At 38.0% G+C, this 144,179-nt stretch overlaps 1 protein-coding gene across 1 annotated transcript; it reads left to right on the forward strand.

Annotated features, from left to right (window-relative positions):
• The first annotated feature begins 4,209 nt into the window (after positions 1-4,209).
• Positions 4,210-60,208, forward strand: TMC1 (transmembrane channel like 1). Its single transcript, XM_053932108.1, has 20 exons — positions 4,210-4,243; positions 12,447-12,509; positions 12,644-13,013; positions 18,619-18,759; positions 31,460-31,550; positions 32,529-32,610; positions 35,655-35,761; positions 37,617-37,715; positions 41,356-41,498; positions 43,966-44,110; positions 46,113-46,307; positions 48,908-49,087; positions 49,306-49,458; positions 50,646-50,774; positions 53,663-53,730; positions 55,266-55,505; positions 57,898-58,023; positions 58,760-58,838; positions 58,936-59,071; positions 59,940-60,208. The coding sequence occupies exons 1-20, from the start codon at positions 4,210-4,212 to the stop codon at positions 60,206-60,208; spliced, it is 2,850 nt and encodes a 949-aa protein (XP_053788083.1).
• The last annotated feature ends 83,971 nt before the right edge of the window (positions 60,209-144,179 follow it).

Raw genomic sequence — 144,179 nt, forward strand, 5'->3', positions numbered from 1 at the left:
AGTGAATATTTAGGATTTTAAAGGATTTTAGAGTGGGTTTTGAGGCTATAATAAGACATTCCAATTGCTAATAGGGGATAGATTAATTGACCAGGACAGATTCACTGACCAAGACCTCTAAATCATAACAATCATTCACATCAATTGATTAGAATTTTTTAATGGCTTCTTTGTGCGGCTTTTGATGTTTTTTCTTTCAACCCAATTCTTTTGTCTACCATGAGAATCTAATGAAGATTACATCCTGCTGTACTTTTGGTTTAAATTCCAGTTTTTTAGAAAAACTTGAAATACAGTATTTCAGAAATGTTAGAGAAATTACAAGTGGCTTTAGAAACAGTAATTCTAAGTGTGTTGGCATTCCCTGTAGTTTTTCTGACTTAGTTGTTAGATTTCCTTTCCACAAGGGGTGCAGAGATCTCTACACAAATAAAGCTCTTTCTACCAGTACATTTAAGCTGTAACTCTTTCCTCAGTCAATACCAGAGAGGCATCAGAGCAATGTTACTTGTCTTTCTGTTTATGGCATTCAGCAGCTGAACTCCTTGACTTGGGAATTAAAATTTGAAAAGAATGCAAGTCAGATTTTGGAAGTTTCTGGCATGAAATGAATCAATCTGATTTGTCATCTGACGGTGCCTTTCACCCTTACCAGGGTCGCCCCAGTGCCAGTGTCACCTCCCTGCTCTGCTAGCACTGCTGCAGGCTGGTGCCCCTAGGGGAAGTTTTGACCCCCATCCCACCTCAGCCGCTTCCTGTTGCAGTCTCCTGCTGCTCCCAGACTGATTGGCAAAATCATCCACTCAGCTGTGAAAAGATGTGGGATAATGAGGGTAGTAAGAACACACCAGTTAATGCTGTTCATACTCATCTGAGTCATTTGAATGCAGACTTAGGGAAAGATTAAGTAGTACATTAGGATGAAAAACTCGTTTCTGCCAGCATGGCGACAGTACCATGCCTTTAGATTGTTTTTGAATCTACTTCCAGAACTCCCTGATTTTATGATGTCCTTAGACAGGCAGAATATACACTTTGCATGCCTCTAAACAAAATGGCATTTTAAAATCCCATCCTGAAAAGAGTAACCTTCAGCAAAGTCTGTAAAAAAGTAATTTATTGCCCTACGTTTTGCATTAAGTTTAGAAACAGAGAAAATATTCACCTTGAATCAAGTAAAAATCAACATTGAATGCATTTCATGGCTATAGAAAGTGTTTTCAGCAGCTATGTAGAAGTGTGAAGAAGGAAATTACAGTGGTTCTTTGGCATAGGTTGTGGCACTGTAACTTAAAAGCTGTTTACAAGCAAAACTGATGCTTGCATATTTACTGAGGCATTAGTGTTTATACAAAACATGGTTAAGTCAGCATTCTTTGGTGTCATTTCTCTTTTCCCTGGCTGGATTTATCTGTTTGATAGATGGTTATCACTTCAGCAGCATGCAGAAGGGTATGCAGACCAATACTTTCCAGTTCTTCTTCATTATGGGTTTTCAGCTGAAGTAGAGATCATTGTGTATTGTCATCCTCAGCTTTTGCCTACTATGCATGCTTCAGCTCTTGGAATATATAGTAAATGTTTCTGATAAAGAGATGGAGATTTGAACAAAGGGAATAAAATGTGACATTTGCCAACAATGGAAACTTTCACAGTGTTCAACAAACTCCATCAGGACTAAGGCCAGTTCTCTAAACCTGTCTGCACTGGGACTATTTTAATATATTTTTATATATTAATAGCATTCTGTATTGTTCTGATTTCATTGCTATTGTATAGAGCTAAAATAAAATGGTTTGGGGTTTTTGTTTGCTTGTTTGTTTGGATTTTAGTTTGTTTATTTGGTTTGGTTTGGTTTGGTTTGGTTTGGTTTGGTTTGGTTTGGTTTTTTTTCAGGGGTTTTTGGTTTTTTGTGTTTCAAGCCTTGTGTGCTGTAAAGAGAACCTAGTGTAAATGAAAACTGTTTATTTTCAATCTCTGATTATATTATCAATCTCTGTATTTGAACTCCCAGGGTAAAAGGAAATCTAGCACGTATCTCCTTGCTATGTTAGCTCCAGTGACAAGTCTCTCCAAAGGTTTGCAGCCTCTTCCTGTCTCCTGTCTCCTGACCCTGGCTGCCTTTTCCCACATCATGTCAAAATTTGACTACTTCTTCTTGTGCTAATACAATTGTTTGTGGACTGTGCTGTGGATGGGATCACTGCACTAAGCTGATTTAAGAAACTGATTATTTGCTTTGATTGCCAGTCTGCATCACAGCCCCACAGTGACATACTGATGAGAGCAGCAAGTAGAGGAACTTAAAGAAACATTTAACTCTACAGCCACAAATATAAGCTACAAATTAGACTGGAAATGCTAACAAGCTGTACTGTGATAAAAGTATTTAATGAAATCTGGTTGCTGACTGAGTCAGGAGACCTTAAGAAACAAGCAAAATGTTCAAAATTCACGTACATCATAGCATATATTCACCCTCAGACAACATCAGACTGCATGTTTAACTCATTTATTTATGTATATTTTTAAATACTGCTTTTGCATCTCTGATTTTTCTGTTTTGTGGTTTTTTAGGGTAAGATTAATAAGTCAGCATTCAATTTTTTCCCTTTTCATGTATCCAGTAAACTATTTTCCAATGTGACTAATAGATGTAAGTGAGGTATTATTAACTTTAAATTCTGAAGAAGGCTTATAGGACCAGTACTCTGGTCCCATTTTGACTGCAGCTACAAAACACCTTGTTAGAATTTTTTGACTGCTTCTTTTTGCAAGTACTTGCAAATCCATGCTCATCATTCTTTCCGAGATATTCTTCTTTCTATTATTAAAGAAGTACATAAGTCTACCAACTGAATTTTTAGAACATGATTATTACTTTCTGAATACTTGAAACATAGTCTAACTAGCGATATTCAGAGATTATTTGAATTCTTGTTTTGTTTTAGAAGTCTTTCGCAAGTATATAAAAACACAGGATCTAGGATATTATGAAATGACTAATATAAGAATGCGGCAAAAGGGAAAAATACTAGCTCAGAAAAAAGTTTTATAGCACAGGGACTCTTACAATTGAAAAGGCAGGCTTAATCTCTTGGAGAATATTTCAAACATACAATGTTAAAACTCTAAGAGAAATAGCCATATGTTTAAAAACAAAACAAAAAACCCATGCAGCTCCATGCTAAAGGAAAATGAAAAGGTAAGGTAGTCAGCCTCACTAGATTAATTTCCAGATAAACTTCCTTCAGGCACCTGAATGACAGATCCAAAGAAAAAAAAATGGCTTTCACAGTCCTGTGTGTAAGAGGATCCAGACACCACTCAGGAGCATCTGAGAAGGAAGGCTGTTCTGCAGATGGCTACACTCTTTTTCAGCTGGGTCACACTGAAAGAATTTCAGATAAAGAGTTATGATGGAATTATCTAGTTAAATACAAATACTTAATGCAAGAATTGTATTTTGCATTGTTTTATTTGCAACATACCCTTTCAGATTTTTACTTCCAAACCTGGCTTGTCTTGTAAACTATATTTTGGCTTTCTTTCACTGTTAATTTAGATCAAAGGCCAATCTGCATAAAACTGGTAAACTCAGGATGTATTATCTGGATAAAAAGGCAGAAGCAAGAGTCCTAACAGAACTGCAAGGAGTGCAAATACAAACCAGCAGATAAGTCAGAATCTATCTGATTTTGCTAAGATTTTTTAAATCAGTGTCAGGTTGTTCTATTAAAGCTACGCAATTTAAGCATGTCTTTGGTAAAATCTGACTTTTGTGGTAGAAGAATGATCCATGTAATTTTCTCCATGTGCAGAACTGTAGATCTGAATACACCATGAAAGCATACTCATGTGGATACCGTGCAACCTCCTTCCTCAGTAAGGCACTTAAACAATTAGTGTTTGTCATAGGTAAGTACATTGCAGAAGAGTTTTTTCAGCAATAAGAATAAAGAAGGTAAATAACTTATTTGATTCCTTTAATCCTAGCATGCCAAACCTAAATAGTAAACTAAACATTCATGAAAGATTTATCACTTACGAAATTAGTATCTTCTTATATTTCAGTGACTGAAACTTCACCAGCGCCACCCGTTCAATGACAAGCAGGATGATATTGTGGTATGCTTAATCTTGAACCACTCAGCCTTCAGACACTCTCCTGTATATCCAGTACCTGCAGCAGCCCTGTGAAATACCATAATGATTAAACAGGATAAGTCAACAGAAGGAAATGGTAATTACAAATATAATTATGTAACTTAGGCACATATTCATTTTTTGCATGTAGCTCAACTGTGTGAAAATTCTGTTTTCTTCTACTTCTTTTTAATGTAAAACCTTGGTAGTCACAATTCATTATATTTTGTTCATAAATGTGTTTTGTTTGGAAGATGACTAGTTGTAGCATGGTAGTGTGGCTTTCCACTGGTTAGTAAATCAAAAGATTGTGACTACAGTCCTGTTACTTGTCTTACACTTACATGTCATTTGCATGAAAGACTAAGAAAACAGTGTTATTTTGTGGCTTCTGTAAGGTGCACAAAAAATTACCTCTTTTTCTTACTGTTTTCAATATTTATTATGAAATGTCAAACATTCTTCATAGTAAGATTAACAGTATTTCTCTACTAATACTATACCTTTCTGGATCTAAGAAATGTTTTTTTGTAGGATAATAATGCCTAATGGCTTATTCTGGCAATGTGCAAGGCAAGTCTAATACGGGAAGTGCTCTCAGTTCTCATGAGCAGTGCTACTCTTTCTAAAGCAAAGATCTCTATTGTATGCAACAAGTATGATGTTTCTTGTCTTCAGCATGGGAGGAAATTGACAGGGACCTTAATTTTTAGGTCTTGCTAAGTACCAGGGCTGACATTAATAACAGGGCTTCCTAGATATTAATAAAATATGTTCTATTTCATTAGAAAACATCAGAAGGGACTGCTGAACATTTTGACAGAATATAACATCCAGTTCATTTTAAAAGTCCATCTTATTTGCTTATTTGCTTATTTGCTTATTTGCTTTTGTTGTCTGAGCTCCTCTTATTTTTCTCCACCTCAATTTTTTTCTATGACACGCTTTACTGACCAATTTAATTTTCAAGTGGTATATGCTAATGGAACTAATTTTAACACAAGAGAATCACAGAAATTAATGCAGCATAGGCAAAATACTTAATGACTAGAAATGAATTTTTATCTCCATAAGAAACCTTATAAGCATCACCATAGAACATACACATTTTTATAAACATTTATAATGAACAAGTTCTATTACTAAAAAGGTTCTAAGTTTGCCATAAATATCTGCCTTTTACTTGAAAATACCTGACTGAATTAACTTGTGATTCAGTGACTTTATTATTAATTTGAATTATAGAGGATATCATTCCCATGGCAAGCCAATACTGCACACTTTTTACCTGGAGAAGAAAAAGATTTTTTTTTGCTGAATCATGATCTCTCTTTGACTCCTCTTTTTTTTTCCAATGAAAATTGATCTTGTACATATATAATTTACAGTAAAACCTAACAATCTTAATGACAGTTATGTGTGTATTTGGTGATGAGATCATGTGAGTAAGCTTAGGACTACATTATGATTTCAGAACTTATGAAAAGCTGAACCTCCATTACAAGTATCTATGAGACATTTCCAGAATATAGTTCTCAATCCGCTTTTAACTTAAAAAGTCCAGGGCTGGAGTTATATAGCACAGAGTTCAGGAATATTGAACTAATCTAGTTCCAGTTTCTGTACAGGAGGGTTTATATCATCACTGCTGACAGTCCAGAGGACTATTCTTGTAACAGTTTCAAATATTGCATTTTTGCTTTTTGATATTTTTGTCTCTAGTGAAACCATTCTTGGTTTGGTGGTTCTTATTTCACAGCATGTCTGCTGCCAAGTCTAAGATAGTAGGAGAGGTATGGTCCATTATGATGAGTTCATGAACGTGAATTCATTGTTCCTGGCATCTCATACAGGAAAAGACAACCTAGGTCAAAAATCTTCAGATTGGATTTTTAAAAGGAAGCAGTTGGAAAGTGCCTATTACCCTCTAAACATAGTAAAAAGAATATGTGGTGAACTGGTCAGCTATAGTTATCAACCTTAAAAGACCTTTTTTCTCATGATATAATGGAAAAAAATACAATTGAGTTCATATCCACTAAGAACCCTTCATTTTTAACTTGAATATAAACTCTTTTCTCCATATTATCACATCTTCTTCCCATTTTAACAGCATTATTAGTGAATGACAATCAGCTAAATAAATCCCATTTCAGAACTGGAAAAGGCCAGATTGGTATAGTTTAGTGCAGTCTCAGACTTCTCAAGGGGCACTGAACACTTACTATTACTAATTCTTGCAGTAAAGCCTGCAACGAAAATGGAAAATTGCTCATCACTGCCCCATTGTGTGATGAAGACCAAGTGCAAGTGTTATGTCTTGTTGTTTTATTACAGTAACCAATGTGCCCTGCAAGGTGGTCAGCTCTCTAGCCTTGGATAAGGCAAAGCACCCCAAGATTAGACCTTTCTAGGGAACAGGTAGGAGAACACAGCTGTATCCACAGGGATGGAGTAAGGTACAGAGGCCTGGAAACTTTTACACATTTCCCTGAAGGGGGGTAAAATACTGAGGAGCTTCTCATTGAACTGTCTTCCCCCTCTAACTTTTGTAAGTTTTGTAACAGTAATATCATATTTTAGAATCCTTGCACTGAAATCATGCAAGGAGCAACTTATTTATCCCCGAAGGGAGGATTAACTTAGAAATCCTGGCCCTCAAACTAAGAGATAGCTATCAAACCTTGCCATGTATAAGAATAGCCCAGAAGGAAACTGGAAAGAAAGAGGAGAGTGCAATCAGATGATGTATCCCATGCTAGCTACAGTATCAACATGACCTATGTGAGCTCAGTCTCTGACCTTTCAGAGAAAGGTAGAAAAAAGGTAGAGAAAATAGAAAACCAGTAATTTTTTCTTACCAATGGAGAAGAAATGAGCTAATTATGGATGTGAATTGAATGGATTTAATTTGCTCCCTGTGGTCTCCAGCTGTATTTTTCAAATATTGATTTCAAACACTTCAAATATTAAATGGGCAGATTTTCTTTACTGCAGAGAGGGAAAACCCATTGCCCCAGAGACAATTTCTGGAAACGATTCATGCATATAGGCCTGCAGGGCACAGCACTGTACACTAAGACCAGTAAGTCTTCCAAGACCCTGGTGTCCTTATGACTCTGAAGCATAAATATTCTACCCACTTTGGTATTTATGATATTGCAAATTCAGATTTAAAAAAAGTGCAATATATAAGCTTATTTTTCAGGTTGTGTGTAACTGAATAATAATTATTATTTTACTTTATAATTTCCTAGCTATTGCTGGTCAGGATACATTTTTCCAGTTGTGTGATTTTTATGTTCATTGGAAGTAAAATTTGTGATGCTTACTGGGAAAAACAGAAGAAAAATAAAGCATGGTCTGAAATACTGAGTGTTATGGTTGCTCTATAAATGTAATTTTTATTTGAGGTTTCTGTGTTTCAAGCTCTCTTCTTTTGTGTCCAAGGTGAGCCAAGGTGTTCTTCCCAAAGTCTGGAAAGAGACTAAGAGCATGGGGTCTCTAGTGTTAAGGTCACAAATCTTGCATGTTGAAGCCTTCACTAATTCACTTTTCCAATAGACTTTCTGTGATATCTTGATATATTATTTCTGGTGTATTTCACAGGTGTTACTTCCAGTGATATTTATTGTTACAGGAGTGTTGTGAGATACTCTCATATATCCATGATTAGAAAGAAAAATATGGAAAAGTATGTAAAATATATAGAGCTAAGTATTATATAACACTACCCTTTTTTGACTAGTACTTGCCAGGTATTTATTGTCTAATACAATCTTGCATTTCTGACATTTTCTCTTGTTGAACACTTAGTTTATTATTTACCTAGGCTGATGTCTTTCCAGCACTTAAAGAGCATGGTCTAGTTCAGAGGAAAACACAGTAGTTGCTTACAAGGCTCTGTTGGCAGATGATCCATTTCATTGGCTTGGCAATTAATTAACTAGAAATTTATTTTTATAACGTATACAAAAAGTCAGACATAATTTTTTATATACAGGTTACTTTGCATTCCACTGAATTTTTTGTAATACCAAAATGCTGAATTGCTTAGCAGCAGTCAGCTTTACACAGTAGTAGTAGGAGCACAGATATTACAGGAGTGGGTCATGTTCTATGAGTTAGTTTCAAGCATTATTATCCCTCTCACAGTGAAAGGTCCATAAAACTATGTTAGTGTAGAATAAGCTTAAAAAAATCCAAAGCATGAAATCTGGGTAATAGCTTCTGATAGAAGGGGTAAAAACAACTTGGGAAATCGAGTTAAGGGTAAAATTATTCTTATGATCTGCTAAACAGATACCTGATAGAACAAAGACTATGGTTTTGTGCATTTTTTTCCTGCCCTTAGTTTCCTCAGAAGCGAACATGTCAGCGTTTGGAGCCCTCTCCCTGAGCTGTCTGATATTCTGCTTTGTGTCTGTGACTTGCAGGTTGGTCTGAGCCCATTCAGGACACCTTCTTTAAGTCTTGTAGTCTTATTTATGGCTATAGTCTAAATAAGACTTTGGGTAAAATGATAGCTTACTTAGATTACACTATCACTGCCCTTAATCTAGAAAGATGAGAAACTTTCCCTTAAACTACTTGGAAAAAAAAATAAGAACGTGATTGGATTTCCTAGACTAAAAGGAGTTATGGAATATATCTTCGAATATACTTAATGATATATATGCAAATATACTATCATTAGGACAAGATGATGTATTCTGGAAGGTGTAGCAGTTGAGCTTTTGCTCTGGGTCAGACTAACTCAAGTTAGCTGAGTCAAAGGCTGCTATTAGCCCTATGAATATTAACACTGTGAAGATAAGGGGTTCTATCAACCCTTTTCTGGAAAAATTGGTAATTCTAGCCAGTGCTTTTGTGATACTTAGTTGTTTTTACAGGAGGATTCACTGAACATTTGATAAGTGGGATCATATGATCTTTTTAAAAATTCCCAAGACTAGTATATGAATTTCTCATATAGTGAGGATTTTTTTCCTGCAATGAATACTACAATTTAACAAACCAAAGCATAAAAAATATGTTTTGGCTCTCTGTAGGATGCAAATACAGTACCTGAGGAATGAGCTCTACCATTTGTCTATGTTGTGGTTTACAGCAGAACATTTAAATTAAGTGCTAAACTGCATTTAGATATAGTGTCATCAGAAAGCGTTATTTGTGTTTGAACATTGTTGAAATGCTTCTCCAGTAATTCATTGAGACAAGCTTTTGCACAAACACCTGAATTGCTGCATTATGAGCTGCCTAGCCTGTCCCTTTCCTCACTGAAAAGTATAATGGAGTTTATGACCAGAAATAGTTTAATAATAATAATAATAATAATAATAATAATAATAATAATAATAATAATAATAATACTTTTCTCTTATTACTCAAATACCCAGCCAACTATAACCACCGGTCTTTCAATACTAAATGAAAAACAATCAGACACAAAAGTTATTAATACAGCTTGTCTGAAGTACAAGTTGCCAGGGGTAGCTGCAATGTGGGTGCAATGTGGAGTGGCTGTGTAGCTTACATGAACCCATGTATATATGTGGTTTATGTTCTCAGAGGTGACAAAGCTCTTCCATTCCCTCTCCTCAGAGATTTTTTTCTTTTCCAAACAGCACCAACTATCACCACTGTCACAATCAATAACTTTTAGTTCTACCTTGAACTTCAGCAAAATGCTCTCTGCATGCACCTATGACCTGGGAGAGGTCTCTTATTTTGTAGATATACCAGAATGAGAAGGGCACACCTCTAACAGTCTTCATATTAACACACTTTATCTCCCTATGAAGTTCAGTTTGTAGATACATTTTTAAATCTTTGCAGACATAAATTTTGAAGGTGGACTAGTGCTTGCTGGACATGTCTATAATACCCATTTCTAGCTGATAGCCCTGTGTAATCACTGGTCATGCTTTCTAGGTTTGTTTCTATGGCAATATCTATTTCTGTTTGATTTTAGGCTTTTTCCTTACTTTTTAAAAAATTGTTCTTTATCACTCGTGTTCCTGATAATGCAGATGAAAAACTCCATTAACATAACTTAATATTCAGATACACTCACGCATAGCAGTGTTTTTAATGCTTTTATCAAGCAGTCTGAAATCTGTAAATTACCTTAGAATTTTATCTCAAATTTTCAGTGTAGTGACTTTGCTATTCTTATGCTACAAGAATGAAACTGATTCCAGCAGCTATCTTCTACCTTCATTAAGTCTCTGTGTCTCACAATCCCTTGTCACTGTCATTGTTATGTCAATATGTTGTTAACTCAAGCTTGGTAGACTTCACTGCTGATGCATGTTTCAGTATATATGATAAACTTCCATTTGTTTGCTTGTTGTATGGGCTCATCAGGCTGCACTCTAACCAATAAAGTGCTTTTCTGGGAATTTTTGTTTAGCCATAGGAGATCAGCCACAACATTTGTTTTGATAAGAGGCAGTGCCCTACTGTTGCATGTGAAGTATCTCTTTAGAGGTGTTTGTCTTCATCTTTGCAAGCTTTCAATAGCAGCACAATGGTCTTTATCAAAGGAGATCCTGTTACTGTCAGCAGCAGAAGGCATGTGTCCAGGCAGAACAAAGGAGCACTTATTGTCACATTCCAATGATGATATCAAATGACAATATTTTTGCATAACCTTAAAAATTATGGTGCAGACGCTGTAGAAGTGGTAGAAAGTGTTAATTACAATTAGATGTTTTGTGCAGGGAAGTTAGACTCAGTTTTAATATGCCAGTTCAATTCTGGTTAATAACACTTTGACTGTTACTGCACATAGTGAAAGAAGACCCTGATTCCTTTTTGTTTGCAGCCTGACATGCTCTTCATTTTACTCCTTTTCTTTGATACTAGGCAAAGTCAAGAAGTTAGCCACAGCAGTTCCTAAATAAATCAATTTGTGTATAAATTTTCAATGAATTTGTAGTGGCTTAGTAAAATTTATAAAAGAAACTGGGCAACCAGGGAATGTGTGAAAAAATAATATAAAGAAAAATTCAGAAATGCTACAGATGATAGAAAAAGGAAGATACCTGCAGTTTCTTACCTGAAAAATACAACTATAAGGGTCAGCACCTATCACCTATCCAGAGAGGAAACTGGACAATATATACATGGAACATACAGGTTATATAGGAGTGGAACAACTACTAGCTCTTTCTTTTATTTCATGGTAATCTCTGTTAGTCTTCTCATTAATTTCCTATTATCATCTATTTCCACAAATACCACCAAAGCATCTAAAGTGTTTAGCCACACATACAAGCTCAAAAATACCTCAAAAGGGCCCATTAGAACTTGGCTTCTCAGGTATTGCTTCTGAAGAAACTTTCCTAGGGAATATCAGTAGCAGTTTCAGAAGCAGTTTCAGATTACTTACAAGTTAAGTGATATGTTCATACCAATGTATTCAAAGAACATATTAATTAGATATTAATTAGATATTATAATGGATATAATACATATGAGAGCGTTTTTATTATTTAGTTTATTCTCTATAAATCCATGATCACAGTTTCAAAGTGTACCAGGAAAATGAAGGGGATAATTTTCTACTTATTAATAGGTAGCACAGACATTGTCTCTCATTGAGCTTATTGAGAATGATTGAGAATGAAAATTAAGCAAGAGGTTTCTAAGGAGAAACACTACAATCTTCTAAACATAGACTATCCCTCTAAAGCCTTCAATGTTAGAAACATCCCATGTAGTAGAGTGATAGACTAGAACTTGTGGTAGAGCATAGAAGTGAGCTGGATCAAGGTTTGTCCCTCTGCTTAGAGATTTGGTTGTTGGAACTGAGAGTAGGTCTGCTCTTTCTTCTGGAACTGCACTCTTCAGCTATGCTGCAGGTCTAGAGCTTCATGCCCTCCAGTCAAATCAGAAAATGATTATTTTAGTATTTTTTTAATCTAGCAAGTTATTTATGTCTCATGATTAAGAAAATCTCAAAGAATTGCCTGAGAAGCATTTTCATCCTTGTTCTCCAAATTTTACGGTTTTTTTAGCATACTCCTTTCCTATATATTACTTCCATAAGAAAGAGTTCTTCCCAGTGTCCCTTTGAGGTATATTTATTTGAGTGCGGAAGGAAAGTGTAACTGGTTTTTCTGCCTTCATCTTACCTCTTGAAAACTGTTGGCCATGTTCCAAAAGGCTGGATTCATAAAATGTTGTAAAGAGGTACAAAGCAGTAACTGCCAGGAATTTCTTGAAATCTCTGAATTTGTAATGATTGATCTACCCTTCACATCCACTGGCCTTTTTTTTTTTTCACTTGACAGATGGCAGTGATGACAATGAAGAAGGCAGTGCAGTTGAGAATGAAGAAACTGCCAAAGGCACAGGTCAGTAATGTGGATTACTTTGAGGCCAGACACAGATGCTTTCTGATTATTAGTAAGAATGAAGGAGGAGGAAAGGCCTCCTTCTAACATATATCCTCGTCTCATGTGTTTTTATGTTTTTTAATCAATCACAGATAAAGGGAGGAAGAGAGCAACACCAAGAACCAGAAGAGCACATGCCAGAGGGAGAGACAAGCATGGTGATGAGGAGGATGAGGATGATGAAGATGGGACAAGGAGAGCTGGGCATCGAAGGCACATAAACCGTAGAAGAGGACGAGCAGCTGGAAATGAGGCCAGTGATTCTGATATGGAGCCTGCAAAAGCCAGGAAGAATCAAGCAGATCAAAAATCCAAGGAAGATGATGAAGAAGATGAAGATGAGAAAGGGGGTAAAAGTGGGAAAGGTAAAAATGAGAAGAAAGGGGACAAAAAGTCTGACAAAAAAGGGAAAAAAGAGAAGGCCAACAAGAAGAAAAAAGACAAAAAGAAATCAGGATCAGGGTAATTTTTTTTTCTTATATTAAAACCATAGTTATCTTACATAAAACCTCTTTTCACTTATAGCTGTGAAATACCAAGCGTCAGTATGACCCCCTTACTTGTGACAGTCAAATTAGAGCTGGACAGACATTCTTTGTCCTGCAATTAAGAAATGACAGCTGAGTGAAATGAAAACTTTCCAGAAAATCATATCTAGTTATATTACAAGTTTATGAGAAAGGGAATGAAAATGACAGAGGAGAAGAGAAAGTGGTAGAGGGAGGTGATAACATGAGATATGCCCTGCTTTTTTCTTTCTACAAAACAAAAATTCCCCAAAGTCCAAGCTGATAACCTTCCAAGAAAGTCAAGTTTTATTTCCAGTATAGAACTCAAATCTTGGTGCTTCTCGGAAGATAACATTCTTGTTTCCCAGTCAGTTTTGAGTCAGCTTTTTAGGACTTAGGATCACCAAAATTTCAAGAACCCAGATCCAAAATCTGAAATGGACTTTTCCAGTCTGTCTCCCACTCACTTCCTCTGAAATGTCACTTTTCCACTTTCCAAAGTATGTAATGCAGCCTGGGGTCTTTATAAGACTCCAGTGACAGGGAGCCCTTCAGAAAAACATTTCTATTTCTCTGCCATTTTAGCATTCCCTTGCTCCTTGTCCCTTCTTGTGCTTTTGAAAGGAAGCAACACCTGGGAGATATGTATAAAGGAGCAAACGGAGCTATCTCAATGGACAGGGAGAGAAACTCCCATTCCTCATTCAGCAGTTGTTACAGCTGTTTTTGTTCCCAGGGCCATCACTAGAGAGCACAGCAACAAAAAAAAGGAAAGGAAAAATATACAGTAAGATATGCTGTTGTATTAATTTGTCTGTGATCCCATTTTTATACCTTTCTACTTCATTTCCCTTCCCAATGAGAATGAGAAGGCCTAAAATCTTTCTTTCTGCTGGCTCTTCACTGTGGTGGCAATTATACTCCTGTGCGCAGTTTCTTGTACTCACAGAGCAACAGCCCTCATTATGTAAAACTATGTTCCTTAGTTATTTTTATCTTCATGGTAAACATTTACTCAGTATTAATTTAAAAAGGCCACTAAAAATAGAAAATTGGAAAAGGGCACAATGTTTTTTATTGTCTTTCAAAGTCCTTAATATTAAAATACATAATTTTGGGCTAAATAACTTGAAATTGCTGCCTGAACAAGATATTGATCTTAAAGTAGTAAGCTTAACAACATTTGAGGACACTCTCAAAGTTAACTCAAGAGTATTATATTTTTAGACTTATAGGAGCTACTGAAAAGATTGCATAATAATAAGAATATTTTAAAATATTTTCAAAAGAAAAAAAAATAATGTAAGAATGAAGGATAGCAGGCTGGTGATCAGTTTGGCTGTGATTGAGATATCTTTTCAAATCTTTTGAGATCTTTTCAGAATGAAAAATAGGGTTTTCATATATTTCTATATGAAAAATATAGAAATACAGCTGCTCTAGCAAGTCCAGGAGGACCTATCACAACAAATTCTCTCCACTGTTTAAACATAGACCTTGCTGATGCAGTTTTTTAATTGCTGGGGTGTTTCAGCATGAAATAGCAGGAAAAGAGTGAAATCAGAAGTTGAGAAAGAAAACACAAGAAAAATTTCCCTAAATGAAACATGGAACTATTTGACAGAGGGATAATATTGTGTTTACTGCTGTCATGGTGACTTTTGCTAAACTCTAGCAACATGGCCCATTTTGGTGAGATCACAGTACAAGTCAGTAGAATCTGCTGCAGTTGCCTTCTTCCCCCTCTGTACTTTTCATTTAAATCAGGAAAACCTCTTCATGCACTACTTATTCTACATAAAGGACATAAGGGAATCCTAGAAGAACTCTGCATTGATTTTCTGGTTTAGTTGTTTTGGTTTTTTGAAACTTAAATATTCTGCTCTTGGTTAATTTGTAGTAGTGAGTTTCCCAGGGTAATGCCATGGTGAAAGGAGTTCTTTCTTGGTGAGTTTTAAATCTTCTGTTCTTAGATATAAATGGTTGTTGATGAGGCTGATTGTTTCCTGTTTTTGAGGGTGTGAGGAGGGCCTGCTCTACACTGTTCATAATCATCAATCCCAAAATATCAATGATGATTTGCTCCTTTAATCTCACTGTGGTGGTTGGAAATGTTCATGGGTTAAAAACTGGTTTAGTTCTTTACTGCCTTGTTTCATTTTTTCTGATTGATTTTAGAAACTCTTTGCAGTCACATGAGGAAAAAAATAGGAATGGGATCATATTCTTCCTATTGCATAGCTCTATCTGTGAGTAAATAAACTGACTTTTATTAAGTCAGTTTATACTTACACTCTAGAGTATAAAGCTTCTGTGAAAGCCTAGAGGTACATGGAAGATAAAGACACTACTTCTTTTCTCTAACTGAATAGTATTAACTGACAGACAATGCTATGGGGAAAATCTGTATAAATAGAATTTACACAAAAAAACTAGAAAGAAAAATTTCAAATTTTGTCTAATTTATAAATTGTCATACTATACTCTCAAAGTCATACCAGTCTTATCCTGTAATATCCTAACTCAAAGAAAACATTTTCATCCTAATTTTTAATGCTATTGACAAAAATCATGAGAAAAGTAGATTATTTCTCCATAAAGAGGAGATGAAACTAAAACCAAAATAGAGATGTATAATAATATGGTTGTGAAACCAAACTACAGATGAATAGAATGAAGAAGTTCATTGTGTGTGTAACTTGAAGAAGCACTTGTTTTCAAGAGCTCTACTGATTTAGATGTGTGTTGAATTGGAGCCAAAGAGGATGGGGTTTTTATGTCAAGATATTTATTGACACTTAATGCTTTATGTTGGCCTGCAGGTCACAATGAACCCTTCTGGCCTTCAAATGTGTGAATGAAAACCTTTTATGAAAGGCTAAGACTTCTGGTTGCAGAAGACATAATTTTGATTTCCTGACTTAAATAACATGGTGTTCCACCAATTCAACTGAATGAAAAGTCTGCTGTTAGTCCACCAAGTTTGTCTGCATAATGCAAACACTCTAGAAAAGACTGATTTCTTAAAGAAACTCTGAAATTCAGATTTTTTATTATTTTTCTGGTTCCAAAGGAAAATGAAGAATGGAAGATGAGACATGATTGTAAAGACAAACAAACCAATAGCTGGCAAAGGGCACAAAGCCCATATTATCCTGACTTGACCTCTTGTGTTCTGCTAAGCTTCCTTTTCTCAGTAAGCTCACTGCATTAGCATAAAGCCCTCATGTTTCCCACCCTCTCACTGCAGCATTGTAAACCAGCAAATTCCAGCTTTGCATAACCCAGCAATCTTCTGTCAAAGGAAATGTTTAATATCAGGCACATCACTCCACTTTGTAAAATGCAAAACAGCTGATTGCAATGGATTCTGACCTCTCTCAAATCTGACTTTTAATTCTTCTGTTCTTCATGAAGATATGACACTCTTTGCATTCTCCCTCAAAATTTTATACACAAATCACTTCATTACCCTTTATCCATTTCATACCATCCTCAACTTGCTCTTCACAATACTGGTATGACAACAAATAGATGTGGTTCTCAGTAGTAGTTTTTCTTTATTTAGCTTCACGTTTTCTGTGATACTATTATTTGTTGTGTGAAGCCCAACATAGTAAGACTGATGGGTACAATTTTCTAATGTGGCAGTCTATTCAGTATGGGCCACAATGATGCTCAGAGGGTTGGAGCACCTCTCCTACAGGACAGGCTGAAAGAATTGGAATTGTTTAGCCCAGAGAAGAGAAGGTTCTGGGGACCTCTCTCTGTGGCCTTCCAGTGCCTTAAGGCAGCTCATGAGAAGGAGCGAGAAAGACTTTTAATATGGCCAAACAGTGACAGAACAATGGGCAAAGGTTTTAAACTGAAAGACAACAAATTTATATTAGATGTTAGGAAGAAATTCTTTACTCAGAGTGTTGTGTAGAACTGGATCAAGTTGCTCAGAGAAGCTGTGGGTGCCCCACAACCGGGGAGGGTTCAAGGCCAGGCTGGATGGGGTCCTGAGCAACCTGATCTAGTGAATGGCATACTTGCATATGGCAGAGAGGGTTGGAGAGAGATGATTTTCGAGGTGTCTTCCAACCCAAACCATTCTGAGATTCTATGGCTCTATGACAATAAATAGCATTTTAAACTTTAATAGTAGGGTGACCCACAACTGTCGAAGCCTCTTCCTTTACTTTGCTAACTTCTGTGTCTGAAAGTTTTTAGCTCATCCCCTAATCTTTTACTATAATTAAGAAAAAATTATGAAGATTATAGGCAGATGACCAATAAGAAATTTGTATTTTTTCTGCGTTTCAAAAAGTATTTTGCTTTTATTTTATTTCTTTTGAGTCCTAAAAATATTCTTGCTGGTAAACTCTTGCATCATTTATACCATTTAGATCTCTAAAAAGACCTTTGTTATCTTATCTATCTGTGTTTTGGTACAAGAAAAGTTTTATAATTTTTAAATTATTCAGGAGATAGAGTCTATGCATTAGGTAATGAATAATTCAGCTCTCACATCAGATCTTGGATATCAAACTCTCAGAAAGGTGAAGTATGAGCAAAAGAGTCTGAAAACTGCTTGCTTGATAAAGTCAGAATAAATTTTTCTCAAATCAAGCCATCAAGAAAACCATTAAAACACCCCAAACAAATCTGTAGTACATTTTTAAACATTCATAAGACAAACAAACAAGCAAGCAAATCAACAAAAGAAAAGAAAGAAAGCACAACGAGAACAGATAGAAATACATCAAACTGCTATCACCAGGAGGTGATATGCATATTTTCATTTTTATCATCTTCCTGGCATAAAAAGAGGAAACACCTGTTGCTAATGAATTGCTACATGCCATTATATGAGATGCAAGATTACTCACAGAAAAGGTTATCTATGCAGAGTTTAGGAAAGTGAATACTGTTTACATCAGCAATTCTTTGCAAAGCTATTGTAAATTGATGTATGGATAATAAATTCAGATCACAGATATAACATACCTGGAGATGCCATTACAATTGCACCTCCTTTCCTTGAATGCTTGCTGCAATTGTGGCTTTGAATTTTTTCCCATCTATGAAATGTTATTTCCTTGGTAAGTGCATGGGCTATCATTTGGTGTTTAAATTTGTCTTAGCTGAGGCTGTGGTGTCTCTTCTCTCTACTGTGACACACTAAGGTGAAGGAGTTTGCTTTTATGGTTGCAGTTATAGCATCCTCACTTGACCATAGTGAGTTTGTGTAGGAGGCTGATTACAGCTGAAGAAACAATAAGTGATTGTCAGATTTTACCCCAAGAATGCTGCTCACTCTTGTGAGCAACCCTGTGATGTTGAAAATGTAGTGCTGGTTCACCTGCAGCTCTGCCCTTTGTTTGCAGGCTTTGCCTTTCATACTAAAATTAATAACAAGTCTAATGAAGTGTGTCTTCCCTTCTGTGCAAGTGTGAAGGCATTAATCTAGTCTCAAATTTAACAGAAATTAACACAAAGTACATTTTTTTCTGTGAAAACTTCTGTCCTATCTGAGTTTTGGTGATGATTTTTGTTCCTGCATTTGTTTGAAGCTCTGATTCTGAATCTGAGGAGGAGCCAATTACAGAGGAGGAGTTGGCCAAGCTGAAAGAAGAGGTAGAAGAAAAAAAGAAACTGATTGCCACGCTACGAAACAAGCCATGGAAGATGAAAAAGAAATTGTCTGTCCTGAAGTATGGTTTGATTTCCATAATGAATATCTGCTGTTCTTATTTGCACTGTTTTTCTGAATTTTTACTTTAGTTCTGCACATATTCACAAAATTAACTTCAGACCACCTCTAATCTCTCTTCCCTAGGAGGTATGCTCACAATAAGTGCGGGTTAATGGTGCTGCAGATCACTGCTTTCTTGTCCCAGTAGAGCTGAAATCAAATATGGAAAGCTAATATCTTCTTGTTTTCAGAATTTCCATTACAACTCAATGCAAAATCTTTTCTTCAGTTAGGTTGAGGTTCATGAATTCTTCCATTTGTGAGATTAATATCTCATTAATGTCTCTCAGAAAAATGATGAAATTGCAGGATTACCTCAAGATTGCTGGAGAGAAAGGAGAGGATTTTTCTCCCTAGTCTGACTTTTAGGAAAGAAAAAAAAAATTAACTTATGAAAAACCAAACTCTTTGGAAGCAGAGCTTGTACTTTTATGCATTTTTATTTATGCCACCTAGAAAACTGTATTTTGCCCTAGCACACCTATATTTACTTGGAAGCCAAAAATTATTTATTTACATTTAAATTTCCACCAAGCACAGGAACTGAACAACTTTATTCTTTTGACAAAATTTCTATGCTCCCCTGTTTTAGAGAGCTAATTTGCTGCAGCAATACCAGGACACCAATAAAACATATCTAGCAGAGAAAGGATGGTCCTGCAGAGAGTTGTTAATATGAACAGAAAACACAGACATGAAATATGGTGTGGAAAGTCTATAGATTTGTCCTTTTAGAAGGTAAAGTAATTTTGGAAAGAGGTAGTGAAAAGACTCAAAATAGGTAAAAGGGAGCAGTATCTAGGAGATGTAGAGTAGAAGAATTGTGAAGGTAAGAGAACTTTTGTCAAGTATAAATGAGCAGATTAGGTTTTGGATAGTCTACAGCTGAAGGATCCCCATGATCATAAACTTAACATTTGTTTGTAGTCTTCCTAAGGAGAAAGCTTATATTTTTACAGCCATTCTTCTATGCCATAATTCCTAGCAATTCCAAGGAGACTTCATGACTTGTTATGTACCTTAGACTATTTTCTACTATTGCGTTTCCATGTGGGCAATGATGTTGCTGCAACACATAGCTCAAGGATGAGCTCAAGAGACACTTCTAGGCCTTGGGATATCTGGTAAGGAAAGTTGGCACCGAAGTTATTTTTTCTGCTATACTTCCAGTTATGGGCACTGATAGTGGAGGAAACAGATGCACCCAGTCTATTAATACAATAATTCACAGAAAAAATCCTCCTAGAAACTCTACTATGGCTCTTGGAAGATGGGGAGGTGATTTGAGACAATAAGCACCTCTTCACCAGGGAAAGAACTGCCTGAACAAACCTCCTGTGATGAAGTTACTACATTAGTGGACAAAGGAAGGACCTTTAGCTGGACTTCTGTAAGGTCTTTGACATGGTACCCCACAAAATCCTCTCCCCAAATTGTAAAGATATGGATTAAATGGGTGGACTGTAAGGTTGCTAAGAAATTTTCTGAATGATCACACCTAGGGAGCTGGTGGTCAATATCTGCTTGGACAGCCCTTTGGAGGACTTGGAGGTGCTGGTGGATGGAAAGTCAAAGGAAAGCCTACAATGTGGGTTTGCAGCCCAGCAAACCAAATCCAAAGCAGTGTGGCCAGTAGGGTGAGGGAAGGAATTCTGCTCCTCTAAACCACTCTAGAACCCCACCTGAAATGTCCAGATCTGGGGTCCTCAATGCAGGAAAGGCATGAACCTGCTTGGGCAGGTCCACAGGAGGGCCACAGAATGGTCATAGCTTTCCTATGGACACAGGCCATGAGAATTGGGCTGCTCAGCCTGGAGAAGAGAAGGCCCTGGAGACACCCTACAGCAGCCTTTCCATACTTAAAAGGTGCTTTAAAGGAAGATGAAAACAGAGTTTTACAAGAAGATGTGAAAATTAGACAAGTGTAACAAAACCTTAAAGAAAAATGGTAAGGAAAACTTAAAGAATTTAGATTCAGACTATATACAGGGAAGATATTCTCTATAGCGAAGGTAGAGAGACAGTGGATGAAACTATCCAGAGAAGTAGTGGATGCTATATTCGGGAAATGTCCGAGGACAAGCTGGATGGAGCTCTGCTCAACCTGGCCTAGTATGAGGTGTCCCTGCTCATTGCAGAGGGTCTGGAAATAAGTAATTGTAAGATTCTTTACAGCCTAAGCCATTAAATGCTTTTCTGATCCCAGGACATACAGTTATAGAGTGCATTTTATAGAGCTCTGCTTTTGTAATTGTTTCTTTGGCCTAAGTTCCACTAAGTTGCAAGACAAGACCAGGAGTTTTTATGCTACTTGAAGTAAAAATTTTATCTTATGAATGGGCACTCTATTATGATTACAGTTACAAAAGTATCAGCATATTTTAAGGTATCTATGTTCTGTATTTTAGCAAGTTATTTAATATTTTAAGCAGAATCATTAGTCCAATAGATTGGCATTATTGGTATTGTTCTTGAACATATGAAAAATGGACACATGCTGTCTGTAAGTGCCTTAAACTTTTAAATCAATAATGTGACTTTTGAATAACGTTGTGTTAGTATTTCTGCCTCTTGAAACTCTTGGTGAACTATTGTTTATAGCAAGTATTTCCTCCTATCATCTTCTTCTTTCCCTGTGAAGGATTTAGAATATTGTGGGATGTGTGGGGAAAAAAACAAACTATCTTACAGGTGGAAGAGCAAATTGCCCTATTCTTTGTCTCCCAGCTTTCTCAATTGAGAGATCCTTCATTGGAGGTTTCTTCTCAACATTATGATAAATGTTACATAATTATATAAGCCAGCTCTCACTTCCATGTTTGTTCTGTATTAGCATCTTTATTTCCAAGAACGGAAAAAAAATGCTATCCAGTAATGATCCTATACATGACAAAACAAGACCAAAAATCTTGTACAATATTATTTTGAATGGTTAGTATTAACATCAATTAGTACTTTTCATTTTAAATGTTGTTTTTTTAAAAAAAGTGTTGTCAAAAGAAACAATTTTGAGGGAAAGATTTAATTTCCAATGAAATTTGTGGTTTTAAGAAAACAAGGTATTTTTAATAATTTTAAAATGTTGTTTAACCATTTTCAAAGGAAAAAAATTTCATTGCTTAAACTGTATAGGGTAGGAATACAGTTGATTATTTATACTTAACTCTAGTGATTACTTTGTAAAATAATAAATATTTTCCTTCATTCTTTGGAAAATGCACGAATGAACAATAATTTTAGAACACAGATGTAGAACTAGTTACTCTGCAGAAGATGCCTTCTGTCAAAACATGTCTGAGAGCTCATTGCAGAAATGGCATTCTTAATAGAACTACACTGGTAATTTAGATCAAGTCTAACTTCTAATTTACATCCCCGTGTCTAAAAAGATGCATTTCAAGCAACCCATGCTTATTCTCTGAAGAATTGTGACTTGATGAGGATACTGCTCTGATACAGTGTCCCTCTGCAGTTTGAAGTTGAACTGTATTGATACTGTCAGACTCTAAGCTCACCTTGAAACATCATGGTCAGATCTTCTCAGGTCTGGAGATGTGAAAAAAGAGAGGAAGGAGACATGGAGAGGGGTGAAAAGATGTTACAGCAGCATCCCTACTCTCCTAGGCCCTAAGAAATAGTCTTGTTAGACTTTGGGCTGGGGACACACTGGTCTGTGCTGCTGAGTATATGAGTGTGCCTTAGAGTCCAGACTCTTCGTGATTTCGAAGACAAATATTCTTCTTCAGAACAGTTTTCTTGTTCTAGTAATTTTCCTTCTACTGGTTTACATGGTTCATGAATACCTTTTACATTTTTTGTGAATACCTGTTGCTCTATCTTTTCTATGGGAGTTGAGAACTTGTGACATTTCTTCTTGACACTGCCTACTCAGGTGAGCACAAAGTTACTTGAAGAACCATCAGGTGAAAATGATAATTAATTATTACTTGCAAGACTGAAATTTAGAGAGAGAAGTAAATTGATTGATTGACTGATTGACAAAGACCTTTGGGAATCAGTCCTGAAGGCCAAAGGAGTCCAGGAAGGATGGATATGCTTTAAAGAAGAAATTGTTAAATATTCAGGAACAGGCTGCCCCATATGCAGGAAGACAAGTCATTAGGGAAAAAGGCCAGCCTGGTTAATATTAGGCTTGATCTCAGGAAAAAAAGGGAATCTATTTTTTCTGGAAGGAGGGACGGGTAACTTGGGAGGTCTACCAGGATGTCGCAAGTTCATGTAGGGAGAAGATTAGAATGGCCAAAGCCCTACTAGAACCCAACTGGCCTCTACTTTAAAAGACAATAAAAAATTTCTATAAATACATTTTCAGTAAATGGAAGGTCAAAGAGTGTCTCTATCGCTTGTTGAATGTGAAGGGTAGTATAGTGACAGGCAGTGAGAGAAAGGCAGAGGTACTTAATGCCTTCTTTCTCTCAAATCATCAATATCAGGCCAGTTTTCCTTACGATAGCCATCTCCTTGATCAGAAAGTTGTTGATCGGGAAATGAGTGAAGCCCCCACAATCCAAGAGGAGATGGTTAGTGTCCCGCTATGCCAATTAGACATGCATAAATCTATGTGTCCTGGTGGGATCCACTCCACAGGAGTAAGCAAACTGGTGAAAGAACCAAAACACATTCAATCACCTACCTGCAGTCCTGATTAACTGGAGAAGTTCCAGCTGGCTAGAAATTAGCACATGTAACACTCATCTACAAGAAGGATGAGAAGGATGATCTGGGGAACTACAGGCCTGTCAGCCTAACCTCAGTTCCGGATTATGGAAAATATTATCCTGAGTGCCGTTATGCAGGACAATCAGAAGATCAAGCCCAGACAACATGGTTTGATGAAAGGCAGGTTGTGGTTGGCCAAGTTGATTACCTTCTATGACAAAGTGACCCACTTAGTATATGAAGGGAAGCCTGTGGATGCCATCTGTCTAGACTTCAGTAAAGCATTTGATACAGTCTCCCAAAGCATCCTTCCAGAAATATTGGCTCGGATGGGTAAAAACTAGCTGTTTGTCTGGGCCCCGAGAGTGGTAGTGAATGGACCTAAATCTTGCTGATGGCTAGTCACTAGTGGTGCTCCCCACAGCTCTGTTTTGGGGTCAGTATTCTCTAACATTTTTATTGATGATTTGGGCATGGGAATTGACTGCACCCTCATTAAATTTGCAGATGACACTGAGTTGGGTGGGAGTGTTGGGTGGGTCTGCTTGAAGGCAGGAAGGCTCTGCAGAGGGACAGGCTCAATCAATGGGCTGAGGACAACTGCAGGAGGTTTGACAAGGCCAAGTGCTGTGTCTTGCACTGGGGTTGCAGCAGCCTCTGTGCAGTGCTACAGTCTTGGGGTTAGGTGGCTCAAGAGCTGTTCTTCAGAAAGGAACTTGGGCGTTGCTGTTTGAACATGAGCCAGCAGTGTGCCCAGGTGGCCAAAAAGACCAGTGGCGTCCTGGCCTGTCTAGAACAGCGTGGCCAGCAGGACAAGGGCAGTGATCGTGCCCCTGTACCAGGCACTGGGGAGGCCTCACCTCAAGTCTGTGCTTGGTTCTGGGCCCCTCACTTTAAAAGGGACACTGAGGGGCTGGAGCCTGTCCACTGAAGGGCAACGAGGCTCCTGAAAGAACTGAAGAACATCTCTCATGAGGCACAGCTGAGGGAGCTGGGGCTGTTTAGCCTCAAGAAGAGGAGGCTCAGGGGGGACCTCATTGCTTTTTGCAGCTCCCTGTAAAGAGGTTGTGGTGAGCCAGGGCCCGTATCCACTACAGTGCCTGCAGTGAGAGGACAAGAGGAAATGGCCTTAGGCTGAGACAAGGGAGAGTCAGATAAGATAGTATAAAAGAATTATCACTGTTAGGGTGAATTGGAATTGGTTGCCCAGGGAGGTGGTGGAGTCACCATCCCTGGAGGTGCTTAAGAGGCATCTGGAACTGCTGTTTGGTGATGTGGTTTAGTGTTTTTGGAGTTACAGTGGTAGTGCTGGGTTGATGGTTGCACATAAGGTCTGTTAAAGGTCTCTCCCAACCTTGACCATTCTATGATTCTGTGATTTTTGGATTAGAAGGTACAAAAAAAACCCCATAAAACTAATGGGCCAGAGCTTCAGCTGTTGCAAACTGGAAAACCTTCCGGGAAAGCTATCACAGTTTAAATCTGAGGACTGGATTTTAGATTTTGGGAACTGCATTCTTGTTTATGCATTTTTCTGCCTGAGTTTTGCACCAATATGAAGAAAAGGGAAGGGTTTAAATGCTGTGCTACTGTGTTTGCCTCTGGTATAGTCATCTCACTTCTCTTATTAGTGCTCATAGCACTTTAGATGGACAAAATTCTGTGCTATAAACGCACAAATTCCATTAGTAACTGAGCAGTTTGTATCCAACAGCAATGCTTATTATAGTAACATGTAATTAGAGAACTGAGCGCAAGAATCCAGAGATTCTTGCTGTGTTCTCTAAAGTTACACCACAAGACAGTTAATACACTATCAAAACAAGTGAAATAACAAGTTATATGAAAAAAGATAGTAAAACATCAAGTTTAGGCTTTTTGAAGGACTTCCAATTAAACACACACCATAAAGAAAGATGTGAGAACTATTTTTTTTCCCTAGAAAAATCAGAGCAGTGCAGAAACTGTTCTTCACTTAGAATCATAGAACAGTTTGGGTTGGAAGGGCCCTTAAAATTAAATTTATTCCAACCCACCTGCCATTGGAAGGGACACCTTTCCCTAGACCAGGTTGCTCACAGCCCCATCCAGCCTGGCCTCAAACACTTCCAGAAATAGGGCATCCTCAACTTCTCTAGACAACCTATGACAGCACTTCATCACCTTCACAGTAAAGAATTTCTTCCTAATATCTAATACAAACACATTCTATCTCAGTTGGAAGACTTTCTCCCATGACCTGTCACTACATCCTCTCATAAGAAGTCCCCCCCTCTCTTGCAGGTCCCTTTCAGGTACTGGAAGGCTGTAAATAAGTCACCTTGAAACATTTTCTTTTCCAGGCTGAGCAAACCCAGTTCTTCCAGGCTTTCCTCTTAGGAGGCTGGCTCCATCCTTCTAACCAAGTTACTCTAAGAGCAACTTGGTCTCCTTTGGACTAGCTCCAACAGGTTGATGTGCTTCTCTTTTCCACTGATGTGGTCACTTCATCACAGCAGATCACATTCTAGGGACAGAATACATTATGGTGATTTTTCAGTATTTTTCTAGCATAATTAATTTTATTACAGGACTTAGACTGTCCATCAAGATGAATTGGAAATAAGAAATTTTATAAGCATACAAATCCAAAGATTTATAAGGCACATGTGTGAGATGGTGGAAATTTCTCATCTGTTTTTGCACTCTTTGTACTCCCATCAATCAGTATTTCATCTCTCTTACTATGGATATACTGACAGTCCTGGATGCCAGACTGGATGTCTTAGAGGCCAGCTAGGTATTAAATAACAATATAATTTGCCCACTATTGTAGCTGAACTGCTTTTTAAGTGAGCTGTGCCTGGCAATATTTGTTTTGAAGTCTGTTTTCAGCCAATCTTCTAAGACTTACAAAAGTCCTAGATGGTCAACATTTCTTTTTATTGAGCTTTTAGTTCTTAGAGTCTGAAAGTTTCCTGAACTGTTACTGAAAAATGTGATCAATCCACTCAAATCCTATTCATTAGCAACAAGCTCTAAGAGCTGTAACACATCCCCTGTGCAGCACAGAAGTGCCTGAGGTACCATACACCTATCACTTTGGAAGCTGTAACTCCACACCTTGTATTAATAATTAACTCAGGCTTCTCTGGGACAATAATGCCTGGCCCTCTGAAACATTTATTAGTGCTTGCATCTGTAAGTCAATTAATAAGCTTTCTCTAAAGTTTCTTTAAATTCACAGTTAGCTAGTGAGGGACACTTTGGCCTATCTTGTGATACAGATAATTTACCTCTAACACATGATACCAGTGATTACAAAGCTTGGTTTTGTTGGTCTGCGTTGTTTTTGACACATCCTCATGTTTGTGAAATTGCAGTACTTCCAAGTGGGCATGAATATGTATATATGTACTTCTGGGTTTTTTTGTGGTTTCTGAAGTATTTCTAAGACTTGCCCATTCTTCCTGTTTATAGCACAAAAGACATGGAGGAAAGGACAAAGTTTGACAAAAATTCACAGGGATGTACAAACAGAGGTCTTTCATTTAGGTAGTTTAGACATCAAGGTAGAAACCTTAAAATTAAGCAATCTGTTGAACTATACTTTTTAAGAACATATGTCACAGACATGGAAAGGACATGGCAAGCCTGGTCCCTGAGTGAATGGTGCCAAGTTGATGCTGAAATTTTAAGACCAGGAATTTTAAGTAACTTACAAACCACAGAAGTCAGGAGTAAGTAGTGAGTGGAATAATCTGCTGCAGAGCTGGGGGAAGAAAAGCTGAGGAGAAAATGAATGCATATTCCGTTTGTTGGCTCTAGCATCATAAGCAATATGAAAATGTTATTTAGAATGTGATTAGTAAAATTACCAAAATGTAAGATATGCCTGTAGAACATCAAAGGTAACTTGATTTATTTCAATAATGAAAGAATACTTCCACTATTCTTTCACAAAAAAATTTCATTAAAAAAAATACAATTTCATAACAATAATACAAAACAATTTAGATTGGAAAAGAATCTTACAATCATTGAGTCCAGCCATTAACACATCACTGTCAACTCCATCTCTCCAAGTCCCTTATCATGACATTTACACATTTTTTTCAAAACCTCCAGGGATGGTGAGTCAACCACTTCCCTGGGCAGCCTGTTCCAATGCTTGACAACATTTTAGTGAAGAAATTTTTTGTAATATACAATCTAAACCTCCACTGGAACAATTTGAGACTGTTTCTTGTCCTGTCGCTTGTACCTGGAAGAAGAGACTGATTCCCTCTTCACTACAACCTCCTCTTAGGAGGCAAACTGACTGAGGGTGCACTTGATCCCCTCCTCCAGATCATTAATAGAGCAGGACTCTCCTCTGTACTGAGCCCTGGGGAACACCACTGCAATTGGATGACAGATGGATTTAATTCTATTCACCACCACTCTTTTGACCATATAGCATGTGCTACTCTTTTATTAATTATATGGTGGTTATTAACTATGTGATGATTTTGGCCATTACTTCACAAGAATTGGAAACATTATGGTCACCATTTTTAATGCATGTTTGAAACACCTTCTTGTCATAGTCAGGGTGCATTAATGGTCAATGCATTAATGTCAGCAATTCTATTAATTAAAAAAAAAAAAAAATTAAAGTGCGTTGTTATTAGACCAGAGTAAAATTCAGTGTAAATGAAAATGAAAATAATACTGCAAGTCCACCATTTGGATTTAACTGATTTCTTTCAGCATTCATACAACAGACTTTTTAGTATGCAAAAGCAATTTATTAAGAAAGTGAAAGGAGCTGCTTCACACTTCTTTGATTAAACATGAAAATAACTTCATAAATATTGTGCACATGTGGATCCAACAGATTTTTGGTCCAGTCTTTCTTGTGCAACTCAGTTGACTACACTTGTAACCACTCAGTAAGAAATGGTTGTTTGTCATGCAATGATGAACTTAGTCCAATGCAGGGAAACTGAATGAAAAACAGTAAAAAAAGGTTATAAAACCTTTAGGGAAGAACGGGTGCAAAGAGAGAGAAAATTTCAGCCACTGGCAAAGCAAAATCCAAAGGAACATTCAGAACAATCAGCAGCATAAAATCTGTAGATCCAGATCACCACCTTCAAAAAGCAATTTTTTGTTTTGTCCTGGAAAAAAAGCTTAAATACTGATAACACTTGAAAGATTGCTTGATGGGGGTACAGGAGGCAGATGAAGATTAAAAAAAAAATAGTTTTGGTAGAAAACCTTACAGAATTAATTTAAAACAAGTCAAAAAGAGGTTTAAGATAAATATTTTTTAGGAATTTGATAGTGGAATTTGATGTTTTGGCTTAACTTTATTTTATATCAGAACAAGTTTGTGGAGAGCTTGAGTGTTTCACCTATAGATGTTAAAAGTACTCATATATGCTATCAAGGATTTTTAATGTATTCACTGCTGTTTTCACACTGTGCTCTTAAATTTGTAATTTATTGCTTCACTCTGAAAAAAACCCCACTTAAAATTTGAAAATTTCATATTCTGCAGCATAATTAGTAACTGAAAACAAGTTTTCTACTCTGTAGGTTTTGATTTCAGAAAATGTTCATGAACAAGCCTGAATTACCCAGTGATAGAAATGATAGTAGAGTATAGTATGCCGACCTGGGAGATTGATAGGTATACAATTTATTGTCTTCCTGCTTTTATGGCGCTGTTCCAGCACTGACTGCTGAATTTAAGAGGAAGCTGCCATCTGCTGTCAGGACGCCCTATTGACAGAGCAGTAAGATTTTGGATCCTGTGGCTTGGGTTTAAAGGTGACCCTTGGACACAGGTTTCCTGAAGCTGAACTAATCTGTTTTCTATGACTTACTTGGAAGGGTTGACATTTAATTGTAGATATTTCTGAGAATCAAAATGAAAAAAATGATATGTGAGCAGTGTGTTGTAAAATCTCTGGAGGACTCAGAGTGGTTTGGAAAATAAAGAATCCCCAATGAGTGTCAGTACTAGTTAAATACAGAAAGATCAGACTTAAAAATCCAGAATTCAAATGTGATCTAGAAACACAGAATTGGAAATAAAGGATCTATACCCCTAAAAGAACACTGACTTGAACCTCAAGGAACATGTTTGATGTGATGAATAGGTGGGCTCTGTGGCTGTGGGGGTGGCTGGGTATTTTTATCTTTTCTAATCTAAATCTTTGCTTTACTTGTGCTATAGAGAGAAAAAAAAGTTATTAAATTAACATTCATAATTTGTGAAAAGGCATGCAGAAATCCTGAGAAGGTCAGGTGAACTTGCACTGGCTCTGATGTTTCACCAGCTGGGTTTGGGTGAAAGCACTTGGAAGGGGAGAGTGCTCAGAGGACTCTCAAATGAGGAAAGCTCTCAATCACTGAAAATTAAATTCAATAACTCAATTTTGCACTTAAGTGCACTTATTTGGATCCTTGGCACTGCAAGCTAAAGCAATTGTTGCAGTGGATATCTAAGTTGTAAAAGGATTTGATAGATCTTCAGACTGAAGATTACCCTAAGCATTTGCAGTTACTAAAAATACACAGTTACTTTTACAGATGTTGAGAAAAGTTACGTCATGGCCAAATGCCATCTTCTCACATAATTTTAATTCTCCTTTATCTCAACTACACTGCTATACTGTCATTAGGGCTGCCAGATTTTGCAGTTTGTCACTGTTTTTCCTTCCTTGTAAAAAATATATGAGCAGAAAATATAAGCATGATAATTAATTTCACTTGGTAAACTTATCTGTAGGAGTTCTGGAAAGAAAGAAAAGTGCATCAACATCAATATGCATCACAATTAGTATTTTCCTAATAGTCTACCTTCTCCCAGGTGCTTTGTGCAATACAATATAATAATAATAAGCATAATATAGAGTGCTTTGAAGTTATACAGTGTGACAACAAAACAGTTTAAAGCATTGTGCATACACTGAGAGTTAAGAATCCTTAGTCCTTTTTCCAGTGGTTTAGGACATTTAGCCTTTAGAGCACATTTTCTCAGGAGAGACATAGTGGAAAGTCATACATTGAAATTGGATTAAATGGAGGAAACATTAAAATGCACTTGATCTCATATCTTTATTGCTTTAATCCGTGGGCTTTATGCATTTTAAGGAGTTTAAAAATCTTCCTTTCATCTTAATATTATTTAACTTGTATATCTCTATAGGCAAAATTTTAGCCTTTTGGGGACCAGAGAACCTGTGTTTCAAAGAAATTACTCTGGGAATGGTACAGCTAGAGAAGATGTTTGCAAAAATTCAGAAGGGCGAAATTACATGTAGTATTGAGAAGGGTGGGCACAAGGGAACCAAAGCTCTAGTGTACACATCTCTCTCCCAACCTGGGAATGCATCCTAAACTGAGAACACAGAGGGGAGAAGCTCAAAGGTATCCAGAGCATGACTAAGACACAAAGGATGTCAAATGTTGGAAATTAAAATAAAATTCACATTTATTCACTATTAAAGAAGAGAGCAAGGAAGAAATTAGAAGAGTAGGAAAAAGCAAAGGATTACAGAAAGCAAGAAAAGTGATCACCACCAAGAACCCGCAGTGTCCTATGAAGATCCCTCTTTCTTCTGTTGGAATAACTGTCGGGATAACAGGAATAACTGTTTGCGCATCACATAAATGGGCAGTAGCTTAACTGCAAAAGTCAGTTTACTTACTTACAGTGATTAAACATATTTAGTAACCTTGACTGGACATAGGCAAATCTGAGAGCTCCAAATATGTTTGTATTAGATCAGGTGAATGAAGTTGCTTGTTTTTTGCATTACATATACATTACATATATAGTCTTCTGCAAAATAGAAAAACTCTGAGCTTTCTTTTTCAAACATTACTAAGGTAACAAGATTTTATAAAGCTCTATGAGGAGTAAAAAAATTACATTAATATGATAGGGACAATATAAAATTTATTTCTAACATAATCTATATCTCTCTTTTGCCTTCATTTTCCAGGGAAGCACAGCTTTTTGTTGAGAAGTTTGAAGGTGCTCTTGGAAAAGGAAAAGGAAAAAAATTCTATGCATACAAAGTGATGATGACCAAGGTAAATGGATTGTTTCACTAACTTCCTGTGAAGCTCATAGCAAACCTTCTGAAGATTATTGCCATGGGTACTCATATTCCACAGTAGCATTCTTTGTCTTTCCATGGATTTTAAACTTTTATTTTTTATTTATTAAACTTTTATTTTTATATTTTATTTTCTTTTAAATGTTTATTTAAAAATAAACTTTTTAAAATTTTATTTTTCTTGCATGAAAATATTTCTAATGAAAGGCTTGTAGTTTGATTTTTGAAACTTGTCATCAAAACAAAAATCAGCTGTTTTACAGGAGTTTGCAAGGGTTCAATATCTTGTGAAAGTTAATTTGTCTTCGTGTGGATTGAGTATTTGTGTGGACTGAATCCAAAGTTCAGTTTTTCCCTTGAGACAGCCTTCTGTGAAAGATAAAAAAAAAAAACAGAAAGAGAAAGAGAAAGAGAAAGAGAAAGAGAAAGAGAAAGAGAAAGAAAAAATGAGGAAGAAAAAGATGAAAAAGAGAAAGAAAAAAAGAAAAAGAAAAAGAAAAAGAAAAAGAAAAAGAAAAAGAAAAAGAAAAAGAAAAAGAAAAAGAGAAAGAAAAAGAAAAAGAAAAAGAAAAAGAAAAAGAAAAAGAAAAAGAAAAAGAAAAAGAAAAAGAAAAAGAAAAAGAAAAAGAAAAAGAAAAAGAAAAAGAAAAAAGAAAAAGAAAAAGAAAAAGAAAAGAAAAAGAAAAAGAAAAAGAAAAAGAGAAAACAGATTGGCATGAAAGAAAGTGATTAGCTAATAATTGTTGTGGTAGAAATAGGAACTTCACACAAATCCAGTAGAAGACATATTAAAATAAACAAAAGGAGATGGCTCTTCGCAATTATTTTGTGGACTCTGCCAATGGATTTTGTGAATGATTAAGGGGTTACATTAGGTCAAGGAAGAACTTAGCATCTGGGCACTGAGATGATGGTGTGGTTTTTGTTTTTTCTTTTCTGTGACTCTTTCCAGAAATGGATGAAATTTCAAAGAGATTTTGAAAATTTTAAGACAGCCTGCATACCCTGGGAAATGAAAATTAAGGAGATTGAAAGTAAGTAAGTAAGAATAGGATCTAGTATCATATTTCTGATGTCTGCCAAATGATAATTTTTTTTAGTATATGCATCTGTATTCAATGCATAGTTTAAAATCAATGAGTATTTATTTTTTCATTAATATTTATTGAGCTTGATAATATAACTAGTTGAAAATTGTCTTCAGAGGGTACCACTTTACAGATAAAAATTGTCACTATACAGGTAGCAGTTAAAAAAAAACAGTGTTGAAATGAATCCCAAAAAAGTATAATTGGGACTTAGCCATTCACTTTATTCACCTTCTCTTTATTTTTTCTGTATTTATTTTTTACAGATTATACTATATAGGCTATACCGCAATTATTTCAATTATTTCTGCCACTTTTTTCATTATCTTGAGCTTTGTGTAAGTTGCCTTTTTGTCATTGTCAGCCACATTAAAAAATACAGAGAGAATAGTATTGGTCTTGGATGGCCCATATATAAATGAGGCAATGTAGTTAGTACTATGGGTCTATTTGAGAGTAGGGTCTGTCACAATTCAGTTTTGTGTTGACATTCCAGTGATGAATTTAAACTGCAGCCCTTTATTTGAGGGAGATTTGACTTAAGTGTGTGGTTTCCTGAGTGAAGGTCTGCCACTTAGATTCCTTTTACAACAAGTGCTTCCCACTACAACATAAAGAGCCTTTCTCAGTTGAGTTTGACTCTTCCAGTGCTCCAGCTATCTAGAAAGATCAGGTGAAAGCTTGAAGCACTGTGCTTCAGGTAGGCTCCCTTCTTCAAGATGTGAGTCTCTTCTAGCTCAGGGAGACTGGCTTCAAAACAAAGGGCATCTGCTGTGCTGTGTCCTCATGTGGACAATAGTGAATCTGATGCTGGGACTTTGATGTTTAAAAGAGAAGATGACAAATATATGAAGTATTTGCATGTAGAAAATATAAATTCTTCTTTTCCTTACAGAAAAGATATTATCAGTATTATCTGTGCAAAAGGACTTTATGGGAATCACACAGACCTGGTTTGGGACAGGGTGAATCCTATTCCACTGATGAAATCTATAAAATGCACATCTATCTCCATACCAATGCCTAGTGTGGTGAGACTGTGGATGCAGGAAAAGATGACTAAAGTTTACTTAAAACTATTTCATTCATACACAGAACATGTTGCACCTCAGAGTGGATTCAAAATACTGGTGAAATTTGGACTGGTTTTGTTCACAGCTTGTGCAGTCCATTTGTGTCAATTTCCATGTTCCCTGTTGCAGGGCCCTGTTTGGACCTGCCTACTCTGAAAATGTAGCTGAGGGCAGTCATGGCTAAATTGTCCTCATCCATAGTTAAGCTTTTTACTTACTAAAAATTGTCTGTTCTTGCCTGATTGGTGAAAAAGAATAAAAGCACATGAATGGTCTGTGCATTCACTTGCAATAACTGTCCTGATGCAGGTAATTCCAATGCATTGCCTCACTGCAGATGTTCCAGATGGATGCATAGCAGAGGTTTCATCAGGATAACTGATACAAGAACTATAACTGAGTGCATGAAAAGAAGGTATTCCCAATACAACGAGGATATTAGGATTTGAGCAAAAGAAATAATGGGATATGGAGATGTCTACAAAAGTAACCTGAAATCAGAAATACTTGTAATTTCCTGCACTGTATTTTTTGAGTCCATAGTATCCCCCAAAGGCTGCAGTTTGGTTATAATTGGGTAATCTGCATCTTAAAACCAGACAGACTAACTCAAAGTCTCTTGATTTATACCTCTCCCCAGACTTCCCATTATGTTGGTCACTGCTAAGATTGGCCACTTCACACAAAATTTCAAAATGATGGTTTAATTCTGAACTGTGAAAAAATCAGATTCAAAATGCTGAAATCCTTTGCAGAATGGTTTGTTCCTCCCTTTGCAGATCTGTGATAAATGTCCTCTTAGTTGGCCTCTTTTTATACTTTGGGATTATACCTGTTTAAATGTATTAAATTTTCTACTGATTGAGCTGTTACAGTAAAATATGAATATATGCATCCCAAATAATACAAGATATATTAATTTCATATTACAGACTGAAAGAATGTGTTGCATATCTGCAAAAGGGTTTGGAAACAACCATATAAATAAGTCACTCTGAACAGAGAGATTTACTTTTCATTTGCTGAGGTGTGCTCCAGGCTCACAAACAAGAATGTGTATGAAAAACATATTGAAAGGTCATTTTTTCCCCTGCAAATGAATGGTAATGGAACTGCAATGTAGTACTTTTCTAACGGACAGCTCTCCTATAGTAATTTATCTGAGCTTTTATTTTTATTTGCCCTGACTTGCAGAGCATGGGTCAAAACAGGCTCTTGGTTGTCAGTGCTTTCCCTGCAGCTTCTAATTTGTGCACTGGTCTGGGTTAGGTTCTGGAGTGCTTGAGGTCAAATCCTTCACCTAGAGATGGGACTGCCTGCACACCTGGCTACAGATAGAGCTCATAAGCAGAAGAGTAAGAGAAAGGAAGAGTACAAACACTTGGAGATAATGTTTTTCATCTCTAGTGAAAAAATCTGCTGAGCACAATTATAATAGCACAGACAAGTGTTTTGTCATCTTGGAAAGACTTTACTCACTGGCTAATACTGCGGTGCTTCTCATTAAAACTGGGCTGGTTCTGCTTTAACATGTCAAGAATGCTTAAAATCCACATCAGACAGAAAAAAATATAATTGAAACATACTTCTAGATATTACTTAATAAGAGCAAGTATCACAGCTTTTATATGACCCTAGAAACTCTATTTAACTAATACTTTTATATTTTTGTTCCTGTTTTTTCAGCCAGCTCAAGCCATACTAGTATGCAATATGCAGGAAATTTATTAGAATTATGGTAATAAAGAAAAAAATTAAAATTAATTAAATGTAGAATTAATTAAAATTTGAATCAATTAAATGTGTAAAAGCCTCTCGTGATTTTACTTCTTTTTAATAAGTTTTGTGCATCCTTACATAAAATAAATTCAAAGGACCAGCTTATCTGCCTTTTAATCACATCTCATGTTTTCACAGGTCACTTTGGCTCATCAGTGGCATCTTATTTCATATTCTTGCGTTGGATGTATGGAATAAATATGATTCTCTTTGGATTGACTTTTGGTCTTGTAATGGTGCCTGAGGTGGGAATCTTTTAAATTATCTTTGAGGATTGCCATGTGGATTTCTGTCTTTTCAGTGAGATTTCATAGGACTGCATCTTTAAATGGTTTTTAGTCTCTTTATGGTCCATTTGCAAGTATTAGACTGTACTAAGCCTGTAAAAATGGGCTTCCTTTGTGGACAGTTGTCTCTACAGAGAGATGTCTTGAATTAAACAGGACAGGAAAATGTAAAATATATTTAGGGTTGTCTTCTGAAATGGTTTTTGAAGTCTGGGATGACATAGATGTAGGGGATTTTTGTTATATGGGGGAGTGGATTTGTTTGTTTGTTTGTTTGCTTACTTATTTGTTTGGCTTTGGTTGTTCTGTGCATAACAAAGTTGAGGAACTGAGACGAAGAAAACTCATGGGGGACTATGTTGACTAAATATGCATTGCAATAGCATATTGCATCCTGGGGCCCAAAGGATCCTTTCAGATGCAGCACTCACATGCTGATAAGGCATAACAGGGCTGTAAAGTCACGAGAGACCTCTCATATTTTGCACTGTGCAACATCTCTGTTAAGAGTGGTACTTAGAGCAGATATTGGATTCAGACATAAATTACTTCTATGAAATGTAATACTTCCTGAGTTTCTTTGAGCTACCATATTGCCCTTCTAAAAGCAAGGCTTTATGAAATTAAAATTATTGTGCCGTCTCCCTGATTTCAATATCTCATATTCCTCTTAGCTTTCTCATTTTGTAGTAAGCAGATAAGAAAGAGGTAGGAATTTCCAGTAACTTCCCAGCCCAGCATTTCAGTGACTTGATCCCTCCATCTAGATCCCTACAAATCTATAGGGTTTGATGGGATTCAGTGCTGTGGACCTGGGGGTCTTGGTCAATGGCAAGCTGAACATGAGCCAGCAGTGTCCTGGCAGCCAGGAGGGCCAAGCGTGTCCTGGGGTGCATCAGGGACAGCATGTCCAGCCAGGCAAGGGAGGGGATTGTCCTACTCATCACAATCTATAGCTTCCTCCTCAGGGGAAGAGGAGGGCCAGGCACTGATCTCTTCTCTGTGGCGACAGTGACAGGGTCCATGGGAATGGCCTGAGGTTGTGTCAGGTGAGGTTGAGGTTATATATCAGAAAAAGGTTCTTCACCCAGAGGATGGTTGGGCACTGGAACAGGCTCCCCAGAGAAATGGTCACAGCTCCAAGTCTCACAGCATTCAAGAAGTTTTTTGGACAATACTTTCAGGCACTTGATTTGACTCTGAGATGATCTTTTGCAGAGCCAGGAGTTGGACTTGATAATCTTTGTGGGTCCCTTTCAACTCAGCATATTCTGTCATTCTGTGATCTTCCTTAGAAGCCAAAACAGAATAAATGTCCAATACTTTTCAGGGTGAGCCTGGAAAGGACCCTGTGAGGAGATGTACTGTGCCTGAACAAGCATCTTGCCAGCAGCAGGTGAACTGTCAGAATCCAAAAACTGATTCCCTAGCATCTTCCATTTGTTTCATTTAAAATATCCCAATAAAATCCATAATGCAAGAAAAATTAGCATTTTTGTCTTTGCAAGATAAACACCACTCATTAGAGAAATATGGATGGATTTCTGTGCCTTTGAATGTAAGAGGCACAGTTTGGCAATCCATTGATACTAGTGGAACTTTAAATTTAGAACACACCACTGAATGCATATGTTAAGCACAGTTTCAATCAGTAATGTGAGAAGCAGTGAAAGGAATTGTAGAAGTAGGTCTTCCTCATTAGGGAGGTTAGGAACATAAAACCAGTCTTTCAAAGAAATGACAGATCACTGTCCATTTCCTTTGCTGCTATTTTGTTTTAAAATATAAATCACTCTCATTTTTTTTGTTTCAGGCTTTGATGGGTAAGCCATATGGCTCTTTGCCTAGAAAAACTGTCCCAAGAGCTGAAGAAGCAACTGCTATGAATTTTGCTACCCTTTGGGATTTTAGTGTAAGTGCATAATTTTGCAATATTGCATATCCACATTACTTTTATTCACCATTACTTCATTATTTAATGTTCAGTTACTTAATATGAAATATTTCAGGAGATAATTCACAAGATAATTAATTTACATGTTTTTTTCACAAGCTCTTTGTATAGATGTTTCTTTCAGGTAAAACCCATAATGAAGCTTGATATTCATAAGCATGTCTCAGTATATGTAGCAATCCAAAGACATCTGGGGAAATATTTCAAAGCTGGTTTGCCATTCTGGGGTACTGGGTTTCCATTTCTGAAAAGTGAATTTAGTCTTCTTCTTTCATATGATTAAGATCCTGAATTTTAAAATGCAGTATGAATTAAGAAAAAAAAAAAAGAGAAGAAAATACATTAAAAGTAACAGTGAACTCCACACATTTTATCCCTTTGTCTACATACAATGCCGGTGATGGTTTCTCCTTGGATAAAAACAGGATTGGAAGATCTTTCTAAAAACATGTGTATGTATCATTTTGCAGTAACTACTTCATGAAATGTCATTTCTTCTAGTGCATCAGAAGTTGTATATTTGAGTGACATTAAGAAAAAATCTAAACATGTGGCTGGGGAGTTAGATAATTATACTGAAATTATAAAATGAGAAATAAAAATATCAGGGAAATATTGGAGAAAAAAGGAATTGTAGCAACTTGAAGATTTTGTCAAGAGAATTGGCTAGAAGATCTTTATACAGAAAATCAGAAAAAAACTTGTAAAATAAATGTGTTTGAGAGAAGATGGATGAAGGCATGGTGGAAAGACAAGAAAAGCTTTTAATAATTGTCAGAAACAAACTGACAGGTGTAAAGAAGAAAGTTCAATAAGTAACAATGTAGTAGTTAACAGAAGGAGCAAATGCAAACATAATAAACATAGAATAAGGCATTGAAAGAGACTGATCCCCTGAAAGACTGAGGGGAAAAAACTTTTCTTGAGGCATGTGAGATTGTCAAATATTCCCTGAAGACAATGACTTCTTTGTTTAAACAGCACAGGAAATAGTTCCTTTCATCTGCTAGCAACACTTGTATGCTACCAGGTAACTTAGAAATAAATGATCACACATCATCAATCAATATTTTAGCCTAAACAAAACTCCAACAAAACCCAAGAACTCCAAGCCCTTAAAAAATGCAGTAGGAAACACTGTCCCCATAAAATAATGCCATAATGTCCCCATAAAATAAGCCAACATAATGGAACCTGAGATAACACAGATGCTGCAGTAGGAAGGAGTTAATTCCAGGCCTAACAGGGGTGAAGGCTTGGTTAGCATGTGGACAAAAATTCCCACTGTGGCAAACTGTGAGAAAGGAAGCAAATGCTTATCCACATGCCATCCCATGTCACGGGAACCTCGTGGAACATGGATCTTGGACTATATAAAGGTGATATCACAGAAGAATGTCCTGGGACTCCTCCACTGAGAAGACCAGGGTGAAAAAGGACTGGCAGGATGCCACATGAATCCACGTGGTGATAGTGGTATCTTTCTACTGGTGATATCTTTCTACTTAATCTCTCTCTCTCTCTCTCTCTCTCTCTCCATCTCTCTTTTTCTCTCTCTGTCTCTTACACCCTCTCACTCCCATTTCTCTCTCTCTCTCTCTCTGTCTGTCTCTGTCTCTCTCCCCCTCACACTTACTGTTAAGTAAAATCTGTGCTGTTGAATTCAGTGTATGGTCTCTTATGGTCACCTTATTTTGGGCAGAGACATCTCTATAAATGGATCATAACACCCAACCACTCTCTAAGAGAAGTAAAGAAAAGGTGAACTCAGTATGCCCATTCTGCTTTCTTTCGTGCTTGATTCACATTACTGACAAAGGGAAAGGGCATATTTGGATGAATATGGCAAAGGGAAGCATATTTGGATTTTGATGTATTCTACTTGGAATTCAATTTTAACATATAGCTTTCAGATTATAATCCAGTCATAAAATATTATAGTCTCAAATCTTATTGCAATAACACATTTAATCAATAGTCTTTTATGTTAGGCTCAGAAAGGAGTGAAAGAGATCTTCCATGCATGCCTTGACAGAGTTGAAGTTGTTTCTAATCTTATGGTGAAATGCTGTGAAATCAACAAACTGAGTGGTACACAGTTTGTAGCAGGAATTACCCCTAATTTGCAGAACACAGAGACTAAAAAGGCATTTTGATAATTTTGGGGACCTAAAAGGCTCTCCAGAGCTGCATTAGGCTGTATTGAAACCTGGGCTAAGATGGAATTATAGAACACTTTAGTGACCAAAAATATTCAATATACATACTATTGAGTTTGAATGTGTCCTAACTGGTGTAGATGTTTTACTACAACTTAGCAAGAAATGTGCTCTATTATAATACTTGCCTTATTAGAGATGAACATATTTTTATCCCTTATGCATAAGCACATATCTCAAATCTAGTCAGAGATGAAGAAAAATTAGATATGTGGATCAAGATATTTTGAAAAATATTTATGTGTGCCATATATTAATATTTGATGTTCAGCTTAGAACTGTGAATTAGGTTTTTCAAATAAGCCTGTGACTCATTTCACATATAGTAAAAGATTCAATAAATCAAGTGCATGTCTTGAAAAAATAAACAAGAGAAAGATGTTATTAATTTTTAGGAAAGTGGGCAATTGAAAAACACAAGGGTAGCAAATGGTTTTTTAATTCACCAACCCTTCATATTATTGTATTACTGTTAAAATTATGCATGGTCTATCCTCCAATTACGTGGTGAAGTACTACATCTTGCACTTGGAATTCTTACATCCAGTTGGAGTTTTGCCACTGCTGTGCCTGCACTGAGCTGTCCTGGTAAATTCTCTGGCTTTGGCCTTATTCTAGGAGATAAGTTCTTGCATTAACCTGAGAATTACCAGGAAGTTTTAGCTATTGATCCAGTAGACACCAGCAATTTCCTACAGTTAATAAGGTACTGTTGAAATTTAGAACAATCATCTGTCTGACCAGTAGAAGAGAGGGTAATTCATATTAAGGTATTTAGAAAAGAAGATAGATTTTGAATTGCAGAGAAAGACAGTGAACTTATATTGTAATTTTTACAGCCTTGGAGTCGAGACTAAGTATGCAAAAGATCTACATACTGAATAATCACCTATAAAAAGCCCCTACATATTGGTTGTCATACATACTGAATGATCACCCAATGAACAGCAGACAACTGTTATTAGACAAAGAAGGCATATGAGATTGTCTCATCAAATTCATGCAAATAAATTTTAGAAAGGTGAAAATTAAGTTAAAATTATGGGATTTTATCTGCAAGTAATATGAAAATCAAATTCTGTAAGATGATGTGTTTCTGTCTTTACAAGAAGAATGCTGATGAAGAAGTTTTGACTCATTAAATAGTAGAGGGATTATTAATGACCAATTTTAAAAGATTTTGAAGTTGCTATGAAATATTCTATATATTTTTTAAAATAAAAGGACATATTTTCTATCCTGTGAGCTTTATTATAGTGGTATCTGCACCTGATTTGAATTCACTGAAATGAATGTTTTAATATATTGCTATTTATATATTTACTGATTATGTGCATTATTAAGAAAAGTAACATTATAATTTTTTTCTGAATTTTCAGGGCTTTGCACAGTATTCTGTACTCTTTTATGGTTATTACAATAACCAGAGGACAATCGGGTGGCTCAAGTTCAGGATGCCTCTTTCGTATTTCCTTGTTGGAGTTGGGTCTATTGGCTATAGCTTTATGATTGTCACTCGAACGTAAGTTCTTGGCTCTGGAAAAAAGTACTTTCAAAAAGGCAGGTAATTCCACTGTTGGAGAATTACTGAAGACTGTCTTTTTAAAAAATGCACTAATTCTAGGTATAGGACAATGCAAGGTCAAATGCAAGGTCAAAGTTATGTAAGACTCCTTCAACCTCTATTTATATATCTGTTCTTCTGCACTAGAAGTTGAGTTACAGTGTTGTGAAAGTGGGAATAAATCTTTACCGAAATAACAGAACTCTTCTCTCTTGAATTTCAAAATTAAAAATGAATGCGTAAAGTGAGGAAGAGACCTGTCAGCCCATCTTTTCATAATTCTTGGCATCCAGTAGATTTTCAGCTAAAATTCAGGAAATTCAATAATTCTACCTTCAGTGAACTTGGAATTCAATCTACCTTCTACTTTATGTGAGTTAGACTCTTTTATGCAGGACGAACATAAGAAAGAAGCATATGGCAAATAATTCTGCATGTAGTTTTCAGTCCACAGTAAATGCTGCCAGTGAATATAATCTTTAATACCCTTGGTTCATGCAAGATTACCACCTAACAGTAGTACCCCTCTAGCAGTGGTTTTATGAAAAGCCTGTAGCGAAAAAATTAAGAAGCTTGCAGTTCAAGATTCAAAGACACATTTAAATATAGGGGAAAATGCAGTTTGTGTATTTCCATTGTTTTATTCTGAAGCCAGTAATTTTCACTTGCATGATGACTAGATTAATTCATATTCTGTTTTCAAATTGGCTTCCTACATAAGGCAAGAATCATTTCAGAAAAAAAAAATCTTCAGTCACATATATGTATTTTTGGAGAGGAAACAAACCAGTACAATAAAATAGCAATTGATTTAGTTCAAAAATAGATTTTTGAATTTTTTTGATAAAACAACTACCAAGATTAGAAAAGTCTTAGTCTCAGACAATTTTATTTCAATGACTCTCACTCAGACAAAGAAATATTCCTGATAGCTGGAAAACCCTGTAGCAAGAAACAAAGGAATATCCTTGAGAAAAGGATGTATGTGCAAACTTTCCATCTGGCCATATGACACTAATGATGACCTATATTTAGGTAATCATATGAGAGTTCTTACAGTCCTCTGCTCTTTTCTATTTTTCCAGAAAGAAGCACAGTGAGCACAGAAACTGAAATCAGTCTGATCTTGTAGGAGGTGCTATCATTTTTCTGCTGTTGACTGAGAACAGAGAAAGATCTATGTGAAGAGATAGTGAGGATTATAAACACTATTATTTTATTTAGGGAAATATTTAGATTCAGGGTTCCTCTCTTCAGCTCTTGCAGTGTATAACATAAAATTGAAACATTTCTGATTGCAAAGAAATTATATTCTAACAACAATGTTCATTATTTCATTAGAAACTCTTGAGAAGGAAATGTCTTAATCTATAAATCAGAAGCAGGGCAGGCTTCATTAAGAACCTTTCATGATGTCTGACTCTTCTGGGTAAAACCAACCCTGGTATTGATTTCTGGCATCTCAGAAAGAATTTCTGTATTATTTACTTACTATTCTCATCCTAGATTTCAGAGCATGTATTTTATTGGACTTTTAAAAATATGGTACCTAAAATGCAATAATATTAATAACATAGCTTTGCTGCATTATTGAGATTTAAAGTGTTACCTTTTCCTGACCAGAAATACTGAAGACTAAGTTATTTGTGCCTTATCAGCACACTCTATCCTTGTGTTTAATGGCTTCTTGAATTAGGCGACAAAGTACGCAAACCACTACCATGGTTATTACATAAATGAAACCCCTTTAAAACAGAGAACTTTGAAGACAAGATTAAGTTTAATCTGAAGAAATACTTCTCTGAAGAAATAATCTGATATTTCTGGACTCTGTAATAAATCTTTTTGTATATGCATAGGAGATGATAGGGAAGATTGTTGTATGAGTGCAATTTTGTATGTTACAACTACATTTTCTTCTTTCTTGTTATTTTAGAATATTTCTTATATTTTTGTTATATGTATTTTGTTTTATATATGTATTTATTTTGTTTATTGTTATTTTGGAATATTTTGCTTATTGGATTTTTTCTTCTTTTTCTCTTTGTGAACTCTCTAATAAAGTCTATTGCAGTTCAGGATGCTCTGCACCTTTATATTTAAGAGATGTTCTCAATATTGTTTTTCTATTAAGCTTCTTATCCAGCAGAGTTTCTCTGAGAGGTTAATGAAATACATTTATTTATTCTTTCTCATCAAAATGTGTGTGGTGAGCTCATAAAGTGTCTAAATGTGAAAATCTCCATCTTGCACACTTGTTTCAGAAATAAAGATTTAGCATAACAGTAATAAAGATTTAGTAAAGCAAGAATGATACAGAGTTTTTTGAGGAAAAAAGTTAGAAATTAGAAACCATTTAAAAGTCATGCCTACAAAGCAGAACTAATGCTAACAGGTTCTTCCTGTGTCTTTGTGTTTTTTGTAGAATGGCAAAGAATGCAAATGACGATGGTGGTGGGGATGACACTAGTTTTAATTTCAGCTGGAAAATGTTCACAAGCTGGGACTATCTTATTGGCAATCCTGAGACAGCAGATAATAAGTTTGCCTCCATCACAACAAGCTTTAAGGTAAAAGAGAGTTTACTAAGGAGTGGCAACATGATTTGGCTTTCACACTGGTGTGTATCAGGCAGAATTAAGGTCAAGAGTTAGGTGTGCTGAGGTTCAGAAACATGTACTCAGACTGCCATCTGTACACCCTTCTGGGTCTCTGTATCTTGCCATCAGATTTTTTTTCTTTTTAATTGTGAAAGAAATAACATTAGCATTTTTTTGTGTTCTCTGTGCTGACAGTACCAGTTTTAGAAAATGGATTCTATTGTAAAAATAATATTTTTCTTTTCCTTATCTCTATGGCTTCCAGTTTCTATGGTGTTTGTCTGAAAACTGTTTTTAAAATATTGCTCCCTTTTTGGCAGCCTCACATTGTCAACTTCTCTTGTTACAAAGAAATATCATAAGACAAAATAATAAAGTAATGTGTATAGGGCTATTTATCTGAAGAACTGACCACAGAATTTTGAGTTTATACTTGCTTTTCAGTAAGAAAATGTCTTATTTTCAAATTAATGACAAAATATAGCCCAATTTGCAAGGCAATATTCTTAGGCCTCTTTCCAGTGTATAGGGTATGTTGATTTCAAGAATAGTTGTGTAAGGAATCTGAGGCAAGATGTAAGGTGCAGGGCTGTGAAAACAGTGGAGGGGATATATTCTATATGTTGAACGTTAAAGATTGTGTTTGTGCTGTAGGGTGGCTGGGACACACCAATGCAGCATGCAAAGGAGGATTTAATTTTTAATGTAATAATGTACAGGGAACACACAGGTGCAGTGTTGTGAGACAATGAAGAAGGTGCCAGGCTCGCAGTCACACTGACAAGTGTGACACTGTGGGAGCTGGAGCACTGAGCACTGAGCTGCTCTGCTCAGCTGCACTTCTCCTGTCCACAGTAGTGGCACAGCCACCACAGCCCCTCACCCTGCCCACCTCCTCAGCTGCAGGCATAACAGAGAACTGTCCTCAAGTGTAAGTCATCAAGACAAGATTCCAAGAAAGCAAATACTGGAGAAATACTGATTGAAAGTGTTGAATCTGTAAGAGCTTCCCTGCCTGCCAGCTAAGAGCAGATGTTGAAACCTATTTGGGAAAGAATACAAATCTATCAAGAAAAAGGCTTAATTTTGAGAAATAAACTCATGAAGCTTTACTGTAATTGTTACAAACAAGCAAGGAACCTCAGAAAAAAAGGGTGAAGTCTTGGCTTGGGTGAGGTCATGGGAGTTTTGTTTGAAAGCTGCTGCAGTCTTCTGTCATTTATGTGACAAACACATGCTGTAAAAGGAGCAGAGCCATTAAAGGCAATTATTACAATGACATTCAGTTTCCCCTCTAAGCAATAGATCTCTAAGCAAAGTCAGAAGCTGTAACAAAACTTCCTTTCATAAGGACACTCCAGACCAAAAGCTCTTTCACCTGGCAAAAGTAAAAGCTGGAGATTATATTTGCCTCAGAATCATAATATTTATCAGTTATAATCAGGGAAAATGTGGGGCAAACATTTTTTCTGCAGTCTGAAGCTCTGCACTGTCCAATTTTTTTTTTTTTTGGATTCTCACATCTCAACTATCCTTTCATTCTTTCTGAGTTGCTGACTTTCAGAGTAAAACATTTTCCTCTTTTCTCACAAGTGCACATTTTTAAAACATGACATTTCCTTTTCTGGCAGACAATCACACATTTATCCTGCTGTATCACTCAACCTTGTATCACCTTGCAAGCTGAAAGAACGTGCTGGGGTTTTTTTTGACACATGAGTACAACTGTAACAAGATTCATTGTGGGCATACTCAACGGGGCAAAGAAATCCCTGGGGAGCCAAAACCCCAGAATCTTCCAGGACCTGAGCAAGACTTTATGAGATAATATACATTCATCTTAAAGCATGAACCCCGGTTATCCATTTCCATCTTTGTAATTTATTTAACTGACTTCTAACAATTGAGGAAACAATGTGGGACCATGACGATTAAAGTATTCATAACATTCTTTTCTTTCTAACAAGTGCAGGAAGCAATTGTGGAGGAGCAGGAGAGCCGAAAAGAAGAAAATATTCATTTGACTCGATTCCTAAGAGTTCTTGCTAACTTCTTAGCCCTATGCACACTTGCTGGAAGTGGCTACCTCATCTTTTTTGTTGTCAGAAGATCCCAGCAATTTGCCTTGGAAGGTCTGGAGAACTACGGGTGGTGGGAAAGAAATGAAGTTCGTGCTATTTCTATAATAGATGTGGTTTGAAACTGTGTTCCTGTTCTTTGCGTGTTGCCTTTTTTCCCCCGGTAGTTTAAATATTCTGTGTGGGTGGGAAATGTCTAACAAAAGAATTACTTATGTCTCTCTGCTTCCTACTTCATCAAATTTCTTCTTTCAAATATCCATCAGTATTTAGCTTTCGTTTGAGGCCTTTACATTTCCTCCCCTGTGCTCTTAGGATTGTTTTCCAGACACTCTGTGAATTCATGAGATCTCTTCAAGGAACCCACTCTCTTCTTGCTTTTCTCCTGCGACTGGCCCAAGCAGAATGATTGATCTGTGGGCACAGAGGAGGTTATTTGGGATCTCATGAATACAACTCTGCAGTGTAGCAACAGGTTGAAACTGATGCCTTCCAGTTCCACTTGCCCTATCCAAGAGTCCCATGTGATTTTTTTTGTGCCTAGTCTGTGCCTAATGCTTTCCTCAAATGCAGATTCATCCTGCCTGATAGAGGTGTATAGTGAAGATGGTGATTTTGTTTGCTACAACAGTGTGTGTATGCACCTGAAGTCAGGGTGCTGTATGAAAACCTGTGAAGGTTTTATTTTCTTAGCAAAAATGCTACTGTGTGTGTTGTAAAATGCCGGAGCCTTCCCCCAGATTGGGGTGACTCCGGGTGGTGGTAAAGTCTCTCCTCCAACCCGTGCCTTCAAAGAAAGAGTCAGTAGTCTTCAGTCGTCCGGTCTCAAGGCAGTTTATTGCATGTTATCTCAAGGCACACAGACTCCCTGACATTGTCCCTGACTCCTTCTCCCTCTGCGTCTCTCTCTGCGTCTCTCTTCGTCTTCTTCTCTGTCTCCGTCTCTGTCCCTGTCTCTGTCTCTGTCTCCGTCTCCCGAGGGGCTGGTGCCATCTTTTATATCACACATTACGTATTAGGTGTTTATAGTTTTTCCCCAATGCCTATTACCTATATTGAACAGTGGCTTTCTACTCTAAACCAATCTGTGAGTGCCAACATCACCAAGAACATGGGGAATAGGAAGAAGAAAGAAGGAGGACAGGGTACGCCCAAATCCCTCCATCTTAGAACCTCTGACCCCCATGTACAAAACTCAGACCCCTCTGTACAAGGCCTAAAACCCCCCTGTACAGCACTCAAAGATTCTTCCTTTCACTTTGTGACTACTTCTACTATAATATCTAAACTTTTGTGATTTCTTGTTCTTCCTGCAAGGGACACCTTGGGTTCCGACAGTAAAACTAGTTTGTTACTTCAAGCGTATCTTCTGAGCTGGAGTGTAAAGTCCATATCTGACTTAAAGTAAGGCAAAATGGTGTTAGCCTCACAAAGCTGATGAGAAGGGTGATAATGGAACAAGGAAAATCAATCCAGAATTTTCAACACCAAAGCCTGACTGAGAAAGTAAAATTAAGATATCGAATAATTCTCTTCTGGAATCCAGAGAAATAGGGCTGTTGAGAGTGGATTAAGTTACTTGTTATCACATTTTAATTTGATGGAAAAATTGTGTACAAAGCTTCTTGATTTAAGGCAGCACAAGCTCTGAGACAATGGAGATTGGAGGAATTCAGCTTTCTCTCAGCTTAAAGGTGTGGTAACAGACTTGTACTAACAAGAACTTGTCTACCAAAGGCTGTTATATTAGGTTATGATGTAATCTGGAAAGTAGGTAACATTTGTCTTTATATTCATAGTTTTGCTTTTTTTTCTGTAATAAAAATATACTTCTAAGGTGACAGAACTGGAGATCTGGAGCAGGTGTGTCTCTAAAGCAGAGTGGGTAAAATAATACTGACATTATTTGGCTAAAAATTTTTCCTCTTGACAGGTAATTAACATATTTGTGAGTACAGAACATTCCTCTTGACTGGATATTAATAATTAATTGCATAAATATATTTGACTTCTGAGTGAAACTCACACATTTTTCTCATTCTATAGATCAAATTTTCTTATGTTTGCATCATTAATATATAAATTGAGAATTTGATCAGAAAGAAGTCCCAACACCTAATGTAAAACTTTGAGTGAAGAAAAGTGCAGCTCCTACATGCAAGGCAAGGAGCAATATCTTTAAACTGACATTCTTCATGAAAATATTAAGCTTCTTTTGTAGAAAATTTCATTATACTAGATTCATTAAGGGACTGAACACGGTTTATATATGATAGAGAAATCCAGGGTAAATATATGTTTTGTCATGTGTTCCTGAAGTTCACAGCATGATAAAGGGATGCGGATGACTTTGTGGAAAAGACCTTTTTCTCTCTGACTTCCCTTCTCTCTCTTTAATGCTGTAAATTTTTTTATCTCCCTCTCCATATCAGCAGTTCCTAGTTCTGTCAGAACACAGTTCAGATACATTTGTCTAGTGTGTCATGGAAGGGGGAAATTAGTAGAAAGACACAGACCTGGATGGCATGTGGATTTCATCAGCTTGTGATATTCAGAGTGGACTTTGGTTTTTATTAAATGAAATACGAAATAAAAAGTACTAATAGAAATACAGTTTTCACTCAAAACAGAATTAATAGGAGAAGTTGTGTCTAACATTTCACTGTAAACTATTTTTCCCCCTCCACAGGTGAACACGGTTATGTCACTTTTAGGAATGTTCTGTCCAACTTTATTTGATGTAATCAGTTCTCTGGAAAATTATCACCCTCGAATAGCTCTAAGATGGCAGCTGGGAAGAATCTTTGCTCTTTTTCTTGGCAATCTCTACACTTTCATTATTGCCCTAATGGATGAAATCAACCTCAAGGCAAGATATTTACTTCCCTTCACTGTGTTTGACATGTTGCTGGGCAACATTGAGGCACTCCAGTCAGTCCCAGACATATAAACGAAAGGCATTCTTTCATTTCTGTTCTGCAAATTACATTTACCTAAGTGAGCAATGGGAATTTTGGAATAGACTAGCTTGAGGGTTGGTAACAAGTTCATGTTGATTTTTTCCCCCCGCTTTATTTCTTTACTTAGTTGGAAGAAGAAAAGATAGTGAAATATAACATGACAATATGGGAAGCCAGTCTGTACAATGGCACTATTCCAGAGAATTCAACTGCTCCTCCAATACAGGTGGATCCTGCTGATGTCCCCAGAGGGCCATGTTGGGAAACAATGGTAGGACAGGTAATGTAGCTGCTTGGAGCTCAGATCTGAAAATAGGTCATACTATCTCTTACAAGATATGATATCTAAATCCTCTTTATTTTGGCTAACAAGTGTCATTTACATGAGAAAATGTGAGAAGAAACAGATGTGAAACTCTCTCTTGAACTAAAAGTTTTTTAAAAATTATTCTATTTTCTTTGAATCCTATCTAAGAGGAAATTTTTTCTTCTAGTTGACAAATTGAAAGCATTTATTTTTTCCTTCTCATTTCCTCTATCCTCTTAATTTATTTTCCTCTTCCTGATGCTGTCTTTGCCTTGCTTGTCTACTAATTTAAAAAAAATAAGGGAGTAGCTCAAAAGGGACATATATGTAAGGCAGCTCGTACAGCAGTATGCTTTTGAGAAGGTATCTCTGTCTTTAGCCAAGCAAAATAATGCCAAAGAACAATAAAAGTTTAGTAGAAAATCTGCTCAAATATTTGATTTGATTCAGTTGAACATTTATTCTTATTGACCCACTAGTATAAAATGTGGTTTCCAAACAATTTTCTAACATGCCCTTTCCCTCTGTTTGAGCCTACTTAATTGTTGTTGACTTGTCCATGACAACAAATTCACTATTGAATCAATTTTGTTGTTTCTCCATCACTCTGACAATCTGTTGTCCCAAATGAATAAATCACCAGCAGGGACCATATAGGCAGAAAAATCAGCCCTCACTTTTCACTGATGCTGAATAAGAAGCAAAGAACACCAAAAGCTCATAACTGAAATAATTTTACCCTTAATTTCATATCAGGGAGAGTAATAGTTTTCTGGGCTGTTGGGGTAAGGCCTATTACAGCAGGTTTTAGTGAAACATAAAAAGCCTAAAATAAAAGTAGAGGCATGAGGATTTGCATTAGGATTTTTTTCCTTCCTCTCCATATCCACTGGACATTGAAACTCCTTGAGAAAGAAGCTACTCACTTTTTTTTTTTTTTTTAATCTTAAATTCAAAGGGGTCAAAAGCAGTTTAAGAACTCTAGAAAATGAGGGGCAGTAGTTCTGGCACATTACAGAATCAGTGAATGAAGAAAAGTTAAGAGTTTTGTCTATGTTGAAGCTGGATAAGTACAATTACTGATCTACTACAGTATTTAACTATTATTGTAACTATTAGTTTCTTAAATGTATTCTTAAAAAAGAATATTGCTCTAACAGGAATTTGTGCGCCTGACAGTCTCTGACATGATGACAACGTACATCACAATTCTAATCGGCGATTTTTTGAGAGCTGTCTTTGTTAGGTTTTTCAATTATTGCTGGTGCTGGGATTTGGAGTACGGATTTGTAAGTATCTGATTTTAAATGTCTTTACTCTCTATCATTTCACAATTTAGTAGCAAAGTTAATTTTCCTTTCAATGCTACAGAGTTAACTTTTAGTTAGATACATCAACTTAAAAATCCCTGAACTACATGGTGTTAGTTTTTCTTGCATTTTGCTTACATCTTAATATTTTTCTTCTTTAGACTTTGGTAACTTTAGGACTTCTTTAATTTATTTTATTTTGTAAGAGTAAATTTTATTTTGTTTGTAAGAACACCCATTTTTCACACATTCACTAGTTGGACATTTCACAGAATATAATCTCTTTGATTGGATAGGGTCTTCAAGCACATAGTTCTTGTGGAGAAAAATATGAAAGATCTTGTTCTAGAAGTACTACTCTCTCTCTCTCTCTATATATATATATATATATTTCATTAGAATTAGTTTAGCTGATGTAAAGTTAGTAAGGCCCATATCATAAGCAGACATAGAACTCTTCACTTGGGAGTTGAGACTTGCAGTCTCACACTGATCTGATCCAAGTTAAATTTGCCAGCTACTTATGCTTTTAGGGGTCTGATGCTGTTTTTTATCTTTTAAGTAGTAGTCATGGTATTGTCAAAGCTTGTGAAGCTCCTGAAGCCTCTTTTGTACTTACTGAGAAGTACAGAAAAGTGCTATGTAATTTAAGACTATCAAGGGTACCTCTGCATAAGCAGTCATCATAGCTGTAATTTTCACCTCCTTTCATCAAAATTTTATCTTCATACACATAAAAATTTCTTGCATTGCTAAGAACTGCATCTTGGGAAATCCCAGTTTTCCAGAGGAAGTGAAAATTTTCATGTTTTCTGTTAAAAAACTCTTGTTTCTGCTGCAGCAATATCATTCTTACTTGCTCACTCCCATGAAATTTCAGCATTATTTCTAGGTTTTACCTTCTAACTGGACTAGTGTAGGGATGGACAAAGTCTACCAGCTAGTCAGGTTGTGGTCAAACAGGTAATAGATGTTGCAATATCAAAATAAAATGGAAGAGTTTGAATATAGCATGAGCAGAAAAACTGACAACAATGTATCTACTTGTAGGGGATCCTGAAACCATTTTATAATTGACATTTTTATTTGGCAGTATATTGGAGTGTCTGTAATAGTCTGGTCCATTGTGGTCCCCAGGTCCAGTAAGCTGCCTGAAACAACAGCTGGAAGTGGAAGTTGAAACTGGAAATCACTGAATTTCTTGAAATAGTTTTTGAAAAAAACTTCCTTAGGAAGTAGCTATACCTATGTCTCTGTGGTTAGTGGCCATGAATACATATCCATTAATTGTCAGCCTTTTGCTGCAAGAAAAATGTTTTTGATGATCAAGATGACAACTGGTGAAGAATTCCAGAGACTAACTTGCATGTTTTGTGGGAAAACCTTTTTATTTGTTTAAAAATTGGATTTCAAATTATTTAATATGTTATTGTTAGCACCTATGTTACAAAAAATAGTCATACATTATTTGATTCTGTATGATCTTATTAATATCTTCATGTTTCTTTTGATATTCTAGCCTATACAGATCTCTTTAGTCAACTGCTTTTCAACTGTAATTTTAGTCGTCTATTTAATTTTCCCCCTTATTTTAGCAAGTTTATAAATACATGTGACATAAATATGTCACTTCACTGTAAACATAGATATATATGTATAGGCACAAAATTACATGGAAAGAGTGCAGGACCTTCAAATATTCTAACAGCACAGCACAGTACAAGTCAAAATTGTGGCTTTAATTGAAGACTTCAATAGAATCTCTTTGTCTTGTTTCATGCCCCTCTTACCCTCTCTCAGTTATTGATATAATTATTAACTGGAATATATGCATTACTCATGGTCTTTTTGTCCATCATTATGGTGAATCATGGAAGACACCTACTATGGTGTATAAATATATTAAAAATATTTATAAATGTATCAGTAATGTATTTGAAACAGATATTCAGGTATAAATAAAAAGCTTAAAGCCACCAATTTCTTAGCAGAAAGTTTTGATCTGGTCCATATGAACACAAATTAACATGTGTTGCCTTTCAATTGTTGCTTAAATTCAGTGTATTCAATGATTACAGCCGGAAATAATAATAAATAATAAATCAATAATTAAGGTAAAAGAAGAGATGGGTAAGTGATTAAAGATTTGAAAAACCAGAATGAAGGGTCAAATTATTAGTTCAGAAATAAAAGACTAAACAATTTTTGTGAGATTTTTATCTCTCACACTGGAGATAAAATGTATAATACAGGGCTTTCTGCAGCAAAGAAAGAGATAATGAGACCCCATGAAGTTCTTAAAGTTCTGTATCTTAAAGGAAAAATTAGTATCAAGCACTCAAATTAGAAATAAGGTATTCATGTTAAAAAAAGAAAATGATTACAACCTCTATCAATGTTAAAAGGAAAACCTCAAAAGCTGAAATATGAGAAAAAAAAAGAAAAATAGTGCAAGAGTTCAATTGGGTATTAAATCAATTAAATCACTTTCGTCACATTAAATTTCACTGTTGGTGCTGTACTTGAGGACAAAATATTTTGGCCTCTCCAGTGGCCACTCCAATGGAAATTTTCTGAATTGTTGCTTTAAGATTTACCCAGTGCCCAGAATGATTTTTAATTTTCAGTTAGCACCTGCCTCTGAACAAATGTCAGAAAGATTTTCAGTAAAGTGCTGCAAGCTATATTAAAGACTAGCCTTGAATTATATAATTTATTTCATCATTCACTGATAAGTTGCAACAAGAGGCCTTGTAACATGATGTCAATGTGCTGCTATTCTTCAAAGTGAGAGTTTTCATCTACTCTAACTCATTTTAAAACCCTTTGTGCAAACCTAATGAAAACATCTGTATAATTTCTTTCAGCCATCATATTCTGAGTTTGATATAAGTGGAAATGTGCTGGGACTGATCTTTAACCAAGGCATGATCTGGTAGGTGTGGCAAAGCATATTGTATCTGCAGGATGGTGGGATTTATCTGTATCTGGGAAGGATTTTTCTGAAATCCTGATCATATCCCATTTCTTTAATTTGATGAAAGTATATGCAATATATACAAAACTCTGGTACACTGCAATCAGTTGGAGAAATTCAAAACTAGTTACAGACTGAGATTATTGGACCACGTATTTCAGGATTTTGCACTGTGTTGGTAAGACTAACCAGTAAAAATCTGCATAGATTAAATTTATGTTTTTGGTCACTGACAGCTTGCTGTACTGTTTTGCTTTGAAATTTAGCCTTTCAGTGAACCTTAACATTATTTTCCCATGTTCCTGTGCAAAAAGACCTTAAAGTAAATGTATTTATACCTATCTGTGCAGTCACATGAATGTGTAAACAATGCTACTGCTGCAGCATTAGTCCTTAGATGTAGAGGAGAAAAGGTGTCAATTTTCATACTATTTCTGGACTTTACATGACTGGTAAAGAGCACCTCATGCAACATGCTCAGTCTTCCTCAGGAGCAGTTCTCTGCAAGCACTTGGCTTGTCAGTTCTTGCTAAAACCTATTTTTTTACATTTAATATGACTTGGCTGATTAGGCTTTTTTGTGTGATAGAAGCCGTTCCTTCTGTAAAGCCCTTTATCTTTTCATTTAAGATACATGAAAAGAGGAAGGGGATATATTAATATAATAAATCCTGTCATTTTTCTGTACTCAGAAGGTCTTTCCAACCCTAATGTAAATGTATTTCCAGTTTATAAATAGGATGTCCAAGGCACTCAGGGGCAAAACAACTTAGCTTGATCACCTTGCCACCTGATCACAAGGGCAAGGCTTAAGGAAGACACAGGTTCCCAATATCTTGTACTCTGTACCATTTGGCCAGGAAAATGAATTTAGCTGCTCTTCAGTCAGCATGACACAAGAAACAAGGTGTGATAAAAATAAAAATGTGCCAACTATTTCAGTGTCATAACCATGCAACCATATATAATGAGGAAAAAAACATATTTAACAGAGTCAATAAACAGATTGTTGGCATGAAGCACTAAATAACCCTGGCAACAGCAATTAAAATAAATGTCAATTAAGAAAAAATATCCTTCCAAAAAAGTGCTAGTATATCAATAAAAATAATAAATTATGAATGAAATTATTTTGTTTATACCTAGCTGCAGGAATTGGTAATACCTAGTTTTATGGCTATCCTTTTTTTACATGACACAAGCAAGATGCTACCTGGAAAACTTAGAGTGAATAACATTTCACGAAGTTCGCATTTGATTTGCAGAGAAAGAGGACTTTGAAACAAAAAGTTCATACAGATAATTGGCTACATACACCTTCAACCTTTTTTAAAAAAGAGCAAAGACCAATTAAAAAAACACATAAAATTGGCTATATGAATTTCTGAGTGCACAGTGTGCAAAACACATTGAAAGAAGGAATGTGTGGCATACCTGGAAAGACAGAAATCCTATAACATAGTGGTTATTTTATTTATTTGCTTCTCTTCTAGGATGGGATCTTTTTATGCTCCATGTCTCCCAGCAATCAACGTGTTCCGCCTCCACACGTCGATGTACCTGCAATGCTGGGCAGTGATGTGCTGCAATGTCCCCCAAGAACGGGTCTTCAAGGCTTCCAGATCCAATAACTTCTACATGGCCATGCTGCTTTTCATCCTCTTTCTCTCCACGCTGCCTGCTGTGTATACCATTGTCTCCATTCCACCATCTTTTGACTGTGGTCCTTTCAGGTTCTTTGCGTTTTACTTCCATCTTTTGCAATTGTTGTAATGAACTGCTTCCATACATCACAGTGAATGATGCAGTGACGAAAAAGTGCCTCTATAATAAGCATTAGCACCTGATATGATGAGTGTTTAATTGTGATGTATTTCTCATTGTGGAAAATTCCCAAAGCGGGAATCCTGGAAAACTGACTAATTCTTTAGAATGTTTTATCTGAAGTATAGAACAGAAAAACTTTTCTTTTTGTCAATTTCAATGAAAAAAAATATTACTGCTGTACTGAAGAAAAATTATTCTTATGGAGTGACCTGCTGTGTTTGAAAGAGATGGCTATTAGGAAATGTCTATATGCCCTCTATGAAGGGCAGATCAGAATGCATGAGGGTGATAAGTGTACTGTGGTTCAGTCTTTGAATGCTTTGACTCTCTCCAGTTCGCAGAATTTCATGTGTCTGTACTACCACTGTGAAGCTGAATTTGTTTTTGAAGTCTTCAAGGCCTCCATAGTCATGGATTTTTTCTAAACACCTAGGCCTGCCCTGCAAACACGTCTTGAATTCAAGGTAGTTTAGACTTTGCCACACTTTCTCCTGTGCACAGTACCTGGAAAGTCTAGGATCATTTTAATCATTACCTGCCAGGTAACATGAGATACAATTATAATGTGTTGTATCACGTGACAACTCAAAAGATAAGAAATAAAAAAAATTAAAAGTCTTTAGCCTTTGTTTTTGAGCAAAATATTAACAAAGCAAGAGTATGTGAACCATAAAAGAGGCATTCTGGTTGCAATGAAAGGTTTAAATAATACATTACTGTTGTGACTAAAATGACATCTGTATGATCCCCAGTGCACTTTGTAAAGGAGCAGAAGTCTCACCGCATTAAAATTGGCAAAAGGCAAAATGACAGATTGTCATTGCAATAGTCATAGGTACCTAAATGAGAGAATCACATGACATGACAAAAATTCTGATGACACAGAAAATTATTTTAGAGAAGAATTTACAACAAAATAAGATATACAAATTAAGATTTTTTTTGAGTCCTAGCAAAAAAATATTGAGGGAAATATTTGAAGTCAGATCTGAGTAGCAGCAGTTATTGAACTGGGTACTAACTAAATGGTGAGATTACTCTTCAAAATGAGAAGGATAATGCTTGCCACTTTTTCTCTGTCATGTGCAGAGATATGATGTTCTTCATCAGAAAGTGAAACCTTCAATGTAACTTTTGATGGGAGCACTTGAAACTGATGAAGGTTCATTCAGACTCAGTATAGGTAATGCTACAGTTAAAGAGCTAGTGAATAAATATATATTATTTATAAATAAATAAATAAAGCAACATACACAATTCAACAGAGACCTGCCAGGAGTAGGGAAGACAGTTTTCTACTGCAATAGTGCAGTAGAAAAAGCTTTGTGCATGCTAAGGAGAGCATGAGGAGAGCAGAGGATGGAATTTCTCATCTACTGAGAGTAGGTTGGGTAAATAGAGAGAAAGGACAGGTCTGAAGAACTCTACCTGCAAAATTTTTATATCACTTGAAAGGGAGTGTAACCATTGAGAATGAATTAAGAAAAAGACCCATTTGTAAGAAATTCTTTACCAGAACTGAAAAGCAGTGACAGAATTCTTCAATGACTGGACAATCACATAGCATTTTGGTGAAAATTCCTACAACTAAGTAGAACTACTAATTAGAATTGATACACAGAGACCCATTTTTCCAGTCTTGTCCAGGTTAAAAATAACAAACTTCTGTGCCACGAGGCACAGAAAAAGGCAAAATAAAAAGAAAGGGATTTTCACAACATCTATTGATACACTTCAGAAGGAAAATAGTCTAGGGAGAAAATAACTTTATAAATAAGCTGGAACAATTACCTATGAAGGTAACCATATTGCTGCAACAGCAACGAAAATATCCTGGAACACAGCCCCTGACTTGTGTAGCACTGGTACACATCAAAGAGAAAGGAGAATTGGGCGGAACAAAAAACAATTACAAGCAGACCATTTTCTTGTCAAACATAAAAAACAGGATTTGAAATTTTTTTTTTCCCCCTATGTCTTCATAGAGCACAAATAATGATTTGTTTGTTGGTTGCTGGTATGGAGTTTATAACTCAAACATTGATTTACTGAGGAATAATTTGGGTAGTAACCTGGCAAAATCTATTAGCATACAATAAGAATTTTGGTGTCATTTTTTATCTCTTAGAATACATAAATACTACTTTAGACAATATTCCCTTCAAAGTGTAAGGTTTTAAATAATGTTAACATACCATATATTATCTTTTTTCCAGGTTTGATGTGATGTGATTAGCTTATATATTCATAGTTGCCATAATATTTGTATGTGATATTGTCAACTTCTCTGTTTAATAGTGGGAAGACTAGAATGTTTGAAGTCATATCAGAAACTCTGGAGCACGACTTTCCTTCCTGGTTTGGGAAGGTATTTGGTTATGCCTCTAACCCTGGACTTATCCTACCCTTTATATTGCTGATGGTGTACGTACACAATATTAACTCAATGCTTGCTGTATCTAAGGTCTGATAAGTTTCTTTCACTCTGAATCATCACTGTCTGAATATCTAAGAAATGCAGTGCTGATTGTGCTAATTATTTACTGCTTATGTCAATTAAAGATGTCATAGCAGATTTTTTTTTATTAAATCAGGGTAGTGAAAACTATTAATTTCATAAAGTTGTCAAAATAGTAATTTCATACACTAAAACATGAAAATGTTCTTATGTTTTTTCTTAGTAGAAGAAGGAAGTAATAACTGGGGGAAAAAAAAAGGAATATTATTTTGGTTGTTTTCTTGACAGTGTTTCAGATTGCTTACAATATTTGTTCAGAAGCTTTCATAAATATGATTTACTAATCTTTAAGGTATGTCATGAGAATTAACTTTTATAAGTTATTCTATAGATGTAATTTCACAGTTAAGCACTACTTAATGAAACATCTTTTTTAAATATTATAGGATTGAATGTAGAATATTAATGGATAGAATAATTTCTTTCATTTTCCCCCCAGAAATAACAGTGCCTTCTTCATAATGTAAGGAAGCACATTATTCATTGTCAAAATATTAGTACTGGATAAGTACAATAAATGAGAAAAAGATACAAGCCTTATATTAGCATAACTGTAATGGTTGCTAAAGGAATGTTCTGCTAAAGGAATGTTTTTATATTTAAATCATTGTCTCACAAGAAACTATTATTTTTAAAATTTAGCCTGAGCATTTATTATCTCAACGCAACATCCAAATCCTACAAGGAAGCTAACTTGGAACTTAAAAAGAAGTTACAAAGTGTAAGAATAGAGAATTAATGTTTTTTTTTATATTTTACTAAATATTAGAGAGACTGTCTGGGTCACTAAAAAATGCCATCTCTCTCCCTGTCATTAGCAAGCAGAAGAAAATAAAAGAAGAAATAAACAAAAGGCACAAAAATCAAATGAACAAGAAGAAAATCCATTTGAGACAGAACCACCACCAGCAAAACCTAAAGGAGACAAGCAAGATGAATCCACTCCAAACAAAGGTAAGAATTGATTTGAATGTCTCACGATGCGTAACTCATGTATATGTGATCCTAGACTTCCTCACTGCTTTGACTGCTTCCTCTGCTATAATCTCCTGAAACACCTTCACAATGTTAAATCACAAATGTTAGCCTTTTTCTTTCTTTGCCTTGTTTAAGAAATATTGCAACATTATTCCATACCTGGCAACACTAAAGTAAACAGCTGAACTATAATGAACTGAAAGTCACAGCCCTGTTGAAAAAAAGCAATTAAAGCCTGGTCTAAGTGTTAGTGATCCTGCTTATCTATCACACACCAGTCAAAGTCTACATCTTCTACACTTCTGTTGCATTTTATTGACCCAGAACTATGCAGGAAAGTATTTGCCACCTGTGCCAGCTTCACCTGGAGAAGGTGTAGTAAGAACACAGTTAGCAGCTCTTATCAGAAAGCCTGGCTGGTGCAGGTGGGTGTCAGTCTGTCCTAAGGGATTTTGATGGCTGTTTCCTTTCCCTCATCATGCACACATGCCCTACAGCCACTAAACTGCCTCAAGCCTAGGAGGAAAACCCTGCTGAGACATGAATGTCTTTGGAAGAGCCATGTCTTTGGAAGAGCCATGTCTTCATCACTGCCTTCATCACCATTGATTGACAATATCTAAGTGCATCTTGGGAAATTGCCCACATACCCCCATGGGAGCCTTGCATAAAAAAATGGATGGAAAATAGAGCACAAAGGTCATGAAGGTGTATTACTCCAGGTTTGGGCAGGGGAGGCCCAGGCTTTCTCCTGCACTCTAGGATAGTCAGGCAGCTGCTGGATTTCAGGGCGCTTCAGGCTTGCACGAGCATTTGTTAATTCTGTCCTCCAAACACATTTCAGACAGCAAGAAAGGACAGGATGGCAATGGATCAAAGATGACAGGCCAACCACAAGAAGCCAGCTCCTCTCAGACACTCCAGCATCCTGGCCCTGTCCTGAATGGCCACTATCGTCCACAGAGCCGAGGAGGAAACCTTCCTCCACCATCCATAGCTGTGACAAGGCCACCGGGACCCAGGAGGCCTGGAGTGCCAGGCTATCCACCTGGAAATCCATGCCTCCCAGGTATGCAGCCAGGAATGCCCAGGGGCCCTCCCATGTACAGATGAGGAGCCTTAAGAATAGTATAATAAGACACTGAAGGATAGAAGCATGGTCCTAAACCCAAACACATTCCTGTAAGAGCAGAACCTTGCTATGTTTGTTGTAAATCTTCATGTGCATAGAAGTAACCCACGTGCTTCAGTTTCCTGCAGCATGGGAGCTTCAGAAGAAAACATGGCATATGTCTTCTTGCATTTGAAGGCATTGTGAAAATGTGTTGTCTGAATCAATAAATTGCTAAAGTTACAGATTTTTATTGGGGATACTTGTTAGAAGAGTAAAAAACAATTTGTATTCAGCTGACTTTTCTTAAAAGTTTGAAATATTGTGCTTAATATCTTTTCCTTTTTCTTAGAAGAACATTTCAATGAAAGCACAGCTTTGTGTAGTTTATGAGAATCAGTTAAACCCTGCATATATCTTGTCCTCTGAAGTTTAAACATGCTTAGCCAAAGATTTCAGATTGTATATGGGGAAACTAGGACCAAAACTAGGGAAATCTGCATGATTCCATCTAAAGTCTCTGTAAAAGTGTTAAAAAGGAAGAAGAAAACCAGTGGTTTACCTGTAACTATGAAGAAAATTTAACTCCTATTACACTACCACTTTCAGCTAGTAATAGTTTTGTCACATTCTTAAAGACTAGAAATACATTTTAAAAATCAGAGTGGTAAAGGAGTATCTCCTGTGCGGGAAAACATATTTGGGGAATGGAGGTAAGACAATTATTGATTAATTTCTCTTAAATTCCCTAGTAGTATAGAGACAGTTAACATTTCATAAGAATATGTACTGCATAATCTTCTCTGTGAATTTATGACTGGATACCTGTATTGGTCTCTATACAGCCCAAAGTGGAACAGGTTATTTTCCTGACAGGTCTTGTGGAAACACAGGATAGGTTTAAGCCCAGGGGCAAGTTGATGTTACCTAATACAATAACATAAGTTGATTTTTTTTTTTTGTTTTGATCTTACTACCTTTCTCAGAACATTGGTCTTAATAATTATTTTAAGACTCAAAAGCTTAATAACAACAAAATTAATCAACTTACTGTCTTTCAAAAAAATAAATGTCATTCCATTGAGGACCTTCTGTATAACAGAGATTTATTTTCTGTAGTAGAAAAATCTTAACCATATAGCCATATATCCTACTATAAAACAAGTCTGTGACATCACCTAATTAAATTGTGGATCTTAGGAAAAAAAGGCTTACAAAGCCCCCCAGGATAGTCTGTCATAGTATGTATTCCTATAAACCACAGTGATCCAGATACAACTTTCAGCTCAAGCAGTCTTTAAATCAATTGCCAGAGCTTGGAAGGATTAACCAAAGTTCGCTTTATACTTGACTTGGCTGTTGTACTGCTTCCATGAGCAGATACTAGATGTATCTGTAACTAGTGTACTGTGAGTCTTATATTTTAAGTCAGAGAGAGTACAGATAAGTGCAGTGTAAGTTGTTTCACCTTTCTCACCTATGAACTTCAAACTAATGGAAAAAGTACAGAAATTCAAACTGTTTATTAATTGGTAAATTTTCTAATAGGGTTTATTTTTAAACTGCATATGTCTCTAGCCCAGAAACAAAAGCTTGCCAGTTTTCTTACTGAAGCTAAGCATGCCCAGTATGACAATGTTTTCATGCTTTTAACAAAAACTTTTTCCTATAAACTGGGCTTTATCTATCCTGAAATACTGATTTACACAGAGATTTTAGTTCATTGTTTGTTAGCATTTCATAATAAGAAAACTCTGGGTATTCCTCAGAAAAGGGATGATTTTTTATATAACAGGTGAAGAAAGTTTAAAGATATGTTATATCTTGGGGAGTTTTTCAAGAGGTGTTGAAAGTAAATTAGAGTTGTAAAATACTTTTAATGCAGTCTGGCTCTCTAAGATGTAGAGGGATGTTTACATCACATACACAGACCTTAATAAGGATTCCTTGTTCTGTCAGGAGTGAAAATTTTCTGGGGATGATAAAGGCTTTCTCATTGTTAGTAGTTTTAGTATTTCATTCTGTGTGATTGCTTCACATTGTGAACAGAAGAGAGACACAGCAAAGAATCCACCAGCTGAAGTTGTTCTGGGGAGCTTTCTGTCAGACCTGTATGCTGTACTGATTTTCAACAATCAATGTGTTCTCCTAAAATACATGTATATGCACAGATGAGCATGTAATAGCCAATATGAATAACAATAGCAAAGCTAGATGTTCTGTGATTGAAATGAGATATTTATTTTTATTCTTTGGTACTTAAAAGTAAAGGCATTTCATCACTCTATTTTGTGACGATTTTATTTCAGTACAACATGGAAATGTTGCTAATTTTAAGATGTAAAACACTACCAGTATCGTATTTGGCTGTAAACATTCTCTGTTTTTGCTTGTACTTACATTATTACAAGGTTTTACATTAGTGTAAAAAGCTGGAAGATATATGGCATTAATAATAATTCAAGGTAGGAATAAATATAATCTTCCCTGTCTGGGGAACAGCTGAATGTACTGATCTGCACTTCAAAGGTCTTACTATTTTATTCTGCTTAGCATGAAAATTTAAAGAAAGGAGCTAGTATATGACATCAGAGTATTTTGCTTTCTTTTGAGATGTAACATCTCAGTTGCAGTGCATAGTCATAGGAAGTTATGAATCACATCTGTTGGAATGTTAGTAAAATAATAATGAAGAATAGCATTATACACTTTGAGGCTTGGTTTGGTCATTGACTTTTTGTTGAAATGTTTTATGTATTTTCACATAATAGTCTCTGCTCTTAATATCACAGGTATGTAAATTTTAAAAAATAATGGTGATTTAGTTTGGAAATTACAAAAGCAAAGAGTATTTCCAATACCTGTTGTTGATTTCCCACTTTGATCCATTCCTATATGTGTACATTGGTATCATACACAACTAATACGTTCAATAAATAATGTTCATCACTTGACTCCTTTGTCTGTGTCCTTGGCAGCTCTCCACTACTGTTAATATTTCCACAACTTTTAATATTTCACATTTTAATCCATTTTGAAGAACTTAATAAAAAAATAGATCAAGAACATTTTTTCTGTCTCTTTCTTGGAAATAGATAAGAAAAAAATCCATTTTGTAATTTGCTGTCAATAATAGTTATAACCAGTTGCCTCAAAATATTACATCATTTACATTATAACAGTTATAGTGGAAATATTTAATTTTCATAATTCTTAGAGTCAATAGTTTTAAATCAATAACAATTTTACCCATCAAAATTATAATTTTAAAGTATTGAACTTTCTGACTATAAAATGGTACACATATTTATCTCAAGTGATTGATCCACAAGGAAAAAACTATTTTCATGCAATGAGGTATCCAAAAGAGAGAGAAGTGGCTAACAGAAGATTGGGACAATTAGGTTGCATCACTGATAGGGAATGACTCTTGGATTTTTAAACATAAATAAATAAAAATAAATTTTTTAAGACCTGGAAAAATTAGTAGAAGAAAGATAAAAAGTGATATGTAATAATAATTAAAGAAAAAAATATTTAAAAATAATTTCATAAGCTCTCAATGTATGAAGGCCAGTTCTTGAGCAAAACACGAATAACCTCTAGAAAGAAATATCAATCTAAGCCATAACTTATGTAAAGTAACAATCTGATCCTTTCAGTGTGAAAATATGTAGTAGTATTTCCTTGAAATTAACATGAGATTAATTTCTTGCTAGCTGAAAGTAAATGTGATATTTCAAAACTTTTTTTTTTTATTAAATTACCTAAGAACTGCTCTGTAGATAGAGCCATGGGTCCAGATATTTTGGATAAAAGATAATTTTAGAAAGTCTGCAAGTCACACTCATTTGTTTAATGGACCAATATTTAATGCACTAAGGATATTTTCCCCAAAAGCTGGTAAGCCTGGTGAGCTGGTTGTTATGGTCTGATTAGTGAGAAATGTCTCTGCCTGAATTAAAGTGCAAACAAGACTATATGTCAAAATAAATAATATCACAGAATCGCATAATAAACTGGGAATATGGATTTTATCTAACTCTAAATGTGAGGTATAAACATAAAAAATTATAGAAGTGAGGTGGTGCGGGTGGAGATGGGGAGAGAGAGAGAAAGACAGAGAGATCAACATGAAGATAGTCAGCACCCACAGATCCAGGGGCATCCCACTGATTCTTCTTAACCCTGGGCTTCTCAGTGGTGGGGAACCAAGAACTATTCTACTGGGGATTTTTCACTTTTTTACATTCCAAGTTTCGAGTATCCATGCGGCAGTCACAGATGCTGTTCTCATAACTTGGTATGTATGGGTATGAGCAGTTGCTTCCTTTCCCACAGTTTGCCACACTGGGAATTTTTGTCCAGATATGTCAGCCATAATGTGATAAACAGATCTCACCTCCCCAGGCCTGGAATTAGTACCTTCCTGTCATAATTTTTTGTCTCAAGTTCCTATTGTGGTGGCCTATCTTATGGCATATTCCTTCTGTGGCCTTGACAGTGTTTTGAGGCATGCAACTGTGTTTTTAAAGTCCTTAATGTGTAAATACCTAGGACTAAGAGACTCTAAACTCTCCTATACAATTTTAAAGGCATGTTCTGGTTGCCAGTGTATTGCAACATTCCGGCACCTTCCAGTATCTCTGATGACCACATACAACAATGATGCTGAAGGACCATAAATAATCTGTGTTCCAGCTGCAACTAAAAAATACTTCTCTAAAAATAGAGAAGTATCTGTTTCTTTTGTTTTTTTTTTTTTTTTTTTTTAAACAAGCAGTTTCTTACTGTCAATATCAACCTCAGTCCTACCACGTAAAAGCAGACTGACAGTTCTGCTGTGCCACTGCTGCTCTTGTGTGCTTCATGCAGATGGGAATTCTCAGTTTATAAACTATGCTCTCTAATATTATCTACCAGAATAAGCTCCTTGGCGCTTGGTGCTTCCTATCCTCAAATGAACTTAGCTGCACAGTGGAAAGCAAATATTCTGTTCTTTCCAGAAACAGAGGAAAGTGGCACAACATGTATTGGAAGTGAGATACTCCAGGGCAGGCTGACAATTTACTATAAATAACAGCTTTCAGAGAATTTTGGTGCCCACCATCTGCCTTTATAATATGATGCTGCTTTCATCACCAGGCAAGACTAGGTCTAAATCTGTCTATCTATTTATTTATCTATCTATCTATCTGCAGCTGATGTCCTAAGTTCCAAAGCATGTTATGTGTTAAAATCTGGTCTCCTATTCTGCTTCAGTATTGCCTCCAGGGCCAATCAAAAACCTGTGATTAAGGCACATTGTCCAGGCAGCTTCCCGTTGCATGGAATCAAAAGAAAAGCTTTCCAAACAATATTGAAGTGATAATATAATGAGCAGTTCTTTAATGAAAGCTTTCAAGTGCACAAAACATAGCTGTATGTACATGCACAGTATTGGATTTCCACACTTTTAATGAGTTCAATTAATTAGTATATCTAGCAGGTACATGCAATAGAAGACTGGTTGTCCTGACAACCTACCCTTGGACTTGCCCTATTGGAAAGACTCCAAGGGGTAGTAACATAATGCCATCTTTTGTTATGTCTCCTAAGTGCTGGTGCAAAACTGGGTGTGCTTGTTAGAATTTCTTTTCTTGAAAATAAGACTGAACAGATTTTCAAGAAGATGGCATAAATGTGTGAGAAAGGGTAACCTCTAAAGTGCAAGAAAGTGTTAAAAACTATACAGCTATATATGAAAAAAATCTACAAAGGTACAAATAGATAAAAAATTTATAAAAAGCAAGGAATCTTTAGGCATCATCCTCTCTACCCCAGCCATTCCCTCCACATCAAGATGCTGAAGACACTGGGAATCCTGGTCAACAACCTGTGGGCCCTCATCTTCTAAACATTGCCTCAAATCAAGGAGGACTTAAATCTCTGGGCTGTCTCCTGCATGTTCGTTCAGCAGAGAGACAAATTTATCATTGTCAGTATGGAGCTGCCTCTAACCTTGGCTTGGTCTCTGGTTTGGATTCCCTGTGAGCCAGGCTTTTAGTAATACTTCCATGGAAGGCTGCAGCAGGATCATTGAAGAGTAGACAGAAACTGATGAGAAGATGGAAGTGACTTTCCCTTTTCTGTGCAGCACTCTGGTGGTGGCTGTAGCTCCACTTCCCTGCTAACAAGCCAGTCCAGCTATGTCCCATGACTCAATCTGACATAGCAGAAGCAGGTTCTTTTTTTTTTTTTTTCTTTTTTTTTTTTTTCCTGAGCTGCCACACTATCTGTTTGCTTGAGAGGCTAGTCAACCTTTTCCAGACCTGCAGCTGCTCTTCCTTTATGCCCCATATATGGGACAGAAAAGGCACAGCACGTCTGCATATCCTCTCAGTTCATGAAACATATCCATGCTCTTTCTGTGAAACTGGCAATCCCTGTGCGATAGGCATGCATATTACACTAGAGGTAATGTGCTGGGATGGTTGTGCCATGGCAGAGGCAGGAGGAGATGTTCTGTGTTTAACCAGTGCTGTTGAAATTGCAGACCAGCCAGGCAGTCTTTTTCTGTCTGTAGGACTTCTTTTACACATGGGCTCCATAATTTCATTCCTGTTCTGATGTACAGATAAAAGAAGTCCCAGTACTTTTGTTTTTAATCAAGTCAGAGGCTAAAATGATATTAGCTTACTTAATGTATGGGTTTATGTCATTATCCTGTACTCAGTTCCATATGCAATTTTGCAGAATACCACTAGAATGTTACTAGTTGTATGTATGGTTTTTTTAGGCCTTTATCTGAGAGAACCCAAGCTGGCTATGTTTACTTTTAAAGATTATATGGTATCCCTGACAGGACTCTAGTGCTTTCTAAAAGGCACTCATTAACTCTTTAAATCCCACCTTTACCTTGTCTCTTTATTTGAAGGTGCCTCTCACCCCAATTAAATTTGGTTGGGAAAAATGCTTTCTGGATTTTTCTATTCCAAAGTGCTTGAACTAGGAAATAGTTTGTCTTGGTAGCTCCCCAGTTTTAACTGAAGAAAGACAAATATGACAAATAAGACATTTTTCTTGACAGTATATGAATTTGAGGAAACTGTCCTTCAATTCTTCCTTGTCTTTCTCTCTCTCCTGAAATCTCGCTCTTTGTCTTTCTTCCTTGCTAACTGTGGACTTTTGGTTTAGCTTCTACCCTATCCACTCTATCACTTAAAAATAGAGATAAAGAGACCATAATCCATCATTCACATTCACTCACTGCAGAAGAACGCCTGCTGTCCTTACTTTATTAATTGTTGAATTTAAGTTGAATGTAACTTATTAAAAAAAGTCATCTGCCTAGCCACTTCTTTATTTCAAACATTTTAAGTTGTGAAATTTACTGACTACATCATGTCCTGAACTACATGTGAACATTTTGAGGTAGCTTAGACTTTTTTATCTGTTTGTGAGGCTCCCACTGCAAAACTGCTCTAATCGAACTAGGAGCTACTAATAAGTGAGCATCTAAGTGTGTAAGTACCTAACCATTAGTTTCACACTGATATGGGCCATCAGATACGTATTAATCTATTACCTGTATGCATAATAAGAATGTGATGTAAAAAGTGCTTTTTTCTCTTTCTCTTCCATTTGCCTCATAAAAAAAAAAAAAAAAAAATTACATGTGCTTTTGGTCTTCTCTCCAGTAGAGGTCAGAACAACATAAGATAATTCCCACCATCTGTGTGAGTAATTGCCTTAGGAAAGAATAAATCCTTCCTATTTGATCCCATAAAAGTTGACAGAATTAAAGCTGCTAATAGTTTCAGTTCAACTGGGAATTTGTGGTACTGCCACAAGTCTGCTGATGTGATATTTCAGCTGATGCCAGTGGTATATGTTTGCTGTCCTGTGGCTATCTGAAAGAAATTTAAAAAATAATAGGTCATCTGAAATAGTGAATGGGAAAATTCAGGGGGAAAAACCCCTGTCCAATATTAATGTATTTTTTAGAGATAACAACTGGTACTATAACTGCTTGGGAATCAGTCTTTTGATTTCTGCTTTTAAACTGGCATTGCTGAATCATATAATCTGACCTATAGGTACTTTTCACACCAAAATAGTCCATCTATTCTCTCACTACAAATATGACAAAATGTAATGCTTGTTCAAAAAGCTAGATTTAAACATATATTTATAAGTATACAGAAAAGGCAAACTCCAAACTCATCAAAGAAAATTTTCATTTCTATATCTTCTATTTGGTCAAAAAACCAATGCGCTCTGTCGTACTTGTCTCTGTATAAATGCATAGACCTGTAGTAATATTCAGATAGATAAGTCTTATGGAGGGTAATTTGGGAAACATTTTTGCAGAGCAAAGATGTTCAGATAAACTGCAAACTGTAGCTCCTTCAGTAGAGGTAGTAAATAGCTCTGCAAAGAATTCATATCATGGTAAATCTGTAATGGCTGAAACACCACAGGAATGAGAGGTTACATGCAAATATATGATTAAAGAAAAATCTGCAGCCTTTACAAGCTGTGACAGAATAGGGCAGAGGGATTGTCCTGCCTCACACCACTGTCTTTGGAGGTAAATACAACACTGTTTTAAAAAGCTAAACATCTCTTTCAGGAGGTATATGAAGGCACATATCCCTTCATTTTCCATATCATGACTGAACAAGTTCAAGAATACTTCAGATTTCATATTTCCATTCAGTAAAACAAAACAAATACAGAAATGCAGAAAGGATTCTGTTCTCAACTCAATCGAAGGCAGAACAGTCAATTGCACAACAATGGTACATCCAATTCCCATTTTGTTTTTCAGCTGATAAATTTACATCAGGAAACAATACTCCCTCCAGGCAATTTCTGCACCAGAACAAACCCGAGTAACGTAGGCTATAGCTGCCACTATGCAGTGTGGAGAAAATTTGTTTTGTCTTTTGTAAGTCACAAGAAAATTGGTATGGGAATCTTGCAGCAAAAAATTCAGGAAAATAAATTCCAGGAAAGTGTAAATATAAAACTCAGCATCATCACAGAATCACAGGATCACAGAATCACATGAACAGTTCAGGCTAGAAGCGACCATTGTGGGTCATCTGGTCCAATCACCCTTCTCAAGCTGGGTCATCCCAAAGCACATGGAACAGGATTGTGTCCAGACAGTTCTTAGTCTTCCTCCAGTGAGGGAGACTCCACAGTGTCTCTGGGAAATCTGTTCCAGTTCATGTAAAGAAGTTTTTCCTATGCAGGTGGAACTTCCTGTGCATCAGTTTCTGCCCATTGCCCCTTGTTCTACTGCTCAGCAACCCCAGGAAGAGCCTGGCTCCATCCTCTTGGCATGCTCCCTGCAGATACTTACACTGATGAGATCCCCTCTCAGTGCTCTCTTCTTGAGGCTGAACAAGCCCAACTCCCTCAGCCTTTCCTCAGAAGAGAGATGTTCCAGTCCCTTAACCATTTTTGTATCTCTGCCCTGGACCCATTCCCAGTTGTGCTCCATGTCCCTGTTGTGCTGAGGAGCCCAGAACTGGACACAGCATTCCAGATGAGCCTCACCAGGGCTGAGCAGAGGGGCAGGATCACTTCCCTCGAGCTGCTGGCAGTGCTCTTCCTGATGGACCCCAGGACACCATTGGCCTTCTTGGCCATACAGACACACTGCTGGCTCATGGACAGCTTGTCCACCAGGATCCCCAGGTCCTTATCCACAGAGCAGCTCTCCAGCAGGTCAGCCCCCAGCCCTCCCTGGTGCATGGAATGGTTTCTCCCCAGGTGCAGGATCCAGCATTTGCCCTTGCTGAATGTCAGAAGGTTCCTCTCTGCCCATCTCTCCTGCCTGTTGAGGACCCAGATGACATCACTTATACGATGCCCTGAGGCCACAAATTCTGCCTTTGCTGCATCCTGCGTTAGGCAGAAAGAAATCCCGCTCTGCCCACTCTGCAGAAGATCCATCTTGACAGTGAATTTTTCTGTTCATGGTGGAGATGACTACCTACACTGTGTTATCACACCTCCAGAGAGGTGCCAGAGACCAGCAGCCAGGCAGCAGAAGCTCCTAGAGGCCTGGCTGAAAACAGATGCCCTAGTCCTGCAGATTCCCTTGCTTCCTCTCCACAAGGAATAACAGCTCTTGCTCAGCAGCAGACTGCAGGACCAGAGGCCCTGAGCTTTGGGCAGAACTTTTCCAGGAACCTCCTGGACCCCGTGAGGCCATGGCTGCACCAGGGGCTGAAGATGATATATGGGGGTGAGTGGTATCAGGTGAAGAGTGCAGAGAGTGGCATCGTGCTCGCAGTCTGTGTCTATGGTCCAGACAGAGAAGTCTTGGTCCAGGGATTGGAGCCCTGTCTCCAGCAATACACTGCATCACTGGTCCATGTCATCCTCAATATCATTGAGACCCAGTGCAGTGAGGAGGTTTGGAGGCTGCAGCACTATCACGCTGCCAGGGAGGAGGATTAGATCCCTGCTGCCAGCTCTGATCCCCCTGCCTCCCAGGAGGGTGCTCTCACCCTCAGCCAGGCCCCATCCAGTGGCATTGCAAATTTCAACACGGAGGAGGAAGCCAGCCCATTGGAGACTGCCCTTCATGGACATCCCAGCCGCTCCCCATCTTCCATCCCTGCAGAGCAGGAGCAGCCCCAGGAAGAGCTGGGGGAGACAAGAGTGGCTGCAGGTTGGTTCCTCTGCTCCTGGCCAGGGCAGTGAGCCCTCACCTGTGACATCCCAGTGCCGCCAAAAGAGGAGGACTCCTGGCCCCCAGATGAAGGCAAGAGGCAATGCCATGATCAGCTCTAGAAAGGCCACAGCAAGCCTTTCAAGAAAAAAAATAAATGGCTATTTCCTTAATGCAGTCTCAAGTTGCTTTTTCCTTCCTCTTCTCCTGAAGCAGTTTTCCTTTACCCTTACACCCCAGTGTCAGCCAAAGGCTTCCAGAGCCCTAGGGCCATGTTGGCAGAGCTGCCTCCCCCAGGAAATGCTGCTGCAGCCACGATGATGGAAGAGCTTGTGAGAAAACACTGGGGTGGATGCTCTAGAGAGGAATCAAAAGGGAAAGACTGATCAAGCATGTGGCAAGCACACTTCTCTCTCTCTCTCAGGATTTTTCATAGAGGTGCACAGAGAGAAGAAAGAGAAAACAATGTCTATATCTGCTCCTTGTTTTTCACGTGTGGAATGTGCTTGGTGAATTGTTTACCTGGGGTGATTGCTTGATTGGAATCTGGTGAGGATTGTTTGAGCCTGATGGCCAATCAGATCCACCTGTGTCTGGACTCTGGGGAACAGGGTCACAAGTTGTGAGTTAGTTAGATTTGGTAGTTAGAAAAAGTAGGTATGTAGTTTTAGTATCTTCCTTTATATAGTATATTATATAGTATATAGCATATACTATATATAGTATATAGCATATATATAGTATTATAGCATAGTTATAATAAAGAAATCATTCAGCCTTCTGAACTGGAGTTGGGCATCATCATTTCTTCCCACTAGGTTCGCCTGCATTTTACAATACAAGCATTCCTCAAGCAAGCAATGGAAAGCCATGGAAATGCCTTGCACCATTTCTGCTCAGTGCCTTAGGGAGAAATGTACAGTTTGCTGACGTAGCTGGGGAGAATCATATTGCTTGTCTTGCTGACCATCCTTTGTTTAATACAGACCAGGGCACACAATGTCTGCATGAGATTAAGAGGGAGGAAAATCCTTTGCATCCTCATTTTTGCAGTTATGTGTCTTGTTTGCTGATGAATGGAGTTCTTTTGTGTGTGTTTGTTGATTATCCCTCTTAGTCTTAGACTAGGGGTGTCCAGTACATAAGATGCTGTGTGGTGCCTTTGTATCCAAAAAATGAGTAAGGATTATAAAAACTCATTGACCATATTTTCAAAACTGTATTTTTTACCATGTAATAGGAGTAACTCATTATGTGTTATTTGGTCTGGACGTTTAGAGAAGCTCTTATTCTCTTGAAGTTGGGAAGCTGAAGAATGAGAACTTCACAGAATTCCTATCTGTGCTGGAGGCTGGGCAGAGCACAAGAGGCTTTGCCCTCACAGACATCATTTCTGAGGTGGGCCAGCAGAAGAGAACACCAGGCAGTATTGTTGGAGAGCCAGGCTTTGGAGTTTCACAGTCTGCACCTCTGTGACACCACCCTCCACCATTCAGTGATGCACAAATATCTTGTTTTGAAAAGACAGGTGTCTGCTAAGGAAGGTAGGGGCCTCCCTTGAAATAGAAAATGTACACCCCCTCCCTCTGAATTATTAAAATTTTGAAATTAAGTGGCTTTCAGGTAAAGATATGGGAATAGGAATAACAGTTCTTTACTGGGAAAATTAAAATACAAATGCAATAGTACAAAAAATCCCAAAAAAACACTGACAAAGTCAGAATGCAACCTGACACCCTGTTGGTCAGGGTGTTGGTAGCAGTCTGATTAAATGCTGGCTGCAGTCCTTCTTGAGTCAGAAATGTGGTTCTGTTGAAGCATTGATCCTGTAGAAGGGTGTAGTTTTCTTCTGAAGGTTCAATGGTGGTGTAGATGGGCCTGGTCTTCCTCTGGGAATCCAGTGGAAAAGAAAGCTACTTCTCTGGTAATCCAGGCAGAAAAGGCTGGCTGTGGAGTTCCAATCTCAGATTATATCCAGGTAGGAATGCTTGACTCTTCCCCCTGGTGTAGCATCTCGCAATGGGTTGATGCAATTTTATCAGTCATGCAGCGAGACTCAATGGCCCATTAACAGAAGATATCTCCCCCGAGGGAGGATAGGTCATGGAAGAGATAAAGAAAACTGCCCACCTGGTTTCAACAGGTAGCCCGATTAAAAGTAGATAACTGCCCCACCTCTAACAGATGGCAGTAGAATACACACCCCCGACCACGTCTTGTGTTTGCAACCTAAGACAACAAGTTATATCATGTAGCAAAACTTAGTGATTGTTTTTTCCTGTGGAAAGTATCTGTGATGCAGGGTACAGGTTATTGGGATAAAAGTTGGTTTGTCCTTCACTGGAATTTCATGTATTTTACAGTCCTTCTATTGTTTTGGAAAATCTGGATTTTGCAACCTAAATGTGACTCCATGGTTAGATGAATCTGTGGCCTTTGAAGTATTTTTCTTCCGCCCTTGCTGCCAAGTGAGTTCACAGAACAGTGAAATAAAATTTTTTCAAAGAGGGAATTGACTTTCCAAAATGGTCTTCCTGCAGAAATTTCAGCCGTTATAGACCTGAGGAGATATCAGCTGTAGTGTGTTATTGAAAATCTGTAGAAACAGGTTATATGACAGTTATATTAACAAATGTGTTGTAGCCTATTCATGCATATTTAAAAAAAAATCTCTACATGTTTTCTCATTGTATTAAAATTCTAATGTTTTCCACATATTTTATTCTATTTTCAAAAGAAAAAATGTGAAAAATCTAGTCAGTGTCTTGCATGAGGTGTCTGTCACATGAAGGATTTTTAAAAACTTTGTTTTGAAGTGTTATTATTATGGAATTTGTACTAGTGATACTGTGAATAAAGCACAACTTAGTGGAATCTAAGTTCTGTATAACAAAACTGTAAGCCTGATATAAACCTAATTCAAATCAAAAAAGGTGTAATTTCTGCTGTCGTATGATTATTCTGTGTTTTTTATAATTGCTGATATAAATGTTCTGGTAATTAAGTATGCTAAAAACATTTTTTTAGATACAATGAGGTCAGTTTAGCTGTGCCTGAACCTTTTTCCAGGAGCATTTCTATGACACCGTGGACTGCAGTAATTATTCCCAGACTTCCCAAACTCCACCGATTTCCTTACAGATTTGCTCTCCATGATCAGATTTTATCCTTGCCCCCTCTTGAAAAGATCTCAGAAACCCTGCTGTCCCATCCAGAGACATGAAGAACGAAACAGGATTCCCTAGCACCTACCACCTTCCACCTGCTGGGTCAGGATAGCCTGCAGCTTCTCAAGTGCATTGGACACCAAAGCGTAGCAGATTTCAACCAACTCCCCTTTCTTATAAATTTTTGTTTGTTTGTTTGTGGGTTTGTTTTTTGTTTTCTTGTTTAGTTTCAAAATAGAACTTACACTGTCCTTTCACCCTCACTAGTCCATGCTGATCCTGTCATTTGGAGTGGCTGGAGTCCAGAGTATTGATACTGTTAAATAGAGACACATTTCTATTATGGTGCTGCTTGAACGCAAATGAACAAAACACTCTTCAAAATCTGTAAAACAATAAAAGGGAAGAAATTATTTTCCTCTTCAATGGTAACACTGTCTAAATTGTGTTTATGGTGTTAGAGGCTGCTTTTATTAAAGCTACTGATCTTTATACCCAAATTAAAATGGTTTTATATGAAATGAAAACATGGGGTTACTTCTTGTGTGTTGGAAGACAGGACAGAAGTGTTACTGGTCATACTTCCTCTGTGTACAGTTACGTGCATTATGAAAAATTAGTAAAATTCAGGTGAATTTTACTGTGGGGAATAATATTCTTTAATACAGAACTGTGGTACATGCCATTTTGTATTCAAATTTATTCCCAAAACATAGAACTGTGAAGACTCATTGTCAAAGCAGGTGGCATTCCAGATAATGCAGAAAGAATAAATTTTAGTCTTTAAAATTATTTTCAATTTATTCTTGAGGAAAAAGCACATGTCCGTAAAGTGCTGTTGGGATCCTCCAACTGAAAATGACTGCGTTCATTAATTTTTTGATTGGCTCCTACCTGTCCTGGTTTAAGGCAAATTTGGAAGAAAACCTCCAAAGGGGTTTCCTCTAGAAAGCAAATTCAAGCGGCCCCTCTCCCAAACTGGTTCAGGAAAATATTTCCTTGGAGAAAAGTGGAAAAAACGTGTTTATTTAGCAGGCAAAGCATTCACCAGCACAAAAAGTTGAACAATATTAAACAATAAGACCTCTGGCTGCTTCGAAGAAATGACAAACTCAGAAAGTCTCTTTCGTGGGCTGTAGCTCAGCTCACTCAGTCTCTTATCAGTCCCTCTTGCACCAGAAATGTCACGGCCCAGGCCCAGCCCAGTGGGCCATATGTGGGAGTTCCCGGTGCTCTTCTGGGTGTTCAGTCCAGAGCAGGTTTAAAGACTTCCAAGGAAAAGAAAAACCACAGTCCACTGAACTTCTCTGCCTTAGCTAGCTAAAAGATAACTAAAAGCAAAGGAGAGCTCTGTCCCACTGTCTGTCTGTCCACAGACAACATAGTCCGGGAGCAGGAATGTGGAGGAGTGAGTGCAGTTTCTGAAAACAAACTGCACACTTCTCTCCCCTGCCTTCGCTCTCAGAACCACTCTTAAAGATGCAAAACTTATTTCTGGGCTAAACAGATGAATGGGGATATAATTCAGCATAAAGTCACCCCAGGAGAATACCTTACACCATTGCCTAAACCATCAGTAGCAATGGTGGTGGCAGTCAGAAGGGTGTGGTTATGCTTGCCATGTTTGTCCTATCTTCTCAAAGGACCACAAGCACTCTTCTTGCTCCATCCTTGCTGCTTTTGTCTCTGTTGATATATCATGAGACTGTGAATATTTAGCAGCTGAGGCATCTGGGCCATTTACTTTGGAAATTTAGGAAGATTAAACACTGGCAATATATAAAAGTACCTTTAAAATTTAATTTGTATTCACAGTTCTCAATCCTTCTTGACTACTGCTAGAAGCAGCATTAGTGATCTCTGTAGTCTCACTTACATAGGCCAATGCTAACACTTCTTTGCTATAGATTGTAAACCAACAAAGACCGTCTAATATCCAGTGCCAAAATAACACATTGCATCTCACATTTCTGTGTCCATGGAATCCAGGACCACACTCCCATTTAATCTGTTTTGTTTATGTCCCTGGGAACACTTTGTTGCTCTGAGCAATTTGGTGCAGTGGAATGGGTTTTGGAAACAGACGATTATTAAGGCTGCTTCCAACCCAAGCCATTTATGATTTTTTGAAATTAGCTTAGGAATCATAGACTAACTGAAGCATCTAACATGGATTTATTCTTTTATTTTAAGAAGTAAATTTAATGTGTTTTTCTTCTTGACATGGCATCAGTGTTACAGCATTCATGATTTGGAATAGCCAGTGCTTTGTATAAAAATATCAGCATATTTCAAACAGGACATTTCTGTATAAAACCTTGTGATTCATTGTGGCAAGCACATTTCTCTCTGTGCACCTCTATGAAAAATCCTGCGAGAGAGAGAAATGTGCTTGCCACAATTTACCACAGTGCAGGATGAAGCTGTTATTATGGTAATGCTGTTTACATAACAGTATGAGATTATGTACGTATTGTTTGCTCAGAGTATCCAGTTACTGAAGACTTTTATCCTTTCACTGCACAATTTCTTGTTCCAGAAAATTCCGTCGGTCTAATCTTCCCATGATAAATTGAAAAATATGTTCCTTTAGTTTATCTGAGACATTATTGCCTTGTTACCTTGGAATTCCCAGTTCTAATCCCATTGAAAAGAAAGCCAAGTATTTTTAGAGTTTTAAACATATAACGGTTGCAGTGCTGCCTTTGATCTATAAGTGGCAATATTTACTTCTTGGTTCCAGTAGAACTTATAGCAGGATTGTCTGATGTTTCTGAAGTCTTATGTGTGACAGTGCTTCATTTCCAACTATATTATATGTAAATCAGCTGCACCTTCATGCCAGCAGAAGTACAATTTGCGCAGTAATTGGTGGCATTTTGCAATAATTCTATTTTCACATTACTGCTTAGCATGCATTTGAGAGAGGTTTTCATAAAGAAATCATCTCTTACCACCCTGGTGATTTTTAAATTTTTGTCCTAGTGTTTAGAAATACTTTTCATTGATTTAGTATTCATTCAGTCAATGACTGTGCAGCAGACATTATTGTAATGCCACTGCACATATGGTTTGATGTACCTACTTCCTCCGATTTTAACAAAGCTACACTATCTGGATCTAACTTTCCCAAGTCATATGAAAGGGCTGGAATAGGAGCCCCAGTCCATCCTTCAGCTGCTTTCTCACCAAGTGTTTACTGACCAAAATTTTAGGTCAAGTCACAGTGCAAGGTTTGTGCCCTAATTTGGATTATATGTGTATAGAAGATCTCAGAGGTATGTGCTGGTAAACCAGCAGGAGAAATGAACCCCCACACAATCAGCTTGAGAAAGATTTCAGGTTGGAATTGCAACTTATAAGAATGATTAAAATAAATGCAATTACAATAAATGCAACACTGCATTTATTACAATAAATGAAACGTGCATTACAATAAATGAAACACTGGCTTAAACCAACAAAGTCAGAATACAGCCTGACACTCTGTTGGTCAGGGTAGTGGTCAGAGTCCACTTAAGCAGTGGTTGCAGTCCCATTGGAGTGATGGTTGTGGTCTTGTTGAAAACGGTCCACCTATGAATGTTCAGTGGTGGTGGTGTCCCAAGTCCTCAAATGCCAAGATTATATGTGGTCAGATTCAGGTGGTACCTCCCCCAGGGCAGGGAGTTTCACAATGGAATGATGTAATCCTGTGTGTCATAGGATATTTTTGGAGTCCTTGATGGTCATTGTAGCCCTGAGTTTTTGATGGTCCATTAACAGGGATGACCCCTTCAAAATGGGTGTGACTGTGCATCCTTGGAGTGAGCTATCAGGCCGAGTCATTACCTGCCTCTCAGAGTTCAGCTCTTTTTTTTTCTTATCTCAAACACCCAGATCATAGTCTGAGGGGTGGACTGTATACTGGGCAGCTGTTGCAAATGACAGCTCATGATGTAGATGGAAGTAGAATACATCGTTTGATTACACCCATAGTGGCACCCCTTTTCCTGTAACCCCAACAAGATGGCAATCCTTCTTACTTAAGCTGGCTGGGTCATCAAGAGTTTTAAGTGACAGGTGTCAAATGCTGTCCCATTGTCTAGCATTTATATTTTTATAGTGTCTTGCTTTGCTGCTCCATCTGGGCACCTGAAAGAGCATCATTGGAGACTCCATAGTTATTCTGTACTGACAGCATAAGTTGGAGTGGTCCAAATAAACCTCCAAGACTAGTACTTCTACAGACATTTTGAAAATGAGGATGTGAAATTGTGCATAGAATACCTGTCCAGGCACTTTTAGATTACGTCACTCACTAGTGAATATGGAGGTAATTTTATTGTGGAACTGTTGAGCCCCATACAGCCCCAGAGAGTCTGCCTTGTACTAATAACTATCCTCTGAGACATCTGCCTCTGAAGGGTATTCATTGGAACTGTACTTACCACAAACTGAAAGAGGACCATTGCATAATAATTGTTAAATTACTTCTGTACTAAATGTCACTAATTTAAATGTCTCTGTTTTGAGTCAGCTACTGCAGTCTTCCAAAGCTACAGCCTGGATACAAGGAGACCTTTCTGAAAGAACAGAACTTCTCTTTCGAATTTGTCAGGTCATTGAACTTTTCAGTGAGGACATTCAGCACAAGGAAGGGTATTATGTTTGAAGACAAACAGCTGCCCTTTTGAACCATGATGGGTGTGCTAATGTTGCTACTTGAGAGATTATTTTTCAGAAACACACAAGAAACACAATCGTTAACTAAAATGCCTCAGTAAGTGACACGTGATGGTCATGCATCTGAGACGGAACACACGACAGACCCCTGTTGTTTTACCAGACAAATAGCCTATTTTATTGTTTGGGCTTGCTTTTATAGGCAATTCGAAGCTCCCAGCTCTAAACAGTCATTGGTCTAATCCCCATGTCTCCCAGACTTTGAACCATTCAAATGCTCGTATTTTAGGAGAGTTGTTATTAGTTGAAACCTCTGTCAGTCAGCCCAGAGGCTGGTTTATGGAAGTGGGCTGGGTTTCTTATTTATAACCAGATTGATGTTCAGTAGAAGTCAGCTTGTACTGCAACATCCTATGCTTTTGTCTTTACTAAAATTGTAACTTGCTCTCTGTAATCCATTTGCAAGGGTCCCTTGCAAACGGCGTGACAGAAAACAACATGGTTTTAATTTGTATGAATTATATATTACTGAAGCTGCAGCATTTAGGTTCAGCATCTGTTAGGCAGGAATTAAGGTTAGCATGTTATGGCTTAATGTTTAGGTTAGAAATCATAACTTATCTTTAAAAACAACAAACCACTTAACTCTTAACTATTAAAGAAAAGTCTGACTACTAGAAAAAAACAGTTTGTAAACATGAAAAATAATTTGCAAACAAAGTTGTAAGTTATATCTTAACTCTAAACTGAAATTAAAACTTTGAAACATTCAATTTTAGAACTGTGAGGAAAAACAAACTTAAGAGATAAAGCAATTTGTAAACAAATAGAGTTTTTATATGAACTGTTATTTCAATAGTCCCACATTTCTGTGAGGTAGTTTTTAATTGTTCTGGTTACACAGTTTTGTGATATCTATTGAACAGACATCGTCTGATGCTGTGGTTCCAGGCAGGATGCAGTGCAGGATGGATACATCTAGTAGGTGTCCAGCATGTCCCAGAGTACATAGAACATATTTATCATAGGATTATTGTACTGCTATATGATTGAAAAACATTAGAATATGGTACTACCAAAGACTTAGATAGAGATGGGGTGTACATTCACCCCAACCTTCCCACCCCCTTTTTTTTTTTTTTTTTTTTTTTGATTAATAACTAAAAATAAAAGCAAAACATGGACTTTGAACAGTATTAATAAGGTACTGTTATCTAGGGTGTTGCTGAGGGGTCCCTTTTTCACTATGAGGACTTGAAAGAACCTCTTCCGTACAAGGCCTTCTCATTTTCTTAAAGGAAAAAGGGTTTTCCTTTTGTAAAGTTTGTACACTAATATATTTTTCTTCACTAGCCAGGTTCATGGCTTGATCAGGGCCATGAACTTGGTTGAGAGAGGTTTTCTGTATTTTATATTTTAAAAACAAGCTTGTATTAAAAGCTAGTATAAAAATTTTTTAGCACAAACAACTTATGAATAATTAAAGAAATATAGGTATTAAATTTTCTAGTTACTATGGTAATAGTGTAAGTAATACACTTTTCTTTTTGTTAGAAGTTAGAAATTTGTTATTGACTTAGGTTTTTAAAATGATGACAAGTGGTAAATTATCAGTTAAAAGACTTTGCAGCTGAAATTTGCTTACGATATTAGTAAATTAATGTTCTATGTATGCTTTAGTGGACCTAGCATGTTAGGACAAGTACATTCTTTGAATCTTCCAGGTTGATCAAGAAACAATGCAAGCAGAAATACTAGGAGTACTAAGAGAAAACTTGGTAACATACATTCTAGGATATACTTAATACACAGTAACCTATATTTGACATAGAAACTGATGTTTTCTTAGTAACTGTGATAACAGTAGTTATCAAAGGCTTATCAATTTTTGTTTTAGCAAATGCAACTAACAATAATAAATATTGTACTATGAGTTCTAGGACACACTTTGTAAACTTTTGTGCAAATTTGTAACCCTTGTGTGAGTAACTTGGGCTGAGTTATAGTCACAGGCTGCTGTGGAATGGGGATGTGGCTTGAGTCACTGTAGGAGCCCCGCAGGGCAAGCACGGAGTAGCATTTGTGCGGTGCTGGCACCGGATGCTCCACTGCAGAGGACAGCTCTCTTGGGAACAGTGCCGGCTTGGGGGGGAATTTAAGGCAGCTCGGCCACATGGAATGGCATGGCTACACATGGCGGCTATTTAGCCCGTCCATGTGTTCTGCGGGTTTGGACAGGCACCTATCCCCCTCCGATAACTCGTCTGATTCATCACCATATGCTTCCATATTTAATAGTTTCATTAAATCCAAGATAAGTCTCCATGGCTTTATAACTCTTATCACATTTTCCTTGCTCTTTGAGGCTGCTCAGATTATGACTTGGCCAGTTAATGTCCAGGTATTAAAGTCAAAAGTAGCTTTTTTAGTTGTGTCTAATCTGTGGTTCTTAGCCTATGTTATTAATGCTAATAATGCTTTTTCATCATAGTCTATGTCCCATTCCTCAAGAAGATATTTTCATACCTTTAGTACTGGGTGGTCTTGTGCAGAAAGAAAGTTTCCCTCATCTTTGATGGGATTTTTCTTCTTTTTTCAGCTTCTCCGGTTTCTTCTTTCACAAAGCCCTTTGGCTGTGACTCTTGCAGCTGTTGCTGCAGTTATTATTCTTGCAGCTTTTGCTGCAGCTTTGAGTCTTGCAACCTTTGCTGCAAATTTGGGCTCTCCCTGCTTCTTTCTTTCCAGCTTTTTGCTGTGGGGACAGGCTTTGCAAGCTCTGCCCTCTGTCTCTTTCCACTCTACCCACAGGCTACTTTGGACTCACACTGCGGGCACCAGGTGACATGCAATGTTCGAGTGTCTGAGATGGAACACACAACAGACCTCTGTTGTTTCATCAGCCAAACAGCCTATTTTATTGTTTGGGGCTTGCTTTTATAGCCAATTCAAAACTTCTGGCTCTAAACAGTCATTGGTCTAATCCCCGTGCCTCCCAGACTTTGAACCATTCAAATACTTGTATTTTAGGAGAGTTGTTATTAGTTGAAACCTCTGTCAGTCAGCCCAGAGGCTGGTTTATGGAAGTGGGCTGGATTTCATATTTATAACCAGATTAATGTTCAGTAGAAATCAACTTGTGCTGCAACAGGTAAGAAGAACAAAGGCTGAAAAGTTTTAGGACATCTGTATGGATTTTATACCTCTTAAGGGTTACACTGATAATTTTTCTCAAAGAACATTTGCACACTCTTGTCAAAACAAAACTTTTACTGTGTTTCTTTTTCTTAGGGCAGCCCTAGCAGGGGATTAAATATCCATGTTTCTTCCTAAAAATGCATAATATGGTCTGATCTCCTTACTAAATAGGTCCTTTTGTAGTCACAATGTTATCAGACAGGTGTATATGCTAATCTTCTATGTTATATTACATAATATCACATAATATATATAATTACACAGTATATATATTATTACACATTACACATATATAATATACACATTATCTTCTATAATATATTACACAATAGATAACAATATCTATGTTATATATACACAATATTATATTACCTGGCAGAAAATACCAGGTAAAGTCTGTAGCCAACCATTTTTTACTCTAGTATCAGAGATGTTGAGTACTGTGTCACTGAAATATTGTAAGATACTTATATCAAAAAATTGCTGTCCGAGATTTTGAGACTTGTTGTACAACATATTCCTCAGAGTCACAAAGTCTTTTCAGAGAGGTCTGAAGGCAGAAGTTTCTTCTCTGGAAGAGTCTTTTGAGTGGATCCTGCTTATCACTGGGTTAACAGTAATAACTAATTACAGTGTTCTATTCTCAGACTTAATGGCATTCAGCATTTCTGACTACAGCCCTGAGATATTAAAATTGATATAGTGGTACAGGCCCTCCTTCTGTCAGGGATTTTTTAATGCTAATGCGCAGATAAAACCCCAAACCTTGCAGAACAGGGACATGCTATTCATTTGCAGGGACTGGACCTGGCCTGCAGATTACAGAGTTACTGTAACAATCTTGGACCATCCTAAAACATGCAGAATAAGGAAAAGTAAACCATTGTATAAGTACAAAGCTAGACACTATGCAGGATATGAGAACCACCATGTTAGCAAACCCTGACCAAGCTCTTGCAGCATGACAGCCAATCAACAAGTAACATGTATGCATGATTGCAGCCAGTTAGCCAAAGAGTGTTAGATTCAAGACACTGCTTGAATAATAATTTCTCAGTGCCCATCAAACCACTGAGAGGCTCTCAAGCCTATTTCTCAATGGGTGCAAGCCAGATGGGCTTTGCTGGAGCCAGCAGAAATAGCTGAGGCTGTGGCTGTGCTTTCCACAATTGGAAACCGCATATCTTAATACAAACACAACTCCAGTCCCCAAAGACATTTGGATGTGTAGGATTATGGGTCCAACTGGATCCTGTTGACACAGTGAACTGCAAATGGTTGGCCAAATCACTTGACAAATTGAGGTTCTAATGGTGATCAAATCAGCTAATCCAGAATGACCATGAGATACCTGTCATGGTAATTCATGATGGTGAGCTGAGCTGAAACAAACCACTGAGAGGCAGGGACAAGTGTTAAACTGCTTGTACACTAAAGATTAGTCAGTGAAGAAAATGATCATCAAGAAATTATAAATAGGAATTTGTGAACTACTGGGGCACCAAAAACTCACAGATAGCACAGTGTCATTAGGTCATGTCCCTGATGTGGAGAGCAGTTGTATTAATTTAAACATGATTGCTGAGAAAAATAATTTAATTTAAACATTCTTTTGTCATAAAATACATATGTGATACAGTAGAGGTAAACAGCCTTAGTAAGACACTTTCCTTTAAAAGCACTTTTTTTTGCTAGTATTCACTAACTTGTGTGTAAAACATGATTTAAGTACTTAGCATCTTACAAAGGAGCTCAGTCTCATCAGAAGCAGGTCATAAAATCATTCTCATCACATCTACCTTTTGCATCTCCAGCCTGCCAAGATACAGTCAATAATGAAACGAAAAACTGAATATATGAAACTTTTTCTGTAATTGCAAGGATTTTGATTCTTTTGGTCCTCTCCTTTCTGAGAAGACTCTTCAGTGGGTGGCATTTCAATCTCCATACAATTATTTCTATTGTTGGCATATTGTGCTGGTGGTGGCGTGCTTCCTCACCATTAACTTGAATGCAAGGGCAGGAGGCTGTCGGATCTGGAGTAGACCTGAATGCTGAAAAGTTGTGATATCCTGTATTGGGGTGCAGGACAATGGAACAGAGCAGAAATATTCTCCTTGTAGAAGAACAAGATGCATCGAAGCTTCCAGAGGCTGGGTAAGCTCTTACTGTTGTAAAACCTCACACAGAAATGTCTTTCAGGATGATGCTGTTCCCAATCCCACTTAGTACAATTTAGTAAAAACATTACTAGCATGGAAGGAAAGTTAATGAGAAGAGTCAAATGCTAATCCTGAACGTATCAGAGATGTGTTTTGTGAAGTCCTTGGTTAATTTTGCCTATGGTTCAAGTGCTGCCATACAACCATTTCCTTCATGGCAATTCCCCATGACTGACATGTACCATTCTTAGATTCTGAGTTTTTCTCCTGGTTTACTTGTAGGTTGACTTCCCATAATTACTAAAATTTCAGTATCAGCAGAAGTGACAGTAACTGTTTTATAGCACATACACACATGCATGCCTTTCCTGCATCTTAAATCAAGCTCTATGGTTGTCTGAATTATATTCAAGAAAGTCAATACCCCATCAATTCTGATCTGATACCATGTTTTTGACACAGTTCAAACCAGACATTATTGTCATGGTTTGACATTGGTCCAATGCCAGGCACCCACAAGAGTTGTTCAATTACCCTCTCCTGCTACAGCTGAGCAGAGGAGGGAAAAAGGGGAAAAAAAAAAAAATGAAGGCTTCATGAGTGAGATAAGGACCGGGAGAAGTATTTCAAGGACAAAGAAGGCTCAACTTAAGTTGCAAAGTGAATTTATTACTAAAAGAATCAGAGGAGGATAATGAGAAGTAAAAGAAGCCCTTAAAACACAGTTGCCCCACAGCCCCTCTCCTCTTCCCACTGACAGCGCAGGGAGACAGGGCGTGGGGGTTTTGGTCAGTTCACCACCAAGATTTTCTTCTACTACTTTGGGAGAGGAGTCCTTCCCCTGTGAGGCCATGGGGTTCCTCCCATGGGAGACAGCTCTCCGTGAACTTCTCCAGCATGGGTCCACTCTCACAAATAGCAGCCATACTGCACCTACTGCAGCATGAATTCTCCCCACGGGCAGACAGTCCTCCCATAACTGCTACGACATGGGTCTCTCTCTTTCCATGGAGTGCAATCCTCCAAGGACAGGATGCTCCAGCCTGGAGCCAGGGACCCCTTTTCTCCTCCAGGTCTTCCACTGGATCACAGCCTCATTCAGGTATCCACCTGCTCAGGCATGTGCATCTCCCCATAGACTGCAGGTGGATCTTTGCATTCCCCGTGGACCCATGGGCTGCAGGGGCACAGCTGCTTCAGCATGGTCTTCACCACAGCCTGCAGAGGAATCTCGGCTCTGATGCCTGGAGCACCTCCTCCCTTCTCCTTCTCCACTGACCTTGGTGCCTCCATGCTGTTTTCCCTCACATGTTCTCACCTCCTCCTTTTTTCTAACTAGAAGCAAAAATCCCCTGACTTTGTTTTGATTTTCTTCTTAAATATATAATCACAGAGGCATTACGAACCTCTCTCATTGACCCAGTTTTGGCCACAGCATGTCCATCTTCAGAGCCATCAGCCATTGGCTCTACTGGACACAGTGGAAAGCTTCCAGCAGCTTCTTTGTGTCCCCCCTATGGCCAAAAACCAGGCCATGCTAAACCAATACAATTATCATTTTGAATTGGGAGCTCAGCTGCTCCAGCACTACATTATAGTTTGTGAAATGCCTTCTGAAGTTGAATTTGAATTGATGTCAGTATAAGTAGGGTTTTTAAACAGAGTTATTGTTTTATACCTAGCCTATTTCACAAAGGAAAATGGTTAAACAAGGTAGAACTTGTTCAACTACTAGCAGTGGCACAGTGATTACATGAAAGATGCTTGGCTTCAAATCAGTTGAAGAAGACTCAACCTTTGGTCATCCTGTTCATATGAGGAGACCTACATTACTCACTGTGAGCATGAAAAAGACACGACCCATCTGGAAAGCGCTAGCTTCTTTCTTCTACTATGGAAAAAATGCTTTGCCACTTAGGTCAGCATCATGATGCAAATCTTAAGATTCTGAGATGGCTGAGCAAATCAAAGCATTTGGACACTCTGATACTTTTTAATCTATCTCCCTGACTTCTTTTTCCTTGTACTTTTAATTTTTCATGTAAGTACTGGGAGGGGAAAACACAATTTAGTTGTAGAGAAGTAGCTACTACAACCAACTTAACCTTTTCCTCTCTTTCAGCTTGGGAAGAACTTATTATTATCATCTTCATCTTGATTATTTTTTGATGATGGTGATAATGATGATAATGTTCATAAGATTCTTGTCTGTACTGGACGTGGAGAAAAACATTAATATTTTGAAAATTATTACTATCAATTCCAATTTTAGTTGTCTGAGTTCTTGTCTTGGTTTAGAGACAAGTTTAGGAGAAAAACACTCTGGAAACGAGTGTTTCTTCTAAAGAAATGGTTCCAAAAATCTCTTTCTGCCAATAATAAAAAAAGAATATTAGTGGGTGAAAGTGAAAAAACCCCAACCATTTATTGACAAACAGAGTGCCCACATGGCACAAAGAAGAAAAATTATTAAGTGCTAGATACTGAATTTTCTGACCAACACTCCCACCCCCCCTCACTGGGAAAAAAAATGCTAGGCAAAGAGAAAAGGGAAAAAAAACAAACAAAAAAAACTAAAAAAAAAAAAACTAAAAAAAAAACCCCTGTTGTAGATGCCGGCAAACCCAATGGGAAGAATGATGATGTCTAACTCCATTTCAGAAAGCTAAATGATTGCTTTATTATAATTATGTTATAATACATTAATATGCTATATAAAAGAGGATACTAAATACTACATGCTACTTTCTCTAATTATCATATCTAACTAACTCACAACTCGTGACCCTGTTCTCCAGAGCCCAGATTGGCTCTCAGGCCCAAACAATCCACCATGGTCCAACCAAACGCTCACTCTGGGTAAACAATTCTCCAAACACATTCCACAAGAGAAAAACAAAGAGCAGAAATAGAAATTGTTTTCTCTTTCATTTCTCTCTGTGTACCTCAATAAAAAATCCTGAGAGAGAGAGAAATGTGCTTGCCACAAAAACCAAAACAAACAAACAAACAAAAAACCACAAAAAAAAAAAAAAAACCCAACCAACCAAACAAACAAAAAAAAAAAAAAAACACACAAAAAAAAAAAAAAACCCCAAACAAAAAAAACCCCATGACAACTGCAATGTAATGGGGGAGGGGAAAAAAGACCCCGGCCTTTGTCTCAGGGAACAAAAAACAAAGGGTACATGCAGCAGCTTGGGAAAAACAGATGGGAACCTATTGAATCTCTTGTGCTGGTCTCCTCTTCACAGCAGATGAAGCTGGTGGATTTGGTGTCCTTTCTCTTGTTGGTTTGGCTTTCCTGAATTCTGGGTCTGGGACAGAGCGGCCCCTCAGCTCCCTGCCAGTCCCCAGTGAATTCTTTTCCTGTTGATTGTCCTCTCTACTCTTGGACCAAAACCAAACTGAGTAGTTCAAGAGAAAAACAAGGCTGCTGACAGATTGCTGCTGCAGTCTGCCCAGTTCACATGGAATTGACGGATGGGGAGTGAGGCTTTGAAAAAGCCCACAAAAGAGCTCCAAAGGCTTCCCCGTATCCTGGACCCACTTTAAAGCTACAGCAACCATTTCTGGGCCTAGAGCAGCCAATCATGGGAATAGAAAACCACTCCAAGATAATTCCAAAGCCCTGATGAAATCCTTAGGCAGTCAAAACTCTCACTATTGGCATTTGCCTGATTAAAGATATTTCCTTGATCTTCATGAATGCTATGCAGGGATGGCATGGCAATGATTTGCAATTATTTCAAACACTGACTTGTTGAAGAATACATTTAGTACAGATAGCTGAGTGTGCAGGTACAAGGTGAACTCTGTATGGGGGAAATGTTGGAAACCTGAGGCAAAGGCTGCGACCTGGCACTGCACATTTGCACAGCAAAGGAATGGGACTTCTGGTATGAACTATGGGATCAGGAGAGGGTGACTCACCAGAAAGACTCCAGACTACCACATGCAGTCCATTATGGACTGTGAGGGTATAAAAGCCCAGAGATTCCTTGGCTGGGGGCATCTCCTTTGATTCAGCCTCTCCAGCTGCTTCTCTGTTACTGTGCTGTGAATAAATTGCTTTAAGAATGTGGACATTTGAGATTCTGCTGTGGGAAACCTGAGACTGAACCAATGAAGAAACTTTGTCTGACTGTGTGAATGGGATGTGTGGGGAGTCAAGAGGGGACCCATCGGGTCACTGGGGCCACCTGGGGTCCCAGCAGTGAGAGTCTGTGGTGGTGCAAATGAGAAGAACAGAGTAGTTCCTGGATAGGCAGAGAGGAAAGATTCTTTAACAGAGCCTGCTATCTGTTCTCCTGTGGTAGAAGAAAAGGTTCTTTTCTTTCCTATTGGGGAACTACCCACTTTTATATATTGTGGCACAACAAACTTTTTTAGCAGTATTCAGAATGCTGGTAGACAGATATTTAGCTGTGTGAATTTACGTGGTAAACCTGACTTTAATGGAACTGTATGTTTTTTACTGTTGCTAATTATCTGCCTTTAGTTTTATTACCCTTTAGTACCCTTTATTGAAGAGGTTCAAACATTTTCTGTTGACTTATGCTTACATTCATCAGGAAATATGTGGCATCCTAGATTTTCCCCATTGTCTTGCTAACAAAAGCCTAAGTGGGTGAACAGTTATGTTTGCATCCAAGAGAAGCTATCCTTACAGGTTTATCCATCCATCATTCCGTTAAAATTTCCCAATAAGTTCAGTTAACTTGCAGTTATCTCAGATTTCTTATCTTTCACCTTTTTCTCTTCCTCTTCTTTCCAAAAAGATTTTCATTTTATAACACTTCGGTTAGTTATCAAAGAGACTTTAGTGAAAAAGTTGGAATTTCCTTTGATGTGTCCCTGTGAATAAAATATACTTTGTAAATTCTTTCAGAACCTTAGAGTAAGAGCCAGGACTTCTTGGTTGATTCATCATTGGCATGTGTGTGCTTAGTGAAGATGATATATATTCAAATATCAGCTATTTCCTGACAGTTTCTTCTGCTGCTTTAGGAAGTAATTGTGGATGGATGGATTTTCAATTCCCCAGAACTGTTAATATTAATAGAGACTTGCAATATTTCTCTCTTTCAACTCATATTTTAAGGTCAGCATTTAAATCTGAAACAGAAATTCGTTTGTGTCATTCAAGAAATAGAGATCCAATAGAAGACTGGACTCTGTCCAGTGACACCTGTGCATCAGATTTCCATCTATCATGTCAATAACTATGTGGGAAATTAAATGTAAGGGTTTCATTGTCCCTGTAGTCAGAGGAATGACTGTTTTGACTCTATTACACTTTTTGAAGTGGGTTTTTTAGGTCTGGTTCCATCTTTGGAGTAGATACAGGTATTATTTGTATTGCCTACTTTTGGGATATGGTGGGTGTGCCTTTAAAGATTAGGGCACCCCAATTAATGCCTATTTATAATGTTCTTTGAGAAACCACATACCAATTCGAACAGCATCGAAGTTCTCAATCGTCGGTTTCCTCTTCCATACATCCTTTTTCAGCTTCTGTGAAGCCTCCCTTACCCTCTTTCCCTCAGACTCTCCCACCCTCTTCCCAGTCCCCAGCCCAGGATAGTATTGGCCGCATCATCCCAGTCTCCCCTCTCAAAGGTGGCAATGGCCACGCCACTTGGAACCAGTTTTCCCGTGCTTCTGCTTCTTTTCCTGTCCTTAATCCCATGCTGGGTCCAGCCCTTTCCCCTGAAGGCTCCACCCCTAGGGATGATAACCATTCTATCATGGGTCACGCCCCTTCTGGGAAGGGCAGAAATGGAGATTCCCTACTGGAAACTGCCATTTTGTGTACTCCCTCCACAGTGGCAGCACCTGTACCCCCTACCCAGTCCTCATCCCTTTCCCCATTGGGAACCCAGATAGCTTTTTACCATCACTCGACACACGATATCAGTGCTTCTCTGGAAACAGATCTCTCGGTTGCCAACTCCACTAGAATGATAAAGCCCTCCTTGGACAGAGACAATGCAGTTTTTGCTAGTTTAGGAAGTGCAGCATTTGCTGTATGGACTTGCACAAGACCACTCTGACTCCCAATTAAAACAATGGAGATTTTTAGAATAACTGTGTTTCATCCAAAGTTTTTAAGGGCCAATGGCAAAAGAAGGAAAATAATAATCATCATCATTAAAAATAATAATTAGTAGTGTCTGTTCAAGTTGTCTGGGATACTCCACACTTTTCTCCAAGTTCATTTCTTTATTGTTTAAACCATCTTAAGTTTACATGGATTTTATATCAAAAACATGTTTGTTTAATTGTTTTTATTATCCTAGTTACTTTAAAACTGTTAGGTATTGGTTTGTCCTGAGCTCAGTGTTACTTTGTGTGGGTTCATTAGGTTTAATCATTTTATTTAAATTGTGTAAATAGTTCTATTTCAAAATCATTATTTTAATGAGATATAGGTAGTCCTAACTTTGATATTTTAAATTGATTTAATACACTCTTTATACTCTGTCTATTACCTCTTTTGCTAAGGGCCCAGCAGAGGGAGAATATTCACAGTTTTTATAATGAAGAGTGTTCTCTTTTGTGTGTTTAACCATAATGCATTTTAATTAGTATTTAATATTTTAAAATATAATTTTAATTTATAGAAAGACTATAGAAATCTTACTGAGAACAAAAAAGCAAGTGTAAGAAGGTATGTGTTAGAGTGGTGGTGTGTAGAATGATGAAGGGTGGGGTGTAGAATGCCTAAAAGGACAATCAAGAAGAGAGGAGGAGAAAGAAGGAAAAAAGAGAGGAGACAGTGAGAAAGAATAAAAAGGAAAATGAGTGGTTTACTAAGAATAAAAGGTATCGGGTGGTGAACAAAGAAGTGGGGGAGACTGTTTTAGTTAAAAGTTATGTTAATTAGTATGTTAAACTTTATTTCCCCGTCTCTGCCTTGGCTCCCTTGCAAATACTAAGTTTAATCTCTTGTGTGCACCCTGTTTCATAGAATATCCCATGTGAATGTTGATGCAATCTAATCTGTGATGTGAGTTCTGTATTGCAGAGAAAAAGGCAGTAAAAGGAAAGGAAAAACAACTCAAGGCACAGTGGCACCGGGTGTGGTGGTGCGCGCCTGTAGTCCCAGCTGCCAGGGAGGCTGAGCCCAATGGATCGCTTGAGCCCAGGAGATCTGGGATGCTGTGCTCTGTGCTGAGCAGGTTTCCAAGCAAGGGCCGCCATCAATATAATGACATACGGGGAGCTGAGGGACACCAGGTTGACTAAAGGAGGGTGAACCAGCCCAGGTCAGAGACAGAGCAGGTCAAAGTTCCTGTGGCAAACATTAGTGGGATTGTGCCTGTGAATATGGCAGCGTAGCCTGAACAGTACAGAGACACAAAGACCCTTTCATCACACAACTTTTTGAAATGAACTGCTAGCACAAGTTTAATTGAAATTATGAACTTTATAATTGTTGTTATCAAGTTAATAACATTCTTTTGTTTATAGTTACATTCCTGGAAATCTTTCTTAAGACATTCAACTTTAGAGTTTTATATATATCCGAGAATCTCTTCATGAGTTGTCATTGTTTCTTTAGCAATTATCCTTTAATCTCTATTTTCAAAATTTCTAGGATTTTGTCTGTTAACCAAAACTTTCCTCCTCTCTTTCCAAAACAAGAAAAGGGGAGATGTTGCAGTGGTTTTTTTGATAGTTTATTTTTAATAGTTTATTTTGTACCTCCCCCCCAGCTCTGAGGCATTGTTTTAATCCCCTCCCTCATACCTACCCCTTTTTCCAGAGATTTTCCTGCCATTTTTGTATCCTTCAATGCCTCATTGGTTTGTTTAAACTGTTCCCCGTAACTCCTATTGGTTTAAACATTGTAATCCTTGCCTTGTGTTCCTCCCCAGTCCGTTTGTTATTGGTTCCCAGCCCTAAACTCCACCCTGGTCCTGTCCTTTAAAACCCACTACCCTGCTTTTGTTCATGGTCCTTGCCTCTATTCTATATTCGAGTTATGGATGCATTTGTTTTCACCCTTATGGTTTAAAAAACGATCCTCAGATTTACAAGCATGGCCTATCTTGCTTTTTCTATGTTGATCCACCGGTGACTGCATAGGAGCTTCAGGGCCCCAGGGGAGGTGTTGCACACCTGTCAAGCGCATAACACCAAGCACACCATGGCAAATGTATTACACTATAAGTTTTATTGTAATTATTTTTCACCTACTTGATATGCTTACACAGCTACAGAATAAATACAGTTGACAAACATCATTGACCCTATCTTGTAGGATGGTGATAATTACAGATTTGTATATTGTATAAAAACAGGCTTAAAAATTACATGCTTGTATAAAACTTTTGAAATCTGTAATTCATTGTTATTACTTGTATTATTTTACTGTACTCTTCATTCTACTTTCTAGCTGTAATTTCAAGATTTATTTGTCACTGTTCTCTATTTTTCTTCTGTACATGAATTTGTGGACCTTGGCAAGCAATCCTCTAGGGTTTCCTTTGCTTTAATTTGCATAAACACAGACATCATATGAATGTAAGTGGCTTTGCATTAAATAAACACCCTTAATCAGCTTTTCAGTTCAGTTTTTTTGGTTGTGCACAGTCAGCTATTTCTTCCAGAAATTCTGAGAGCCCTACAAAGCTAACTGGATAAGGTTTGCAATTCTTTGATATATCTAATGAAAAAGAATTTCAGTTAATTATATGGATTCTGGGGATGACTGAAAGCTTATTAGTTTGATCAAGGAGAAGCTATATTTATGTATTTTTTTTATCATTATTATTGCTGTTATTAATCCCTGATGGCCAGGTTCGGAACATGCTTCTCTAATTTGCGTTAAACATGAACTCTTAATGAATAATACATTAGGGTTATTTTAAACAGTGGGCTCCTAGCATGGATGTATATATGGCAGTGTGGTTTGATTAGCTCTGCAATATTTTCATTGCTGGCAAATGTTCCTATAAACCTGAAAGCCACTAAAGAACCTGTACTAATCTGCAGTATTTGTTTTTTGAAAATGTTGGCTATCTTTCCAAAGAGAATTGCACTAATGTCTCTCCCTTTCCCCCAGCTATTAGCACTTCTCACTGTTTATGAGAAATATAAGCTCGATTGTGCCCACTGTTTGTAGCCTTGACTAGTGCCTGGGATTCATGGGGAAGGCGACATCACCTGTGTGTACTTTTAACTTGCATAAATAGGAGCAACCTGTAAATAAGAAACACTTCTGTTGATATGCACTGTGCACCCTTCCTTTTTGCATACTGGAAATCTCTGGCCTCATCTCTGCTTATGCTGGGATGCAGTCTGGGAAAGGAATAACTACACACTAAATGTGTTACTTATAATGCTAGTGTGATTTTTGTGCTATCTAAAACGTAATTTAAAGGAGGAGGATTGGTGGGATGGCTATTTTTTCATAAATTAAGGAAAGGCGAGAAGGCAATTGAGGATTCTGCATGGCATAGAGAGTCAAAGCTAATTTATGTATTTAAATTACTGAAGATAATTAGTGTCCTTCTCCTTATTCTTTGCTTAGTATTCAGTTTTTGTGAGTGTCTTAAAATGACCCAACATGGAGGATAAAATAGCCCCATTTCAAGCTTGCTTGTTACAAAGGGTTCTGATCCAGAAACTTGTATGTATGCTGGTCCTTGAAGGAGTCAGTGTCCCAGGCAAATATAATATATATGTGGGTAACAAAGATGGCCATGTGGAAAAGAAAAATTAATGAAACAGAGGTGTGATACACAATAAAATTGAGGTAAAAAATCATATTAAATGGAAAGCATAATTGGCAATCTATCTATTAAACTATATCAAATACAGCAATGCATGTTCTTCACAAATGCTAGTGAGCTGTCCATGGGTCTGGACTACAGGTAGAACCTCTAAACCTGAACAGATGGATTTTAACAATACCACATTACAAAAATTATGCCTTAGATTGACTGAAGGCAACCTGGAGTAATGTGAGGCATATAATGTCCAGTTGGTGTGTTTTCCACTGCGTTGTGATCTGCAATGACAAGATGCTGAGCAAAGAAAGCATTTTCATTGTTTGTGTCAACTATTCCCATAAATCTAGTGCAAACGAAAACTAAAGAAAAAAAAAAGGAATGAAGAAAAAACAAAGATGTTTGGTTTAGTCACTAGTTTCCTCATTTGAGGTATGTCTTCAAATATTTCTACCATTTCTTGTATGGCATCAAAAGAATATTTTTGGATTCCTAGCAGGGAGCCTGTCAGATTCATGTTTCATTATTTGACCTGTTTTCAAGTTTTGTTTTCATTTTTCCTTTACATCAGTGCCTGGTATTCTGAAAAAGAAACAAGAAAGTGGGCTAAAACTTAAGATGTCAAAATAGAGAAAAGTGTTCTCATTATTAGGTTCTAAAAAGTATTAACTTTATACAGAATTATTAAAACTAATTTTGAGTTTACATCACCTGTCAAGTTGAATTAATTAAATCTTTCAGTTATGAATAAGTTCACTGTGCATTTAATCTTCAGTCATTAAATGTTTACAGCTATCATAAATAATAAGTGATCTTTAACACATTATGGGGATTTTAGGGCTGATCATTTTAAAGGATATACTTAATAGAACATTAAAAAAATGTTGTGAGGAACATCTGTAATAGTAAATATATTATTATTATGTTGTGAGGATGTAGTACCTCACTCTGTGTTAAGCCCTCCCTTGCTTTTTTCAAGAATTTGTTAATATCCTGATGAAATTGATTGTAACCTGTAACTGTTACCACTGCTGCTTAGATGAAATTTCCAGAGGCAGTGCAGGGATTTTACATGGACAAAGGACTTTTAAATTTTTTAAAAATTTTGACAGTTGTTAATGAACAGTTGGCACCATAGAACATAAAGGAGATAATGCCCGAGACATTTTCTGGGGAAAAAACCTTGAGGGCCAATGAGCACAATGTAATTGTCTATAATGAGACGGGATGAAGTGTATGGTTGGAAATGCTTAAATAACTCCAAGCAAAGACGTGATAAAAGTCAGAAACCCAATCATCCACGCTGAATGCTTAGAGATAAACATGACAAACATGTTCTTCTTACGCATGCTTTGGCTTGGCTGAGCAACCCATCTTAATACACTCCTAAGCACCTCCAAAATACCCATCACCAGTCCTTGCAAATATACAGCAGTTTCCATTTTACCTTCAAAATAAAACCATAATATTGAATGAATCAATCTCACCTGTTTCTTTCAGGGTAATCAGAAATAAAGCCTCATAGATCCTGCTGTTTCTCCTTTTTTTTTCTTTTTCCTTTTTCCCCTAGGGGAAATAAATAATTAGTGGAAGCCTGTCTTCAATAGCAGTGATTGGAGACTGAACTTTGAACTTAATTCATCCTTAACTGACCAGCAAGGGGGCCAACAATGCATGAATTCTAATTCAGGAGTTTTATAGATTTTTAATTGTGCAGACAAAATCAAGAAGGAAATCTGAATGTAGAAGATCCCACTTCCACAGTTTTTACTCCTCCAGTGCTTGTAATGGCATACTCCAGTTTGACAACAGCATGGAACAAAACCTGTACTTCTGGTACTGGAAAAAGTTATCGGGAGAAAAAGGAAACAAACAGGCTTGCAGGGTTTTGCATGCTGTTTTAAAAAGAAAAACTGTTTTTCATTTCCCATTGTGAGTAACCTTTACACAGGTACAGTATCACTGATTTTGGTTGCTGTGCTGGAGAACTGTAGGACCAAGCCCTAAAAAGAAAAATAATAGCTTGGCATGAAACAATAAATTACAATGTTCATTCACCTCTCTCTCACCCTGGTTTTAACTGGCACAATACCATTGACATCAGTGGTGGTACTGCTGACTCATGTTAAAGAAAGGAAGAAGAAAATCAAGATTTGAATTTTTTATAGTTTTCTCAGTGACAAAAAAATGCAATAGATAGCTACTCTGGCTGTGTCACCATAGACCTTGGCATAAGCTACAGACTTATAATATGTGCAGATCAAGTGTATTTCACCTTTATGCATTCCAAAATAGCAATGCTACACTGACATCCAGTATACAGTTTTTTTTTTTCTGAAACCATTTACCCACATACACTGCCTGCCTTATTGCACATGTATCCTTTTAAACTTCTAAAAATTATTCTTTCTTGTTTTTTATTTGACTTCAAAAATATTTTGTAGGATTTTCTGCTGCCTACCACTGTTAATCAGCATTTAGAATGAAAGTTCTGATAGACTATTAACAATTAAAAAAATACCTAAAATGGAAGGAAGCACTTCTACATAATGAATGAGTTGTTTGCATATCCAGAGCTGCAAGGTGAATCATACCCCTGGGAATTCCTTTTCTTTAAAAATCAGCTGCTAGAGTTATTATCATTCTCATATATAATGCAGGGCATATTAGAAAAACCAAATCTTTCACATATGTATTGGCATGATGCTACAGTAACAAAAGGCTAATAGCCCTGAATTCTGTACTGTTTTTAGATTTGTGGAATAAGACTATTTTATACTTTCAATTCCTGTAACATGTTTTTGTTTGGAATTTTTCCCTCTCTCCCTTTTTTTTTTTTCTGCTTCGTGGATTGAGAAATGGAAAAAAACTGGAGGAAATATTTTTCAAGTGTTATTTTCAAAGATAAATTGAAAATATTGTTACAGTCAGCTCTCTATTTTACCAGGTAGTCAAACACAAATCTCCTGTGGTTAGTTTGACTTTATTATTACTGTCTTGATGCCTTACTCAGGAGATCTTGAGTATTTATTTTGGGAAAGGGAGGTTTGGGTCCCATTGTGATATAAGAACACAAATCCAGGCAATTTCACAGTGGACCACTTACCAAATAAATTTTAAACATGGTGTTAGGCTGATGTGTGAAACATCAAGCAGCATGGATGTTAGGATATCTCCTTCTTGAGGTGCAGATTGCTTTGTGCAGCAATAATAGAAATCTGCTCATACTGTAACACCTAAAGCTCTCTGTTTTATAAGTAGCCTTGTATGTTTATGACATCATTTGCTATGTTTTAAAGATATTAGGGTTCTTAAACAAATATTATTTCTTGGATTTGTAGTGTAACTGTACTGCATTACATTTGAGAACTATGGTGTAAAAGTTTATATCCTTGCTTGACTGAAGATGTACAGAACATGATGGGGCATACACTACATCAGAACATAGGCACTGACATCACATAATTAACGATTCTCCTTGCTACCATTTTTTTAGATCTATTTATTTATATGTTTACTTTTTAAAAACACGGAAGTATGTTAACAGCACTGACTCCTATTTATATAAACTTGTTGGAGTCCACATTTTATCCAGTAAAGAGAAGTATAAGATAGATTTACCGAAACTCTTCATTTACAATGCTACAAATGAAAAAGAAACAAAACCACTATAAAAATATTTGCTGAGAATGCACTCACTTTGCCACTATTGTGTTTGCTTTAGAATTCAGCCTAATCGGTGTATTTCAGAATATTAACTATTTCACCCAATCCCATTCAGATTTTTCCTAGAATCATACACTCGTAGAATATACTAAGTTGTAAGGGACCCATCATGATCATGGAGTCCAACTTCTGGGCCCTCGCAGGACACCCCAAGAATTCCACCATGGGCCTGAGAGCATTGTCTAAACACTCCTTGAACTTTGTCAGGCTTGGTGCTGTGAGCACTTCCCTGGGGAGTATGTTCCAGTGCCCAACCACCCTGTGGGTCAAAAACTTTTTCCTGATACCCAATCTAAACCTTCTCTCGCTCAACAAGGGAAGTGACTTAAATGCTCTTACCCCAAGTCTACCAACAAATAACATAAAACCCAACGCCAACACTCTCATTAATAAATAGTATTGCCTTTTCTCCATTGTCTTTATGCAGTCCTCAAAGTTCTCCTTGCAGCATTGATCCTGAAGGATAAATAATTTAAATGTCAATTTTATTTATATAAAAATTATTTGTGGTTAATTTGCTGCAATTGAATTCAGCTTAAAAGACTGCATCCAAGTGCTCTAAGAAAAGCTAGACTATTTCAGTCTTTAGCATAGACACCTGGGCAAATAGAAAAATCAGAAATAATTTTTCAAGGATATGGATGTTGTTAAGGCAAAGAAATTGACTTCCAAGAGCAAAAATTCAAAATCCTGGGGAGGAAATGAAGAATCACATATGTGTACCTCTTCTAAAGACAAGTTAAAGAAAATGCAATTGTCAAACATTTTAAATACATTTCTGTTAAACAATCAAGAGATGCCTTCCCTAGGTATGCCAGGGATGTTATGTGTACCTGCTGCCTGGAGAGAGGAGAGACAGAGCCCAGTGGAGAGGCAGCTGGCAAGCTGCCAGCAGCGTGTAGAGATGCAGAGAGTCTGGACCATTGTAAATAGAAAGTGTCCTCTGGGAACATGGGGATGCAAGTCTGAATGGAGGAAAAAGCAGTTATGCAGGTATGGACCCTCCTTTTACCCAAATGGGCAATAAAATATGAAGAAAAGGCTCTGCAAACCTTGCTGTCATGAGACATGTCAAGAGCCATGGATTAAACACCACTGCAGAAGCTTCTTTTAATGTACAAATATGGGAGGGGGCTGGTGGACTGATATTTGACTCAGCTTCATGATGAATCGGCTAGAGGCATTTTAACGACCTGGCGGCTGGTGCTAGACACCTTGACACAAATAAAAGCTGAGTGGAGCACGACAGTCACACCTGAGACTCCATGGGCACTGCCTACTGCATTGTCTTATAAGGACGGAGGGCGAGGAGAAGCCAGGGGAAGAGTGAATACAACCTCTGGTGCATAGGCAGAGAGGACAGGAGAGAAATCAGCAGGGGAGTGGCCGTTACCAGAGCCCCCTGTCCCTGTGGTACCATCCCCTTGTGCTGCTAGACCTCCTCCACCACCAGCAATGGAAACGTTTGCGCAGCACCTGAGCCTGCCCGTGCTGCAGCCACCAGACCCATAGTTGTGCTCTACACCCAGTTATCACTGTTAATGTGCTCGGTATGCTCCTGCCTGTGGCTGATTGGGCAGCCCAGCCACGACTTGGCACACCCACTTACAGCTTCAGCACACAGGTGGAAGCCAGAAGTCAAGTGGCGCCTGGCGCCAGAAACACTGGGGTGGAGCTGCAAGCACCCAAACCCAGAAGCACTGGCGGGAGGTTGCCGGCACCCAGGACTGTGAGACACTGTACCTGCAGCATATACAGCTGGGACTTGAGAAGCCCATGCGACGCTTTTCATTATTAAACTCACAGCATCCTAACAGGGGGAACCTAAGGCTTGTACCGCACTTGCTGGTATTGGTCACCATCTCCACCTACAATCCGGTCAGCTTCAGGAGGCAGGTAAAGTTGATTGCCACTGTGGATGGGGATCTCTAAGGCACGGAAAAGATCTCTGTGCTCATGCCCCCACTGTGATCAGGTGGCTCAGAGCGTATGGGCAGGGCGATCAGAGCTTTCCTGGTGTTGTGAAGTGACAGGATTGCACCTGATAGATGGTGCAATCTATCAAATGGCAGGTCCTCTCTGAACTGCGCCATCTAGCTGCCAAATACGAACTGGGGTCTTTGGCAGTAGCAAGCATGCTACAATTTCTAACTGCCAATGAGATGATACTCTTTGACATTAAACAGATAGTGAAGGTGCTTTGTACCCCAGTTCAATATAGGATGTCCAAATCCACCTGGCGTCGATATGCAAGGATCAAGGGCTGTGCAATTTAGAGGTACCACAGCAAGATCCACACTTTGGGGCTAGGGTTTTTCAACTTACAGGTCTGCCTCCCATTGACAGCCCACAGTTACAGGTACGCTTCTGTCCTTAAATTTTAGTGCAAGCAAAAGACTTGGGAATGCAGGCCCTGCTTAAGGTTGCAGACATGGCAACACCAACCCAGAGGTATTCCACAATCAAACAGGGCTCCAAGGAACTGTACCTCCAGTTTATAGAACAATTACATGAGTGTACGGAAAATCAAATAGCAAACAATGATGCAAAAAATCAATATATATTGCAATTGGCTTGAGATACTGCAAATGAGAACTGCAAAAGGGCTATAGATTTTTTACCAAAAGAGAATCCATCCTTAAATGAACTAACTGATGCATATGCTAAAGTTGGAACTGAATCATATAGTATGCTTTGTTAGCTGATTCTTTTGCAGCTGCTATTAACACGCCAGTGTTAGGGTTGTGGGCAACAAGGTCATGTGAAAGTGAACTATCCCCATAAGTCTAACCAACTAGGAACACATCAAAAGGAGAGAATTGGAACTATAATGGGAAACTGTAACTGCTGTGGGCAGCTCAGTCATCTGGCCAAGCTGTGCAGGTCCAAGTTTCACCTTAATGGACCGCTTTTCAGTGAGCAGGGAAATGGGAACAGGAGCACGACGGGGAAGCATGCACAGACACAAGCATCTTCCCATCCCCCAGTGTGAGCCTATGCGACCAGCTCACCTGAATAACAAGAGAGGCAGCAGGTATGGATGTTTCCACTGCTATCACAATAATCATAACCTCATTGCAGGTGCATAAAGTTCCTCTCAAGGCCTATGGATGTATAGGGAAGGGGTTAAGTGCACCGTTTTTATGAAGACCAAGCAACATTGCAAGGTACTTTTGTTCACCCCGGTGTTATAGAAGCTGATTACACAGGGCAGATATGTGCCATAGTGTCAACACCTACTCCTCCTATGAATATCCCAGCTAAAACTTGTATTGCCCAGCTTACACCTTTCAAGACTTGTGTTCCCAAAACAGACCCATGAACACGAGGAGACCGAGGCTTCAGATCATCTGGAGAACCTCAGGTGTACCAGACTCAGGTTGTCTCTGATCCGACACCAAATATGGTTTGTACAATCACAATGCCTGAGGCATCTCACATAAAGGTCAGTTGTATGGTGTAGGATCATATTTACAGGAAAATGGACATGTACTAAATGAATCAGCCTAACCTTCTGGAACTAAAGAACGAGGTTATCTTTGTGGATAAAAAAGCTGATGTTGCAAGAAGAAGTAGTAGAAAAATTGCTGACAGACATAGGGGTGTCAAACTGAGTAAAATGAAGCTTACAGCATCTACCAATTAGATAAAGAAAAAGATGCATGCTTGCATCATGGATAAAACAGAGCTACCAGTCAAGAGATGCGTGGAGAAAGCAGAACTACCAGTTACACAGTGTGTGACTGTGTAGACCAAGATAAGAAGTAAATATAAACAATGTTTAGAAGCACAATAAGCGGCATTTGCTTAATTCACTTTGAATCATGCAGGAGTCCTTTGTTTTGTCTCCTCAGCTGATGCCCTGCAGTGTGATCCGAATCGGAGGGAAGGCAGCAGAACCCAGAAGGAGAGCCTGGCTGGAGGATGGCTCACCAGGACTGAGACCCACAAGTCAGAGGATAGCCTGGCACTGACTAATGTACGTTGCAACAGGTGCCCAGTGAGGTGAGCAGCCAGGAGGAGAAGATGGGACAAAATCTGACTAAAGATGGAAGTGCAATAGTGAAGCTTCTCCTCCATAGTCTTTCTAAGAGAGGAATTAAATATGATGAGGGTATTCTCAGAAAACAGTTATTATGGAGCAGGGAATATGGACTATCTGCAGAAGGAAATGTTGCGTTTAAGGTAGAGACATGGGAACAAAATAGGACAGCTTCTGTGGGATGAAGTAATGGATCAAAAGAGGCAAAAGAATTAGCAACAACTTGGAAACTAGTAATTACGGTAATCCAAGAAATGAAGGCAGAACAAAACACTGCCACCACAGCATTTGCTGTTCTAGGACTCTGTGTCTGTGTATCCAGTAAAAGTATTTGGCAATGACCCTGGCATTCCTTCCTTTGCTCCTCTGTCAGCATCCCTGCTGGAGGGAGCAGAGGGAAGAGAGTCACAGACAGTACAGAACTTTATCTCCAGCACAGGAATTAGGCATTGTTAACCCCTGAGAGGCACCGAAGCTAGCACAAAATGAGCCAATGGAAACTGAGCCTGAGGGACAGGGAGCTACAACCTCTCCACTGCAACCTGCTCCCTGACCTGACATATGTGCCCACCACTCCCTCTGTCAACTCCGCCATCACCTGCTGGCCAGTATATTCGGCAAGCAAGGGGTGACCAATCTTTATTAAGGGGCATTAGAGTTATTTGAGAAATTATGGGAGTTAGAACAACAGCAAAAACTCCATGAGCAATCCATGTGAGATGAAATGGCAGCCATGGACCGACTGACAGGGACTGATAATACAAGGGACAGCAATGATCCCAGATTACGGTTGAAAGGACTAATAGAGGATTATTGAGGGTGAAATTATTCCAGTGGCATATCCGGTACAACTGTGGGGGAGTAACAGGAACGGAGGGAGGCATCCAAATACATGGTTTGCACTAGACAGGAAAACTATTAAGGAAGCTAGACAGTCAGTTTTGCAGTATGGGTTAACCTCCCCCTATACACAAACCTTTATTGACAATATTTTTACTGGAACACTCTTGACTCCTTTTGATAGCAGGCAGATAGCTAGACTGATACTAACACCTATGCAAGAGTTGATACGGCAGACAAGGTGGCCTGATTTATGTCAAGTTGCTGCAGTTAACAATCTGGAAAGCAATGATGGGGATCCTTTAAGGGGAACTTCTGTAGACATGTTACTAGGTCAGGGACCTTTTGCTGATGCACAAGTACAAGCACGACTGCAAATTTAGAAATTTTACAGCAGTCACGAGGTTTAGCAAGGGAAGCTTTAAAAACATTACCAGAAAATGGGAAATCAATTCCCTTTGATGTAAAAATTAAGCAAGGTATTAAAGAATCATACATGCAATTCCTAGACAGGCTGAAAAATGCTTTAGAAAAGGCTCTGCTTACTGACTCTGTAAGGGAAGCCTTGCTAAAGTCCTTGGCTGTAGAAAATGCTAATCTAACTTGTAAGCGATTATTGCAGACTGTGCTAAGAACTGCAACCTTGGTGGACATGACTGTAGCCTGTTCCACAGTTGACACAGCTGAGAAAAAGACAGAGTACATGGCTACTGCTTTTGCTGCAGCTGTTAAGCCATACATTCAACAAGGAAAATGACCGAAGTTTAAAATGTTTTAATTGTTTTAAGCCAGGTCATCTTAAGGCCACACAAAGAAAATGGTGGGGCAGACAACAAACAAACAAAATGGTCACAATCAGGTGGCAAGGAGTTTAGTGGAACTTGTAACTGTTGTGATAAATTTGGCCACTATGCACAGGAATGATGCTCAAAATTTTAAAAAGATGTGACCCCCTTAGGAAATGGGCAGATGAGCGCATCCAGCCTGAGCATGATGACACAAAACAAGGGCTGCCTGGCTGCCTGGATGGCATCTCTGCTGCCACACCAGGGACTGCTGGAGTGGACGTGGCAACAGCAGTAGCTGTGACTCTTACTGATAACCAGGTACAATGTATCCCTACTAATATGAATGCACCCTTGGGAAGAGGATTAAGTGCCTTGCTGTTAGGCAGATCATCAGCAACATGTAAAGTTTTGTTTGTTTTACCTGGGGTAATTGATGCAGATTATAGTGATGAATTAGTATATATGAATAATAGTATGGACACCCAGCCAACCAATTTCTGTCCCGGCAAGGACAAAAATTGGAAAATTGATACCATTTAAAGATATGGTCCCTAATAGATATGAAATTATTAGAGGAGGTGGAGGATTTGGCTCAACTGGAGAATCTGAAATGTACTTTACTATGGAAATTGACAAATCCAAACCAGTCAGAGCAGTTATAATAATGGGACCAGACAGGACCACTTTACAGCTTAAAACAGCTTAAAATGTTGCTGGATACTGGAGTGGATGTCACCACTGTTCCTAGGGAAAAATAGCTTCAACATTAGCCTTTACAGAGCCTAAAGACACCAGCAATGGAGGTGGGAGGAGTTCAAATTACTCAAATCAGTAAATTGCCAATTAGCTTTTCACTACCTGATGTGTTAAAAGCATCAACACAACCATATATAATGAGAACCACAATTTGCTTATTAGGAAGGGATGTATTGAGTCAAATGGGGATTCAGCTTACCTCAGAGGGAAAAGATTTTTAGGAGCGGTCATCGGAGGGTGACCAACCCAAAAGTTAATATGGTTAACAGATATTCCTCTATGGATTGACCAATGGCTGCTGACTAATGAAAAGATTGCCCATTTACAAGAACTGGTACAAGGACCAATTGGAAAAAGGGTAATTTTGTTCCTTCTAACATCCCTTGGAATACTCCTGTGTTTACTATTCCAAAGAAAAGTGGAAAATGGCAACTGTTGCATAACCTGCACAAAGTTAACCATGTCATGGAGGACATGGGTGCATTACAGCCAGATCTCCCATATCCCAGCATGACACCAGAAAACTGGGATCTTTTGATTACTGATTTAAAAGATTGTTTCTTTACAATCCCATTACACCCATATGACTGCCCTAAGTTTGCCTTTTCAGTGCCTTCTGTCAACAAAGGAGAATCCATGAAGCTATATCATTGGGTAGTCTTACCCCAAGGAATGAAAAATTTGCTCACAATGTGTCAAATGTAAGTAGCATGGACATTGGACCCAATCCGCCATAAAAACCCAGCCTTTATAATGTATCACTATATAGATGATATCCTCATAGCAAGGGAACAGCTTGACACAGATACCTGGAAATTGAATTAGCCAACATGGATTTGCAGATTGCTCCAGTAAAAATTCAGAGTGAGGATTGTATGAGTTCATGAGTTAGAAGACATAAAGTCTTTGATATTGATATAGCTAGAGGAGGCACTTCATTCAAACTATGAAAGAAAATGCATTTGACTTCCTGTTCTATGATGTCAGAGGTACCCCGGATGGTGCCCTGAGACCATAAAGTGCATTTAGTGTAAGTGCCTTGACTCTCCCTGTGGCATTATTTGAATGTGAACAGCTTTCAGTAAGAAGGCTTGTTAAGAATGGACTCAAATCCACAGTAGGACAAAAGTCAGTAAAAAGTTGCTGCTGCTAATAATAATAGAGCATGGTATGACTATAGTAAGGTTATTCATGCATATGTAGGTTTATACAAAATAAACTTGTCACTTTCTGATGTCTCGATTTGTAACGTGTAGCTCTAAATGATGGGTTTCTTATGCACAAATAATAATCTGAATGGTGTGTGGTAGATAGGGACAGGTGAATGGAAAATCTCGGGATGTGACGGAAAGCAAGACCCTTCCCCCCTCATCCTGTAATAGGTAATCAATCACCCCTGAAGCATGCAGCCCCTCCTAACTCCAGTAGTTTTCCACTCCTTACTAACCCTAGCCGAACCCATCGTCCCCCTTTGACGTAGTAAGACCCCCTTGACTATTTAACCTCATGAGATGAGATAATAAAAGCCATTTGACCATCCACCACATTGGTGTCTGTGCATGTCTGTGGCCCGAGTGACCCGGGCAAGGCCGGGTCGCCGTACTGTGTCTTGAAACCAGGTCGCCTGCCTTCTCCGCGGAAGGCAACAATGGTGCTTTTGTGGATAGTCACAGTTGGAAAGCATCTTTGTGTTATTTTCTGATATTACTGATAATAAAGGTGAAAAAATAGTATAGAAGATTTTATTTTAAACATTAGGTCCTGAGTCTTATAATGGATACTCATGTGCAAAATTGCCTCCTGATTTTACACCATTTACATGATTATGTTTACCTGACAAAATATTGGAACGCAATTGATCTTGTTAACTTTCGCAGCAGGACGACATCACTGGTTTTCATAGAAACACATCAGCTGGTGACAAAAGACTGAGACCAGGGTTTCTATTATTAGGAGTTATCATATAACCCTGCTCACTCCTGACTATCACAGCAAAAAAAAAAAAAAAAAAAAAAAAAAAAAAAAAAAAAAAAGTAGTTTCTTTTTATTATAAATATTTCAAAAAATTAATTTCAACAAAGAACACTGTCTACTAGACATGAAGACATAAAATCTCCCCTGTTCCAATGATTAAAGCTTGTGTCCACTTTTCTCGAGGGTTATGATGATTTAAGAGGATATATGATTTGAACATTATATGATTTGACCTGCATTTCCAAATATATACTTGAGTTGGTGAATAAGGACGTTACAATTAAAATTTTAAAGCAAGTATGTTTTATGCCAGCTGGGACACATAGGGGATATTTTCACCATACATGCGTATGTGGTGAGACAGGTTTCATGTTTAAGTACACATTGATCCCACAAAGTCCACATCTCCCTGCCCACCCATTCCCTACTCACTCTCTGCCTCCTTGTGCTCCATATTATAATTAGTCTTCAGTGGTGCCATGCCCCCTGGGGGTCATGGGCAGAGGTTGTCTTGATGAAGTAAGAGGTCTTCCTCAGGTGTTCGTTGCTTGACCTCATCTCTGGGCAGGCACAGTGGAGGTTTAGCTAACTCCCTGGTCTGTTTGTCTAGGCCAAGACCAGGAGCCTGGTTCTTGCTGGCTCCTTAAGCAAAAGGTTCTGCTTTATCGGGTTTCCATAATACTTCTGTCTTGCTTTACTGAGTTTTCTTATCTTTATGGCCTTTACCTAGCAACTAAATTTTTGTGTGTTCTGTTACAAGTTGTTCCTACCTAACAAGTTACATTCCTATGTGTTCTGTTACAGTTGTTTCTCTATTTTTATAAAATTTCTAAATAAGCTATATATAATTCTGTTTCTCTTCTACCCACTTAAGCATATTATATGCTTCTAAAATTCTGAATTTTCATATACATACATGTTTCCCATATCATACTCAGATATGATGTAAGCAAAAATACTTCCCTTCCATTAATCTATTCCCTCTTCTTCACATTCCTGCATTTCTCATTGTCTGGCTGAGGAGCTTTCCTCAGAGCACCACAAACAGAGTATGGGGTTCCCACCACATCTTCATTGAGCAGCAGATGGGATGGGAACTTCAGAAGGAAAATGACAGTTCCAGAGAGGCCATCCTCTCTCTTATATCTCAGGTTCCCTTAGGCCAGGGGGAAACCCTCATTTTTAAAGTCTGCAATAACCTTTTCACATTCTTCCTTCAGAAGAGGCACTGGTAGTGTTTCAGAAATTTATGTTCTCCTTTCAATGTCTTTGGAGAAAATCCAGACACAATAATGTCAGTGGAATTATATTTTATGAGCTTCTCAATGCCAGGAGGTGGATAAGGCACCAGTGGTCAGTCTCACTGGTGCAATTTGTTCTGGATTCACAGGTGTAGTGTGCTGTATGTACAGCACTGTGGTGTGTATTACACTTTACTAGTTGAGGTATGACAAAGTCATATCTGTTTACAAAACATTTATAGTCACAGAAAAATACACATTTTACTTAGTGAGAACACTCATTTTTGTAAATTTTTTTGTCTTTGATTAGTCAAAACTTTGTAAAAGATAAGTGCACTTACATGCTAATATTTAAATTATAGCATTTGTGACAAACGGAATACCCTTTATTTTGGATAATCATTATTAAATTACATATTGGCATTGTTTTCTTCAGCAAGAACAATTTCGCTTTTGTTGATTGCACTGCTAAGTCACAGACTTGTGCAACCACTTCACCCTTCCAAGAGCCACAGTACATGAGGAAGTTTTAAGTTCAAAATTATTCTTGCAAGTCACAGAAAAACACTACCAAAAGATCTTTGCTTCAAAATAATATCCTTTTTAATGCTGTATCTTTTGTCCATAGCTTTTTATTTACCAGGTACCACTGACAACGTCTAGAGATCCAGATTTTTCTATGTATGAAAAACTGTAGTCAAAATCTTGCATTTCTCTAGAGTTTGCTTTGTGTTCTGGTGTCTGAGACTCGTAGTACCTCCTGCTCTACTAAGTTGTTCTTATCTCAGCCCATAATTTACGCCTTTTGTCTGTCTCCCTGGAGTGAAGAGGGGAGAAAAGGGGGGGGGGGGGGTTGGGGTTGGGGGGAGGGGGCAATCCTTGGAATCTGATGGTTTTGTACAAAAAATGGTGACTAATAGGTTGAGGATTTTTAAAGGTATTTTCTTTATTTCCACTAACTGTAAATAGCAAGTCAAACAGTAGCTTTACAGTTCTGAAAATCAGTACACTTTAGAGAACCAATTAAACATTATTCACATATCTCAGCTCCATATTACTGTTCTTCTTTGAAAGCATACTCCGCATCTTCTTCACAAGTGACATAGTTGATTTTATCTAGCTAATTTAAGAACTATTATAGTTATAATGCAATTCTGTGGCAAACCAGATGGCAAGAGGTGCAAAACAAGGTGCAAAGGAAATTCAGTGTTCAGTCAACCTAAGAGAAAAGGGACAATTCTTATTTGTGTACATGTATAGCCACAGAAACAAGATACACAGAGGAATAAGGAAAGAGACCCATTTTACATGATGTATATAGAATATTTGACAGTTTAGATTGGAGTCATCATTGATGTGGGTAAGGGTGGTGCACTTCGTTGCCATGAATATGATTTTCCCTGTTGACAGTGAAAAGATTGGCAGAGATGGATGCTAAAAAAAAAAAATGCACAGAGATATGCACAAGTACAGACATGCATACACACAGAAACACCCAAACCACAGCAACAATCTGGCAGTATCAGTATCTTCCTTTGTTGAAAAACTGTATGTGTGTTTCTTTTATTTTTTTTTCTAATTACAGCTTATCTACTATGCAGCATAATCTAAAAAAACCAATGTTTTTATAATAAATAATTTATATACGAAGTGTAGTTATAACCAGCACACAAAGCCAGAGACACAGAAACTATATTTTATATGCATGTATTCTATAAAATAAATAGAAATATATAGATATTCAATACTTATGGAAAAATGTACATGCATCTGTATGTACTTAGAACAAGATTTTTTTTTCTTATTTTAGGTTATAATTCAAGACACTCATTTTTATGCACACATTCAAACTTGAACTGCAAAATATTTGTACCACAGAATAAATATGAATTTGTGCAAAAAGAATTTTCACTGATATTCTGCACTACCTTTTGATCAGCTGACGACTATGAATTGCTCAGAATTCTCCTCACCAGTTTAAAAAGACATAACCAATCCCAAGCAAAACACAAGTTTTACTGTCATTCTACAACTTCTGCTGAGCCATAGAAGATCTTTTAAAGTGCTTTGATTTTTATACTGAAATCTGTACTTAGCTGTGTGACAGGCCCTTCTGATGCAGGACAATGTAGACTCTCAAGCCTTGGGGCTTAAAATTTGCCACTTGAGCGCTGAGCAACTCAGGTGCTATCACAAGAACCAAGCCCATGCTATCCTGCAGTCTAGCTCAAAAGTAAAAACTTATTTCATCTTCCCTCCAATGTACTTTAATGAATGAGGCCAGGTCCCACTCTCAGTTACAGAAGAGCAAACCACAGCAAGGTATATGCTTTAACTGTATGCTTATCATGTTCTTCTGGGTATCAGTGTAACAACCAGTACAGTGCTTCTTTTGAAGCAGATGACATTTAGAATTGTCAGGTAACTTTCTCATCCTTGGTACTGTGGAACTTAAAAAATAAAATCATATTAAAATATAGAGGCACTTATTATTTCTGATGAACAATTTCTGTATGAAAGAAATATTCAGACTTTACCAGTAGCCCCATACAATGTAATAATCTTACAGCAAACGAACAAAAATTGTCAGTTCATTATTGTGGTCTGGGAGATGAATTTATGGGCAAAGAGACAGGTGCTAAAGTCTCTGCCTACTCCAGTTTCTTTCTGAGTAGGTTATATTTAAGAAATAATTTGATTTTTTTACTATAAATAAGAATATTTATAAAGTACATAGTCACTCAGGATCTGTGGAGGAAAAAAATATGTAGAAGTGGAAATTTGTATTTGCATTGTGAGAAACGACCCTTCACTTTTAAAATTTTAAAGGTTTATTAAACTTTAACAAATACAACAAAGGACTGAATAAGGAAAAAGGGTAGTGCAGGGGGAGCATGTGACTGATTGACACATGCCCCCAGAATGGCTGCTCTGCCTTTTATACCCCTGGTCTTGCAACAGCCAACCCTGGCCCATCCTGAAGTCTGTCAGTCAACTCTTCTTTGCTGTCCATTGGTGGAGACTACTTTCTTGCAACTTGACTGGAGGTCAGGTGTTGTCATGCTGCACCTTCTTAGCAGCAAACCTTCCCTATTCCCAACTGCCCCATGCAAGGGGGCACATGTTCACGCCCTCCCTCTACATGCCCCTAACAACCAAGGCTGTCTAGTGGCAGCAATACAGAGGGGAGGAAGGGGACTGTGGGGAGAACGGAGAATGTCTAAACAAAAAACTAGATAACATAACCATACATCAATAAAACTTCTCTTAACATACACACAATATATTATCCCTTAATTGTGACAGTCAATCCTCACATTATCTGCTTATGACTTATTACCTTTTCCCTATTATACACAGCTGAAACAAGTATTTTTCATATCTGTTCCAGATGTGTATGTGAATAAGCTTCTGCACCTTTTGCTTTATGGAGATACTCGTCCTCTCTGTTCCTGTTACACAGGCTTGCTGCATTAAATCTGCAGGGTCAGTAAGTTCTGCCTTGTAGCAAATCCAGGACATAAATGAGGGACGAAGAAACGAGGAGGGAGAAGAAAACAGGGAGAGAAAGGAAACCCAGACTGAGCTCTCAAGCAGCAGTGGTGAAATCCTGTGCTTACAGTTTGGATGAGGAGACAGTGAACTAAGTGAACAGGAGTGAACAGTGAACTTAGACACCTGAACTGATTTGAAAGAAGGTCCAGGGATTTTATCCCCTATTAAGCTTCTCACTTAAGTACTAATGGCTCTTAAAATTTAATGATTCCAATCTCTTTGCCTTGTGAACAAAGGTTTATTTAATTCTTATCAAGGAGAACATGCATGTATCTCTTTAGTCATCTCCTGTTCAGTTCTTCCCCTCTAAATAATTTTTATTTATATAACTTGTTTATTCCCCTCTAAATAACTTTTGGATTTGTTGACTAATTTTAACCAAGCTTGCTAGCTAGGCTGATGCATCAAATATAACAAGTCCCCATAAATTTTCTGGCTGTTAATTAATGGTGAAGGATCCTATCAATGCCCCAAGATATAGGAAAGAGCCATTAGAAAAGATACTTTTCTAGGCTCCTACAAATATGTGTTTTGATATCTAATTTAAAAAAATGAAAGTATGGATCATAAATATCCTGCTGAATGGATGTCCTTTCACCTGGCAAATCAGGTGGAAAGTTGTAAGAAGCATTATAACCCCATGGCAACATCTGAAAGACCATCTTTCCCCTTATTCCTTTTCTCTGTTGTCCTTCCTCAATCATCTCATGGGTGAGGGACATGCACTGAGCTTTTACTTGAGCACAGAAGCAGATTATCCTTCTGAATAAGAATCCATTTGGTCTTTGTCTTTACATTTTCTTTGAAACATAGGGGTTGAATTCTACAGAAAGATTGAACAAAGATTTGCTATATTTGCTATATTTTGAGCTATGAATATAACTTCAGTGATCAGTGGGGGAATTTTGAGGACACCTCTTTTTGTTTGGTGAGCAACTACCTGTCTGAACTTCACTCTGGGACCTATCTACAGTCTTTAATGCTCATTTTCTGTGCAGATAGTCAGTATGAACCCTACTAAAGCCTTGCCAATATATTAGTTTAACACGGGAGTCACCTTCCTGACACAGCTGTGTAAGTGGTTTACTTGGGTACAGCTCAAACGAGAATCTGGTGTGAGAAATCTTAATTTTTGTGTGTGCTCCTTTCACTAACTGGATAGCTCTGCTTTCTGCAAATCAATAGCTACTTCAAGATCCTGTTTTCCAGTTGATTTAAATGTTCTGATTTTTTTCATGCTCTCTCCTTCTCTCTCTTTTTGTGGAATATGCCCAGCTTTGTAAATTAGACTTCAGGAAAAAAATATTTTGAGCTTTGTTTTCTGACAAGTGACCAGCCAGTATTAGATCAAGAGAGTCTTGTGATATCTCAGTCATTTATGTAGAATACAACTCTGCTCCTTGCTTTCTGAGCCACCCAAATTAAATCTTGAAATGAAGGGAAAATGATATGAAAAATGGAAGTATCCTGACATTTAATTAGATATTAATAATGACTCACAATGACATTTTTTTCATAAGGGTTTCAGGGCCATATGGAGCCAATCTAATTTTACCTTCAGAGAGAATCTCTCCTCTGAAAAAGACATCAACAGAAGTTCTCAGTCTTTTGAAACTGGTTTTCATGGTATCTTAAACTATGGTATCTTAAACTCTCACCCAAATTAAAAACAAAAATGCAACTTGCATGTAGTTCCACAAACCATGTTCCTGATCCAGTGGTGACAATAGATGTGTGCATGGGAATTTTAATGGACCATCTTATATCTCTTTCCTAAAGAAAGATAAAAAAGACATCAGAAATTCCATCTATTTGAATGAACTAGCCAGCTGAATTTTCTTGTCATGTTTATAATTGCCTTTGAACATTGTTGCCACCAACGCCAGTAACCATAATGAACATGGAGCTCCAAGGGGATAACAACCAACATATTGAGGACTCCAATTCTGGAATTCCCATCTTTCTATTATGGCTGAGCTGTGTTAAGGCAAATGTCACCTATAAAACCTCTTGTGTTGCCACATCTCATTGCTAAGTTCATGCTTCTAACTTTGCTTCAGACCAGAGGAAAGATGGTGTCTTATAACCATTTCAGTGAATAACTGTTTGTCTGGGCCCAGTAGTGTACATTTCACCCCATTCATGATGAAGCAACTGTGCAAACATTAGCTCAATGTAATAGACTGCTCAATACAACTATGCTTATCAGTATTCAAACTAGATTTGAGCTGTGTTGCAGCTGCTAAACTTCTATTGAAAAATATTTTTGAATGTGATCACATAACTGGGCAATGACTTCTTTTAATGTGCCTATACCTATCATTAATTTTTCCTAAGGTAAAGAAAGTACAGAATGTTATAATCTACAGCTTAATAAGTTGACTTTTAAAAGTCTTAGTAAAGCAGGCTTGCAAAAAGCTGAACCTAAGGTTCTTCAAGTCATTTTTTTCTTCTTTCTCTGAGCATATTGCCTGTGAAATTAATCTCATACAATATGGTAAATTATGACAGAGAAACTACAGCATGATGAAGAAATAAAAATAAAAGTATCAAACATGACTTACTGCTTTTGAAGTATCCCTTTAATAATCCAGTATGAAATCTTGGTGATAATAATAGCGAAAAAAAAAGGCTTTTTTTGCACATGCTGGTAATTTCTTTATTTTCATCTGGTTCATCTTTCTTTTAACTGTGAACTTGGTTTTCCACACCAGCAGAAAATAAATAATGATAATAATATATATGATTATATATATATATATATATGTGTGTGTGTATGTATAAATACATGTGTGTATAAATATATGTGTGTGTATATATACACACAGATATTAAGTGTGCATTATCTAATTTTCCCAATACATAGATTTATATATGACCAAGAAAAGAAGAACTGGTCATTTTTCTGGCTCTGAAACATCTAAAGAGTTCTCACTTACACCCCTCAAAACCTGCTTTTTTCATCTTTCTACCACCAAACTCCATTCTGGTGGTAGCTAATTTCTTCAATTTTCTCCTTCTAATGTAATATTTTAAGAAACCCTATCAAGAGTGATAAAATGTCTGTTCAAAGTTGTCTTTGTGTTAACTCTTGTACATATGTTGTGAGATAGAACAAGGACTATGACTGTGTCTTATAAAAAGTCACACTACTTGATACATAAAATTAATGGAGAATCACCACCTCTCCTCAAAGTTCTGGATCAGAAAAATTAAACAATACAGATGTGCATTCCACTTAGCCACCTTCTTCTGCAGGCTTGATGGCATGGGTAAACAGAAATGAAAATTTTGGTTTCCATGCGCTCGGTCAGTTTGTCTTCGAGCAACCTATTTTTAAAGAATTATATTTCAGTCTATAGTGCTTTGGTCCTAAAAGAACAATGTTTCTTGAAACTATTTTCTGCTCATCCAATATTTATCCTTTAATTTTTGGCAAAATTAAATCTTCCCTTCTCCTTCAGACTTGCCTTCTAAGAATGTGAATTTGTTGGATCAAAGTAGAGAAAAAAATCACCACCTAATAATTTACAAGATGAATCACAGTTCAATAAGCAAAATCTTGTTTGGAATATTGACTGCTTATGGCAAGGTGTCAGACTTCTGTTCTTAGGAGACAGTGGTTGGTGAAACAATGAGAGGGATAAAGGACCAAGAAAAAAACAGAAGAAAGACAAATATTTTCAGAACAGTAAATTCAAGACACAGTAAACTGCTTTGAGTATATCCTATTTACAGTAGATATCATATGCTAAAAAAATATGAAATTAATTAGTTAATAATATGAAATAATAACTGAAGTCTATGTTTTGATAAAACAACTCTGTCAACTCCTGTTGCCTGTACTGCTTATTCTGCCTTTGATTTGAAAAACTAGTTGCATCTCATCTCCCTGGTACTTCTGTACAAGTGTATTTCCAGAGTCTAGAGGCAAGATGACTGTGAAATAGGTCATGGGATGCTTTATCTGTTCTAGAAAGAAAAAAGGTTTAGGAAATTCATGGCAATTAGCTGTGAGAAGGAGATCAGTATAACATGCTACCCGAAGTGTGAGCCAGATTTGACAACTGATCTGTGGTTATTTTGTTATTTAAATGAACTGGAAATAGTCACAAAACTCCTATCCTCTACCAGACTTTAACCAATATTCATAAAAGCAGAGAAATAATTTTGCCTTTTACCTATGTGCCTGGGAAACATCCTGAAGTTGTATTTCCATTGTATTTTCTTCACATCACATCCTTTGCTGGTCATGATCACCTTTGGCAGTTCTGTTTTATATGCCCTGGATGTATGCGCAAGAGCAGACGCAGGGATGGAGAGAGGAGAAGCCTGTATGGAGTTTTGCAGTGGTGTCTTTATTGGCAGCTCCTGCGAAGGTTTCCAGTCACAGCTCTTCTGCCGAATTGGGCAGAGATGGGGGTTTATGTAGGATTCTGGGATGTTAGAAATTGTCCAATGGCCAGGGTTGAGGAGCATATGACCTATAGCCTTACAGAGAGATAACAAAGGTCTGAGGGTGGAAGAGGGGCTGCTTTGGTCCACTCATCATGACTCTGCATTTCTTATCTTAGGTGAGTGACTGCCATGGAGGTCTTGCAGGGCCTCTGCCTGCTACACTATACCACTAAGTGACCACTAAGGTGGTTAGAGTGGTTTCTTCCTCCCAACACGTTGGACAAAGCCCTTTAGGTTTATATCCTTGCCTACAGTGTATAACCCAGATTTCTTGACAATAGTAGCACTTAAAATGAACAAATGGATAACACTCGCACCCAGGTACTGAACAACTTATCCCCTTCAGTCATTTAGTATGCCAGTGCAGTCTTACCTTCAGGCTTCCTGGGGGAGATGTCACTTTCCATTCAGGTGTTTTCTTCTCATGTTCAATCTTCTTAACCCAGGAAGCATGTATCCAGCCTTTTTCAGCTGTTTGTACTGCTGTATCTGTGGTTAGAAGCACAAGGAAAGGACCCTCCCAATGAGGAGTGAGGGAAGCTTCTCTCCAAGTTTTAATCAATACCTCATCTCCTGGTTGTATTTTATGTATTGCAAACCCTAAAGGGGTGCTTGGCGTTATTAATTCTTTATTTTTTTAACTCTTGTAGATTCTTATTAATTGCTACTAAATAAGGCTGAATTTGGCTGTCATCCAGCTTTGGATATTCCACTGGCATCCCATGTTCATATGGCATCCCATAAAGCATTTCAAAGGGTGACAGCCCATTTTCAGTGTGGCATAGTCCTTATATTTAGCAGGGCTAGAAGCAGGTACTTAACCCACAACATTTTAGTTTCTAACATTAGTTTTGATAACTGCGCTTTTAATGTCTGATTCATCCTCTCTACTCCTCCTGAACTCTGAGGATGCCACAGGGTGTGGTATTCCTAGCAGATGCCTACAGCGCTAGCCAATTGCTTAATGATTTTTGAAGTAAAATGTGTCCCTTGATCTGAATCTATATAGTCCATTATACCATATTGATGTATAATCTCTTCTAACACTTTGGGGGGTTGGTTTTTTTTTTTTTTTTTTTTTTTTTTTTTCTTTTTTTGACACTGTCTGGGCTGTAGCCCAGCTAGTATTTATACTTATAATACCATTTATATTTATAAATACCAGCCCTGGTATTTATACTTCCCCACTTTAGGTAGTTCAGTGAAATCTATCGAATCTTTTCAAATGGTCGATATGCTAAAGGAGGCCTCCTAATGGAGTTTGCCATGCTTTGGCCTGGTTTATTTTCTGGCATGTCATACACTCTTGTACCTCCTGCTTAACTAACTCATAAATTCTCTTACATCAAAAAAATTTCAAAAACTGTTTGGCAAGTGCCTGTGCTCCCCAATGGGTCTGTTGATGAAGCCTATTTAAAACTTTCCTTGTATAATCTTTAGATAATAATTCCCTTCTATCAGGCAGCTTCCATTTACCTTCTTTCCACTTGCCTCCTAATGTTTTATATCCTTCAATCTCCTTTTCCCTTCTATGACTCTTGAGGACCTATCCACAACCCATTTTTTCCCATCCTCTAATTCCTCTTCTTCTAGGTCTGGCTTTATCTTTGTTTACAATTCTACCACCTCTGCACAATTATGATTACATCCTTCCAGTGCCTTTCTTTTAACTTCCTAAATCCTTCTCTTTTTCCTCATCTCTTCTCATATAAACTTTTTGTACTTCTCTCAATAATTCCTGTAATGCCTTCTCTTGCCAGTTTTCTAATTTCTCAAGATTTTTACGTATATCTACCCAAATTTTCGCTACAAATTGTGGTTTTAATAATACCTCCCCTACTGGTGAATTTGGATCAACCCCTGAATACATTTGCAAACCCTTTCTTAATCTTTCTAACCACTCCGTAGGAGATTTGTCTTTCCCCTAGCATTCTCCAAATACTTTGCTAATGTTTGCCCTTGGGCACTGCCTCTTGAATTCCTTGTGTTATAATGTTCTTTAAATCAACTATATTTCACTGACCCTCTTCTTTTTGAGCATTCCACCTGGGTCTTTGGTTTTGCCACTTCTGATCTCTTCTGTTCTCTGATTTCTACCTGAAATCACAGGTAGATCCTGTGGATTTCAGTGTTCCCATTCCTGTATGCCAGCTTGCCTTATCATCTCTCTTTCCTCAATAGTAGACAAAGTTCTCAATGTGGCTTGAATGTCATCCCATGTATAAACGCTGGTTCCCAGAAACTGGTCTAACTGGTCTGCCACCCTAGGGGATCATCCATTAAGCTACCCATCTCCTTTCTGAAGGCTCTGACATCCCCAGTGTTAAGTGGCACATACATATCCAGTAACTCCCAGTGCAGTTGGTATTTCTCTCAACAGGAGAAGATTGCGCCCCTTTTTCCCTTCTCCTCACCCCCACTGCTTTTGCCATCAATTCCCTCCCTCATTTCACTCTGTGTTCCTCCTGCAGGAGGAAAAAGAACAATCCCAGGGCCGGGGGGCAGCCAGACCCACAGCCTCTGCAGGTTGGGATGGAAGCCAGGGCCGCTGCACCTGCACGGGCTGGGACAGGGGCACAGGGACTAGATATGAGGCCCAAGGCTGCGGAGCCCACACTGGCAAGGGCAAGGGTGGGAGCGCCGGAACCAGACACAGGGGTGGCAAATAGTTCAAGGGATCCCAAGCCTCACCCCTGGATCTGCCTCCCTCTCTGATCTCCACTGTGAACAACCGAACAGGCTGATCCCACCCATATCCTAGCTTAGTCACTCTCTTCCTGATTCTGTGGTTTCCTGCCATCTACATAAGTTTTCAGGGCTTGACATGTCCACTCCCCAAATGTCCTGAATACAGGCCAAATCAAATGACTCCTAATCTCTTCTCCCCCCCTCCCACATCCATACAAAAATGAATCATTTTTTTCTTTTGTTTTTCCTGTTTCTCTAGGGACATTCTTCCCAGTTTTCCAGCAAAAAACCTAGTGGGCTTTCTGGTAGAATTCCTGGTATGTCAGTCTGTTTTTCCCCCAAGAGGTTTTCTTAGGTGCTTCCTTGGTTTTTAATCTTCCTTTGTCCCATTTCACCAAGTGTTGTTTTTCTGACGCTTAATCACTTTTCTCCTCATAACTCAGTTTCACACTTACACACTTGTTTTCAATTTTAGCTGGTGCATATTGTGCTTAACTAATTTTTATCACCACTCTACTAACCAACGGAGGACTGTCCCCTGGCATTCGATTTGGTAATGAGCTCCCTTTTTTATTTCCTCCTGCTTTCTGTCTCCTGGACCCTGGTCCTAGACTAAAAAGGGCTTACCCTTCTCCCTGATTCTCTGAGAGCATGCCTTTCCCTTTTTAGTCTTCTTGTGGCTAATGTCCAAACCTGAGTTTTTGGATTAAAACCCGTAAATGATGAGTCCCCCCTTTTAGATTTGCTTCCCCCCTTTGCTGACCGGTCCCCTTGCAGGAAATGCTGAAACTGCGGTTTATCGGGGGTCCACACTCACATCATGATACTTATCACATCTCACACATACGCTCAGCCACACTTTACTCAACCCACAGTACTTAACGGTCTCTTTCTTTTCCTGCGTGGATCTTCATGCATGTAGAATTATGAGTATTTAACTACCGTGGTTCAGAGGACCCTGTGGGTCCTATAAAAACGTCTAGGAACTCTGAGCTTGTTTCTCTCCCTTTGCTTTGGTTTCCACCTCAATTTGTTCGAAATCCAACAGGCTCTGCTGGCCCTCCCCACACCACTGGACCACTTGAATAGTGGGGCGCCTTCCGATCAGAGGAGAGGACCTCAGATCCAAAATTGGATCATGTCGGGGTCACCAAATTGTTATAAATGAATCAATCAATTTAACAATTAAAGGAATTTATTAAAACAAATCAAAGTAAAATTGGAAAAGCCACAAGCAAATCAGCACCAAGCCAGGCGATCAGTGCTGGGTGAACTGGGTCTGGACTATGCAGCTCCGTACCCCTGGCAGTTCACCACGTACTGATTTCACAGGGTCTTTTTTATACTATTTCCAGACTTAGCAGGATTCTGGGGGTGTCCTTCTGTTTCCTTTTATCCTTTTTCACATATTAATGCATGTTCTTTTCTTGTGGTGCTTCTAAACAGAGGTTTTCCTGGAATACTCTGATTGCTGAAATTCTGTTAGACTGTAATCCCCTCGAATATCTTGTTCTGGTGATGAATATTCATCTTATCGTTCAATGTATATCTTCTAGACAGAATAATCCTTCAGAATAACCTTCTTTTGAGACAGAAATTCATCCTATGTAAATTGCACTTTTCCATCACTTGGTTCCATTTAAAAGGATACTGTATTTTTTAGTCCTGAGCACAAATTTATTCTAAATCATATATTACACCTTTCTGACTTTTCCAAGCCAAGAAGCCTAGCCTGTTTAATATCTTTTCATACTGATGAATTTTCCTATGTGATTGTCAGAGTCTTGGTCATCCCTCTGGCTGCTCTGGCTGTCTCGAGACCCTGGCAGGGGGCTGGGAGACCTTGGGAAGAAGTCAAAAATACCCGTGGCTTCGATTTTAGCCCATGGGGCAGGCTGCCAATTCTATATGAGGAATTACAAGCCACCAAAAGGGTTTGAGTAGTGTGATAGGTGAATTGACACAGAGTGGAAAAGTAGAATTTTGGGGTTTTTAGAATGTGATTCAGGGATACAAGATGGAGGAATCTGATGTGTCCTAGCCTTCTTCTCCTTCGTCTTGTCCTCCATGTCTTGGTGTGATGGTGACACTTTTCTATTGGTTTAAGGTAGAGATTCACTGTCTAACAAAAATGATGGATATTGGCACAAAATTGTAAACATACTACATGTAGTTTATATAATGTGGGAGCTGCCTGAGGCTTGAGGCAGACTGCTATGGCTTCTTTACTACACGGACCTCGGCAGGTCAGAGAAAGAATGTTATAGATAAGGAAAAATGAACAACCTTGAAAACTCGACCTCACACATTCCAGACTTCTTCTTCATCTGCACAGGCTAGGGAACAAGGACTTTTATGATCTTGGGGTCATTCCAAGCAAAGTAGACCCCATCATGTGATCATACTGACTGCCCTTTCCTCATGTCTTTTGTTAGCTTTTATTACTTCTTCTTCTTTCTTTTTCTTTTTCTTTTTCTTTTTCTTTTTCTTTTTCTTTTTCTTTTTCTTTTTCTTTTTCTTTTTCTTTTTCTTTTTCTTTTTCTTTTTCTTTTTCTTTTTCTTTTTCTTTTTCTTTTTCTTTTTCTTTTTCTTTTTCTTTTTCTTTTTCTTTTTCTTTTTCTTTTTCTTTTCCCCTGAAAGGAAGACCCAAAACTTCACAGAATATTCAAGCCATAGAAGCAGCAGAAATTTAAGCCACGATATTTCTGTGTTTCTTCAGTTATTATTTTCCTAGTACCTCTGGATAAAATTGTTTTCTCTCTGCATTGCATCCAGAGTGTTTTTCCAGTGTCTTACCATTAATGTATAGCTCATCACTGTACACATGCAATCACAAATATTTTTGCCCTAGTTGGACTAATTTGCAATGCTTGGCCAAAACTTTTGGTAGAAAGATAGATGCAGTTTTGAGTGCTGAAAAACCGTGTCATGACAGAATTCAAACAGCTTTCAGCGATCATTTATGAAGATGCTAAATAGCATTAAATTAATCTTTTAGTTTGGTAGGATCTTCTTGGTAACATCTGCAGGAGGACAACTAGACAGGTAAGAAAGTAATAAAACCATGGAAATGTAGAGCTAGACTTTTTAAATATGACAAAAAACTATTGAGGAAGTAAGAAACAACAGCTGAAATGAGATATGGCTTAAAATACTATTCAGAAGTAACAGATGCCAAGTGCAAACCAGTGTAACGACCTAGGCATGGACACAGACCAGTAGGGATACTGGGACATTTATTGAGAGAAATGAGCTGGCTTTATACATTTCTTCAAGTGTATAAAAATTCACTTCTTTCCTTATATGGTATTTTTCACTAAGTGACCCTATCACACATTGCCATGTCAGCAACACTCTTTCTTAATGTCCTTATAGGGGTGATCACATGCTGTTCAGATGTCTGCCAGGTTCTGGCAGGCTCCTATCTGAAGGGTGTCTGCTGTGTGGCATGTCCTCCCCCCAAGGTCATGCAGAGACAAGCGTCTCTGCTGCCATGGTGTTCTGCAGGCATGCTCCACAGCCTCTAGCTCAACTCTATCTTGTCTCTCTTTACAGACCAGGCTCCAAATGGGGACACAAAGAGTAAAGTGTAAATGAAGGAGGTGAGGGATAAACAGAGTTGAGTTTATTAAAGAAATTCTTACAGTAGGAAGGAAGCCCATGTGAACAGGTTTGTGTTTTATCCTGTTGGTGCTCAGTGTTGGGTGCTCAATTTGATTTACTTTATCACTGACATTGCTGGTAGCTATGTGGACATGAGCAAAAGACCCTCAAAAAGCTTTTAAAGTCACTGTGTAAATTCACAGGTACTCCCTGATCCTGAGCCTCTAATGCAATTCTGAGCACTCTCTTCAAGATAGCATATGAATACAAGGAGAGAATACTTAGAAAAGAGAACCAGAGCCAGTGGCTGGCAGATGCCAGGACATAACAAAGGACAGATGGGCTGTGAAGAGGAAATGATCTCACTACTGATGGTCTGGCCTCTCAAAAGTCTGCTGCCAGCCATGCTTTGCAGTACAGGTGAACCTCAGTTTGACAAAACACCATTGATCCTGTGTCCTTCTTCCCCTTCACATTAGCTCAGATTCTACCTCTCAGCTGTCCTGGAACAGGCTGTGACTGTTCAAAATTATTGTACTGCAACAAATAAGCTACAACAAACATTCTACAACAAATTCAAAGGACAGCAGTCCATTAGAAAATATACTGACCAGGAAGACACCTGAATTTGCAAGCCTCAGGATTAGACATTGTAGTAAAAGGTCCAGTAAAGTCTCTTCTTAAATTTGTGATGGATCAACAGTGTTCATCTAAGCTTATAACACCAGATATTTTGCTGCTTGGTTGTACTACATCCTGTTTATGGGACATTTCTAACGGATTACGTTTATGTCATTTTATTTAAAGTTCACTTTTTCCTCATAGGGAAAAAATGCATGCGCTAGAGTAGAATATTGTTATAAGTTTCTTCTCATTTATGACATCCTTTTGTAGTTATTCTAAAACTTACCATAAATCAAACAGCAGCACCAGAAAAAGGATTTCTTTTAGACAAATGTTGTTAGAAGAAAAAAAGTACAAGGATGCCTGAACAAATAAAAGTAAAAACTCATCTACCCATTCATATCTTAGAAAAGCTGTGGTATATTAATTTCCTTTTTTTGCCAGAAGTACAGTGATTGTATTTTGCTGTCTATTAGGAATTACTTCTCTTCTTGACCCTGCTTCTCACCTTCTTTATATTTCTATGTTTTAAAATAGAGTATGAGAAAAATAGGCCTAAGAGATTAGTGGAAGAAATTTCTTTGACTGGGAACCAAACTCTCAAGCCATTACAGAGGACTGAGTAAATCTTTGGCTTATTTCACTGTGCACAACCTACTTCTGTGTTTCAGTAGATAACTAGCAAAAACTGAATAACTCACAATAAAAAAATGAGTTTAATCAGTTATGCTGACCTTGTCCATATCAAGCCAGAATAGTTCCATCTCCTTGGGTGAAACTCAGCTCATTTTTGTGTCACCAAAACTTACAGTGCTTTGGAGAAGTTGCCAAGTCTGAAACAATTCCTGAAATTGTTTTCCTACAATTCTCCATGTGCTTTTTTTGAAACGCCTATTGTGTCTGTTCAGCATCCTGTATTTTCAGAGATATTCCAATAGGACTATGGAGTGACTTCATGCCACCATGTGGTTAAGTGTGCACAAATGCAAGCCCACAATTATTCCTGTAATCAACATGCAGATATCGTTTAATTATTGTCCTTTAACACTTAAATTTGCTGAGAAAAGGGAAAATACAGAGAGTGAGAATTCTGTCAGTTCATGGAAGATGTAATGTTTATGAAAGACAGCCCTGCAAATATGTCTGGGAACTAATGATTTGGGAAATTGGTTTAATTTAGTCATTCTGTACTATTCCCATCTGTGCAGAAATGGAAGAGATTGCTGGACAGGGCTGGCTGTGTAACCACAATAATCACAGTGATGTACCTCTGAGTTAGCTGTGCTACTCCCATGGGGCAAATATGCTCTAATATTTTATAGATTCCTGGCCAGCAACATAAGAAAACCCCAAAACGTAGCCTGTCACTGAAAAGGGGAATATTTCTGTAACGAAAAAGATGTGAAAATTTAAGCATTCAAGTGAAAATTCAATCCTTCACAGTAGAGAGCTTCTGTGAAGTCTCTTAAATGACCCTTCTTATCATGGTGCCATGTCTACCTTTCTGAATAGTGAGGCCAGGTAAGAAAAATAAATGTGTGTATACAAGTAGTTGAGTAATGTATTAGTCATGTGCACTTTGTTTCTTTTGGTAAACTGACCTTATCCTGAGAAAAAAATACAGACTGTTGTAAGATGAGTTTTGCTGGAAAGTCTGAATTAGCAGTGTGTAAGGTTTCTCTGTTGTCTAATTTTAAATGATGATCAATCAGAATCCTCTTTTTCCTTTTTCTCTGTTGATGATACTGTGTTGATAAAGCAATGTGATTTGCTTGCTTTTTTTGTTATTTTGTTATTTTCTGATCAGATGCTCTGTGTTGCATGCTTTAAGGAACAAGCCCTTTAAGTTTACAAGAATGACAATAATTGTCCAGTGGAAATATGATTACTTTGATTATTTTTCTGCCAATACAATATTGCTTAGATTACAGAGTGGGATCCAGTTTTTAAAAACAGTGCTCATCATGCTGTAAGTGCAGAAAAGTCAGACCATTTTATTCCTGCACTAGAGTGAAAGCCCATAATGGCCATCAGTGGAAGGGTGACAGGCCTCAGGGGAGTGGCACCAGGAAAAGATATGGTCTGGTTTTGAGCACAGAAGTGGAAGACAGTTGTCTGACCACCTCATATCAACAGCTGCACTGTTGTATGGTTGGACCTTAATTTATCAGCTGCTGGTCTGCCATTTGCTTCCAGAAGATTGCTGCAACTATATGAGACCAATGAAAAATCAGGAGTCTGATCACTCTCTGAATCAGGAACCAGAGGAAATACATGTGACATTTCTTGAGCTCCTCTGAGTGAACTCCTTTCTTGCCCTCAAACTGAGAAAGAAGTGCCCTGGGGAAATTTACAGGAGGAGATGACCCCAGATTGCTGGCTTATAGACATGTTTCTAGGATAGAGATAAAGACTTTAATTTTACCCTAAATATATAGACTTATCAAAAAAACATTATGTGCTTGGCTTAAGTCGAAAGATGTAGCTGGTTGTGTGTATTCTATTTGCCATCTAGATAGAGCAGTTATTGTCCGTTAATTGGGCAGTTTTCTTTATCTCTTCTACAACCAAGCCTCCCTCCAGGGAGATATCTTCTATTAATGAGCCATTGAATCTCACAGCATGACTGCTAAAATTACATCATCCCATTGGGAGATGGGGGAGGAGACAAGCATTCTTACCTGGATATAATCTGACATTTGGTACACCAGAGACAGTCTTTTCTCACTAGATTCCCAGAGAAGCAGCTTTCTTCTCCACTGGATTCCCAGAGGAAGACCAGGCCCATTTACACCACCACTAAACCTTCAGAGGAAACCTACACCCTTCTACAGGATCACTGCTTCAACAGAACCACATCTGTCACTCCAGGAGGATTGCAGCCACCCTTTAATCAGACTACCAACTGTGCTACCAACACCCTGACTAACAGAGTGTGAGGTTGTATTCTGACTTTGTCAGTGGGATTTTTTTGTTTATACTACTGCATTTGTAGTTTTAGTTTTCCAAGTAAAGAGCTGTTACTCCTATTCCCATATCTTTGCCTGAGAGCCTCTTAATTTCAAATTATAACTCGGACAGAGGGGGTTTACATTTTGCATTTCAAGGGAGACTCCCTGTAACATCCCATGAACTCTCTCCCTTTATCCAATTCCCAAGCTTGCTGCCCTGGAAGCATCTACTGTAGAGTCATTCCTCCTATGAGAAAAAACAAGACTCCCACATGCACTTTGGTTTCAGAACTTCCCCTGATTTCCCCTTTCCCTTTCCCCTCACTGGCTTGGTACCACTGGTGGCTGGCCCCCCTCCCCTGAAGACCAATCCCCTTTGCCCTGCCCTTAGCTCTGCCCCCACCCCGTCCCCTTTTTCAGCTGCCTGCACCACATGGTTGTCCTCTCTTTCTTGCCAGGTTCCCTTCAGCTACCACATGTGATACTTTGCTGAAATAAAACTTTGCAAAAAGGAACCTTCTAGCCTCTCTCGCTGAGCCAGCTGTGGTGAGTGTTGTGTGTGGATCAGACTGCATTGCCTAAATGTCAACCCAACTTGCTTTTCTACAGGAGAGGTTTGTTTGAAACAGATAATAGGCAGCAGCACCCACCTGTCGGAATCTCCCCCAGATTGGGGTGACTCCGGGTGGTGGTAAAGTCTCTCCTCCAACCCGTGCCTTCAAAGAAAGACTCAGTAGTCTTCAGTCGTCCGGTCTCAAGGCAGTTTATTGCATGTTATCTCAAGGCACACAGACTCCCTGACATTCTTCCTGACTCCTTCTCCCTCTGCATCTCTCTCCGTCTCCCTTCGTCTTCGTCTCCCCCGCCCAAGGGGCTGGTGCCATCTTTTATATCACACATTACGTATTAAATGTTTATAGTTTTTCCCCAATGCCTATTACCTATATTGAACAGTGGCTTTCTACTCTAAACCAATCTGTGAGTGCCAACATCACCAAGAACATGGGGAATAGGAAGGAGAAAGAAGGAGGACAGGGCACGCCCAAATCCCTCCATCTTAGAACTTCTGACCCCCATGTACAAAACTCAGACTCCTCTGTACAAGGCCTAAAACCCCCCTGTACAGCACTCAAAAATCCTGCCTTTTACTTTGTGATTACTTCTATTATAATATCTAAACTTTTGTGATTTCTTGTTCTTCCTGCAAAGTTGGTAAATTGTTCCATGGGTCAAATTCAAAACCACAGGGGTTTCTGGCTGCCAGCCAGGGTCTCAGAGGCTTCTGCCCTGGACCCGGAACATCCAAGAGTGTCTGAGGGACACCTTGGGTTCCGACACCCACCTTCTAACTCCTGCATTTTTAGCTTCTGCCTTCCTTAACAGACACCTGTCTTTTCAAACCAAGACAGTGCTGCAGGCCATTTCCAAGAGAAATATTGCAAAAAGGTAACATTAACCCACTTTTGTTAAAATAAAAAAGCCATGACATTAACTTGCAGCAGGAATTTTGATGTATGCAACATAAAAAGCCTTTTTCTATTCTTTTTTCTGCAATTACTCCATTCAGAATACTCTATTCTTTTTTTCTTTATACTCTGGGCAAATGGAAAACAATTTCTAGTCAATATTTATTGTATCTTCCATGTCAAGAAATTCCTCCTTTTAATCACCTCTGATTGTTCCCATTGTAGTGTTGTTCATCACTGTTTTGCTTCCCAGCACCATGATGTACCATAAATAGAGAAGTTCTGCCAATTTTTTAATTACACTTATTTGACTTTCCTAAAACCCTGCCTTTTAGGTTTTATTTGAATACTAATAATGTTCCCCAATCGGCAGCAATCTGGGATGAACTGCTGGAAAATTATTGTCCCACAGATGGCTTCTTCTGGGAGGGGTCTTCTGTTGTGGAAGTTGCTGCCACCACTGAGTTCAGTGACCTGACAGAGCAGCTGACTATAGTCTGGTGTTCTCAGCTCCTGCCAGTCCCATGACAAGAGAACTAACATTTTTTAACTGTCTTAGCTCATATGTCACCTTAGCGGGTTAGGCTCTCTCTCTCCTCTCAGTAGTGGTGAAACAAATTGACCAATATACTTTTAGGAATAGGACTAGCAAGTGTAAAGAAGCACTAGATCCTGTAACATATTTTAGGGTAAAATTTTGTTCATCCCATCTGAATTTCTGCCAGCATTTTGAAACAGAAGAGCATGGAGACTAAATCTTTTGGAATATCCATATGAAGCCCCCAGATGACTAATATAACCAGCGAGCAGGTGGTGTAATTAATTGCTACACAAAACCATGGCTGAAACAATGTTCCTTAAAGAAAAAAGGGGTGGTGGGGGGAACTTCAAGATAAAATTCTTCTGGACTTCTCTTTTAGCACTCATTTCCCCAGGTATCCAGAGACAGTTCCATGAATACCGCAATAGTTATATTTGTTGATCTCTGACTTTTATAAAACGTAACTCTACACAGTGAAGTAAGAATCATTAAAAAGTCATTGTGTATGAGCATCCAGTGTGACAGGATATCAGAGAAGTTGTTTTCTGGGGAGGGGAAGTACTGAAGTACCCACTGTTTAAAGGGTTGAAAAGTACTGGTGTTGGATTGCTGGCCAAAGGAACCATTTACAAAGGTATGCAATTATCTAAAAAGATGATAATTTTTTAATAGGATGAATACTTTTTTTCTCTCTTGCTTGTTTGCCATCACTTTTGGAAGCTTATGGATCAGTTCTGTTGAGTGATATATGTAACATTGTGGAAGGGTTCTGTGCACTGACGTGGTAGGCACAACAGACTCCTGCAGTGGGAAAAAAACCTGTGGACATGGTTTTCCCTGCATCTGTGAAATTGGTTTTACTGCTGATAATGAGAGCAAGAAAGCTGCAATGCTTGAGTTAAATGCTTTGGGCATTGTAGTGGGGACTCCAGTGACAAGAGTAGCAGCACTCTGAAACTCCTCATGTCCTCCCAAATTCCCAAAGCCTCTGTCACAAAAGTGGCTTCCCAAGCTCAACAAGTCTTCACTGGCTAAGCACAGTGCCTTGTGTCTGGAGTTAGGACCACAGATACTTGATCCCTTACTAAGATACTCTGAAAAAAATGCTGCATTCATAAAAGGACTGAAAAATAATCAAAAATAAATAATTATCAGGGTAACTTGACCAATACCATCATGAGCTCTTCATGCTGCACCTTTTCCTAACAAGCTGGAAGACACTAACATATATAACCATACGTCAAGTACAGACTAATCTGAATGTTAATTTAAAAGTATAACCTTAGAATAATTTATGAACTGAAAAAATTTAGACAGATATCCCTGAGTTTCTCTAATTTCCATCCTCTTATGTTTCTAAAATTTGTTTTGATGTTAATTCCCTTTCTCTAAGCTTGTTTTAAATTAAATAAATAATCAGTGTGTAAAATTACATTTCCTTTTTTTTTTTTTAATTTGCACCTTACTTTCTCCTAGACAATCTACATAGATATGAATGAAGGTTTTTTGGAATAATAGGTTATAACTTTGCAAATGTATCATTTTCTGCTCCCATTGAATTCAATGGCAAAATTCCTACTAGCATTAATGAATCAAGAACTGCTTGACTGGAATGCAGTAAAACATGCTGATTCCCATGAGAAACCAAGTATGATCAGCTTGTGCACACAAAACCACACTTGCATAGAATTCTTATAAAAACTGTTTTTATTTCTCAGCACTGTGGACTGATCAGGGCCAGCATTACTTTTCAACTCAGGCAAATAAAAAAAGAAACCCCATATTTTAATAGGCTGATTTACCTCTAAGTTTCTAAGATGCTTCAGAAGGTACTTAGCTTTGCTGGTTTTAAATTTTTTTTCAAAATTTTATTTACTTTACTTTAATGTGAAACTGTGGCACTGAATGGTGCCTCTAAGTTGCTTTGCAAATGGAATAGCAAAGCTCTTTCCTCTGCTGAAGTCACTAGGTCCAGTTCTATCATCTCCAGTGGGAGTTTGATTGGCTGTAATTGCTTACCACCATGGTACTTGAGGATAGACTCACGGTTCTATCAATTTCATAAGCTTGCATCTGCAATATTTGAATCCATAACAAGCATAGAAAATGCAGGCATGCATAGCCATACTGTACCTACCACTAATGGAAATGAGCAACTGAACCTTGTTAGAACTTTTTTTACCTGTAGAATATTACAGGAGGATACCACCTGTCTTTTACTATGATGACAATGATGACACCCCTTTTTAGAGTTCTTGTATGACACATGTACTAATCAGGTCACTTAGGTTCATTTTCACTCTGACAATGAAGGGTTTACTTACCATGAAGTACCATATAAACACCAGGGGAAAATATATGTAACGTGAATCAATTAAGAAAGCAATAAATTTATGGTGATGACAAAGGTGAAAAACAGCAAGGACTGCCTGTGACTGAGTCATGTGGGGTGGCTGTCATCTCAGAAGCTCAACCCTGTGGTGCAGGAGCTGGAGGAGGTACCTGTGCTCTAGTAAGGACTCTTTGGTGCCGATCTTGCAAAACACAGCTTCAGCATCTCTGCCTGTGCCTGTTCCATTACTGTAGCTCACACAAGAGCTAATTCATTGTTGAAGTTTACAAGAGTGAGGCTGCTTAATGGGTAGACATTTCATTAAAATACAACAATCCATCTGCAATTTAACTTGTTTTGATTTGCACAATGCTGCTCTGAGCTGTTGATTGAATGAAGAGCTGTCTGGCAGTGTGTGCTGTGGGGTAAGGCAGCCCAGCCGCTAAGTGAGGGACCTGCAGTGGGAGAACAGTTATTTAAATGGGAATGAAATGGGGGTTCTGATTCTTTTAAGAAGAAACCAAGAAATAAGAAGTGGAGAGTGAAGCAAAAGGTGCTCTGGTGCTGTACTGCATGAAATAGTTTATTTGGTTGTTGTTGTTTTGCACTGGGTGTTTGGTATCACATGGTCTCCCCCTTCTTGCCCCTGAGCCTCAGGTGTGTGGTCTCTCCCTAGTCTGCTCCTCCCCCTCCCTCTCCTTACCTGTATCCCAATGGATGTGGTCCCTCGGCTCTGCCCCACCTTTTTCCTGGGCTCAAAATTCCCCTGGACGAAACCTTCGGTGTCTTTTTCTCTTCTGGATGCCACCAGATGCCTCAGCCTCTGTTACCTCCTGAGGTGTCGCCTGGATCCGAGGTGGCTCCTGAATAAACAAGATTTTAGTCCTGAGGAGAAAAGCGCCTTTTGTCTTTTACTTTTGTCCTATGTAAGATTGCCCCCACATTTAAGGGTTCCGATGTTACACTCTGGAGCACTAGAAGATACAGAGAGTGTATGTGAAAATCAGAGAAGATGTTAGGAATGGCAGAAGACACTAATCAACACAATGGGATCCTTACTGTATAAGCCAAAGAATGATAATGTTCATGGGACAAACCCTTTAGGGTTTAGTCTTAAAAAGATGAATAATCTTAGAATAGCTACAGTCATAAGATAAATACTGAAGGTCAAGGAACTAAAATGTAGAAAACTCAGCTTCAAAGGAGGATTTTTATTTAATGAGAGCAGCAGACCTTCAACAATTTTTTTTTCCCATTTCATCAAGGAAGAAAAGTCTACTCAAATTAATAGCAGAATAAGAGCACAGAGAAGGTTTCCTAGTTTTAGATAAGGAATTATGTGGATACTTGGATTATAAGGAACAATTAAGAATTTTTCTGTTTTACATGAGGAAATTTGCACAGCAATGGTAAGACTCTACCAATCAAAATGCAATACATTATTTTGATATAAATGTACAAATGTTTCTATTCTTTTCAACTTAATGAAAAAAGTCTTATTCACCATATCTAGGTCTCTATATTTTACATTTGTGCTTAAGACTGAATCCGCAGAATTTTCTGAAAATCTGTAGAGATCCAAAGAAGAACAAAAGAATGTCACAGGAAGCCAAGATGAAAACAAAATGGGCATCATATAAGTTGATGAAGGAAGGCATATTTACAGATATTTACAGATATTTACAGATATTTACAGATTAAAGAATTATGAATGTAAAATGTTTCTACAATATTCGACCATCTCCTTCTTGTTGTTTTGAATGTGCCTAGTAGAAAAATGTCTATACTGTTTGCCTCTGTGTTCAGACTGATATACTGCTTGACATGCATGAGGATGGAGATCTGGGCTGATGTTAATGTTTTATAGTAGAACTTGTATGCAACCTTTATTATGTTGCTTACTTAGCAGATAATTAGTACTGTCTGGATTGTTTTATAATGTTTTTTGAGGGATCTGAATGTTGATCCATACATTTGCTTGATAATAATTATTTGTGTGTGTGAAGTCCTCATTACCACCTGCAACAACCTGCAATAATGGTGTAAGACAGGAAAATTTTGCAAATCTTAGAGAATAAAGGCAAAATCAGGAGATCTGGAAATGGTATAAATATGCAGCAAAGGTAAAGGAAAGGTCATTAACCAGCTCAGAAACCTATGGCAAAAGACATAGATCCCAGGTTGAGTCAGAGTGAGAGCTCCCAACAAGATGAGATTAAAGAGAAAAGTGGTGGAGCTATGGGAAGGAAAAAAAAAAAAAACAAACCTCTGGGCATCCAGAACCAATACCTTAGATCCCAAAATAGACTGTAAAGCTAATTATTCCATATTAGTCTCTAAAATTAACAAATTCTTCTCCATTAAGGAAGGGATGGCTTCCTTTGTTACTGATTAAAGACTAAAATACACAGCTGACATGGAGATTAGCATTTTGGTCCAGCTGATAATTTTCCATGTCAACACATGGAAGGGGGAAAAAAGCATAGAGAATAAAACCACAGTAGAAATGTATTGGTGCCAGCTGGTCCTGAATTCTCTGGTTTGAGAAGAAGCAAGTATTTAACTTGTAATCACCCCTATACTTAAAAAAAAAAAAAAAAAAAGTACTTTGAATACACAGTGCTATACGTTTGTCCTAGAATTAGCTACCGACTATGTAGTTAGAAGTAGGTATGTTGCAAAACTATGCCGATAGTCAGTTATTGACAAAACCAGCTACTATTTAAGCACTTGAGTGGTGGGAACCACTAGATGGCATGAGAGCCCCACGGGGACCGGCCCAGACCATGCTTGGGCTTAGCTTTCTCCTTAGCAACAAAAAAACATCTTCAAATGCACTGGGTTTGCTTTTTCCCCAGGAAAAAGAAGTAGGTTCACTTATTTTCCTGCTTTTCAGAGAACTTTCAACCATCCAATTTTTCCCCTGTGTAGATTTGTTGATTTAAGTGAGGTTGCATCAGGGAGAAAATTTTACCCGCTGTCTCTGTACTTTTGTAGCGCATCTATAAAGGTTTTAAACACTACCTTCACCTTAAATGTATGAAAAACTGCCTTATTCCACCACACACCATCATTTACTCCAGGGCGGAACATCCACTTAAAAGCTTTTTTGGTCTTTTGGTCTTCATTTAAAATAAGAGGAGAGAAAGCTCAAGTAAATATTAAAACAAATTGAAATTAAGTCTCGATGCCTAGCAATGCATGAATATCAGATCTGTTGTAATTTGAAGTATATTTAAAAAACTTTTTTTACACATCCTGTGGAAAAATAACTTATTCCTGGAATATGTATGGCATGTGTGGGAACTGAACACATTTATTTCATATGCTCTTGATATAGTTATGATTATATAGCTATAATAGATTTTCTAGTTTCTGATTTGCTATTCTACAAGTCTGTAACCTCCAGAGATTTTTAATCTTATGTTTATTTTTTAAAGTGCTTTGAAGCACACAATTTTTTGCCCTGTGCTCACAACGTTTTTATATTTTCTCAATGCATAGAAGTCTTTGAAATTGTTAAAATATTAGCTCCAACAAAAAGAACAATTTGAAACCCAGAGACCTCTAGCCTGTCTAGAGACAAAACAGAGATTTTTATGGCCTATGTAACAATTCTGTTGTGCCTGGTGCAGCAAATTCTGAAACTTGGGATGTTTTTGCATGATTCCAGTGTTAATATGGATGCTTGATATACATCTTGGGGTTATGGGGATGACTTTCCTGTCAAATATGTTTTAAACAAAACTGTGAAATCTTGTAATGGAAACAGAACTAGGAATTTATATGTGAGTCACAGGCCAAACAGCACAGTCTCATGTTGAATCCCGGAGTTTGGGTTTAGATTAGGGTTTTTAATTTATGTTAAAATAAGTCAAGTGCTGTAATCCCGCATTTCCTCCGCGTTGTTCCCCCCCCCCCCCCGCGGTTTCTGGCCCCACGCTGCCCGCTGCCGGATCCTTACCCCTGTGCCGCTCCTGCAACCACCCTGCCGTCCGGCCCTGGGAAACCCCGTGCTGGCCACCCCGAGCCACACGATCCCGCTCAGCCCAAGGCTCAGTGCCCGCCCCTGCGGGGTTCTCTGGTTGGTCGCTGTTGCTGGCGTCACCGCCACGGCAGCCGCCCCTATTGGCCGGCAGGCCGTGGATCCTCTCGCCCCGCCCCTCCATAAAGCCCTATCCCGCCGGCAGTCAGACGCCATTTTCTCCCATGAGAGTGCCGGGAGCGGTCGCGTCTTTCCATCAATCCGTGCCATGTGTGATCAATAAACCGTTCCTGCCAAGCACGGAGTAAATGGACAAATTCCTTCCTCTTTGCCGGGTCCCTAGCGCACGGTAACAGAGGCTGGCCAGCCCACGCGCCCGAGACATGGAGCCGTGTCCGGGAACCCGCGGCAGCAAACCCCAGCAGCACGTGGAAGCTACGCCACAGCCGGGCTCCCAAGAGCCACGTGCAGCCGGGGAGAGCAAAAACCCACGCCGCAGTCTCAGAAACCTGGAGACTGTTCCTGCTGCCCTGTAATCCAGACACTTAAAATGTCTTCTAAACTTTTTTCTTTTTTGTATAATCCATTCTTGTGCTTAATCTTTTTATTGAACTAATAGATTTTGTTATGATTTTCTTTTAATATCTTGCAATTTAGAATTCCTTATTACTCCAAGTAACACAATAAATCTTATAAAAAGTCCTGCAGATCTGAGTTGGATTCAGACCAGAAGGTCTACATGATGACCTAGTTTGTATCACAAATGTGTAATCTATGGTACAAAGTTCCAAAGTACAGTAAGTGTGAGTACAGCTACTTTTCAGCTTTTTAGATATTTGGCCCCAGTATAGAAAATTTTGTTGCATGTGTGTCTTAGCTTGAAAAGACAGGTGTCTGCTAAGGAAGGCAGGAGCCTCCCTTGAAATGGGAAATGTAAACCCCCTCCCTCTTAATTATTGTAATTTTGAAATTAAAAGGCTCTCAGGCAAAGATGTGGGAATAGGAATAACAGTGCTTTACTAGGAAAACTAGAAAAACAAATGTAATAGTACAAACAAAAAAACCCACTGACAAAGTCAGAATAGAACCTGACACCCTGTGGGTCAGGGTTTTGCAGTCTGATTAAATGGTGGCTGCAGTCCTCCTGGAGTGACAGGTGTGGTTCTGTTGAAGCAGTGATCCTGTAGAAGGGTGTAGGTTTCCTCTGAAGGTCCAGTGGTGGTGTAGATGCACCTGGTCTTCCTCTGGGATACAGTGGGAAAAGGCTGCCTGTGGTCTTCAAATCTCTGATTATATTCAGGTGGGAATACTTGTCTCCTCCCTCTGGGCAGAGCATCTCCCAATGGGATGATGCAATTTTAGCAGTCATGTAGTGAGACTCAATGGCCCATTAACAGAAGATATCTCAGTGGAGGGAGGATTGGTTGTAGAAGAGATACAGAAAACTGCCCAATTAACAGAAGATAACTGCCCCACCTTTAAGAGATAGGAATAGAATATACACACGATTTCCAGCCTGAGAGAACATGTGAATTCTTGCATGGAATTTTGTAAAGGAAAGAATTTGAAGTTAAATTTTGTCAGATGAAGCATCTCCTCCTGAAAAAACTAAATCAAAAGAAGATTTAAAAAACCCCTGTGATAACACCTCATCAAGGTGTTCTTGAATTATGTAAGACAGTTAGACAAATATGATCTATAACTTTTCAGTCCCACCAGTCAATACCATTTCTAAGCAGCAGTTTAGTGAGGTGTTCCTGCAAGGCAGGTAATGTTTGTCTGCCATGGAAACCTAAAATAACCCAGCTATGAAAAAGCAGGTGGCAAGAATTATGGCAGACTTATTCCTCCCAAGTAATTTTCTGTCCAAAAAGGCCCTGTTCTCTTAGAGGTATATAGAGAGTCAGCAGCCTGTAAGATAGGTACATTATTACCATCAATGCAGCTGCCCCCTGCAGAGAATTTGGGTCAGACGATCAACTTCTAGAGTTTGTCTTAATCTCTGCTGGTGTCAGTATGCAGCAGAGCTGCTAAGAAATGCAGTTTTTTAAATGGTAAACTTTAAATTTTTGCATTGAAGTGCCTTTTAAAGCATCACAAAAGCCAAAGTTGGAATTATGTCTCACAACTTTCATGTTATGATTTTGACTGACACTGATGTTCTTTAGCAGAGCTACATTGGACCTGTCCTCATTTAATCCCACTGCTGTAGAAATAGTCAGGGGAAAGTACAAAGTGCAGACTCTAGTTAAATTGATGATAAAGATATGGCTATGAAAAGGAAATAAAAGAATCTTCTTGTTTTGCCTGTGCACAAATAGTATGAGAACTGCAAGAACTTTTAGGACTTTTGACTGCATCAACTGATGTTTTGTTTTGTGTTTTAGCTCTTATAAAAATCTATTTCTTTGTTTGAAATACTTCTCTTCTGTCCATCTCTCCTGCCTGATTTTGCACAACACAGATTGGTGGGGTTTTTATTTTGTGGTGGTGGTTTTTCTGGTTGTTGTTGGTAGGTTTTTTCCCTTTTATTTTTTTTTTTTGTGGTTTTTTTTTTTTTTGGCATTGTGATTGGAACTTGGTTAGCTTATTTTGCAGAATTACTACTGCAAATTAATTCTGTAACTGCCAAATTCATATGTCAAATGCTTCTGCACTGTGTATCAATGCATAGAATTATAGTAATCCCCAAACTTCTCTTCTTGATGATACAATTCCACAAAAAATAAATATCTCCCTATTCCCTCCACAATAAAAGAAGTTAAATAAATCCAGACCAACAGGTGGCTTTTACTAGAAAAGAAATAAAAATGCTGTATTTTTTATATTTTTGAAATATACCAACAGTTTTATAGACTGTGTTTCAATTTTTTAAAAAACACTCAAAATCCATTTAAATCAAAATAACAAAAAGAACAGCAGAGAAAGAATATTCTGCAAGCTACCATCCATTTGCTTTGGGTCAAATACAACTGAGACTTTTGTTGAAACCCAGTATTTTAACAGACATGAATGTGACCTGCAAAAGCAAAAACTAATTTCACAGTAGCATCACAGCTACTGTTTTAAATACAGGATGGGAGAACTCATTACTTTTCCTGTGTTGGGTTACTTATGCCAAGCAATCAGGATGAAGGAGACTTCAGCAATATTGTTTCTGCTGGTTACCCAGCTGAGTTCAGCAGCACCATGGAACTACAAATATACCATCTTCGCTGGCATAATCTTTATTTATGAAGCAGGTCCAAGCAGAGGTGTGGAGGTAGACTCCTTCCTCCACTGCTGTTCCGATCCTGTTTCAACCTAGAAAAGCAAAGAAAACGAAGTCTCCGTGTATAAACCAGAAAGAACTTTGAAGGTTCAAAATATACCAAGAAAGTAGATTATAACCAAATGAGGATAGATATTGGTGCCAAAAAATGAATATGCTTTATTTAACAGTAAAAGAGGCAGAGAGGAAGAAAGAGGAAGAAAGAGGAAGAAAGAGGAAGAAAGAGGAAGAAAGAGGAAGGAAAGGAAGAAAGAGGAAGGGAGGAAAGGGAGGGAAAGAAGGGAAGAAAGAGGAAGGGAGGGAAGGAAGAGAGAAAGGAAGTATGGAAGGAAGGAAGTATGGAAGGAAGGAAGTATGGAAGTATGGAAGGAAGTATGGAAGTATGGAAGGAAGTATGGAAGGAATTATGGAAGTATGGAAGTAAGTATGGAAGTATGGAAGTATGGAAGTATGGAAGTATGGAAGTATGGAAGTATGGAAGGAAGGAAGGAAGTATGGAAGGAAGGAAGGAAGTATGGAAGGAAGTATGGAAGGAAGTATGGAAGGAAGGAAGTATGGAAGGAAGGAAGTATGGAAGGAAGGAAGTATGGAAGGAAGGAAGGAAGGAAGGAAGGAAGGAAGGAAGGAAGGAAGGAAGGAAGGAAGGAAGGAAGGAAGGAAGGAAGGAAGGAAGGAAGGAAGGAAGGAAGGAAGGAAGGAAGGAAGGAAGGAAGGAAGGGAAGGAAGGAAGGAAGAAGGAAGGAAGGAAGGAAGGAAGGAAGGAAGGAAGGAAGGAAGGAAGGAAGGAAGGAAGGAAGGAAGGAAGGAAGGAAGGAAGGAAGGAAGGAAGGAAGGAAGGAAGGAAGGAAGGAAGGAAGGAAGGAAGGAAGGAAGGAAGGAAGGAAGGAAGGAAGGAAGGAAGGAAGGAAGGAAGGAAGGAAGGAAGGAAGGAAGGAAGGAAGGAAGGAGGAAGGAAGGAAGGAAGGAAGGAAGGAAGGAAGGAAGGAAGGAAGGAAGGAAGGAAGGAAGGAAGGAAGGAAGGAAGGAAGGAAGGAAGGAAGGAAGGAAGGAAGGAAGGAAGGAAGGAAGGAAGGAAGGAAGGAAGGAAGGAAGGAAGGAAGGAAGGAAGGAAGGAAGGAAGGAAGGAAGGAAGGAAGGAAGGAAGGAAGGAAGGAAGGAAGGAAGGAAGGAAGGAAGGAAGGAAGGAAGGAAGGAAGGAAGGAAGGAAGGAAGGAAGGAAGGAAGGAAGGAAGGAAGGAAGGAAGGAAGGAAGGAAGGGAGGAAGGGAGGAAGGAAGGGAGGGAGGAAGGGAGGGAGGAAGGGAGGGAGGGAGGGAGGGAGGGAGGGAGGGAGGGAGGGAGGGAGGGAGGGAGGGAGGGAGGGAGGGAGGGAGGGAGGGAGGGAGGGAGGGAGGGAGGGAGGGAGGGAGGGAGGGAGGGAGGGAGGGAGGGAGGGAGGGAGGGAGGGAGGGAGCACTGTGCCTGGGTGGTGGGGGGACAGGAATAGAGTGACAGGGTTAGGTGGAAACATTATCACCCATCCGAGGGTCCCAATGTCATGTCGTTGCTCCCCTCCATCTGGTCTTCTTGGTGATGAGGGTCCCATGCCATGCTGCCACACATCGAAGAGTATAAAATTCCATGAATTTATACATGCTTTGGGCCAGGTGGGAATGCTCACGTGTCTCTCTTGCAGGGAGCCAGTTTGACGCTGTCCCTTGCAACACTGCGTGTCTGTTGCATCATATTGTAGTGCTCTGGTGAAGGGTCTGGGGACCCCTGGGGGTGGGCCTTTGATGGGCCACGTCACCCCCTTCTGCTGCAGATAAGCTTTCCCTCCAGAGAAGGGCTCCACAGCTGAGCTGCTGTGTACATTGAAGGATGGGTGTTCATTGCGCCTCTCACCAGAGGTTTTCAAACATACACCCAAAGCCTCTCTCACCTCACCCTTTGGTGCCAGGGTCTGTGCAAGCCTGGCAGCTAATAGCCCTGGGGGGTGTTTTCTCCTCCCCCGAAGGTGCTAAGCTTGTGCTTTGTGAATGTCCCCTGAGTTTTATCTTATCTTAATCAGCAAATGGTCCAGAGCCTCACTCAGAAGGCCTATTCAGGGTGTGGTGGTATACTGTGCAGCTTTTGTTATACAGTTCTAAAAGTTCTTCATGAAGATGCTTGAGGCAAAACCCATAATATTTCAGTCTCTGACAACTGCATCACTTAAGCCAGGACTGAGGAACCTGAGAAGAATCATCTAAACAAAAGGCAAATGTACAGTCATTTATTCTTAGAAGCATCATCAGAGCATCTTCTTCATCGATAATAGGCTTAAAAATTGGAGCCCTGGGTTTTGACACCACTTACAACATTTGACCTCTACATAGTATCTCTCCTACTCCTATTAAAATGGGAAACATACAAGCATGGTAATAAATGGAGCTTCCAAGAGCATAAAATTTTAACACAACAATAACTCTCATTGTATAAAAAAAAGTAGAAGGAGCTTCTCAGTTTTAGAAAATCATGACTGCCAGTGTGATACGCTAGTTTTGTGTTAACCTCAGTTACTGGTGCTCTTACTACTGACTGTCGACAGATATGCTGAGCCAGGCAGTGTTTGGCTGATTAAGGAGGCCAAATCATGTTTCTCCTTGTAGCAATGGCAAATTTGATTTGCAAGGAGAAGGGATAGGATTTTCCTCAGGACTCTTAGGAAAGGGTGAGGGGAAAGTAATGATAATTCCATCAGGAATGCTGTGAGGAAAGACAGCTTGGCTTAAGAGTAATTTTATCCATAATATCTATGTGAAAAAAATGTAATAAGCAGTAGTGTTGCATGCCTATAGGCAAGGTCTTCCTCACTTGGAACCTCCACTGTTTTTTTCCTGTGCCTTCTTCTCCAAGCCAATTCTCTACATCATCCGTCTTCCTGTAAGCCCTTTTCCACCACATCTCACACACAACAGGTTTTTCCTACTCAATGCTGAATAATTGAAGCATACCACTTAGTCTAAACCAATCAGAAAATTTGATTCTCTCAGCCCAAAATTAGACTTGCCCCTTTTTATTGAGGCACAGCTGCATATAAATTTTATTTTCTCTTGTCTCAGCTCTGCTTTAAAAATGCAGGACTCTATTTTTAAAGAATAGCTATTCAGGGACATTTTTTAAATGCACTATGTCATCTTCTCGAGACAGAACAGCTAAAGTTTTAAGATGAAATTGGAAGTACTTAAGATTAAAAATACAAAACAACATTCATGGGATTTATCACTACATGGTCACGTGGAACCAGGAAAGCTGGTGATAAGTAGCATCTTTCCACTGGCATTCATGGATAGTGGTTCAGGGGTTTTAAGAGTCTTATTATATTTCTGTGCTCTCTTTCAGACAGCACCTCCTAAAAAACCCCAAATAATTTTTTTTTTTTTAGTAGGACAGCAAGTTAGTAGAAAAGTTAGTATTTTTAAACATGTTTGTAAATCTAATCATATTCATAATGTGATTGATTTCTGAAAGAGCATTGTCCCTTAATCTGATAAAGAACATCATTTTATGTGACTGAGTGTCTCTAACATTCCCCCCAAAACAAGAGAACAGAGTAATTTACCAACAGGAAAATTCAAAGCCATCTCAGGGCTTGCTCACTTTTGCCTTTTTCTCTTCAAAATCTGGAGTAAAAACGTGAAAACTGTCACTCTAAATCTCATCTATTGGTACAATTGCCGTTTAAAACAATAGAAATATGCATGCATGCAAATAACATTTATTTCCCTTCATATAGTAAATAATGTGAAAAAGTAGGGATGCAAATATATTAGCTGACTCTGGAACCTTCTGCCTGTGCTGTATTAGTCATAACAATTCTTATTCTGTTTTCTGTAGTACTCTAATTACAGCACAAAATATTTACAATTCTGCTGAAATGTGGAAATGACACAACAGTGAGTCTAATAGCAAAAATGCAGTTTTTAATGGCAAAATACATAAGTTGACATGATGTAGGAGATCAAAGCTTTACAAGAAATTATGTCTGTTGTTGCCGTTGAGGCAGGATGGGAAGAGAATTACTCCAATATCAGAAGGCAAGAAAGAATTTACTTATTTCAAATGCACCGCTCTATATATATAGAACGTCATGCAGACTAATTTCATTGGTCTTAAAGTAAAAACATGTCACACCATTGGTGTGCAGTGAATGACGCACAGTGGCAGAACGTATCTATAAACAATGTGAACAAGAGAGATAGAGAATTATTTACATTCTTTTCCAGCTGTTTCCCAGGCTCTCGCCTGGTTAGAAAACCTCTCTCTTTCTCTCTGACTGAGCTGAGAATACCCATAGTCTGTGCACTAGAAGGTGGACAAATAGTGCAGAGTCCAGAATGAATGACTGTCTCTTCAAACAATAGAAACTGGTTTTTGACATGCAAACAATTCAGTAAGGAGAAAAAATCTAGAATTTAATTTCAGTGTTGCAAATTACATTAAGCCACCATCTGGAATTTAAGCTGTGATAAAAATACAAGACTCTCTTGCTGTACATGTAGGGCATAATCTCTGCATTTAAAAGAGCATATATATGGACCATGTACCTCTTTCACATCTTCTCAAAATAAACCTGGAACTTAAAATCTCTTCTGTTTTTTCCCATTATTTTTCTGTAATTATAGCTTGCAGGTACAATAATTCCAGGCTACAAAATAACAACAGCAAAAAAACCAAACAAAAATACCCCAAACCCCCAAACAACAAAACAAACCAAAACAAAAGAAAACAAACAAAACCCTCCAAACCATGAGGGATTTCTAGTTAAGCAGTATTCCATGACATCATTGTCGCAGATGCATTCAATCCCTACAATGTTGTTGGCTGTTTCAGATTAACTACCAAAATAATTTGCCTGAGAAGAAAGATTTAATTGTTTTGTACATATCTCTGTGAAATACAATAGGGATTACAAATGCTCATTGATTATACTATTGGGTAGAATAAGGGACTCTTATTCTTGCATTTCTCATTCATTTTGCCATTACCTTCTCTTTGAAAGACACCAAATGAGCCCCAGCAGGTGAAAGCAAAGAAACCTGAAAGGCTCTCTTTGATGAATGACAATACCTCAACTGCCCTTCCCCCATTTTTTGAGATTAAGAAACCTTATTAAATCATGTTACATTGCATGTTGATTGAGAAGGAGCTAAACCAAAACCAACAATGGATGGTTTAGATGACAGTGCTTTCATCAGTGGGGATTGAACAAAGCTACACTTTCTTGTCTTTTTGTTATGCAGTTTTGTTGGGGACCCGTGACTATTTTTGGTTTTGTTTCAATTTGTTCATGTTTTTTTAAGTTATTAACTTTTATTTAAACTTTTATACAAGAAATTCATAAAATGGTACCAACTTCTTCAATCATAGATAGCCAGTAGCTGTCCTTCTAGTGTGAGTGATTTATCTCTCAAAGTGCCTCAAGAAATCCCATAAATAATGTTAAAGTTAAGAAATTTGGGGCTTTTTAAATTTTGATTTTTTAAGCCAATGTGAGCACCTATTGCAACTGCTACTGACTGCAGGATGCCCTTAATTATTAGAAGGCTGGTTTTGAACAAACTGTGGGAATGGAAGTAAAGAAACCACTTTGTAAAATTTTCTTCTGGAAAGCAGTAGAGAAAACCACTGTTTTTTAAAGTAAAATTTTATTTTATGCTTGTTTTTATTTATTTCCAGTTATATCATGCGTTTATGAAACCTACTGCAAAAATACTCTTCAAGGCATCCTCTCAGACTTGAATCTGCCTGTTTTTGAGGAAACACCTTTAGTAGGACTGTGTATTGTTTAACTGTCAGTGATTCATTTACCTTAAGGGTGTAGTGCATTTCAGATTAACGTAGGAAATGAAGAAACATGAGTAAACATGTTTCTTTTAATCCTACAGGTATCTTTCTTCTGATAACTGAGAATTTTAGGCTAGGTTCTGAAGAATTTATCTGCTTAAATATTTTGCTTGGGATTTGTGGGAATCCAGGGCATCCCACTGACTGCCCTGGAAGGTCTGGAACCCTGGCAGGGGGTCAGAAGCCCCCATGTACAGAGCCCCGAGAGACACTGTCTTTGACCTTTGACCATGGAAAAGAGTTTTCAATTTTACAGGATGAATTACAAGCTCTGAGTGTTTGATATAAGTAGTAATTAGTGTGGCACGGGTGCAAAAGTAGAAATGTAGGCTTCTAGATACGGGGTTCAAAGGGGGCAAGATGGAGGAAATTGGGTGTGCCTTGTCCTTTTTCTTCTTCATGCCCTCCATGTTTCACTGTGTTGTTGGCATTTTCCTATTGGTTTAGGCTGGGGACACACTGTTGAACATGGGTGATAGGGTGATAGGCACATTATTGTGAACATACGCATGTAGTTTCTAGTATATAATGTCTGTAACATCCCACTGAGAGGCAAAGCCCCACATGCTGCAGTGCAAGACAGACCTGCTGCAGGTCAGAGAGAAAATATTTTAGATAAGAAGAAATAAACAATCTTGAAAACCAGCACAGACGAGTTACGACTTCTTCTTTGGCAGCGGGGCTGAAAGACAGAGATTTTTACAATCTTGGGATCATTTAAATATCACAGATTCTGACAGGGATTTAATTTCCTTTTTTTTCCTGTAAATTGTGTTTCTTGTCTTAGGCAGAAGATATCTGAATCAAGGACATTATTTAAAGGAATAAAAGCAGAGTAACTATGAAAACAGCCTGCTTTCAAAAAATATCAATGTTCTACTCAATAAGTGATTCTTGAATGCAGGAAGCTATGTAAAACTCTTGCTTTTGAATTAATTTTGGCTGAAGAAACAAATCATCCTCCAGATCATAACAGTCCAAATATTAATCTAATATTCATCATTGTCAGCAATCAAAGAAATGCATTTTTTTCCTGTTGGTTATTAATAGTGTTATTTGACAGAGTTGCAGTGTTCTGTATGGAAAACATTTTTTGGAAACCAGATATATATTTCCAGAATAGAATAAATTGTTACAGAATTTCAGAACACAACATTGTTTTGAAAGTTATAAAATAAAATTGGAGGAGTAAAAAATAATGGGCTTATACTATGAAGATGGGAAATAAAACAGCTTTTATTGGTATATTTCAGGAGTGTTATGAAATCATCTGAAGAAAACTCTGGGAAAAAAAAAGGTAAAGTGTCCCAAAATAATGGAATATGATGCTTCTGAAAGGATCTAAAGAAATTATATTATAATTGTATTTTGTATCAATATTAATATTGATTGATTTACACTATCCTTATTCTAATAGCTACTTTGTTGCTATTAAATATTTTCCATTTTTTTGCCTTTTCCATGTTAAGTTTGTCATGTCAAGTATTGTCTTGAGTTTTAATAATGCAACTTACATTAATATAAAACATTAATATTAAAATCATCATCTATAAAGCTAAATGTACAACCCTAGGTCTAGAAATCACAAAGGTTAATTACTATTTAGATTGAAAGAGAAGTATCGAGTTTTACATCCATGTGTTTTGTTGTTTGTTGGTGGCTTT

The sequence above is a fragment of the Vidua chalybeata genome, chromosome Z (genome assembly GCF_026979565.1).
Source record: "Vidua chalybeata isolate OUT-0048 chromosome Z, bVidCha1 merged haplotype, whole genome shotgun sequence".
In the NCBI taxonomy this organism is placed as follows: Eukaryota; Metazoa; Chordata; class Aves; order Passeriformes; family Viduidae; genus Vidua; species Vidua chalybeata.

What these genes read in the sequence shown, in the direction of transcription:
- TMC1 (XM_053932108.1), top strand. Translation starts at nt 4,210, where the DNA reads ATGATTAAACAGGATAAGTCAACAGAAGGAAATG. An exon ending in TAAGTCAACAGAAGGAAATG is followed by an intron (nt 4,244 to 12,446) that starts GTAATTACAAAT and finishes TTCACTTGACAG; the next exon opens with ATGGCAGTGATGACAATGAA. An exon ending in GGTGGTGGGAAAGAAATGAA is followed by an intron (nt 46,308 to 48,907) that starts GTTCGTGCTATT and finishes CCCCCTCCACAG; the next exon opens with GTGAACACGGTTATGTCACT.